At 46.5% G+C, this 123,808-nt stretch overlaps 7 protein-coding genes, 4 long non-coding RNA genes, 1 other non-coding gene and 1 pseudogene across 25 annotated transcripts; 9 read left to right on the plus strand and 4 right to left on the minus strand.

Moving 5' to 3' along the window:
* The first annotated feature begins 2,604 nt into the window (after positions 1–2,604).
* Positions 2,605–9,240, plus strand: LOC150011943 (uncharacterized). The gene is made up of 3 exons (XR_016510692.1): positions 2,605–2,759; positions 8,927–9,033; positions 9,116–9,240. It is a non-coding gene; the product is annotated as an uncharacterized LOC150011943 (long non-coding RNA).
* Positions 9,241–18,691: 9,451 nt separating this feature from the next.
* LOC150011944 (ATP synthase F(1) complex subunit alpha, mitochondrial pseudogene) lies at positions 18,692–29,001 on the minus strand (annotated as a pseudogene). The gene is made up of 2 exons (XR_016510479.1): positions 28,831–29,001; positions 18,692–20,466 (listed from the first exon to the last, which is right to left on the minus strand). The product of XR_016510479.1 is annotated as an ATP synthase F(1) complex subunit alpha, mitochondrial pseudogene (transcript).
* A 106-nt stretch (positions 29,002–29,107) lies between these two features.
* On the plus strand, positions 29,108–45,441 carry ERBB3 (erb-b2 receptor tyrosine kinase 3). The gene is made up of 28 exons (XM_090273363.1): positions 29,108–29,339; positions 32,794–32,945; positions 33,484–33,670; positions 34,421–34,546; positions 35,203–35,268; positions 35,441–35,559; positions 35,670–35,811; positions 36,188–36,301; positions 36,402–36,522; positions 37,685–37,758; positions 37,934–38,024; positions 38,289–38,494; positions 38,667–38,799; positions 39,007–39,097; positions 39,293–39,447; positions 39,843–39,896; positions 40,138–40,279; positions 40,887–41,006; positions 41,175–41,273; positions 41,450–41,635; positions 41,785–41,940; positions 42,186–42,261; positions 42,442–42,588; positions 42,680–42,777; positions 42,869–43,057; positions 43,210–43,281; positions 43,468–43,759; positions 43,838–45,441. The coding sequence occupies exons 1-28, from the start codon at positions 29,258–29,260 to the stop codon at positions 44,362–44,364; spliced, it is 4,017 nt and encodes a 1,338-aa protein (XP_090129489.1). The 5' UTR covers positions 29,108–29,257; the 3' UTR covers positions 44,365–45,441.
* Positions 45,442–46,434: 993 nt separating this feature from the next.
* PA2G4 (proliferation-associated 2G4) lies at positions 46,435–54,915 on the plus strand. The gene is made up of 13 exons (XM_090273364.1): positions 46,435–46,687; positions 48,569–48,697; positions 48,969–49,074; positions 49,168–49,237; positions 49,482–49,574; positions 51,905–51,968; positions 52,214–52,292; positions 52,446–52,524; positions 52,617–52,750; positions 53,044–53,138; positions 53,262–53,389; positions 53,542–53,595; positions 53,802–54,915. Exons 1-13 carry the CDS (start codon positions 46,600–46,602, stop codon positions 53,865–53,867), a joined length of 1,185 nt encoding a protein of 394 aa, XP_090129490.1. The 5' UTR covers positions 46,435–46,599; the 3' UTR covers positions 53,868–54,915.
* A 2,071-nt stretch (positions 54,916–56,986) lies between these two features.
* Positions 56,987–58,181, plus strand: LOC150011947 (uncharacterized). 3 transcript variants are annotated; one of them, XR_016510695.1, is made up of 4 exons: positions 56,987–57,001; positions 57,164–57,188; positions 57,569–57,591; positions 57,854–58,181. It is a non-coding gene; the product is annotated as an uncharacterized LOC150011947 (long non-coding RNA). The 3 variants fall into 3 exon arrangements; XR_016510694.1 differs by lacking the exon at positions 56,987–57,001 and adding an exon at positions 57,005–57,048; XR_016510693.1 differs by lacking the exon at positions 56,987–57,001 and having other exon boundaries at positions 57,070–57,188.
* A 1,263-nt stretch (positions 58,182–59,444) lies between these two features.
* Positions 59,445–81,904, plus strand: ESYT1 (extended synaptotagmin 1). 2 transcript variants are annotated; one of them, XM_090273366.1, is made up of 31 exons: positions 59,445–59,507; positions 70,242–70,283; positions 70,476–70,610; positions 70,734–70,807; positions 70,934–71,006; positions 71,167–71,256; positions 71,405–71,460; positions 71,883–72,006; positions 72,092–72,268; positions 72,394–72,476; positions 72,780–72,828; positions 72,958–73,044; positions 73,145–73,237; positions 73,464–73,535; positions 73,752–73,838; positions 74,759–74,908; positions 75,245–75,400; positions 75,533–75,709; positions 75,869–75,951; positions 76,033–76,081; positions 76,191–76,280; positions 76,571–76,666; positions 76,983–77,054; positions 77,149–77,235; positions 79,567–79,707; positions 79,820–79,974; positions 80,318–80,416; positions 80,497–80,628; positions 80,709–80,814; positions 81,027–81,076; positions 81,508–81,904. In XM_090273366.1, the coding sequence occupies exons 3-31, from the start codon at positions 70,512–70,514 to the stop codon at positions 81,545–81,547; spliced, it is 2,847 nt and encodes a 948-aa protein (XP_090129492.1). In that variant the 5' UTR covers positions 59,445–59,507; positions 70,242–70,283; positions 70,476–70,511; the 3' UTR covers positions 81,548–81,904. The 2 variants fall into 2 exon arrangements, with proteins under 2 accessions (XP_090129492.1, XP_090129491.1); XM_090273365.1 differs by lacking the exon at positions 59,445–59,507 and adding an exon at positions 68,284–68,679.
* On the plus strand, positions 59,450–62,848 carry ZC3H10 (zinc finger CCCH-type containing 10). Its single transcript, XM_090273367.1, has 2 exons — positions 59,450–59,507; positions 60,881–62,848. The coding sequence occupies exon 2, from the start codon at positions 60,936–60,938 to the stop codon at positions 62,232–62,234; it is 1,299 nt and encodes a 432-aa protein (XP_090129493.1). The 5' UTR covers positions 59,450–59,507; positions 60,881–60,935; the 3' UTR covers positions 62,235–62,848.
* On the minus strand, positions 67,106–68,916 carry LOC150011950 (uncharacterized). Its single transcript, XR_016510480.1, has 2 exons — positions 68,414–68,916; positions 67,106–68,079 (listed from the first exon to the last, which is right to left on the minus strand). It is a non-coding gene; the product is annotated as an uncharacterized LOC150011950 (long non-coding RNA).
* Positions 72,763–94,776, minus strand: LOC150011951 (uncharacterized). The gene is made up of 3 exons (XR_016510481.1): positions 94,326–94,776; positions 78,654–78,734; positions 72,763–73,068 (listed from the first exon to the last, which is right to left on the minus strand). It is a non-coding gene; the product is annotated as an uncharacterized LOC150011951 (long non-coding RNA).
* On the plus strand, positions 90,244–94,610 carry MYL6B (myosin light chain 6B). Of its 3 annotated transcripts, none has more exons than XM_090273369.1 (8): positions 90,244–90,600; positions 91,822–92,065; positions 92,783–92,810; positions 93,030–93,173; positions 93,404–93,577; positions 94,111–94,188; positions 94,341–94,378; positions 94,514–94,610. In XM_090273369.1, exons 2-7 carry the CDS (start codon positions 91,889–91,891, stop codon positions 94,367–94,369), a joined length of 630 nt encoding a protein of 209 aa, XP_090129495.1. In that variant the 5' UTR covers positions 90,244–90,600; positions 91,822–91,888; the 3' UTR covers positions 94,370–94,378; positions 94,514–94,610. The 3 variants fall into 3 exon arrangements, with proteins under 3 accessions (XP_090129495.1, XP_090129494.1, XP_090129496.1); XM_090273368.1 differs by having other exon boundaries at positions 91,843–92,065; XM_090273370.1 differs by having other exon boundaries at positions 91,862–92,065.
* Positions 94,777–94,924: 148 nt separating the features above from the next.
* On the plus strand, positions 94,925–98,053 carry MYL6 (myosin light chain 6). The gene is made up of 6 exons (XM_090273372.1): positions 94,925–94,982; positions 95,255–95,282; positions 96,122–96,265; positions 96,470–96,643; positions 96,734–96,811; positions 97,858–98,053. The coding sequence occupies exons 1-6, from the start codon at positions 94,980–94,982 to the stop codon at positions 97,884–97,886; spliced, it is 456 nt and encodes a 151-aa protein (XP_090129498.1). The 5' UTR covers positions 94,925–94,979; the 3' UTR covers positions 97,887–98,053.
* A 713-nt stretch (positions 98,054–98,766) lies between these two features.
* SMARCC2 (SWI/SNF related BAF chromatin remodeling complex subunit C2) lies at positions 98,767–119,641 on the minus strand. 8 transcript variants are annotated; one of them, XM_090273379.1, is made up of 29 exons: positions 119,493–119,641; positions 117,317–117,436; positions 116,597–116,682; positions 115,985–116,066; positions 115,796–115,888; positions 115,106–115,175; positions 114,810–114,879; positions 113,570–113,645; positions 113,274–113,405; positions 113,052–113,167; positions 112,580–112,704; positions 111,338–111,397; positions 111,139–111,176; positions 110,725–110,855; positions 110,380–110,451; positions 107,881–107,994; positions 107,319–107,472; positions 106,548–106,640; positions 106,164–106,280; positions 106,010–106,072; positions 105,430–105,688; positions 105,041–105,202; positions 104,475–104,539; positions 104,117–104,252; positions 103,871–104,037; positions 103,346–103,480; positions 101,995–102,376; positions 101,052–101,135; positions 98,767–100,174 (listed from the first exon to the last, which is right to left on the minus strand). In XM_090273379.1, the coding sequence occupies exons 1-29, from the start codon at positions 119,601–119,603 to the stop codon at positions 100,098–100,100; spliced, it is 3,390 nt and encodes a 1,129-aa protein (XP_090129505.1). In that variant the 5' UTR covers positions 119,604–119,641; the 3' UTR covers positions 98,767–100,097. The 8 variants fall into 8 exon arrangements, with proteins under 8 accessions (XP_090129505.1, XP_090129501.1, XP_090129504.1 ...); XM_090273375.1 differs by having other exon boundaries at positions 100,713–101,135; XM_090273378.1 differs by having other exon boundaries at positions 106,164–106,283.
* An 839-nt stretch (positions 119,642–120,480) lies between these two features.
* On the plus strand, positions 120,481–120,562 carry TRNAS-CGA (transfer RNA serine (anticodon CGA)). The gene has a single exon. It is a non-coding gene; the product is annotated as a tRNA-Ser (tRNA).
* Positions 120,563–123,808: the final 3,246 nt, after the last annotated feature.

A 123,808-nucleotide genomic window follows, 5' to 3' on the forward strand; every position in this document is an offset into this window, starting at 1 on the left:
AATTAAAAAGATAATGTCATGGGTAAGAAGTCAGGCCTCATCAATTGTATTACCTGTGAGTGATGATAGCGGGCAGTATAGTACAGCAATTACGAGCTCAGCTTTAGAGTTAAGCCTGAGTAGAATTCTAGTTTGTTTTTTTTTCTTTTCTTTTTTTCTGAATCAGTCTGCCATGCAGTAGACTTGTGACTTTGGACAAGTTACTTACTATCCCTGAAGCTCCATAATTTCATATACTTTGTTTTCTGTTTCTTTTTTTTTTAAGTCCTTCATAATTTTATTTAAAAATGGAAAAATAATTATACTTCAAAGAACTGTTCTTTTTTTACCTTTTTAATTAAAAATATTTTGATAACAGTTTACTTTCAGTACTATTTTGTATTGGTTTCAGGTACCATAGTGGTTAGACAATCATATACTTTACAAAGTGTTGCCCCTGATATTTCAAATACGCAGCTGGCACTGTACATAGTTATCACAATATTATTGACTGTATTCCCTATGCTTTACTTACGTCCCTGTGACTGTTTTTTAACTGCCAATTTGTTCTTCTTTATCCCATCACTTCTTCCACCCAGTGCTCCAACCCCACTCCCCTCTGGCAATCATCAGTCTGTTCTGTGTGTCTATGAGTCTGTTTCAATTTTGTCTGCTCGTTTATTTTGTTTATAAATTCCACATGTAAGTGAAATCATATGGTACTTGTCTTTCTCTGATTGACTTATTTCACTGAACACAGTACCCTCTAGGTCCATCCACATTGTTGCAAATGGTAAGATTTCATTCTTTTTTTGTGGCTGAGTAATATTTTATTGTATATACGTACCACCACTTTTTTATCCACTCATCTATTGATGGGCACTTTGGCTACTTCCATATCTTGGCTATTGTAAATAATGCTGCATTGAACATACGGGTGCATATATTGTTTGGAATTAGTGTTTTGGGTTTCTTTGGATAAATACCTAGAAGTGGAATCACTGGGTCAGATAGTAGTTACATTTTTAATTTTTTTAAAAACCTCCATACTGTTTTCCATAGTGGTTGTACCAGTCTGCATTCCCACCAAAAGTTCATGAAGGTTCTCTTTTTTTCCACATCCTAGCCAACACTTGCCAATTGTGGAAGTATTGATGGTAGCCATTCTGGTGTGAGGTGAACACAGAACTGTTTTGAGAATTAAATGAAATAATATATGTAAGAGACTTTGTATAGAATCTGTCAGGTAATGCAACATTACAAATAACAGCAGTTATTATTCCTGGCCCAGTCTTCAGCTTTGCATGTCTTAAAAATTCAATTTTTAAAAATAGATTTATTTAGGGTAATTGATATACAATAAATTGTAGATATTTAAAGTGTACAGTTTGAAAAGTTTTGACACATATGTATACCCATAAAACCATCACCATACTCAAGATAATTGTTCCTTTGTAATCTTACCTTCTTGTCACTCTGATCCCATTCCCCAGGCAACCCACTAATCTGCTTCTTTTTTTTTTTTTTTTAAGAGAGAGAGTGGAAGGGAGGGAGAAAGGGAGAGAAACATCGATGTACGACTTCGACCAGTTGCCTCTCGTACATGCCCTGACTGGGTACCAAACCCGCAACCTAGGCATATACCCTGATCCGGAATCAAACTGGGGACTTTTCCCTTTGTGGGACAATGTTCAGTCCACTGAGCCACACCAGCCAGGGCCTAACCAATTTTTAGAAGTTCCAGGGGGGAGACCTCCTGCCTCAATGGTGTTGAAGGATACGACTGCACACCCTGCCCTCCTAACTCCACTGGTTATATAGCTATTCCCATCAGTGAACCATATTTCTTCTTAGTTGGCTAACACCTCACTTTTAAGGTCATTCCTACTAGAATACACTTGTTCAATTATTTCAACACAGTTATGATCTGATACCCCAAAGAAGTCTGGCAATAAAGTAGCAGGTTTGAAAAAAAAATTCTTTTAAAATAAATATAGCAGGATTGATGCTAGAATTATCCAATAACATGGCCTGGCATTGAATCACTTAATCATTCTCCCTTCTGTTAACCAGTTGTTTCCCTGGGTTTCAAGTACTGTGACTACCTGGTATGAGGTCCCTATAGTTAGAGGCTGTCCCATTGTTAACTTCTCTGCTTCTAATGTTAACATGCGAGTTGCAGCCTCTGCCCTCCTTGTGCCAATATATGTCAGGCTCTTTAGAAAAATAGGCCATTACCCATCTTTGAGGCCCCAGCATTTGAATTAAAACCCCTAGGGTGTCCTGGACACTGGTGTTGCTCAGTTGGTTGGGCAAAAAGGTCTCAGATTTGATTCCCAGTCAGAGCACATGCCTGCGTTGTGGGTTCAGTCCCCATTCAGGGCACATGACAGAGGCAACTGATCAATGTTTCTCTCACATCGATGTTTCTCTCCCTCTCTTTCTCCCTTCCTATCTCTCTGGAATCAATAAAAGGAAAAAAACAAAACAAAACATAGTGCAGTTCCTTGAGGCTCCTGCACAGGCAATTCAAAAGGTAAGCCCAGGGCAAGAATTTTCTATAGTTTTATCCTTAGTTTTTAAAAAGGTGTTCTCTTCTTTCAGTGTATCACATAGGAGCTTGGCTATAAGACCAAAATTAAGGATCAAAATCATAGAGAATCCTGTCATTCCAAGAAAACCTCTCAATTGCCTCAGGTTCCATGGAGAAGCTAGACTGGTTATTACTGCCTTTTGATCTGTCTGTAGGATTCTCTGACCTTGGGAAATATGAAAACCAGGTACGTAACTTCTGGTTTGGATATCTGGGCTTTTTCTGGGATACTTTGTATTCCTTTTCTGCTAGATAGTTTAAGGACAGAATAGTATTTCTATCTGTAGTGTCTTTATCAGGGCTGGCAATTAGAATGTCATCTACATATTGTAGAACAGCACCATTCTCAAGCTGGAGGGCTTTTGCAAGGGCTCCCCCGAAAAGGGTTGGAGAATTTTTGAAACCTTGTGGTAGCAACACTGGAACTTCTAATGGGTGTCAGGATCTTCCTATTCAAAGGTAAGATTTTTCTGGGCATCATGGTCCAAGGGAATACAAAAGAAAACATCGTTTAAATCTAGAACTCTGTAGTATTTGCTACATCCTGGGAGATCGGCCAACATGTTGTAGAGGTTAGGAACGGTGGGATATCAATCCTATATTACTTCACGCACAGACCTTAGGTTTTGTGCAAATCTATTCTCCAGTCCAGGAGGATGGGAGAGTTACAGGGTGAACTGACAAGGCCGAATGAATCCCTATTCAAGAAGTGCTTCTAGGACGGGGCAATCCCCATTTCTGCCTCAGGTTTCAAGGAGTGTTGTTTAACCCTGGGCCAGTGGTCTGCTTGTTTGAGTCCTACTTTAACAGGTGGGACATATTTTGCCCTTGCAACTTTTTCTTGTGCCCAAACAGCTGTATTAACCTGGTCGAGAATCACTGGTCTTTTGGAACCTGATGGAGTAGGGCCATAAAATCTATTCCTTTATTTAAGGAGTGGCAGTACTGCATTACATGCTACACAGTTCAGGGTGAGAATTTTCTAATAAACCTTTCTGATAATAAAATTTTAAAAATCTATTCCTTTACGGTAGACCCCAATTTACTTATTAGGTCCCTTCCTAAGAGGGAACTGGACGCTTAGGTACATAGAAGAGTGTGACAGCTGCTTTGATCCTGTTACACATCAGAGGCTTGAAGAATTTCTTTGTGTCTGGCTTTCCTGTCACCCCTTTAATATTATACTCCCTCTTGGACAGGGGGTCCTTCCAGGTAGCAAGAACAAAGTAAGTGGCTGCAATATCTAATAAAAATTCAGTTTTCTCCCCTCCTATATTCAGAGTAACCTGGGGCTCTGCGTTGGAGGTCAAAAGATTACCTTTGGAGTCAGAAGTGGAGCCCCCTCTGGCCTCCATCGGTCCTCATTTTCTATTTGGAGTATGTAACTGCAAAAATGAGGAGCTTCCCTTTCTGAGGACAGCTGGGACACTCACTTCCAGTGTCCCTCTTGTTTGTGACATGCACATTGGTTAGGCCCTAGCTTTGCTGGATGCCTCTGGCTGATACCACAGTGGGAGCTGAGGTTACTCACCCAAGACAGTCTTCCTCCGCTCATCTCCAGATTACTTGAAGCCTGGGGGTGGGGTGGAGGGGCGACAGACAGAAAATGACTTGTTTTTCATCTTTCCCTCTTCTTCTTTTCTTCTGCCACATCCCTGTTGTTAAAGACCCTAAAGGCCACCAAATATGAAGTAGGTGTCATGATAGTTTCACGCTCTGGGTCCTCGGTGTCTACTCTGGTGTGTGGTCTTAAGCATTGTTTCAAGCTTTCTGAACATGTCAATGCTCCACGCAGCTTGGGAAACACCCTTGATCACCTGGGTTTGTCTTTTTTCTTAAAACGGGTTCTTCAACCTGTTGCCCATCAAAATTTTCTGGCTAGCATTGAAAAAAACACAGATTCCTAGCTGTCCTGGCATGGAGTCCAGGAATCTGTATTTCTAAAAAGCCCCAGTTATTCCGAAAGCAGTTAACCCACTGCTTTCAGCTTATCCATGCTTCTCTTGTACTTGTCTTGAATTTGAGGCAAAATTTCTCTCTGGAGTGTGTCGCCTCCTATCTTTGGATTGATTTTTGTCCATTTTTATTTGGCTCATTATCACACCTTTAGTAAAATTTCTGAAATCACACCTGCTAGAAATTCATAATTTTTCCCCCTTATCCTTCAGAGGAAGGGAAGCAGTGGCAGTCTTCTATATGAATACTATTTTTCTAAGAACTATGGGTGTTTTAGGAAGGTCATGTATTCAAATAGCCTTCAGAACGTGCTTCATTTTTGGCTCACAGATAGAACTGGTAATTCTTCCCATATATCTCCAGCATATATCCTTATATCATTAATTATAGACTGGCCCTTGAGTCCCACAGCCAAACTTTTGCTGCTCAGTCTTGCTTGTCTTCTAGGTTAGAGATCCTCTCCTATCCCAGATTGCCCACTTCCTTGCCCTTCTCAGTGACGATGGTTTGGGCTGCCTGATGGAAACCTCATGGTTGTTGTTTAGGGAACTGCAAGGCGTGGGTGCCTTTCCCAGGTCTCGTTGCATTCCACTCTGGCTGTGGGCCCTCCAGAAAGTGCCCTCCTTATATGGAAGTAGGGTGGGGGCTCAGGAGAGAAGCTTTTATATGTAAAGTAACAAGTGTGATTTTAAATGATCTTATGGGAAGGAAATGCTGAAACTTGAGGAAGCAAAGAAGCTGCACTTAGAAATGAGTGCCTCTCAAATCTACAATAGACTCCCGACCTGGAGCAAGGCTGCCTTGGGTAGAGCAGGCAGCTTCCTACCAGTGACCCATTTGTTCTATATCTTAATTTATAATTTCCTATAGCAGGTACATTTACATAGAAGGGTGGGCCAACGTAGGTATACAGTTGTGAGTACGCTAAACACAGCTTATGCTAGTAGTGTTATTTATTAATTATTGTATTATTTCTTTGTATTACAACTATAAACCTATGTTGGCCCACCCCTGTATAAGACAAACAAGGCAAATGTAAACACAAAGAACAAAACCCAGCTCCTGTCAGACAGAAACTAAAGGGTGGTAGATACTATGATTCCATACTAGCCCACTGAAAACACTATCGGTGACCCAGGGTTCCCTGACAACCAGATAACCAGACCAGAGATCATCACCAGAGGATGGCTTGGATTACCCCATGGGTGTTCCTCAACCTTCCAGAGTCAGGTCTAGGTCAGGCCCTGAATCCAGAGTCCCCGAACCCGTTCTTGCCCGACCAACCTGAAACCAAGCATGCACCAGAAATGAAACTGTCCTTCCAATAACCCTATACCCAAAATGAAAATAGAAACACTACTTAAAGCAACCACAGGGGCAAACATACCACCTCCCTTCTGAAGCACTGAATGAAACAGACTCAGGTGGCCAACCCATTGCATTGTTGAGGTAGGCCAGGCAGCTGTTCGGGTGGTCAGCACCAAGCAGGAATCTTCCATGGAAGAGATCCTCTGTCCAAAAAAACTCAGGATGAGCTGTGGCTGCCAACTGCTTCACCAATTGTCCACACCAGAATGAGAGGGAGTCATTTTTTATTGATTGATTGATTGATTGATTTTTAGATAGAAAGAGGAAGGGAGGGGGAGAGAGAAACACCAATTTGTTGTCCCACTTATTTATGCAGTCACTGGTTGATTCTTGTATGTGCCCTGACCAGGGATCAAATTCACAACCTTGGTGTATTGGGACGATTCTCTAAGCAACTGAGCTAGCACATCAGGGGAAGAGAGGGAGTCCTTGTAGAAAAGTCCCATCTGAGTTACCACATTTGTTACTGAACTCAAGGGGTTTGCCACTTTGGTATTCCATTAGACGTGCTTGTTGTTAGATAGTTTTATTTACTTACAACAAGTAAAAGAGCCTTGACTGGGTAGCTCAGTTGTTTAAAGCATCATCCCCATATGCCAAGGTTATAAGTTCAATCCCTGGTCAAGGCACATAGAGGAATCGACCAATGAATGCATAAATAAATGAAACAACAAATTGATCTCTCTCTCTCTCTCTCTCTCAAAAAGTAAAGGAGATGGAATTCCCATCCAAAGGGAGGCTTAGCCATTGTTTATATACACTATTTGATTTACTATTGGGTTGGCCAAAAAGCTCATTTAGTTTTTTTCCATATGATGGTTCTAGTAGTGCTTAGTTGTCTTTAGCTTCATTCGGAACAATTTTATTAAATTGTATTAAGACAGCTGTCATATCAGCGTGCATTAAAAAAAACTTATCAAAATTGGTGAAGTTTTGTGCAGCCATTTTAGTATTGAAGATGGAAGAACATATATAACATTTTCGGCATATTATGCTTTATTATTTCAAGAAAGGTAAAAATGCAACTGAAGCACAAAAATAAGGTTTGTGCATTGTATGGAGAAGGTACTGTGACTGATCAAACACATCAAAAGTGGTTTGTGAAGTTTCTTGGTACTATTGACATTTTGGCCAAATAATTCTTTGCTTTGGGGCTGTCTTATGCATTGGAAGATGTTTAGCAGCACCCCTGGCCCCTACCCACTAGAAGCCAATTGCAGGAGATAGCCGACATACTCAAAGTATCCAGATCAATCAAGTTACTGGTAAAAATGAAAAATGTGTCTTTTTTAATGGAAAAAACTAAACAGATTTTTTGGCCAACCCAATACATGTTGATTTCTTTGCAGTTGACTACACTTATCAGATTGGGTTCCTGCAAACTCATCCTGTTTACAGCTGCATACTATACTACATTTTAACATTTAGCCAGAATAGCATTTAGTGCTCTGGTCACTGTGGTTCAGCTGGTTGGGCATTGTCCACAAAATGTAAGTTCATCAGTTCAATCCTTGATTGGGGCACATGCCTGGGTTGTGGATTTGGTCACATATGAGACAACCGATTTATGTTTCTCTCTCACTTAGATGTTTCTATCCCTGTCTTTCTCCCTTCCTTCCCTCCTCTCTAAAAGTACATAAATAAAATCTTTAAAACATAAAAAGTAAATAAATTTATAAAAAGTGCATTTACTATGTTTGTACACGGAACATTTCTAGGAGGATCTCCAAGAAACTGGCAAAGTGGAGGACAGGTGTAAAGGACATTTATTTTTCAGTGCTGTGACACCAGTCCAAGCCACTATTGCCTCTCACCTAGATTACAGTAATGAGCTCATAGCTGGCCCTTTAGCCCTTCCTCTTACCCTCCCCTGCAACAGTTCATTCACCACATAGCAACAAAATTGATTATTTAAAAGTAAATAAATCCAATGCTGTTACTCCCCCACTGAAATCCTTCCAATGGCCTCCTTGTGCAATTGAAATAAAATCCAACTCCTTACTGTGGATACAACCTCTGAATTACCTGTCTTCTCCTTTTCCTTCTGACCTCCTACTCATTATTCTCTCTGCTCCAGCCACAGGGACCTTCCTTCTGTTCCTCAGACACTCCAAGCCCATTCTTTCCTCATGGCCTGGCCCTTACTGTTTGCTCTGCCATGAACGGTCTTCCCTCAGATCAACACATAATTGGCTTTTTGTTATCATTCAAGACTTTTGCAATGTCACCTCTGAGAACCACACCCCCACCAGTCTGTCTACAATAGCTCTCCCCACCAACACTAGCAGTCATTGCCCAGGTACCTTCCTTTTTAAAAACACTTTAAGTATATTTTGTTGATTATGCTATTACAGTTGTCCCATTTTTTCCCCTTTGCTCCCACCCCTGCCTGGTACCCCTCTTCCCTCCAGCAATACCCACTCCCTTAGTTCATGTCCATGGGTCATGCATATAAGTTCTTTGGCTTCTCCATTTATATTACTATTCTTTTTTTTTTAAAGATATCTATTTTTAAATTTTTTTAGATTTTATTTATTTTTAGAGAGAGGGGAAGGGAGGGAGAAAGAGAGGGAGAGAAACATCAATGTGTGGTTGCCTCTTGCACACCCCCAACTGGGGACCTGGCCTGCAACCAGGCATGTGCCCTGTGGGAATCAAACCATCAACATTTTGGTTCACAGGCTGGCACTCAATCCACTGAGCCACACCAGCCAGGGCTACTTTACTATTCTTAATGTCCCCCTGTCTATTTTGTACCTACCAGTTATGCTTCTTAATCCCTGCACCTTTTCCCCCATTCTCCACCTTCCCCCTCCCTAATGATAACCCTCCATATGATCTCCGTGTCTATGGTTCTGTTCCTGTTCTAATTGTTTGCTTAGCTTGTTTTTGTTTTTTTAGATTCACTTGTTGATAGTTATGAGTTTGTTGTCATTATACTGTTCATAGTTTTGATCTTCTTTTTCTTAAATATGTCCCTTTAACATTTCATATAATAATGACTTGGTGAGATGGTGTCATTCATACAAGGAGAAGAGACTCATGGATGTCAAACTAGGGGAGCTGCGAAGCTGGATACTGATGCGGGATTTCAACCCTAAAGGCATTACTGGAGCATTTCAAAGAGGTTACTACTGGTATGTGAAGAAAGGGGGTGTTGCTGGGATTTCTATGGTGCTAGCAGCTTATGTGCTTTTTAACTACTGCTGTTCTTATAAGGAACTCAAACATGAGCAGTGGCACAAGCACCACTGAAGAGGACCCAGTGTGGATTCCATATCCCTGACCATTATCTTTGCACAGTACCCCTGAATCCTTTCATATTGTAATTAACACCTAATAAAAGATGGTTGGTAAAATAATAATAATAATAATAATGACTTGGTGATGATGAACTCCTTTAGCTTTACCTTATCTGGGAAGCACTTTATCTGACCTTCCATTCTAAATGATAGCTTTGCTGGGTAGGGTAATCTAGGTTGTAGGTCCTTGCTTTTCATCACTTTGAATACTTCTTTCCAGTCCCTTCTTGCCTGCAAAGTTTCTTTTGAGAAATCAGCTGATAGTCTTATGCAGAACTCCTTTGTAGGTAACTCTCTGCTTTTCTCTTGCTGCTTTTAAGATTCTCTCTTTATCTTTAACCTTTGGCATTTTAGTTATGATGTCTCTTGGTGTGGTCCTCTTTGAGTCTAGTTTGTTTGGGACTCTCTGTGCTTCCTGGACTTGTATGTCACATTATTTTGCTGAATTTGGGAAGTTTTCTTTCATTATTTTTTTAAATAAGTTTTCAATTTTTTGCTCTTCCTCTTCTCCTTCTGGCACCACTATGATTCAGATGTTGGTACATTTAAAGTTTCCCAGAGGTTCCTAAGCCACTCCTCATATTTTCCATTCTTCTTTCTTCATTCTGTACTGGTTGACTATTTATTTCTTCCTTATGTTCCAAATCGTTGCTTTGAACCCTGGCCTCCTTCCCTTCACCATTGGTTTTGTGTAGATTTTTCTTCATGTTGCTTAGTACAGCCTTCCCTTCTCCTCTTATGCATTTGCTGTACTCAGTCATTTCTGTGAGCATCATTATCACCAGTGTTTTGAACTCTTCATCTGTTAGATTGGTTATCTCCTCCTCACTTAGTTCTCCCTCTGGAGCCTTGATCTGCTCCCTCTTTTGGGCCATACTTCTCAATCTCCTCAACTTGACAACCTCTTGTCCTTGCCTCTGTGTCTTAGGTAGAGCTGTTACACCTGTTGTAAGGGGCAGAGCCTTAGGTATTCGTCAGTGCTGGGTGACCGGTTTCATCACCTTGTGGTGCTGTGTGGGGAGGAGTGGTCAGAGAGGGAACAATGCTGGTTGCTTGGCACTCGCCCCTTCTCCAGTCACTTCACCCACTTCCTGTATGTGACTGGTGCCCCTCTAGTTGTCCCCGTGATGGTTCTCAAGAGTGGGTGGGTTTGCAAGCGTTCTAGGACTGTGGGAGCCCTCTAAATGGACCTGAGAGATAAGGCAGTTTCTTCTGATACCCCAACCCCCACTGTTTTTTTTTTTTTCTAATTTATTTATTTATTTATTTATTTATTTTTAGAGAGAGGGGAAGGGAGGGAGAAAGACATCAATGTGTGAAAGACATCAATGTGTGGTTGCCTCTCACATGCCTGCAACTGGGACTCGGTCAGCAACCCGGTCATATGCCCTGACTGGGAATCGAACTGGTGACCCTTTAGTTCACAGGCTGGCACTCAATCCACTGAGCCACACCAGCCAGGGCCCCCACTGGTTTTCACAGCAAGAAGCAATGAGACTTTATTTCCCTGGCACTGAAACTGTGACCTGTGCAGTGTGGCCTGGGATTAGGATTGCTTCCCAGGTCTCTCTCTTGGCTTTTTTAATGTGTGACTGCTTGTTCCACCAGCCTGCCACAGCCACTGCCTGGCAGCCACTGCTGCCACCACACTGTGTCCTCTTGGCTCCTCATCTCCACTCTTCCTACCTGTCTGGATGAGTATTTCTTCTTCATATCTTTGTTTGTTGGACTTCCATGCAGTTCAATTTTCTGGTAGTTCTGGTTGTTTTTGGTTTTGTGGTAAATGTAATCCTTCTTATGGTTGTGGAAGGAGGTGAAGTGTGTCTACCTACGCCTCGATCTTGGCCAGAAGTCTGTTTTCATCATGCCACTTACTATTGAAGTTATTTCTTGAGTTGTCTTTTGACTGTCTACCCTCCTTAGGATGTAAACTGCTTGCAGGTAGGGCTCTGTGTCTCATTTTATGGTTTTGTCCTCAGTGTTTAGAATAGTGCATGGCACTGAATGAATGCATGCATGAATGAGGGCCTGTAGGAAGGTCTCAAGTGGTGGGCTGCTGTATTAGTTTCCTATAGTTGCTGTAACGGTCACAAACTCAGTGGCTTAAAACACCACAAAGTTACTATCTTATAGTTCTAGAGGCCAGAAATCTGAAATGGATGTTAAAGGGCTAAAATCAAGGTGTTGGCAGAGCTGGGTTCCTTTTGGAGGCTCTGGGGGAGAATCTGTTTCCCTCCCTGTCTGCATTCCTGGGCACATGGCCTCTTCTTCCATCTTCAAAGGCAGCAGTGTAGCATCTTCACATTTCCCTGACAGTCATGTTTTCCTCTTATAAGGACTCTTGTGATTTCATTGGGCCAATCCATATAATGCAGGAAAATTCTCCCATCTCAATACTTAATTTAATCACATCTGCAAAGTCCCTTTTACCATGCAAAGTAACATATTCACAGGTTTCATGGGTTAGGATTTGGACATCTTCAGGGGCCATTAATCTCCCTATAATAACCATAAACCTCTGTCCTGCAGTCTGTCCTGGTGAGCCAAATTCAAGCACTATATCCGCCCTGAAACTTTCTCAGACCCTGTCTCCTGCAAAAATAGCCAGTTTTTCTTTTGGTCCCGTGTTTAGTACTGTAACAGCACTTACTGCACTTCAGAGAAATAAATGAATCTATTTATAAGCCTCCATTAGGCTGTGAGCCTTTTAGAGCAGGATCCAGTGTTTCTTTACCTTTGTATCTTCGACACTTAAAATGCTGATTGATTGAATCATTCATTCAAAAGTCTTTGTTAAAGGCCTATTATACTGGGTCATATAGTGCTAAGCAAACATAGATATGGTTTCCGCCCTCAAAAAGCTTACAATCTATCTGGAAAGGGAGACAATTAAACCATCAGTAACCATAAAAGGAGACCAATCATAGGGTAGGTGCAATGGGAGAGCAGAGTGGGAGCAGGTGCTCTTGTTTGGAGGCATCAGAGAGAACTGAGAGTAATGTTGTCTTGGCTGCTGCCCAGAGATGAAAACGAATCAGCCACAAGTGCAACCCGAGAGAACAGCCGGCAGTCCCACACCAGCAATCAAAATGCAGAGGGCCACCATCATCACTACTGTTTAATATATAGCTTCTTTTAACAAAGATTGTAAGTTCTTTGAGGTCAGAGCCCACAGAATGTTTGTTTAGCATGGTATCCCCGGTACCTTGAACATGTTGGCTGTCAATTATTTTTATTTTTTGTCAAATATTTTTAAATAAATTCCAAGTTCTTTTTTTTCTTTCTCTCTCTCTCTCTCTTTTTTTTTTTTCCAAATGCTACCCTCATTCTGATACAGAAAGATCTATCTGATCAGATCACTGGGGAGGAGTAGGGAGGGGCTGTGGGTGGAGGTTGCCCAAGGCAATGGTGAACAGTCTAAGACGGGATTGGCTGAGAAGCTGAATGTCTCCAGAACCCATGGAATTATGGGCTAGATGATTTGAAATAAAAGAGCTCTTGGGCTGTCCAACTGGCTTGCTGGCTTTCTCTTCTTCCTCAAGGATGTCTGGTTGATTGTGCTGCAGCCTGTGTTTCCCAATGGATGGAATTTTGGATGGGAAGGAACTCTGGGCGCAGCCTAGGATCAGGCTGGCCTGGCAGAGGGTGGCAGGGTTCTTCTTCTTCGGGTGTTCTAGAGGGGATGACCTCTGAGGCAGAAGCCTGCCATTCTCCCAAAATGGTGTTGCTTTTGTATCTTATGTTGTTTTAGTTTGTAAACTAACCCTATAGAAATAAGATAATTAAAGACTAACAGGGGGAAATGATAGGAGAACTCAAGTGTTAAAGAGTTTAGCCTTAATTGATAGGTTTGAGTGATTAAAGCTGAAACTAAAGAGTTGAAGAGTTTAGCCTTAATTGATAGGCTGGAGCTACTAATGCATGTGGAAAGCTGTTATTCCAAAATTGTGAAGCTTTTGATTAAAGACTCCTTTCCATTATCACTAAACTTTTGCCTCTGGAATTTTGCCTAGAGGGTGGCGGCAGGAAACAGGACCCCAATTGCTGTTCTGTAACAATTCCCCTCCCATTTTTATAACTATAATACCTACACTGTCAGATAATATGGCCATTATATAGTATACTCTCTTTTAACCTTCATTTAGTCTCAGTTCTACAAGTAAGTAATATATAGTACTCACCTGCAGCCACTATGTTGCTGTCTCTCTAAGCAGTTGGGTTGCATTTCTTAGGAAGGGCTCATGGCAACAATATTCCCTGAGTTCCTGCCTATTGATAACAATTTGTCTGTGTCCATTAGAGTTGAAGGTCAGTTTGCTTTGGCTCATGTGTTCTTTTCTTGATTACTTAAAATATGTCAGTTTCATTTTCTTCTTGCATAAAGCAATGGTGCCAAAAAGTTTGACAATTATCTAATTTGTCCTGAATGAATCACATATTTGTCTCAAAGGATTTTTTTTTCTGTAAAGTCTAATAATTTTATTAGAATATGCCATAGTGTTAACCATTATAGGTCAATATTTTTAAGTACCTCCTTTATCCTCCTAATATGTAGTTTGAATTATTTTTTATTTCAGAAACATTTTCATTTTCTTTCTTTCTTTTTCTGTTTTTAAATCCTCACCTGAGGATATATTTATTGATCCTAGAGAGGGAGGAAGGAGGGAAAAGAGAAGGGGAAGAAGGGAGGGGGGAGAGAGAGAGAGAGAGACATCGATCAGTTGCTTCCCACATGCAACCCCACCCTCTCAGACTGGGGATGGAACCTGCAACCTAGACATGTGCCCTGACTGGGAATGTAACCCACAACCTTTCAGTTTATGGGACCACACTCCAACCAACTGATTCATAACAGCCAGGGCATGAAGGTTTTCTTGAGTTGTTGTTGTGGGGTGGGGTGTGTATGTGTGTGTGTATGTGTTTTGTTTTTGTCTGTTTGTGTGTGTGTGTGTGTGTGTGTGTGTGTGTGTGTGTGTTTTGTTTTTGTTTTTTCCTGTTTCTTTGCTTTGGTTTTCTTTTTCAGAGATTTCTATTAAGCTATTACTGGAGTCCCTGAAGACACTCAAAAAGTTACGTAAGGAAAGAAAATGTGAGCCAAGGCTTTTATATCTTCCTTGTCTGTCTTTAATATTTGTCACTTTCCCTTGACTCCTCTTACTTTCTTTTTATTTTAAAAATGTTCCTTTTTCATCTTTAATTTTTTAAGGCATCATTTGTTGTATTTATCTGTTCTTGTGTTCCTTTCCTTGAGCTCAATCACTTCAAACATTTTGAGTTTTTGAAAATTCTGATTTGTGTTATTCTTTTATTTCTCAAATCACTTTCTTAATGCTTTTAACTAATTTCAAAATAATGTTATAATTTTCATGTTTTGTAACTATGTCTTCCTAGCATGCTTCGTCTGTAGACATTTTTTTTGTTTGTTTCTTATTCTTTTTTTCTTATAGTAACTTTGTATACAGTTTAACTTGATACTTTCTGTTGTTCATTTTTACCTTAATTTTTCTGAAGATTTTGTTCTGATAGCTTTCCCATTTTGACAGAGCTCCCTGTTCTGTTGCTTTTGGGCAGTGATAAAAAATATGGTAGCTAGCCCTGCTGGGTAGCTCAGTTGGTTAGAGCATTGTCCTGATATTCCCAAGATTGTGGGTTCAATCTCTGGTCAGGGCACATTCAGGAATCAACCAATGAATGCATAAATAAGTGGAACAACAAATCAGTGTTTCTCTCTCCCTCCCCCCCCCTCTCTGAGATTTCCTGGCTCTGTATCTGTACCCTATTTTTACCTAGACCCCCTCTTCTTTTGTCTCTGTTGTCCCTCTCCTGCTCATTTTGATTCCTCTCTTAGCAATTTTTCTTCGTATGGGGCCTGCCCTGAAAGGGAACCCTGCATAGTCTGTTTGGAGAGTTCAAAGGAGTGAGGTTGTTCCAACCTCTTTAGGCCTTGCTGGCATGTTTGGTTCCTTAATTTACTTGCTACTGAAGATGGCAAAACCTCTCTCAGTTTCAGCTACCATTGTCAGATTGGCCTGCCAGGCTGCCTCTTGATTATTTTAAGCTTCTCCTCTTGTTACTGAGAAGTAAATGAGGTTCTCCTGCCCACCACCACCCTCTAAGCAAAATTCTGGAGGCAGAGGTTTGGTGAAAAAGGAAGAGTTTTCATTCAAAAGTTACACAATTTTGGAATAACAGTTTTCCACATGCATTAGTCACTTAAGCCTATCACCTAAGGCTGAAATCTTTTTAACTCTTGAGTTCCAGCTTTAATGACTTAAGCCTATTGATCAAGGCTAAAATCTTTAACTCTTTGAGTTCCCCTATCATTTCCCCTGTTAGTTTTTCATTACCTTATTTCTATTAGGTTAGTTTACAAACTAAAACTACATAAGATACAAGAGCTACACAATTTAAGAATAGCAGGCTTACCCCTGCTGGTGTGGCTCAGTGGATTGAGTGCTGGCCTGTGAGCTGAAAGGTTGCTGGTTTGATTCCCAGTCAGGGCACATGTCTGGGTCTCGGCCAGGTCCCCAGTTTGGGGCTGGTGAGAGGCGACTGATTGTTTTTCTCGCACATGGATGTTTCTCTCCCTTTCTCCCTCCCTTCCCCTATTTCTAGGGGAAATAGGGGTTGTGTGTTTGATCCTCACTTACGGGAGGCAACCAATTGATGTTTCTCTCTCACATTGATGTTTCTCTTGCTCTCATTTTCTCCCTTCCTCTCTCTCTGAAATCAATAAACATATCGTCGTGTGAGGATTTTTTAAAAAAAGAAGAATAAATCCCATACCCATTAGCTATCACCCTTCTATACCCCACACCCCTTTCCCTGAGCTCTAAGCGATCGCTAATCTACTTTCTAGATCTATAGACTACCCTTTTCTGGACATTCATAATAATGGAATCACATAATACACAGGCTTTTCTATTTTCTTTCTTTTTTTTTTTTTCCAGGGCTTTATTTTATTTTAGAGAGAGGGGAAGGGAGGGCGAAAGACAGGGAGAGAAACATCAATGTGTGAGAGATACATTGATCGTTTGCCTCTCACACGCATCCAGTTGGGGAACCCAGCCTGCAATCCAGGCATGTGCCCTGACTGGGAATCAAACCAGTGACCTTTTGGTTTGCAATCTGATGCTCAATCCACTGAGCCACACCAGCCAGGGCTCTGTTTTCTTTTTTCTAATCCTCACCTGAGGACATGCTTATTGACTCTAGAGAGAGGGAAAAGGAGGGAGAGAAAGGAGAGAAATATCAATGTGAGAGAAACATCAGTCTGTTGCCTCTCTCATGCTCCTGGACTGGGGATCAAATCTGCAGCTCAGGCATGTGCCTGACCAGGAATCAAACCCACAAACTTCTGGTTTAACATTTCAACCAACTGAGCCACACCAGGCAGGGCACATACAGAGTTTTCTGACTGGCATTTAGCATGTTTTCAAGTTTCATCCAAATTGTAGCATTTATCAACACTCCATTTTTTATGGGTAAATAATATTAAATTGTATGAATATACCACATTTTGTTTATCTGTTTTCTGTTTATGGACATTTGGGTTGTTTCTATTGTAGAGGAAGCAAAACTTTACCTCTACCCATCCTAGGTTCTCAGGTGGGGCTCTTTAACGAAAACATAGATTTACAAGGAAAAAACAAATAAGTTTATTAACACATACAGCACGCATCACATGGGAAATCTTAAGTTACTCAACAAAGAATAACTCGAAATGGTTGCTTAGAACTCTGGCTAATAGAGCATCTTCAACAAAGAACAATAAAGACAGGACAAAGGAAAAGAGAAGGTAAATATACGGGATAAAATAAATGTAGTAAGTTTTGTTTGCAGGTTATTCTAGTGCTATATCCGAACTGATAAGAGTCCAGAGGGTCTCCAGTAAAGGAGAATTTATATCCGATCTTTAGGTGATAAATAAATAAATAAATAAATATATAATAGAAAAGAAGGGTAGAGAGTGCTTCCTTTCAGATAGAATCTCCATTTTCTAGTAATCTTCCAAATAACTAACATAAAGGGAAAGATGAGAGGCACCTGCCATCTTTCTCTAGGCCTTTTAGAAAACATGGAGTTATTCCTTTGGCCACAAACATGGGAATCTACAAGAAATATTATATTATAGACATCAAGGGCATGATCCCTATTCATAAAGAAAAGTTCCACAAATGCTACCATGGCAAAACTGAAAGATTCTACAGTATTACCCAGCATGCAGTTGGCATTGTAACAAACAAGGGCAAAATTCCTGCCAAGAGAATTAATGTAGGTACTAAGTATATTAAGCTCTCTAAGAGCTGAGTTAGCTTCCTGAAACATGTCAAGGAAAATGATCAGAGAAAAAAGGAATCCAAAGGGGAAGGTACTTGGGTTCAACTGAAGGGTCAGAGAAGCATATTTTGTGAGAACCAAGGGAAAGAAGCCTGAGCTCCTGGAACCCATTCCCTATAAATTAATAGCATGATAGGTATAAAAAATAACTAAAAGACCTCTGTACTGTAAAAAATAAAAATATAATAATTTAAAAAGAATGCAAAGGTAGTAGTCTCCTCATATCTTTATTTTATTCACCAATCTGCTTCCTGCAAAGACCTGACAGATCCCAGAGGATGATAGCAAACTATTTCAAAGCCAACCAAATATCCCTAATTGCAGCTGCTTTGCCATGTGTGATATATTAGCAGATCAGCAGATACACAGTATGCAAACTTTGATCTGGCAAATGCATTCTTTTCCATCCTTATCAGAAAGGAGAACAGAAATAATTCAAATTCACTTGGAAAAGACAACCATATACATGTACAGCCCTACACCAGGGCTGTGGTAACTCTCCTGACCTCAGTCATAAAATAATTTGGAGCCCTGGCTGGTGTAGCTCAGTGGATTGAGCATCAGCCTGTGAACCGAAAGTCTGCCAGTGTGGTTCCCAGTCAGGACACATTGCCTGGGTTGTGGGCCAGGTCCCCAGTTGGGAGTGTGTGAGAGACAACAGATCCATGTATCCTCATATATTGATGTTTCTCTCTCTCTCTTTCTCCACCCCTTCCCCTCTCTCTAAAAGTAAATAAATAAAATCTTCTAAAAAATAATTTGGAGATACCTGAGTAGCTGGACATCTCTCAAAACTCTATATTGACCTGATATATTGATAATATGAGAATTGTACTGGTTGAGCAGGAAGTGGCAAGTGTATCAGATACCTTGGTAAAACACTTGCTCTCTAGAGAGTGGGATATTAAAAAACTTTTTTTTAGAGTTCCCTTCAGAATTAGCTGAAGCATTGTGACTGCTCAGAAGTCCAACTTCTTCTTCTGTTCAATCCTGCTTCTTCCCTTTCCTTCAAATGTTGATCCCAAGAGCTCTCACTAATAAATTGCCTGCACTCTGATCTCTACTTTAGAAATGGCTTCCCTAGAAACCCAATCTATGGTTAGGGGAAAAGCTTTACCAGGCAAAAATAAACCAAAAGTAAATTGGGATTTTTTTTCCACCAAGCAATATGGAACCTTTATTTTTAATGTGATTTATGTACATCTGGAGTATGAGAGTAATCCTTTTACAAATGGAACCGATTACTAGAAGAAACAATGACAAAACCAAACTGGTATTTCATGTGAATCCAAAGGAGTTTAAGCTTCCAATCCAGCCAAGAAGTTTGTTAAAATCTCTTTTGGCTTTGCCTCTGACTGTTCTGAGATCTTTCCATCAGCTCTGTTAGTGCCCAGCAGGGCTTGGTGTTGGCTGACAACATAAGACAAGAAAGCATTCTTAAACGTTGTGATCTTACTGGGCTCCAGTTTATCAAGATAACCCTGTATACCCACATAAATAACAGCCACTTGTTCTTCAGTAGCCATGGGAGAATACTGTATTTGCTTTAGCAACTCAGTCAGATGTACACCACAACTCAAGAGTTGTTGAGTAGCAGCATTGAGATCAGAACCAAACTGAGCAAAAGCAGCAACCTCATGAGACAGCCAATTCCAGCTTCATAGTGCCTGCTGCCTGCTTCATGTCCCTGGTTTGGGCAGCAGATCCAACGTGGGACACAGACAAACCAATGTTAATGGCAGGGTGGATACCTGTGTAGAACAATTATGTTTCCAAGATCTGTTCATCAGTGATGGAAGTGACATTTGTTGGAATGTAAGCAGACACATCATCAGCTTGTGTTTCTATGCCCGGTACACCAGTCAAGGAGTCACCAACAAAAGCATCATTCATGTTGGCGGCTCTCTCTAGCAGACAGGAGTGTAGGTAGAACACATCACCAAGATAGGTCCCACGACCAGGGTCTTGGAGCAGCAGCAAAGACATCTGACAATAAGCAATAGCTTCTTTGGATGTCATCATAGATGATCAAAGCATGTTTGCCATTATCCCTAAAATGTTCTCCCATAGAACAGCCAGAATAAGGAGCCGGGTACTGAAGTGGGGCAGCATCAGAAGCAGTAGCTGAAACCACAATGGTGTTCTTCATGACATCTGCATCTGTAAGTCTCTTCACCAACTGGGCAACAGTGGCTCTCTTCTGACCAACAGCAACATAAGATACAGTATAGCTTCTTCTTTTCATCAGTGCCATCATTGAAACGTTTCTGGTTAATGATTGTGTCAACAGCAATGGATGTTTTGCCAGTCTGTTGGTCTGCACTGGTGCCTGCAAAGAGATTTGAGGAATGGTCCCAGGAGCTTTCAGGCCAATTTGCCTATGGGTCTTAGAACTAATTGGACCCTTTCCATCAATGGCATTACCAAGGTCATCTACTACATGATCCGACAGCTCCTCATCAATGGGAACATCTACAATGGCTCCTGTTCACTTTACAATATCTCCTTCTTTAATGAGTTTATCATTTCCAAACACGACAACACCAACATTGTCAGGTTCCGAGTTCAGAAACATACTCTTTAAGTCTGAAGAAAACTCTACCATTTCTTCTGCTTGAACATTCCTCAGCCCATGTACTCAGGCAATACCATCACCAATACAAAAACATGCCCAGTCTTTTCAAGGTCAAGAGAGGCATTGGCTCCAAGAATATGCTCTTCAAGAATAGAGGACATTTCAGCAGTACCAGTCTTCTGAAGACAAGTGGTAGGGGCATGGAGATTCCTTTCAGCAGTGAAGCATTTTTGGAGACCAGCCAGGCTTGCTGAGGGAGGGTGTGGGCCACAGCCATGGCAACGCACACAGGCAGCATTTTTGCAGCTTCTCAGTGATTCCTCTGCAGCTGCAGTCTCCAGACTGAGTGGAACCTGGGATTTTAATATGTGATAAAACTCAAGGCAAAAAAATTATGGGACAAAATAGAGTGTTACATAATAATAAAATAAGCAGGAGAGCAAGAAAACATAACCATCATAAACATGCTTGGCACTATAGGCAAAACATACATACATAATATATACATATACTCATATAGTAACATATAAATAATAATAGTTAACTTTATTGAGTACTTTATATGTGCCGGGCATGCTACATAGGTTTCACATGTATTAACTCACACTTTTCATTACAATCTGATGAGAAAGTACAATTATTCCCCCCATTTTGTGGTTATAAAAATCAATCAAATTTAGGAAAGAAAAAAAATCAACTTGGAACAAGAAATATTTACATACCTTTCTTAGAAACAAATGAATCAAGTATTCAAATAATAAGAGATCCAGAAGATCTGGAATAATATAATTAATAAGCCTGATATATTCTATATAGAGAATTCTCCATCTAACAGATAAGCTCTTCCTAGTACATGTGAAACATTTACAAAAAATGACTTTACTGAGTTACAAAGGAAGCCTTAATACTACATTTAAAGAATTAATATTGCAGCCTATGTTCTTTGTGCTGTGATAACATGAGAAGTTACCAATTAAAGATAGTCTCTCTCTCTCCCCACCTCTTTCCATGGGAAGAGATACATCTAAAAGCCAGGAAAAGAGCCTCACCAGAACCCAACCATGCCAGCACCCTGGTCTTGGATTTCCAGCCTTCAGAACTGAGAGAAATAAATGTTTGTTGTTGAAGTGCCCCCTAACCCCCCCCCAAAAGATAATTTCTTAAATCCCCAAATGTCAGAAAATTAAACTATTAGTAACATACTATTACTAAACCTTAAATTAAAAGACTAAATACAAATTTGTCAAATTTTCTACGGTATAACTGAAGCTTTAATTAGAGATGTAGAATATGAAAAACTTAGAGACAAACAAAAAAGAATGAATCAAAGATTAGAACTGGAGATTTTGACATACTCTCTCAGAAACTGACACGTCATGCAGACAAACACTAAACCCTTAGCAACAGAGAAGATCTTGAAAGATATAGTTAACAGGCCAAACCTATTAGAAGTGTGAAGAAGAAAGAAGAAAGAGAAAGAAAAAATAAAGAGAAGAAACAAAGAGAAGCCTAGCTAGAATGCTAAAGGCAAAAAACAAAACAAAAAACCCAACCCAAAACCACAACGTACAAATAGACAAAATACAGAATAAAAGTGGGACACAGACACAACACCAGGGACACAATAGATTCAAGAAAAATAACAGTATTGTCCTGGCTGGTGTGGCTCAGTGGATTGGGCACCAGCCTGCGAACCAAAAGGTCGCCGGTTTGATTCCCAGTCAGGGCAAAAGCCTGGGTTGCAGGTCAGGTCCCTAGTTGGGGACATGTGAAAGGTGACCAGTTGATGTTTCTCTCCTCTTTCTCCCCTTCTTTGCCTCTCTCTAAAATAAAATATTTTAAAAATAATTTTAAAATAACAGTATTATTAATAAACATATACTAATGAATTTCTAAACCTAGATTTCTGAGAAAATATAAACAACAAAATGGGTCAAAAAGAAATTCAAAACTTGAAAATGTTAACAGCATTAAAGAAATTAAAATGTTAATCAGACTTTCCTACTCAAAAGTCTCTACTCAGTTGATTTCACAGATATGTTCTACTGACGTTAGTCAAGTTTGAGAAATCAACATCTGTTCTAGAATGATTTCTTACTACTTCATGTTTTTTTTATTGATTGATTTTAGAGAGAGAGATAGAGACATCAATTTGTTGTTCCTCTTATTTATGCATTCCTTGATTGATTCTTATTTGCGCCCTGACTGAGGATTGAACCTGCAACCTTGGCATATCAGGATGATGCTCTAACCTATTGAGTTACCCAGACAGGGCTCATGCAAATTTTTCAGAAACTAGAAAAAAAGTGTGAAGATAATTATTTTTAATACACTGTTTGATTAACTTAACTAGTATTTTACTTAGGGTATTTGTATATACATCTATAAGTAAGATGAACCAATAACATTTATTTCATTATCTAGTTTTAGAATCATTATAACTATTATGGATTGGATAATATTGTTGCTATATGCAGAAATCTTTTTACCTTTGTCAAAACTCATCAAATTGTAGACTTTAAAGATGTACAAGCCCTGGCTGCTGTGGCTCAGTGGGTTGAGCGCTGGTCTGTGAACCAAAGGGTCACTGGTTCAATTCCCAGTCAGAGCACATGGCTGGGTTGCGGGCCAGGTCCACAGTTAGGGATATGTGAGAAGCAACCAATCACTGATGTTTCTCTTCCTCTCTTTCTTGCTCCCTTCCCCTCTCACCAAAAATAAATAAATAAAATCTTAAAAAAAAATAATCAAGATCAGCCCTGGCCAGTGTGGCTCAGTTGGTTGGATGTCATCTTGCAGACTGAAAGGTCATAGGTTTGATTCCTGGTCAGGGCACATGTCTGGGTTGTGGGTTTGGTCCCCAGTCAGGACACATGCAGGAGGCAATTGATCTATGTTTCTCACATCAATGTTTCTCTCCCTCTCTTTCTCCCTCCCTTCCCTTCTCTCTGGAATCAATAAAAGAAAAAAAAACAACAACAACAAAACCTCAGGGTTGGTGAACACTTGGACATTTGGGGGGAAGTGGTGCCCTCAGAGAGGACATGATAACTCTGTGCCCTTACTCCATATCTTTTCCTACATATCTCTTATATCTGGCTGTTCCTGAGTTATATTCTTTCATGCTTAACTGGCAATCTAGGTAAGTTAAATGTTTCGCTGTGTTCTGTGAGCTGCACTAGCAAACCAATTGAACCTGAAGAGGTCATTGGAAGCCAATCTCTAGCCTGTAAATCAGAAGCACAGGTGGTACCTGGATTGGCACATGCAGGAGGGTGCGGTATATGGGCAACCACTCCTCGTGGTTTAAGGAATTGTAGACCTGGCCTGAGCATGACGAGCCACCAGCATCCTGGCTGTACTTGTCTCTAAGTCTCAGTATAAGGCTGTGTGCGGAACATAACTGTCAACCACCAGAGGGTTGCCATGGGAATTAGATTGAAGAGCGCTTATTAAGCTCATTGTGCTTTAAAACTTACCCTGCTTTCCTTATCAGCAATGCAGTGTAAGCTATCTTTAGCAGGTAGTATATAGAACCCTGCACCTCGTCGAAATGTTTTATAGACCTTGACTCTAATCAGTCAGTGTGACTCCCAAATTAGTGTATGTTATCTGTTACTGTCAAATGTCTGAATACAATAGATGATTTATGAATTTTAACCTTGTATCTCTCGTATGTATCCTCCTCAATAAAAGACATGAGGGATGAAGGTTTGGCTGCTCGTCTCCACTAGAGAGGCAGTCACCTTCCTTCCCCCAGACATAACAAAGTGTCCTGGGTAAAAGTTTGTTCCGCCGTGGTCATGAAGCCTCTGCTGGACAGAGCAACTTCCAATCAAGCCTAGGGTGTGTGTGGCACCTCCACCATAGTGGTACATATTCCTGTAAGGATCTGACACTATCTTTGGCTAGATAATGTCAGAATTGAGTTGAATTTTAGGACCCTCAGCAGGTGTTGGAGAATGGTTTGCTATGGGGAAAACCCCACACATATAATTGGTTGTCAGGACCTTACTCCTGCATGAATTTTTAATGCCACAGATATAGTTTATTTACTGTATATCTCACATATGGTATATGTGTGTGTGTGTGTGTGTGTTTATACACTACAGGCACATTTTTTGTCCCCTCAGGATCACAGTCATTTCCATGGAGAATGCCTCATTCTTTCATGGTTTGTGGACACTTGCTATGTGAAGGCTGTTTCCATAGAGAGGAGCCTGGTGTGTGGGGCTCTAGGGAGCATCTTTTTGAGCAGAAAAGGATCAGGGGTCTTGGCCAGCTGTGGGAACATTTCCCATCTTGCAGGCAATGGTTAAGAACCAACCTGGGTTTACTCTAAGCAGAGTGGCCAGTGCAGGAAGAACCCACACTTCAAATCAGGAGACCAAGAAGCAGTCATGCCATCTCTCAGCCTTAAAGTAAATTGGCACTTTCAAAGAAAAAACATGCTGTGAGTTTAAGGTGTGGATGAAACAGGGGTTCTATGGAAAGTAACCTCATAGGGTGATCTGATCATAAATTCCCAATTGCGCAAGTCAAGGTGGGTAGTCACACCCCAGGCACAAAACTTTTTAGTAAAAGGCTTATCTTTGCCTTAAGCAAGCCCTGTGCATTGTTTCTAGCGTCCAGGTTACCTTTGAAATAAACTGTAACCAACCTCAAGAGAGCTCATGGTCTCATTAACTACCCTGCAATCCAGTCCCTGCCTTACTTTTTCCAACCTCCTGTAATTTTCCTAATTCCCTTCTTGTTTCAAATGTATAAAAGAAGCTGCAGAAGGCACTAGTATAAAGGCCCCGTGGACATGGACAACACAGTGGGGATTGACTGTGGGTGTGGGAAGGAGCAGTGGAGAACAATGGGGGGGGAAATTGGGACAACCGTAATAGAACAACAATAAAAGAGATTCTAAAAATAAATTTAAAGAAAAAGAAGCTGCAAAACTTTTTCTCTGGAGCATTTGAGACTTTACTGCCCTGCATATGTTGTCAGTTTGGTTCAAATAAACTCATAAAAATTCAAAAAAAGATTAACAAACCATAAGTAAAGTTGACTAATTAGATTATCCCAGAATTAAGGCTTTCTGTTCAATAAGATCATATTGACAAAGTTAATGATGAAAATTAGGAAGAGATATTTGCAATGCCTAAAACAAATAAAGAGGGGAGCATTTGAGATCTTGCTCCCCAGAATATGTTGTCAGTTTGGCTCAAACTCTTATAAAAATTCTAAAATATATCAAAAGAAAACCAACAAAGGGCTAATATCTGAAATAACAAACTGCTGCAAACTGATATAAAAATATGGGAATCCCTATAGGAAAATTGCAAAGGAAAATGAATAGGCACTGCATAAAAGAGACAAAAGTAAGAAAAGTTTGAGATGCTCAAACATACTACTAGCTAAAGAAATACATTGAATATGTTTTGAAATTGGGGTATGAGGTGGTTGTAAAGTTAAAAGGAACAGTTTTCTTTTAAACAAATGATAGTCTTCTGGCTGATATTCCTCAGTGGATTGAGCAACAGCCTACAAATCGAAAGTTTGTGGGTTTGACTCCCAGTCAGGGCATGTGCCTGGGATGCCTGGGTTTCGGGCCCGGTCCTGGCTGGGGGCCTGTGAGAGGCAACAGATCGATATGTTTCTCAATCGCATTGATGTTTTTCTCCTTCCCTTCCCCTCTCTCTAAAAATAAATAAATAAAATATTTTTAAAAGAAATAAAGTAATGATATAAGACTATCTTTGGAGTTGCTTTTCTAAAAATAAGATTGAGTGGCACACTAATAAATGAGTTTGAAATTAGACGTGTTTTATGGTTTATATACAGATGTCAAGACATTTGCTAATTTTGTAGTTTCATGTGATTAGTTTCCAAAGGTTACAGATAATAATTTTAAAAATCAGAAATGGAAAAAAATGTATTGAAATATTTTAAATTCATGGCAAATTGAAAAAAATGGAAACTTGAATAATGTCAAGAATTGGTGAGGAAGTTGGGATACAGAAATCCACCACTGATGTGGAGCTCAGCATGCACAAGGAATTACTGTAGAACCAAAGGAGATATATGTACAAAGTATTCATTGCTCTTGCAACATCCTGGTGGTAGCCAGAAGCTAGAGGCAATTGTCAGAGTAGGAATCCACATGATAGAATACCCTGCAGCAGTTAGGAGCAAAGGACTAGAAGGCCATGGGGTCAGAGAAAATTTACTTGTTTTGTTGTTGTTGCTTTTTTTAAATTTTATTTCAACATCAGTTCACCTTTATTAAGGGCTCACAAAGGTGCCCTGACCGGGAATCAAACCCCCAACCTTTTTGAAGTGTGGGAGAACAATTCAACCAACTAAACCACACCAGCCAAGGCTTGTATTTTTTTTAAAGAGTAGTTTTTATTTTACTATTTGATTTATTTTTAGAGAGAGGAGAAGGGAGGGAGAAAGAGGGATAGAAACATCAATGTGTGGTTGCCTCTTGTGTGCCCCCATCTGAGGACCTGGCCCACAACACAGGCATGTGCCCTGACTGGGAATCGAACCAGCGACCCTTGGTTCTCAGGCCAGTGCTCAGTCCACTGAGCCACATCAGCCAGGTCTTGTTTTTTTTTTTTTTTTAATGGCAGATACTACAGCACATTTGTATGTTAATGGAATGATCCAGTGCAGAGAAAATTTGATAATATAGGAAAGAGGGATAATACAGGAGAAAGGCAAGAAGGAATGGACTGTGGTGTAGAACTGAAGGGTGGAGTAGAGTGAGGGACAGAAATGAGGGAATGAGAGGAGATTTAAATAGCAGCAAGGACAATTCATTGTAGCAAGATGGAATTCAGAGTACATAGGTGAGGATAGAGGAAAACTGGCCAGATTAGTGGTAGAAAGATAGGATGCTTTCTTCTGGTTACTTTTATTTTCACAGTAAAATAAGAACCAAAGTCATCAGTTAAGAGTAAGAAAAGATAAAAGGATGTTGGATAGCTGCAGAAAGCTTTTGTAAATAAAGCCTCCCTTCCTTTATTTATTCAGTCAGGGTAGCACCAAACAGAGATGGCCGCTTGTCAGTTTTATCCAGTGTTTATATCCCTGATGCTCTTAACTTGATGTTTCTTTACACATTGAAGAATGAATACCAGCAAAAACACACCTTGGGATGTAGTTGGGGAGGGGAAAGGGACAGTTGTTGATAAGAGGAATACAGCTAGCTTTCATTGAATGCTTCTGAAGGTCCAGCACAACACATTAACAGCTCCACCTGCCTTTTCTCAATAAATTCAAACAACAGCCTTTACAGATGCAACTGTTTTATGAACAAAGAAACTAAGACAGGTTTCCTACATCAGAATCAGGGCCTTGAACACTAGGTTGAGGTGGGTGAATAATAGAATGAAAGGCTCCTTAACATGATATTGGTTCAGTTATCTGACAAGAGTTGGATTCTGAGCAGATGAAGCTACAGTTTCAATGTGACATACGAAATCCTAGGCAAAAACCTGAGCCCCTCTTCCTGATTCGCTGTCACCAAGTGAGTGGATGACCTTGGAAAAGACACACACTTTCAGTTCCATAAAATGTAGACTGACCTCGGCCTAGCATGCATCATTTTTATGTTAAGTGAAACATTCTCTAAATTGTAGGACACACTTGCAAATGAAGTGGTTAATGTATGTATATGTTAATGTTATTAGGATTGTTATGCAAGTAGTCAGGATAAGGCCAACTCCCTAGGGCAAAGGTAAGCCTCCAGCACAGAGTGGGTCCTCTAGGGTGTGTATCAATACAGAATAAGTTTTACAGAATTTTAGTCGATAGTGTTGGCTCAGAATGAAAGGCGAAATTTTCCTTCGTTAAGACTCAACTGTTCTTGAACGTCTTCAGGCTTGAAAACTGGAGAAAATAACTAGATTCTCTGGGAGAGATCCGGGATGCCAACTGTGGGTCCTCCCTGCCGCCGGTTGGGCACCAGGGGGCGCCAGGCGGACCCGTCCTGAGGTTGGCTGCGTTTCGGGCAGCCACACTTGGTGCACCAGACCGCCTCAGGCCAGGATGCGCCAGGGATCCCGGCCACCCGTGGACGCCGTGTCTAGTGCCCTCTCCATGTCCCCCTGCACCGCCCCCTACTCCTTTCCAGCGCCAGCCCGGGTTTGGAAGGCGCCTGGGAAACTGTGAGCGCCTGTGGTGGGGACTGTGTTCCCATCTAAGTCCAGCAGAACTGCAGCCGCCCCGACGGCGCGGTCAGGCTGGTGTGGAAGGGGAGGCAGCTGTTCTCCCAGGCGGCCGTGGGGGGCAGCAGAGGGGATGGCGACAGGTGCGGGAGCCCCTCCCGGGGTGGAAGTGGAAAGGCGGGCTTCGGGTCTGTTCCCAGGCTGGAAACCACCCCCGCCCCCCAACCAAATCCCCGGGAGAGTCCGGGCCGGCGCCGGGTCTGGAGGAGGAAGCGGCCGGAGACAGTGCAATTTCACGCGGCCTTGGGGCTCGGGTTCCTCGGCAGGGTAGATGAGTTATGGAGTTTCGAGGGGTTTCCGGGGAAACTGAGGTGACCTGAGCGGGAGGCTGCCGACCCCCGCCCCCCTCAAACACACACACACACACATTCAGAGAGAAAAATCCCCCAAGTGACCCAACCGGCTAGGGGAGTTGAGTGATTTGGTTAATGGGCGAGGCCAACTTTCAGGGGGCCGGGCTTTGGCTCGCTCTCCCCACCCCCATTACCTTACCTCTCCGCAGGCATTTCGGAGCGTTTGGAATCTTGACCTCCCCTAAGTCCCTGTCCCGAAGAAAAATTCGGGTGACTCTCCTTAACCCGCTTGGCCCAGCTGCGGGGCACTGTGCGTGGAGCGCGCTGGCGGCGGGCGTAGGCTCCCGCAGCCCTCACTCCAGCCTCTCGCCCGCGGGGGCGCGGCCGTGACTCACCCCCTCCCCTTGCGCTCCCTCTGCGCTCCCTCCTTCCCTCCCTCAGACACACACCCATCCCCTGCCATCCCGCCCCGGACTCTGGCTCCGGCTCCGGTTGCACTTTGCAACTACTCTGCCGCCGCTACCGGTTCTCCCGCAACCCAGGTGGCTCGGTTTCGATGTCTTAGTCGAGGGCCTGCCCCGCACTCCCGGGCGAATTCGTCTGGGCTCCGCTCACCGCTTGGAGTCATGAGGGCGAACGGGGCTCTGCAGGTGCTAGGTTTCCTTCTCAGCCTGGCCCGGGGCTCCGAGGTGGGCAACTCACAGTCAGGTAAGCGGCGTGGAAGCACCGGCAGGCTAGGCACCTGGGGCCCCGACCCGAGTGCGCGGAATCCTGGGGCAGCGACTGGGGATCGGGCAGCGCGAGGCTGGAGTGCTGACCCTGGGTCCGCAGGGACCACCTGGGTGAGGACCGTCAGGCTCGGGTTCTCCACGTGGTCCCCGAGGAGACGGCATTCCTGGACCACCCGCTCCACCACCTCTTCCCCAGTGCAGCGCCCTCCCGATAGGGCTGATGCCTAAACAGTTCACACTTCTTGGGGGTGGGGAGGAGAGGCCTGCAGGAAGAGGAGCTGGGACCTCCATTCTGTAAATGTGAGATGATTAGAAGTGGAGATCTTGGAGAAAAGTGGGGGTCTCATTTAGCCTCCCCCCCACCCCCCAGGGTTTCGTTAACCTCCAGTTTTGTTGTTTTGCCGATAGGGCGGAGCTATGGAAGGGTTGGAGAGGGTTGTTGTTCTCTTGTGTTGGGAAAACAAGTGCGGCACCTCCTCTTCCGTGAGTGAGCCTACCTTTGGTAGGATGAGATTGACGAGAGAGCGAAGTCCAGGTGACATCAGGGGAGAGGCTATGCAGAGGATGACGGATCTCTTTCTCTCAAAATTATAAAGCTGGCTGGTCCCCAACTTCACCAGCCTTCCTTTGTCAAGAGCCAGACAAATCAACTAAAATTTATTGAGCATCTACTATGTACAAGGCCCTGAGCCAGGAGCTGTAAGAGTCAAGGACTTTGGCCTGTATTTATCACTGTGTGTCTTTTTCTCTGCCCAGTTGAGGGCTTACAGGGCACCTCTCCCACCTTCTGAGCCCTGTGTGTGTGTGTGTGTGTGTGTGTGTGTGTGTGTGTGTGGTGGGGGGGAGTTCTTCCTAGACTCAGCTTGTCACCCCTATAGTGTTTATTGTCTGTCTCTAGGTCTCTAGAGGAGTCAGATTGCTCTTGTTCCTCCTCCCACTCCTGTGCCATCTGAGCTCACCCTTTTGGGGTATCCCTGGAACCATGGACACCTGAGGGGTGCTGTTGTTTCTGGCATTGGAGGAATCCTGTTGATCTCCCCTCCCCCGAGATCTCAGCTTGGGGTTTGGTACATCCAGGGCCCCTTCCCCAGAGTGGGAGTGGGAGAAACACCTGTGCTTCTCCCACAGTTGCTGGGCCTAAATTTAGACCCTGGGATCTTGAGATGTGAACACTCCCAGCTGGTGGAGGGCGGGGGCCTGGGGACTAGAGTAGGAGGGACAGAGTAGAGTGATTATCAATGAATGTCCCCTTCAGACCCTCAGAATCTTCAACCAGGAACCCAGGAGCCTCAGATCCTGGCCACCTTCCCTGAGGGAGCCAGGGGGCAGGCATGGTTGGGTCTTTTTTACCCTTTATCTGGATCCTGCAGCCTCTGGGCATCCGGCCCTGTCTCAGTCCTTCTATAGCCCCTTTGTCCTGGCTGTGATGGAGGGGGGGGCTGTTGGAGAGGAGGCCCTCTGACTGAGAAGGGACTGGAGATTCTTGCTAGGACCCACCCCAGGGCTCTCTACCAAAGGAGGGCCTATGACATTGCCCCTCCCTAGGCTCCTGGTCCCAGAGCACTGAAGGGATTTTTATAATTCCCCTCCCCTTGTCCCCTCCCCCAAGCTCCCTGGTTCCTTCTCAGAGAGGTGTTTATGCTCTCTTCCCGCCCAGGCCCTTTGCTCCCTGCTTATGTTGCGTGGACTTTATCCTCTGGATGGGAGAGAACTGGGACCTCTAACACTGTAGCCTTCCAAGCACAGGTTCAAAGCCTAGACAATGGGCAGGTGGGATGGACGGGGCCACCTGAAATGCTTCCTATAAAGAAACCCAAGGAAAGAACCAGTATATATTTCTGGGTCAGCAGGGGAGCTATGTACACATCCTCTATGTGTATGTCACACGAATGTGTACACACACACACACACGCACACACACCACTTCCCTGTGCAGAAATCTTAGCTCCTCCCTTATCTAGAGAGAAGGGTTGGGGCCATGACTTGGAAGAGGGGGTGTCCTGCCAGGAAGGGGGTTGGGGTGGGGCTGTTCCAGAAATGCCTAACCTTCCTAGTCTCTTTCTTTTCAGCACAAGGACCCTAGAGTTCCCAGGCTCCTCTGGGAGCTGCCAGTCTGTTTGTCCCTCTTTACCTACCCCCTTCCCTTTGTGGGGAGTGGTAGGGAATGGGTGCCCTCAGAGGTCAAGTGGTGAGAGTAAGGATGTCTTGAGGAGGAGGGGTTGGGGCCTCACCAGCCTCCCTCCCTCCCTCCATTCCTGCTGCCTCCCACTAAAGCTGCTACTGCCTCAGGGAAGGGTGGTTAGAACAGGTGGTATCTCCTCCCCCCCACCCTCCCCACGGTCTTTCACTGAGCCAGAGCAAAGACACAGTGACAGGCATCAGGGTCAAGATTTCCTATAGCTCCTGTGTCCTCCATACACAGAAAGTAAAGCGAAAGCGAACTCCCAAGACCAACAGGCCTCCTGGACCTCCAGTCTAGGCTCTACCTACTGTCAGTGAGGATTGCCATGTTAGAAGGCTTTTTAATGAGTCTTCTGACAATGAAACTGGATGGAAGGCTTAGAATGGCGGGAGTCTGCTGCTGCTTCCCTCTAGGCCTCTTGAGTTTGCTGAAAAATACTCTAGCCTGGAAATTGTGATGCTGAAGGGGTTGGAGTGTGTTGGGATAGGGGAAGGGAGTGAGAAGGGAAGCCAAAGTTTAAGAAGGGGGGTGTGGGGTAGGCAACCAGCTCCTTATCTTGCAGTTTTAAAGACAAAGCTCACATTGACCCCCCAATACCACCACCAGATCTCCCCCCTTTAGTGAGATCACTTGTCTGAGCCCAGGGCTTGAGGGTGGAGGGGCTGCTGCTGCTGAGGACAGGGTGTCTGGGGACTGGGTGGGGCAGCCCCCTCCTCCTATATAGAATTGCCTCATTGTGGGCCGGACTGTGGCCCCAGGCACTGCCCCCATCCCACCCTCAGTAGACACAATAGGGGCTGTGTGCTAGCCCCAAAGAGATATTTATTCCTGGACCTAGAGGGAGGCAGGCTGGCAGGCGGGCGGGGGTAGAGAAGTAAGTGCCCTGGTTGGAGGGGGAGGGGAACCAAGTTGTGTCCTTTTCTAACTTCTTTCCAGGGAGGCGGGGGAAATCGCTATATCCTCCTTGATTGGCCTCCAAGGATCCAACGAGGCACAGAGGTGGTCTGGTGGAAAAGGAAACCTTTTCACCTTCCTGTTCAGGGGGATGTTGAGGGGATTCTGAGGAAAGAAAGTTCAGGCTCTCAGATCAACGCAGGCCTTCTTGTCTATCTCTAGCGGTGAGGGCTGGAGGCTCCTGCTTCCTGACCATGTTGAATATGACTGGAAAAGGATAACCAGGGTGGTGGTCTTGGGACGGGGCTGAAAACTTGTGTCCAGCCCTCTGCCACGCTTACCTTCACTTTGATAGTGTGTCCTGGGACTCTGAATGGTCTGAGTGTGACCGGCGACGCTGAGAACCAATACCAGACCCTACACAAGCTCTATGAGAGGTGTGAGGTGGTGATGGGGAACCTCGAGATTGTGCTCACAGGACACAACGCTGACCTCTCCTTCCTGCAGGTTAGAGTGCCCGACCTCCTTCAACCTGCTCCCTCTTATCCTCCCCACAGACGCCTCCTTCTGCTCTTCCTCAGGTTTACCCTCTGCTGGAGTTCAGCCTTCCTAAGACTCAAAAGGTCCCATTTGTGTGTTTATGGGGATGGTTACTGGAATCGGGGACCTCTGGGATGATTTCTGTAACCCAGGATACACAGCGGGCAGCGGCAGGGGCAGGGTGTGTTCTGCACCTGGGACTGATGTAGAGAGGCGCATGAGGACCAAGAAGGGACCTGGGGAAATGGCTAAGGGACTAAGCAAGGACCTTCCTGGGAGGAGGAACTCCATGAAGGAAAGGGTAGGAGACTACATACAATTCCTCCATCACTTCTGCTGCCTGTTTTCACGGGCACAAAGGACACAGGAGTGTGATACGAGCTACTCCCTACTCCAGAACAGGAATTAGAGGAGTTAGGAATGCCTTAATGCCCTACGGAAGAGGAGGGGATCAAGACTTTTTGCCCTGTCTCATCTCTCCCTGACACCATCTGCTCCATCACAGTGGATTCGAGAAGTGACCGGCTATGTCCTCGTGGCTATGAATGAGTTCTCTACACTGCCACTGCCCAACCTCCGAGTTGTCCGGGGGACCCAGGTCTACGATGGGAAGTTTGCCATCTTCGTCATGCTGAACTATAACACCAACTCTAGCCACGCTCTGCGCCAGCTCCGCTTTACTCAGCTCACTGGTCAGTTCCAGATGGTTTCTTCTAGTCTTGCCCCTCAGCCAACCTGCTGGCAGGTGCCTCTTTGAAGATGAGCCAAGACTGCTCACTCTTAAGTGTCCCTTTCAAGGGGCGCACCACTTTGACCACTGATCTAAAGGTCCATTAGTCCTTAAACAATAGGGAGCCCCAGTACGTAGAAGGGGGCCTCTGCCCCATCGGGGGAGAGTCCTTATGTCCTGGTGGAATGGAGTTGGAGCTGGATATGTTAACCACATTCCTTTAACTTCAAAATACAGTGTACCTTGATATGCCTCCTTCCCCAGGGATTAGAATCGTACCTCCTCCCCCTCACCGTTTCCCATAAGCTGGAAGAATAGAGGGGTTAAATACCACCTGGCCACTTTCTATGTCTCCCTGGCCCAGTTAGTTGGAAAAAACATAGGTAGGGCAGGGGAAGGGGGGGTGTTGAGTCAGGAATCTTCTCTCCTTTTCCTTCCCCTCCCCCACTGGCTAAACCGGATCTAGACAGGTGTCTGAGGAGGCAGGCGTTTCTTTCTGCCTGGCTCCTCCTCTAACAAGGCGAGCCTTCTCTGCATTTGAATTTATTTATTCATTTATTACTTTGTATTTTGAATTTAATTGGATATATCCATCTGCCCCATTTCCCTTGCTTCTGAGTCCCATGTGGACAAGGGGGCTTTTGAACTGGTGGGGAGCTTAGGAGAAAGGAAGCCTCCTGTAGCCCTTAACTCTGTCACTTCTCTACTTCAGAAATTCTGTCAGGGGGCGTTTATATTGAGAAGAATGATAAGCTTTGCCACATGGACACCATTGACTGGCGGGACATCGTGAGGGACCCAGATGCCGAGATAGTGGTGAAGGACAATGGCAGGACCTGTGAGTGGCCATGACCAAGACTGCTCCCCTGCCCCCACTGAGCCAGAGTGATTCCTTTCCAGTCATCATTACCCCTATTCTGAACCCTCCCCTCCACTGAACAAACACCTCAGGCCCTAAACCCAAGGAGCCTACCAGGAGGGAGCAGGTCAGTCCCCTGGAATCCAAACCGCAGAAGCAGTATGTCAGGAAAAGGGGCCGATGGCTCTGCGTACTGAGTGGGGGACCCGGATATCCGGCCTCCACATCCATTTTGCTTCCCACTACAAGCAACCTCCCTTTTCCTTAGAATTTACCTACCCCTGACCACAATCTGCTGCTGCCTGTCCACTCACAGGCATATAATCCTACCAGGTTCAGCTTGCCAAGGAGGAACCAAGTGCCTGGGTTGGGTCTGGGGCTGAGCTAGGTGTTTCCTCCATACCCTCCCCTTTAGCTGCCCTGTGGGTGGTGTGGAGGCGAGGCTCCACCCCTTGTTGACAGGTTCACTTGAGCTCTGCCCTGCTCTGGGAAGGCAAGGAGGGGCCCAGCCTCGGCTCTTTGCTTCCTGGGACTCCTGGGACTCCTGTGCCTGTGTGCTGATGTCATGCCCTGTTGATTCAAGCAAGCCTTTCTTATTCTTGACGGCCTCTCATGTTGCTTTCCATCCCAACTAGGTTCCCCCTGTTATAAGAAGTGCCTCGGGGGATGCTGGGGTCCTGGACCAGGAGACTGCCAGATATGTGGGTTAACTTCCCTCTAAGTACTTCAAGTTCATACACGTTCCTATCTCTGCCCACCCCAGCCTGTGTCACCACTGGGGGTGGGGGTGAACCTGGAAAGCAAGAGAGTGAGCAGTGGCCTCAGAATGCAGTCCCAGGAACCCTGACAGCTGTGCTTTCTCTCCTTCCATAGTGACCAAGACCATCTGTGCCCCTCAGTGTAATGGTCACTGCTTTGGGCCCAATCCCAACCAGTGCTGCCATGATGAGTGTGCAGGGGGCTGTTCAGGCCCTCAGAACACCGACTGCTTTGTACGTAGTGAGAGCACCATTTGCTTGGGTTCTGAGGTGGGGGTGTGGACTTTGGGGAGAAATATGGGGAAAGAATGCAGCATGAGTCTGTGAGTCTCTTGTGTTCCTAGGCCTGCCGGCTCTTCAATGACAGTGGAGCCTGTGTGCGCCAGTGTCCACAGCCTCTTGTCTACAACAAGCTAACTTTCCAGCTGGAGCCCAATCCTTACACCAAGTATCAGTATGGAGGAGTTTGTGTAGCCAGCTGTCCCCGTAAGTATCTGAAAGGAAGAAACAATGATAATGGAACCAGGATTTTGACAAAATTTTAGAAGGTGAAAAGGACCAAGTTGGGTGGTAAGTAGTGGCCTTAGAGGGCAAATGGTTGTGATCATCAACCCCACCCCCACCCCCAGTGAATGACCCCTATGTCCTATCCCCTCATGTATTTCCCTATGACTTCCAGCAGTGGCTCCTAGGTCTGCTTCTTGGAACAGCAAAGAGCAAAGGGCCTTCTAATCCATAGAGCACTTACGGATCCTCGGGTGGTGGATTGGGCAAATCTAGTGCAGAGCAGGAGGGAGCAAGGTTCAGGTGGTAGCTGGCAGTGTTCCTTCCTCCCTTCTAAGGATATCCTCCTTTTTCCTAGATAACTTTGTGGTGGATCAAACGTCTTGTGTCAGGGCCTGTCCTCCTGACAAGATGGAAGTAGATAAAAATGGACTCAAGATATGTGAACCTTGTGGGGGGCTGTGTCCCAAAGGTAAGTAGGAGAGAGGAAGGAGTTGGTGAAGAGACGTCCTTTACTCTGAGACAACTCAACCCCCTGTCCCAACCCCAACAGAGCCTCTTTTTGTTTGCAGCCTGTGAGGGGACAGGCTCTGGGAGCCGTTTCCAGACTGTGGACTCGAGCAACATTGATGGATTTGTGAACTGCACCAAGATCCTGGGCAACCTGGACTTTCTCATCACTGGCCTCAATGGGTTAGAGATTCTGCTTTCCCTCCCTGGTCCCCCAGCCCACCGATCCCCTACAGTTCTTGGCATTGGCTCAACCCTTCATATGTGAAGCTGATTAGGAATCTAAATCATAAAACCTTAGAAATCCCAAAGGACCTGACAGGGTTTAACTCAACCTACCACCAAGGGCTTAAGTCCCCTCAGACATATCCCTGAGCAATCTGAAACCTAGCTGAGTGGCAAGGGACAGAAATATTGTGTCCTTTTTAAAAGTTGTCTAAAAGTTCTTCCTTAAATTTAGATAAAAATCTGCTATTTCCCCTAGTTCTGTTCCTTAGAACAGGGCCGCAGAGAGCAAAGGGACTTTCTAATCCATGTGTGTGTGACGTTAGAGCCACCTGTTTTCTTATTTATTTATTTGTATTGGTTTTAGAGAGAGAGGAAGGGGGAGAGAGAGAGAGAAACATTGATTTGTTGTTCTACTTATTTATGCATTCATTAGTTGATTCTTGTATGTGTCTAACTGGGGACCGAACCTACAACCTAGGCATATGCCCTGACCCAGAATAGAACTGGGAACCTCTCATTCCACATGACGATGCCCATCCCACTGAGACACACCAGTCAGGGCTCAAGTTATACTTTTTTTTTTTTTTTTTAACATTTTATTTATTAACTTTTAGAGAGGGAAAGGGAAGGAGAAAGAGAGGGAGAACAGCATCAATGTGCGAGAGATACATTGATCAGTTGCCTCCCTCACGCTCCCAACTGGAGACCTGGCTTGCAACCCAGGCGTGTGCCCTGACTGGGAATCAAACTGGTGACCTTTTAGTTCACAGGCTGACACTCAACCCATTGAGCCACACCAGCCAGGGCTATTCAATGGTTTTTAATATTTTATAACCATTATTTTGGTGTTCAATGTCCCTGATCTGGTCTAGGGGATTCCTCACGCTGGCTCCTCTGTTCTTTGGGCTTGGACCCTTCATTCTTTGAGTACTTGCTTGCTTTTTCCACAAGATGCTATAGGCCCATGTTGTATTTCTCTTGCCCCAGTCATTTCTCTAAGGAGCTCTGTTTCCTTTTAATGGTGAATGGTATTTAGAAACTAAGTTCTGAGGCCAGGCACTCATTGTTACGGGGTTATAACTCTACCTTGCTGACTGGTTTTTACCGTTCTCTTCAGAGACCCCTGGCACAAGATCCCTGCCCTGGATTCTGAGAAGCTCAATGTGTTTCGGACAGTACGGGAGATCACAGGTGAGTGGGAGGAGAAGCTGCCCTTTCTGAGAAGGATAGATCAACCACTGGCACAAACTGCAGGGTAACCACTTGAGAAAATCAAGTCTCAAGCAACAGGGAAGGAACAAGGAGAACCTGAGGAAGCGAAGGGGAAGAAGGCTCACGGTTCACATACCTCTCTCCAACCTCTCAGGTTACCTGAACATTCAGTCCTGGCCTCCCCACATGCACAACTTCAGTGTCTTTTCCAACCTGACAACTATCGGGGGCAGAAGCCTCTACAAGTAAGTAAGGGGTGTAGAGGTGCTGGCGTCTCCAGGTAATGAACCCTGTTTCTTAGGCATGCTTGAGTGAAATTAAAGGAAGACATTTTCTCACACAATAGACCCGAAGTGTCTGAGAGTTCAATGGGGGAAAAGCAAAGGAGGAGGAGTCCCTTTCAGTGTATCTGACTAGCCCAGAGCAAATTGCTGAATGAAAATGAATCTACTGCATGGTAAATTCTTCTCTTGTAGTTTCCCCCTCTCATCCTGTCTCCTTGTTCTCAGCCGGGGCTTCTCATTGCTGATCATGAAGAACTTGAATATAACATCTCTAGGCTTCCGGTCCTTGAAAGAAATTAGTGCTGGGCGCATCTACATAAGTGCCAATCGACAGCTGTGCTACCACCATTCTCTTAACTGGACCAGGCTGCTTCGAGGGCCTTCAGAAGAAAGACTGGACATCAAGCATAATCGGCCCCGCAAAGACTGCGGTGAGGGCAAGGGCCCACTGGGTGGTGGGAAGAACGAGTCAGGGAGAAGGGGGTGTGAGGATTGTTTTGCCCTGGAAGTGGGAGTAGGGATGGGAGAAGGTGTCAAGGAGAGAGGGATGTTAGGCTTGTCAGGAGACCTCAGACTCCTCCTGACCCACTTTTTCCTTTCTAGTGGCAGAGGGAAAAGTGTGTGACCCACTGTGCTCCTCTGGGGGATGCTGGGGCTCAGGCCCTGGTCAATGCCTATCCTGTCGAAACTACAGCCGAGGAGGTGTCTGTGTGACCCACTGCAACTTTTTGAACGGGTACAGTAAGGAGAGACAGAGGCAGGAAAGGGTGGAGGGATGGGGCCCTGGGGTGGTGCTGTTCAGTTGGCACCTGAAAGCCTTTAACAACTTTCTGCATATGCTTTGGTGGGAATGAGGGAGGAGACCTGTTGTTGGGATCAGGGCATAAAGGTCAGGACTTGGAAATGAGCACCGCCCATTTTTACCCCCCTTTACTTATTGCAGGGAGCCTCGTGAGTTTGCCCATGAAGCTGAATGCTTTTCCTGCCACCCGGAATGCCAGCCCATGGAGGGCACTGCCACATGCAATGGCTCGGTACAGTAGCAGCACCAGGATCTCTAAGGGATGAGGGTGGGTGGGGAAACACTGGAGGGTCTAGGAAACCGTATGGACAAACCACAGGAAGGCCAGATAATGCTAAAGTTCATGGATGGACAATCCTGAATGGCTGGGTTTGTCCTTGCTAGAGGCATGGGTCCCATTTTTCCTAACCTTTTCTCTTCCACCCAGGGCTCTGATGCTTGTGCCCAGTGTGCCCATTTTCGAGATGGGCCCCACTGTGTGAGCAGCTGCCCCTATGGCGTTCTGGGTGCCAAGGGCCCCATCTACAAGTTTGCAGATGCTCAGAATGAATGCCGGCCCTGCCATGAGAACTGCACCCAGGGGTCAGTGATGGGATGTTAAGAAGAGGGGGTCAAGGGGAGGGGGAGGAGCATAGAACTAGGAGGAGAGAAGGGGGTGAAGGGAGCAGGAAGGAAGGAACTGTGATTTAAGAATCACTCCCAGCTGCATACTGCAGGATTGGAGAAAGTGATACTCAATAACAGCACAAAATTACACCATAATTTTGGGAACGTGGAATAACCTCACCTCAGGCTTTTGTTCAATAGAGGGACTCAGAGAGGGTGGGCAAGCTAGAGAGGGAGTCCATATTTTGGAATCTCTGTGGGCTCCAGGATTGGACACTATGGTAGGGTCTGAACCAATGTTGTAGCTGTTGGAATTAAGCCTCCCCTGGGATTCTCCAGCTTCCACTTAAGGAGGTGACTTTCTTCTCTAGGTGTAAGGGACCAGACCTGCAAGACTGTTTAGGCCAAACACGGGCACTGATCAGGTATGATGGGCTTGGAGACTTAGGAAGCCGGACTCGGGTGCGCAAGAATCCAGACTTCCAGTCTTTCCTTTCTAAAATTAACTTGCAGTAGCTTCAGTAGGTCCAGATTTAGGTTAACCCATTTAATACTCAAGGATTATAGCATATATGAATAACTACTTGCCCCAGATCTGCACCATACCTTTTAGTACAGGTATAGATGACATTTGTAAGGGTAATGCCGGGTTTCTCTATTCCACAGCAAAACCCACCTGGCAATGGCCTCAGCAGTGGTAGTAGGATTGGTAGTGATTTTTGTGATCCTGGGCAGCACTATTCTCTATTGGCGTGGGCGTCGGATTCAGAATAAGAGGGCTATGAGGCGCTACTTGGAACGAGGTGAGGTGAGTGTCTAGCTTGCCCTAGAAAGGTACTCTATACCATCTCTCTTTAAGAACCTCCTCCTTCCCCCAGAAATTTGATCCATTTTTTCAAGAAGAGTTAGTATGGTCCACTAGAAAGAACTCTGGCCAGAGAAATGAGAGACGTACATTCTCCTCCTGATTTTGCCATTAATTTGCCACATGACTTTTCTTCTGTGCCTCGGTTTAAGAATGTGTGCAGAGGAAATAATAAAATACATCCTTATAGCATGGCTTTAAAGGTGAAAGGAGATGATATACGTATGTGAGAGTGTTTTGAAAAGCATAGAGAATTGTATAAAAGTATTCAAGGTGATAGATAGTATTACCAACTTTCTCTCCTTTCCCCCATCAAAGGGAAAACCCAACCCTCTTGATTCCTAATCTCATGATCACAAACAACTTCCTTGGTCCTTGGGGTCTATTATTCCCCAGTATGCCCACAATGCTTTCTAAGACTAAAGACAATTTCTATTCCTGTTTCCACCCCTTTGGGTTTTGCTGCTCTTGGCAACCCCATAGGAGGAAGGGGTTAGAGTGGGTCATGGGAATGAGCTTTCCTGAGTCCCTCCCTCCCATCTCTCCCCAGAGCATAGAGCCTCTGGATCCCAGTGAGAAAGCTAACAAAGTCTTAGCCAGAATCTTCAAGGAGACAGAGCTGAGGAAGCTTAAAGTACTCGGCTCAGGGGTCTTTGGAACTGTGCACAAGGTGAGTGACCCACAGAAAGTGAAAGTCTTAGGAGGTGGGGAAAGGACTAGCCTGGGGGAATGACTGGGAGGTGGGGAAAGGACTAGCCTGGGGGAATGACTGCAAGGTGGGGAAAGGACTAGCAGAGGGAGAATGACTTTAGGCTGACCCCTGCTTAAAACTTCCCAGGGAGTGTGGATTCCTGAGGGTGAATCAATAAAGATCCCAGTCTGCATTAAAGTCATTGAGGACAAGAGTGGACGGCAAAGTTTTCAAGCTGTGACAGATGTAAGTGAAGGAAGGGTTTTCTATATGCCATTAGGAAAGAGGTCAATGTCACCTACGATTGTGCAGAAGCATGGTCCTGTGTTAGTATACTGATATACTGGAATGTTGGGGGTGGGACTGGTCTGGGTGTATGTGAGCCTGTTTGTTCCTTGGATAACCCCTCTTGTATCTCTTAGCATATGCTGGCCATTGGCAGCCTGGACCATGCTCACATTGTACGGCTGCTGGGATTGTGCCCAGGGTCATCTCTGCAGCTTGTCACTCAATACTTGCCTCTGGGTTCCCTGCTGGATCATGTGAGACAACACCGGGGAGCACTGGGACCACAGCTGCTGCTCAATTGGGGAGTACAAATTGCCAAGGTGAGGGGAGCAGGAGTTCTATGATGGAACTGTCTGGCTGAGGCTGGCAGGGAGGTTCAAGTTTTAGGTGGTGCCTTTTAGGGTTTGGGGTGATTCTGGATCTTGAGGGTCAATTCCCCCAACCTTGAGAATACTGCTTTCTCATATAGGGTATGTACTACCTTGAGGAGCATGGTATGGTGCATAGGAACCTAGCTGCCCGAAATGTGCTACTCAAGTCACCCAGTCAGGTTCAGGTGGCAGATTTTGGAGTGGCTGACCTGCTGCCCCCGGATGATAAACAGCTACTACACAGTGAGGCCAAGGTAGGTGACACAAAGGGCTGGTAAGGAGGTGGGGCTGGAGTGAAGCATGGAGCTATGGAGTGGTCAGTGGTCTCTTTCAGAGGCAAGCGGATGCAGCATGATAAGGTCAAGGAGAGGAACCTGAAGGTGCCAGAAATAAAAGTTCAGACAGCAAAAAAAGAAAAGAATGTAGGGAACTTAGAGGTTAGAAGGGCTAAGAAATTTTGTGGAAATAACTGGTGACATCTTGGCCTTTCATCCCCCAGACTCCAATTAAGTGGATGGCCCTCGAGAGTATCCACTTTGGGAAATACACACACCAGAGTGACGTCTGGAGCTATGGTCAGTCCATGTGAATGCCCTCCATACCATTGCTGGCCCAAAGTCCTCAGATGCCTTTTGAGACCCTTTCTTAGAATCTTTAGGCCCTTCAAATCCTTGTGTCAGATTAAGCTCTGCTTTCCCTTCATTTTCACACCCATTTCTACTGTTTACCATCAACTGGTCGTCTTCCTATACCAGGTGTGACAGTTTGGGAGCTGATGACCTTTGGGGCAGAGCCCTACGCAGGGCTGCGATTGGCTGAAGTACCAGACCTGCTGGAGAAGGGGGAGCGGTTAGCACAGCCCCATATCTGTACCATTGATGTCTACATGGTCATGGTCAAGTGTGAGTTACCTGCGGATGCCAGCCACTTGCTAACTGATTTCCTTCCCCTTATGGCTCTCTAATGGCTCTACTTCCTACATCTTACCTCCAGGTTGGATGATTGATGAGAACATTCGCCCGACCTTTAAAGAACTAGCCAATGAGTTCACCAGGATGGCCCGAGACCCACCACGGTATCTGGTCATAAAGGTGAGCAGGGACTAGGAGGTGTCAAGGAGGTTAAAGCAAAGGAAACTTGACTGAAAGCAGGAATTACCTTAACCATCTCCTTCCCCTATAGAGAGAGAGTGGACCTGGAATTCCCCCTGGAGCAGATCCCCCTGCTCTGACAAACAAGGAACTGGAGGAAGTAGAGCTGGAGCCAGAACTAGACCTAGACCTGGACTTGGAGGCAGAGGAAGATAACCTGGAGACAGCACTAGATTCTGCCATCAGCCTGCCAGTTGGAACACTTAACCGGCCACGTGGGGTAAGGCATTTTCCAGTTCCCAAGACTTTCTGCACCCTCAGCCCTCTGCACACCTGTACCCTTATAAACCCCACAGATACCCAGATTAACTCCTCAAAGACCCATGATGAGATGTCTTCCTTTGTTTAAACCTCTTCCTTTTTTCATCGTAGAGCCAGAGCCTTATAAATCCATCATCTGGGTATATGCCTATGAACCAGAGTAATCTTGGTGAAGCTTGCCAGGTAAGGCCTGTCTCTTTAAGAGGCTGTCGAGACACTGGATAGCAGAATGTTTTAGGATAGGGGTAATGTGGGAGATTTTAGAAACCTTTGATGTTTAATTGGTGTCCTACGAAAAAGAAGGCATTGAACAACTCAGGCTCCTTTCTTCATCTCTATGTAAATCTCCATGTATTATTATTTTCTTAGGAGTCTGCAGCTTGTGGGAGTAGTGAACGTTGCCCCCGTCCAGCCTCTCTGCACCCAGTGCGACGGGGACGTCTAATATCAGAGTCATCAGAGGGCCATGTGACAGGCTCTGAGGCTGAGCTCCAGGAGGTGTCAATGTATAGAAGCCGGAGCAGGAGCCCACGACCACGTGGAGATAGTGCCTACCATTCCCAGCGCCACAGCCTGCTTACTCCTGTCACTCCACTCTCCTCACCAGGGTTAGAGGAAGAGGATGTTAATGGTTACGTCATGCCAGATGCACACCTCAAAGGTGCCTGACTCTTCCCACTCCCTACTGCCTATTACCACAAAGGTCTCCACATAGCTAGCCTCTCTTCTTGTCCCCCAGGTACTCCATCCTCGCGGGAAGGCACCCTTTCTTCCATGGGAGTCAATTCTGTCCTGGGTACCGAAGAAGAAGATGAAGATGAGGAGTATGAATACATGAACCGGAGAAGAAGGCATAGTCCATCTCATCCTCCTAGGCCAAGTTCACTAGAGGAGCTGGGTTATGAGTACATGGATGTGGGATCAGACCTCAGTGCTTCCCTGGGCAGCACACAGAGTTGCCCACTCCACCCTGTGCCCATCATGCCCTCTGCTGACACAACTCCAGACGAGGACTATGAATATATGAATAGACGACGTGGTGGAGGAGGCCCTGGGGGGGATTATGCAGCCATGGGGTCCTGCCCAGCAGCTGAGCAAGGTTATGAAGAAATGAAAGCTTTCCAGGGGCCTGGACACCATGCTCCCCATGTCCACTACGCCCGTCTCAAAACACTACGTAGTTTAGAGGCCACTGACTCTGCCTTCGATAATCCAGATTACTGGCACAGCAGGCTTTTCCCCAAGGCTAATGCCCAGAGAACATAACCCCTGCTCCCTGTGGTACTCAGGGAACATTTGATGGCAGCTAGTGCCTCTAGAGGGTACCCCTCTTCTCCCTAGTCCCTCCTCTCAGGTCTCAGTCCCATTTCCCCTCCCAGTCCTAGACAATTCCATTTGACCTTTGGGGGCTTTTAAACACAACACAAAGTTCTTGTGGTATGTAGCCAGCCATGCACTTTTTTCTCTTTCCCAATCCCTGGAAAGGTTTTCCCTGTTTTGTATGCTTTCCCAATCCCACTCCTCTGCTTTCTCAGGGGAACTCCCTGGAGATATGAAGGATTACTCCCGTATCATATCCCATACCGATTACTCCCCATATCATGTCCCTTTCTCTCAGGCTCTTAACTTGTTAAGTGCTTTCAAGTGTGCCCTTGTTTACTATCAAACTCCTAAAGCAGAGAAAAAGGGCATAACCTAGCAGGGAAAAGTAAAATTTTGGCTATCACTAACCCCCCGGAAAGAATGGGAAGCTTAAAATCATGCGGAATGAAGAGAGGTTAGGTGTAGATATTCACGATTACTATTAATTGAGCATTTACTTTTGTGCCGGGCATCGGGCTAAACTTTTTCTACATTATCTCACTTAATCCTTATGCCAATTCTGTGTGCTAGGTCCTAACCCATTTTACAAATAAGGAACTGATCCTTAAAGAGATTAAATAAAGTGTCAGGTCCAGAATTCATACAAGCCAGAACCCTTATAAGGGACACTTCTTGTTTTTGCACTGAAATTAACCCCAACAACCACAGCCTCCTACACCCAGACTTCTCATCTCAGGAAGGGGGTGGTCAGAAAGAAAAATAACTGGACATCTTTGTGTAAACCACAACCTGTATGTGCTGTAAATGATCTCCACTTATTACCCAAGGGACAGATTCACAAGGGTCCCAAGAGCCACTTTTAGGAGCTATTCTCACCCAATAATGGGAAGCTTCTGGTTGGAACAGAAAGAGGACCCTCTTCAGGCCTCTGTCCCATTGGATGAGGAACTGGGGGTATCGTCTCACTGAAGATTTTTGTTTTGTTTTTATACATGTCTAAATAAAAATGCCACTTTTTCAGCTTTCTGTCTGTCAAATGAAGAAAACCATTAAGGTATAGCGACCACTCCTTTACTCAGCGGAACATAGCTACCTTTTCCCCCTGCACCAGTCCTACTCTGTTCCCATGCAGCTTTCTCCAGTCCTACTTTTCTATGTAAGTGGAGATACATGCTGCATACCCTTAAGCGAAGCATTAGCGCACACTCCCTTTCATTTGAAGGTTTTATTAGAAATCTCCACAAGACAACCAACTGGGAATAAAAAGTTCGGGGAAGTTAGAAAAAGTCCTTTAGATGTGCTCCCTCAAGAGGTGGAATACTGAAACTCCCATGTTTCAGAACTTACTCTGAAGCTCCGTGAACACTTGGCTTGGGTGCCATCAAAGCCTATTGTTGGAACAATAGTGCCATCTTCAGTGGGAGTTCAGCCTCTAGACCGGGAAACTGTAAATGGATAATCGCAGTATGCCGGGCCCAGTTAATCCCTACTCCTTGGTCGTTTTACGCACCCGTTCTGCCCCTCCCGGTCCTTCCAGAACTGGAGGACGATTGTGCTGACAGGGCCGGTCCCGCCAGCCGCTCCAGGTATCCGGGGAAGGGCGCACCCAGCTTCCCCGCCTTTAGGGTAGTCACCCCCTCAACCGCCTCGGCTCCACCGTGCCCCTCCGCCTCCAAACCCATTTCCCCGCAGTAGCTCTGCCTCTTCTCTCTCAGCCCGCCCCTCTCCACTAAAGGTTCCTGCTCAAGGATCCTGGTAGACAGGGATTTTCCGGGAAAGATCACGCTTCTTAAACTCTATAACGACTCTGCCTTTCCACTGGAGCTTGACCCTTCCCAGCGTGCCCGGCGATTCCAGCGTGCGAGGCTCTTGGAGGGCAAGGCCCCAGGGCCTGGCTTAGGGGCGCGAAAGGCAGGCTGGGAATTATAGTCACGAGTGTCCGAGAGCTGCTAGAAGCTGGCCGTGGGAAGAACTCGTTGTCCCAGCGTGCCCTGCGCCTCAGCCCGCGCGCTCGCAGCTTCTCGCTCTCGCCCGCCCGCCCGCTCCCTCGCTTGCTCGCGCTCTTGCTCGCGCTCTCCTCGCAAATCGAAGGAGGTCTGGCCACAGGCTGTGGCTGGGAAGGGAGACCGAGGCGGCGGCTCAGGGGAACGAGGCTGCAGTGGTGGTGGCTGCGGGAAGATGTCGGGTGAGGACGAGCAGCAGGAGCAAACTATCGCCGAGGACCTGGTCGTGACCAAGTATAAGATGGGGGGCGACATCGCCAACCGTGAGTGCGGCCTCAGGGGTCCGGGGGTCTTGGCTGAGAGAGAGAGAGGCAAGGGGGGCGGCACTGGGCTGGCCCCGGAGGGGTTCAGCGGTGCGGTCTTGGGAAGTGAGCTACTGAGGGCCCCGGGCCGGTCCGCTGGGGGTGGCGTGTTGGGAAGACTTCGTGTCGCGCCTGGGACCTCAGCGTCCAGGCCTGGGTTGTTGTCTGGAGGTGCTGGCGGACGACGGGGAAGAGCTCAGAACAGGGTACCGGGCTGGCGCGGACCCTAGACTGTTGCTAAGGTGGCAAGGCGCATCTCCTGCTCACCCTTCCGTCCGGATCCCTGCCTCCTCTAATTTTGGCAATGGCAAGGCCACCTCGAAAAGGAAGCACCCAGCCCTTGGCAACGGAAGAACCCCTCTGTTTTGTCGCGGCTCCCCCGGCGTCAGGAGCCCAGGCGGCACATGTTGCCGGGTCCCTGTGCAGATCGCAAGCTGCCTTCCTCTTATACCTCCCTGACACCAGCTTCCCTACCACGTGCTTTGCTTAAGTCTTCCGTTCTTCAACTCTTTCCCTTGTGGGGGCTCCCTTCTACTCTTGGGCCAGCCCAGGGCCCGTTGGAGGACACTCCTGGAGCTCCTCACACCCTCTTGGCGATATATCTGGCTTTTCTTGAAGTTGTTCATTCCTATCTTCAATCTGTGCAGATAGACTTAGTTAGCCTTCAACTTTGATTGTTCTCAGGGGCTTGACAACTCTAGGAGTGTTTTTGAGGTCCTCACCTCAATTAGTCAAAACTTGTGAATAGTACTGGAAGGGGGGGCTGATTTTAGGATCTCAGAAGTCGTCCTTATTACGACTGCTCTGACTTTCTCAGCAGCTGCCTGCCACTGTAGGCAGATGTCTCACTTTCTATTTTCTCTAATTGCAATTCACCTTTCCAATTTCAGGCCCAGTTCAGGGGACAGAAAGAGCATGTCTTTGGGCTTTTAAATGGTTTTTACAGTAAAGATAGGTATTTAGGGTGTCTCTTGTTCTGCGTCTGGAAACCTGAATTTCAGGCTCCAAAGAATCACCAAAACTTAGGTTAAAAAAAATAAAATCAAGCCTGAAGTTCAGGATGGGTTATGGAAATGGAGATGCCTTATCATATAATGGACATTTAATATAGTACCCCTGTTTTTGGTATGTTTCTGTATATAATATTAGTTATTTGAACCAGAAAAAAACTTTTTTTCTTCTTGCAACTTAGAACTTCTGGAGCACTTGTGATCGCAGTTGCCAATTGTAAACTCTTTTGGGTCACATACCTCTTTGCAGTCTGCCAAAAACCATGAGCTTGCTGAAGCCCAGGGACCTTAGATTAAATCCCTTGGCTTATATACTTGTTTGTGGAAATAAGGCTATATAAATTGGATTACTAATACTTAATTGGGGAGTCTGAGAAGGAAGAAGGTAGCATTTCACAGTGCATCAGCTTTGAGTCAGCAATTCTGTGCCTACTTTCCTGTTATTCCTGACACCTATAAATTTCTTCTAGTCTGCTTTGCATGTATGTGGGCTACCTTGGTGAGTTATCCTTGAAGTTCATAATCCTGTCCTACCACCCTACAGGTATCATCTTTGGAAAGTCTTCCTTGCCTAGTGAGACAGATTATAAATACCCAGTTGTCACCTATAAGGAAGGGATAGGAATGCTGACTTCTTTATTTTAGGAGAGGAAGGTGGAAATTTAGAGGTTACACGCAGGTACATTCCAAAAGGTAAAATATGTTCCCTCTTTTAGCCTTCAGGTAATGTCACTAGGGAATATTAGGAACTCTGGATCCAATTTCTAGGTATTGCTTGGATTCCAATTTAGACAACACACATGGGACTGATATGGTGGGATTCTGTCCCCAGGGGTTCTTCGATCTTTGGTGGAGGCATCCTGCTCAGGTGTGTCGGTACTGAGCCTGTGTGAGAAAGGTGATGCCATGATTATGGAAGAGACAGGGAAGATTTTCAAGAAAGAAAAAGAAATGAAGAAAGGTAAAAAAAAAAAGAAAAAAAAAATTCTCCCATCTCCTACATTTGATACTTATTCAGTCCTGTTTTGTTTGTCATATGATGTAACTCTTACCCCACCTCTGGTTGAGATATTTGGAAATTTAGAATAGCAAGTGGGTTACAAGACAGTTTCCTACCCCATGCAAACTGATTAAACTTAGGCAAAACCCTAAAGACAATCCTCCCATTTTTCTGAGGGGCAGCAAGGGTCTAAGAGAGCAAGGCAGTAAGGCCAATGATTCTCTCTTTACAGGTATTGCCTTTCCCACCAGCATTTCAGTAAATAACTGTGTGTGTCACTTCTCCCCTTTGAAGAGCGACCAGGACTATATTCTTAAGGAAGGTGACTTGGTAAAAATGTAAGTTTAAATCATTTTTGAGCACTTGTCTTTTTCCTAAGCATTTATGTAGTCCCAGTTGTTAATGCTATATACTCTGCTCTTACTTTTCAGTGACCTTGGGGTCCATGTGGATGGTTTCATCGCTAATGTCGCTCACACTTTTGTGGTTGATGTAGCTCAGGTACATGGCCTGCTTTGAACCCTGTGCAGCCTGTGGGGAACAGGGAGGGTGTACTACTTCTTGTTTCTTATGCCCCCACCACCGCCACCATGCAAGTTTCAAGAGTCTTTAGAGAAATAAAAGCAAAAAGGGTGTTTTTTCTCCTGCTCATTGGCTGGCCCTGCATAATAGGCACACAGATATTAACTGAATAACCAGCTGAGAGCTTTCCAGGAAGAAACTGATTATATTTCCTTATTTACAGGGGACCCACGTAACAGGGAGGAAAGCAGATGTCATTAAGGCAGCTCACCTTTGTGCTGAAGCTGCCCTACGCCTGGTCAAACCTGGAAACCAGGTAAGCTGTTTAGTCCAACTCCAAATCTTGATAGAGCCAAAGGTGCACTAGGCATCTGAAACTATTCTATATTGAACATCCAGCTTTTCCCACAGCCTCTTATAAAACAAATAGCATTTTAAATATTTTATTTATGTACTTTTTTGAGAGAGAGGAAGGGAGGGAAAAAGGGAGAGAGACATCGATATGGGGATATGGGAGTCGTTTGCCTCTCACACGCCCCCAAGTGGGGACCTGGCCTGCAACCCAGGCATGTGTCCTGACTCAGAACCAAACCAGCGACAGCTTGGTTTGCAGGCTGGTGCTATCATTTTGAAATTAGCTACCTCACCCTGGCTGGTGTGGCTCAGTGGATTGAGTGCCGGCCTGCAAACTGAGCGGTCGCTGGTTCAGTTCCCGGTCAGGGCCGTGCCTGGCTTGTGGGCCAGGTCCCCAGCTGGGGCGTGTGAGAGGCATATTGATGATTCTCTCCCTCTCTTTCTCCCTCCCTTCCCCTCTCTCTAAAAATAAATAAATAAAATCTTTTTAAAAATTAGCTACCTTATAGAATGGGAATTCTGTAAGAGAAGACGCAGGAACTAAAGAGCTTAATAATAAACAAAAGCCCCTCAGTACCTACCATAGACAGTTCCATGCTAGCTATATGGGGATATATGGAGCCTACAGAGATCCTTCCTTTTTCTGCTTTTTGATATGTGTCTTTCCCTGAAAATAATTTGAAGTAGATAGCTTATAATTAAGTACAGGTATATTTTAAAAGGTTATAAAACAATAATAGTGCTGGTAAGCTAGTGACAAAAGGAGGCCAGAAGTTAGTTCTGTACCTTGCAAGACAATATTGGGAAGCCCAGGGATCATAAACTTTTCATGAATTAATATAATTTAGTGTGTTAGACTATGAGTAGAGATATTTTTCTTTTTTCTTTTGTATTTATCAATTTTAGAGAAAGAAACACCGATTTTTTTTTTTTTTTTTTGTTATTCCACTTATTTATGCATTCATCGGTTGATTCTTGTATGTGTCCTGACTGGGGATAGAACCCACAACCTTGGTGTGTCAGGACAATGCTCTAACCAACTGAGATACCTTGGCAGAGCAAGGCATTTTTCTAACATTTAAGTCTCCAGAGACCTGTTTGATTCTTAAAGTATTGTCTTTTGTCTTGCTCCTTGTCTGTGCCCTCTTATTCTTTGTGCTTTTAATCAATTTGTACTTTATCCCGGGACATTGTTACTTAATTGCATAATTTTCACTTAAACTTCTTAGTTTTCTTATAATTATACCTACTTCATAGAGCTGTTAAAGAGCACTTTGAACAGTGCCCAGCACATAGTAAACACTTGTGTTAACTATTATTATTTTTGACATTTATTATTTATATATTTAAATATTGTGTATCTTCACTGAAAGGTAGTGTTATCTAGCTATGATATCAGACTTTCTGGGTTCTTGCCCTGTTGCCACCTCTTACTATAATTAAAAATCAGTTCCAGTTCAAATTTCCTCATCTGTACAGTATGAAAAGTAAAATTGTGCCTATTTTTTTCCAAGGTTGTTAAGGATGATTAAGATGATTCATTTAAAGTGATTATCACAGTACCTAGTGCATAGTTTAATAATATTAGCTGGGATTGGTTATTTTGCCTAAGAACTATAGCTTAGGTGAGGATCAGATCATGTTTGAAAGAGATAAGAGGAAAATAAAAGTTTGCTGTACCTTCTCAACAGGTTAGAATGCCATGTATAATGAAATAAACACAGAACTTCTCATCATAAAACCTGGGTTTATACCAGGTTTGTTGATGTTGTTTTGTTTTTATTTTTTTATTTATTGATTGATCTGAGAGAGAGAGAAACATTGATTTGTTCCACTTACTTATGCATTCATTGGTTTTTTTCTGTGTGACTTGACTGGGGATTGAACCTGCCACCTGGATATATCAGGATGACGCTCTAACCAAATGAGCTACCGGACCAGGACTGTACCAGGTTCTTTCTGTTAACTGATTTAATCGTGGACAAACCATTTAACCTTTCTGAGCCTCAGTTTCCTCATCTTCTAGATTAGGATATAGATCTGCCCTGTTCACCTTCCAGAATTGTTGTCTAATTAGACCATCTTTGTAAAAAGCTCTTTGTAAGAGGATATGCAAGTGTAAGGTATGTTTAGGTTGTAAGGATTGATAGGGCTGTGACATGAAAAACAATGAGAGTCCTTGTACTTGATGGAGGATATTAGAATTCTCAGTTCTTTTATGCTTCTTATCCACCTTGTAGAGAATTTATTAGCCCCTGATATCTCACATTTTATTTGATCTTGTACTTCTAGAACACACAAGTGACAGAAGCCTGGAACAAAGTTGCCCACTCATTTAATTGTACGCCAATCGAAGGTGAGATCTAAGATAACAGGGTTGAGGGCCTAAGTACCCAGTGACGTAGCAGAATGAAGGCTTTTTCCTCCCTTGAAGATCCATCCTGGCTCTAGCACAGTCTAAGTCAAAAACCTCGGAGCCCTTGGTTTCCATAGCCAGGCACCTTCCTCTTACTGCCTACCCCATCAAACTACGTAGGTGGGTGGATTTGGAAACCTTTTGGGATTCTAGATGGCTGGTACCATAGGCTTTGTCCTCTACAGGTATGCTGTCACACCAGTTGAAGCAGCATGTCATTGATGGAGAGAAAACCATTATCCAGAATCCTACAGACCAGCAGAAGTAGGTGCCAATCCTGCTCTTCACCTTCCACCATACCATACCAGACCAGTGATGGATTTTTTTCTTCCATACTTGCAGCCTAATTTTGTCCACCTACTCCAAATTTCAGAAACTACTTACTGCTTTTTATGGTTCCCTTTTTATTCCTTTTAGGAAGGACCATGAAAAAGCTGAATTTGAGGTCCACGAAGTATATGCTGTGGATGTTCTCGTCAGCTCAGGAGAGGGCAAGGTGAGGAGTGTTTACCAGAGCTAGCAAAGAGGGATGACTGAGGGTGTGTTCTAAGAGCACCAGAACGAATGTGATGTAACTTACTCTTTTAGGCCAAGGATGCAGGACAGAGAACCACCATTTACAAACGAGATCCTTCTAAACAATATGGCCTAAAAATGAAAACTTCACGTGCCTTCTTCAGTGAGGTTGAAAGGCGTTTTGATGCCATGCCGTTTACTTTAAGGTATACTGCACTTAACGAGGACAGGACTTGGAACTGGTGTGACTCATAGACCACACACCCAGGAACACTATTCTTCTCTCCACCCCTTCATCCCTCTCCCCTCCTGCCTAGACTTGTAGTTCCCGCCTGCACGCAAGGGTTCTCTTATTCTCCCCATCTCCCTCACTGAAGGGAATGTAAATGGGCAGTCCTAACTATGATTTCTGCCTGAGGGTAGGAGCTATTTAAAAACATGAGCAAAATGGTAAGAATTGATAATAGAGTTGATACCTGAATTTGTCTTTCCCTACCAGAGCATTTGAGGATGAGAAGAAGGCCCGGATGGGTGTGGTGGAGTGCGCCAAACATGAACTGCTGCAGCCATTTAATGTTCTCTATGAGAAGGAGGGTAAGTTCTGAAAAGAGAGTTTCACTTTGGAATTGGTTATATGGTTCCTTCCTTATTATCTGTAGCTTATAGAAAAAAGTATAACAAGGGAACATTTTATCAAAAAACTCTTCTCTTCCATAGGTGAATTTGTTGCCCAGTTTAAATTTACAGTTCTGCTCATGCCCAATGGCCCCATGAGGATAACCAGTGGCCCCTTTGATCCTGACCTTTACAAGTCTGAGATGGAGGTCCAGGATGCAGAACTAAAGGTTAGTGTGGGCTGGAAAGTGGTGAACACGTTGAACCTGTCCTGGAAGTGAAAGTTAAATGTCAGCAAAGTCCTGAAAAAGAGCCACAATATTGAAGTCAGACTGTATTTCCTCCAAATTCCTCAAAATTTGTTTTCCTTCCTATTTTTCAGGCACTCCTCCAGAGTTCTGCAAGTCGGAAAACCCAGAAAAAGAAAAAAAAGAAGGTGTGTTTTTATCCCTCTTTGGCAGGTTGCGCCTGATCCCTCTTCCACTTTCCTGGGGTGTGGTGTGGTATAAAGTTTTGTATAGCTTTATTTCCCTCCCTTATCAGCCCTGACCTAGAGAATTAGGGTATTTCTGTCCTTGGTCCCCCAAACACTACCCCAAGGAAACTTGACAAGTCTTCTCCCTCTTCTCTCCATGAATATAGGCCTCCAAGACCGCAGAGAATGCCACCAGTGGGGAAACATTAGAAGAGAATGAGGCTGGGGACTGAGATGGGTCCCACCTCCCCAGCTTGCTGCTCCTGCCTCATCCCCTTTCCACCACACCCCAGGCTCTTTGAAGTGCAGTTCATCTTCACCCAGGACCGCCAGCAGAGCGGGGTGTCTCCCTGCCCCCATCCCAGTCCCCCAACCCCAACCCCTTACCAACAAAACCAGTTCCAACTGACTCTGGTCTTGGGAGGCCAGGCTTCCCAGCCACTGAAGACTACTTTAACTAGAAAAGAGAAATTGAATAATAAAATCAGGAGTCAAAATTCATCGTCTTCAAGCCCCTCTTTCTAGCTTTTTTCTACCACTCTCTGCTTGGCCCTACAACAGAACAAGGGAGGAGGCTAAAGGAGCCACCACTGCTAAAAATTCAGCTGAAATTTTTTTATACACTCTAATATCAGCATTTTCCCATCTGTTGGGGCTTTTTCCTCTCTTCCCACTCTTCCCAGGTATTTTATCTGGCCTCAAAGTAGAGAGGAACTGTTCTTCATATTGTTTTTATTCACATGTGGTAGATTCCTTTTCTGATCCAGGCTGTCTGGCCAGGCCCCTCCCTTTTTTAGGAGCTGGAGCCTGCACTTAACAAGGGATTCTCATCTACAAAACAATCTTCATTTGTAAATCTTTTTAGTCATTTTTGTTCTGCAGGACTCTTTTTACAGCTCCCCCTAACCTCCAAAGCTGTAAAGGAGGAACTCATTTCAACCAGTCCATTTCTTTGGAGTCAATGGGGTCTTCCCTTGCTCCATCTTACAAACCTGAGCTGGAGCTCAACTGTGGTTTTGTTCCCATTTGAAATATTTTGAACTCCCTCCCTTGAAAGAAAGACCAGGATCCAGAGGAGCAGACTGACTGAAGAGAACTCCTGGCTTTCTAAAGCTGTGGACTTGAATTGGATGAATTGCTAGGGGTTTGGAGAGAAAGGTGACGAATTTCATTCAGTACCTCTGGCATGCTGTTCCAGGGAACTAGGGCTCCCACTAATTTATGAGGTTTTTAAACATTGAAAATGACATGGTGTTAAAATAAATTTGGATTTGCTCATAATCATGTACCTTTGCTGTTCTTACTTGATGGAGATGGGTGTTAGTTGAAATGATCATTTGGAGCTGTTTTTCCGTATTGCCATATTCTACGTTTTAAAACAAGGAATACTTCCCCAACCCAAAGAGAAATCCTGGATTCTCTAAATTAAGATAGTAAATTTTCTATGGGGGCTTTACTTAATTTTTTAAAGTAAAAACCTTGCTGCTGACATTTTGTTCAGGACTAACACATTTAATGTGTGCTGCAAAATATACAAGGTCTGTCCAGAAGGTATCCAGCCATGTAATATGAAAAATAGAGACATTGATTGAAGAAGATAAACGTACATAGAACAATTGGCACCTCAGTCCCCTTCAAAGTAGGCACGTTGGGACCTCACAAAGTTATCCCAATCACCATGTGCTGCCCTGTCATATTTTCCTGAATCTCATTGACAGTCTGAAATCTCTTCCCTTTCAATGGCGATTTTAGTTTTGGGAAAAGCCAGAAGCCACAAGATGCCAAATCTGGGCTGTGTGTAGAGGAGCTGAGCCGCCTGGGTGATTTGATGTTTCACAAAAATGCACAAGACATGATGCATGAGTAGGTGTGTTGTGATGAAGCTGCCAATCACCAGTTGCCCATAGCTGTGGCCTTCTGAGTCACCCAAATACTTTCTGCAGAGGAATATTCAAGCTTTACAAAATTTGATGCAGATTCGTTGCTCTACTTGCTCAGTCATTTTGAATGTGATAGCCACACAGTACACATGCTCACTCAACAGCATCTATTGCCCAGTCAAGTCATTGTTCACGCACGTGCGTTCCAGTCCACTTTCCTTGGCTGCCAGGTTACATCAATATCTCACAAACCATTCTTGTTATATTAACAATGGCTGGACTTTTTCTGGACAGACCTCGTGAAACACTTCGAATGCTTACCTTGATTTAGGAAGCCAGGAAGGATGCTTTAATGTTACTAAATTTTTCTGGGCCAGCCTAAGATAAATAACTTATTAGATTTGAGTATCTTACATGTGAGGCATGCTACCTGGAGGTACAAAACGGAGCTCTTCGTAAGAGCTTATAGACTGGGCAATCAACAGGTAAAATCCTGGTGGACTTGATAATGAAATAATTGTTATGGCTTTTATTTTTGTTTTAAAAAACTATATTATGATGAAAATACTAGAACTAGTTAAGCACTTAGAACAAGGGTCCCAAGTTTTAAAAACCTTGTTTTAATAAAGTAAGAAAAGGATAGTTTTATTGTATGTTATAAAGGGAAACCACCAAAAAAGGAGGGATTAAAATTAAAGAACCCTGCAGTATTAAAGTGAATAAGGTGAAGTCTGGTTAAGGATTCTTTTCCATTCTTTATAACTAACTAGCAAATCTTTAACTGTATGTTTAGCAGGTGCTTCTGACCTGTCTATACTCTGAGACTGGGAAGTTCTTTATTTTCATGCCAAAATACCCTTCTTGTTCTATATGACAGCTATCTTCCCCTCTCCATTGGAAGGGAGAATCACTGAAATATTTTCTGACAAAAAATGCATTGTGGAAAGGAATCATTATATGACATTCTGCCTGAGGCATTGTGGGGGAAGACTCCAGTTGGCTAGGAAAGTTTATCTAGAATACTGACAACTCAACTTTATATCTTCCCATGTCCTGGAACCTTAGGAGGTTCGAAGATTCTGAGATAGAATCTCCCTGCAGCAATTTAGTCTAAAAAATAAACCAGTAAACAAATTAGGAATTTTTGTACAGTACGCATCTATTCATAATAAAATGGAAGTGTAGCCAGAAAACTGCAATTCCCATGAAGCAATGAGAGGGAAGGCGGAAGTGGCTAGCCTTTGCTCGCCTATTCCTCCAGGTCTCATATTGAAAATAGGTGCTCATGTTTAAATAACACAGTGTACTCATAAGAAAACTGGGGATGGGAAATTTTTCAACTCATCTTAAAAATATTGTTTTCAAAGAGAAGTAAATCACTTACTATGTATCTAAGAGGGACCGGAACCATTGGTATTCCCCTGGGGGAGGGGGCGGGTAGGGCCAAGCGGCGGAAGTGACGACAATGAGCGCTCTCTTAAATACCGGTAGGCGGGCAATTAGCGCTCTCTCGGCCTTAGCGCCATCTTCTTAGGTTGGTGTACTGTGTTCCCTGTGTGTGGATTCCGCGTACAATCCATTAACATCTAGTGTTTGCACTTACCATCATCACAGCAAACTAACTGTAGTCTTTTTCTCTTTATCCGTAGAAACCTCCGCGCCATGAGAGCCAAGGTAAGCAGTCTCTGAAAGTAAGATGAGGTAGGAGTTGACGATTGGGGGTGGAGACGTAGGCAAAGGGAGTCCGCCATGGTTTCCGAACCGCTGGGTTCTCGGGTGTCCAGAAGCTCGTAGGAGAGGAAGGATAGGGGGGGAGAAGTAGAAAAGGTGGTTGGATAAATGCTGTGCGGAGAGAAGAGCGCACGCGGAATTCGGGGGTTACTTCAGGTGTAGAGGTTAGAAGGCCTAATTTATTTTGTTAAAACTGCTACTAAGCCTTTATATTTGGTCAAGAACCTGCCTGGTTCTAAATGCTGTTCTCCACATCCCTATCTAAACCTGTCACTGAAACTAATGACCTTTTTTATTCCTTGCCTCTGGTTATCGGTTGCCAGTGGAGGAAGAAGCGAATGCGCAGGTATGTTAAGACTTGCCCGGCAGCAGGGGAGGGAAGTGGAGTATGCCTTAGACAAAACTTGGGAGGAACATTTGGTTTAGAAATATTTGGTTTAGAAATATAGAAGAACTTCAGGTTTAAAAACGCTTTGAGCATTGACGTGTCAGAGCCATAATGTGCTAGATCATTTCACCACTTCTGTATTTTGTGGATATTAACACGTGGGAAAAAAAGGCAACGTGGGCTTGAGGCAGAGGGTGTATCCCCTGTGTCTGCTTTTCAGGCTGAAGCGCAAAAGAAGAAAGATGAGGCAGAGGTCCAAGTAAACCGCTAGCCTACGCACCTATGGAAGCCACAGGAGCAGAAATAAAGAAAGCCAGAGGCCAGGGACTGATACGAATAGTTGGACTGCATGCCTGCTGTCTAGAAACTTCTCGATGGATCTAGAACGTACGTTGCCATTTGATCGCCACGACCACCTTTTGAGAGACCCATCTTGCTCTTAACAAATCCCTTTTGGTCCTTTGCCCTTGACCTGTGACATTCTGGACTGGTTCTGTTTTCATTTGTGGCTAAAGGTGTGCAATAAATCATCTCTTAGCTGAAGGAAACGATGTCTTTTGTGGTTTTTACGGTTTCGTTGGCTGGGGGTTCTGTCAGTACAGTGGGACCTGTTACTACCCAATTATGTAGAGATTGGCGAGCTACAAACACTACAGGGGTGTGAACCCTTTCCCTACCCAACATCTGGTTCCTGGCCCTCAGAGTAGGGGAATCTTGGGGACAGGTATCCAGGTGGTTCGCCGGCAAGTAGGGCAAACGGTTCCGCTACTCCTTTTGTCTACCAGGCTACATTAGGAAGCTGTTAGGGTCTTTTACTGTGTTGTATCTGGTTGCCATAGTGACACGCAAAGCTTGCTGGGAACTTCCTGTGTCTAGTCACGCAAGTACTTACCATAGAGTATAGTTCCGGGTCTAGTGGCTAGAACGTCATTTCTTCCGCAGGAAGCGGAAGGGCCATAGGGTGGGCGGCTCTTTGTCGAAGCTAGAGGACCGGCAGGCGGCAGCAGCAGCAACTACGGCGGCGGCGGCAGGTGAGGGAGGCGGGAGACTTAGGTGGAGGCCGCGCCCGGAGGGGAGGAGTCGGGCCGGCCCAGCGGCTGAGCTCGGCTGGGCTACACGAGGCCCCCCAGGACTGAGCTGGCTCCTCTTCATGTCCCACGGCCAGCCGATCCCCATTTCTAACTGACCTCGCTTCGCGAGAAAACGCCTGCTCCGTGACGTCACAGCCCTGCCCATCCCCTGAGCTTGATGTCACCTGGAGTCCCTCTCTCCGCTTCACTTCGTGCTCCCTTAGTGTCTTGTTCCCCTGGTCCACGGCTGAGCTCTGGTAGCACTACACAGAACCTGTCAAGCTAGAAGATTTGCTGCGGGAAACTCCTAGGACTTTCTTCGCAAACTCTGGGGTGTTGCGAAGCGTCACAATCACCGCCCCCAAGTCTAGTCTACCATTCCACTGCACTGTCAGTCGCTGCCTTTGCAGGGCTCCCCATTTGGAGTTCCTAACCCCTACCCGAGGCCGGTCTGTGATCCCTACATCCTCCTTCATCTTGAGGCAGGGCTCCCCTCACCTGTTCAGTGGGCTGGTTATCCAGCTCATCCAAATTAATACACTCTCCAAATTAGTTCTGTTTTTACTTTTCTTACTTGCAGCTTGTCCCTTTGACAGGTGAAGTTTAGTTGAAATCCTGAGGAAATCTTGATGTGCCCAGAGCTCTTGCCGTTTTGTCATATTCTTCCGTATAACAGTCACCCCATAGTCCTCCATTCTTAGCCTTTCTCCCACCCAAGTATCTGTTTTTTTCCTGTTCAGAACCAGGCAGTGATGTGGAGGTGGAGACCCACAGGAGCCCCGGACTTCACCTGAGCTACCTCAGGTATCGAACACTCCTGGGAGAGTTGGTTGGGGAGGAATACCATATGAGATTATCTGCATCTGGTGGGACTTGCAACATTGGTCAGGCTTGGATAGATGTCATTTCTTTTTCACCAGGTCACTTCCTTTTTAGTAAAAGTTTGTGCCTTCTCTTTTATCACTCTTTCTTGATTGTCTATTATTCTTGGACTACCTCCCTTTGGAAGAAGCGAACTCTTCTTTTTTAAAGATTCTCTTGTAACTCTGGCCTCTGGCCAGTTCATTTGCCTTCAGATCTGAAGGCAAAGTCAAGGCAATGGGGTGGGTGTTTGGAGGAGACCAAGGCTAAAGAAATTGGAAAGTTTCTCTTACACTCAAGGTGGAAACAATATAAAGTTTTCCTATTTGAACAGCAGGGGGAGCCTGAACACTGCCTAGGAAAGGTTTACCAGGTCAGACACGTGGTAGCTGGGAGTCCAGTCTTGGGGGTGGGGTGAGGGCAGGCTAGAACCAGGGCAGTTGACTGACATTCCAGAGCTCTCTTGGGAAAGATGAGACTTGAAAAGCTTTTATAGAGTCTATAAATAAAGAGGATCTTTATGGGTGAGGAATGGTGTGGTTTGATGTCAGTGGTATCTTTTCATGGAGGGTTAGGAGGGGATAGAATAGGCAAAGTAAGGTCATTTGTTCCTGTAAAATTAACTCCTTCCTCCCACCTTGACCATGGAACACATGGATTTGTCCTTTGGGAGTCAGTAAGTTGAGATTCCAGATGTAGAACGTTTACCCTGAAATGGAGGGGGAGGGGCTGACCACACTGGGGTTGATAGTGGTATTGAGCTGGGAGGATATACTAAAAATGACAGGTTTAGGGACTGCCCTAAAGCTGGTGACACAAGTTTCTTCACTGAGAGTTTCCAAGGGTCTAGGGATATGATACTTTACAGTGTCCCATTACCTACAGCCCTAGTAGTTAACCAGCCCATCTTGGTTAAGATTCCCAGTCTCTTCCTAGCCTATTCAGGCATTGCCAGTTTTAATTTTACTTCTACAACTTCAATAAGGTCAGTTCAGAAAGGAAAATAAAATCCAGTACTATTGTATCCCTGCCCCCTCCTTGGCCTGCATTCATTAGAGACGAGATGGCTTCACCCAGCTCCCTCCCTTCTCCATTAGCCTGGCAAGTGTGAATCCTGACCCAGACCAGGTGCACAAGGGCCTGGGCGGGACTTCTGACAAGCCAGCCAGTCTGGGCAGAATTCTCATCCCTTAAGTTCTCCCATCTCCAAAGCCATTACCCCACCAGCCTGCCTCTTGCTGGTCTGCCTATCATAAAGTCGGCAAGAGTGTGGCCTCTGGAGGACTCTTGTTTGACACAGTTCTCCTCTTTCCTAGTGGTCACCAAGGGTGGCAAGAAAAGGAAGAAAGCCCTGAGTTGGGGGGGACCAGGATGCCTGACCGGGACAACTATGCCAACGGCACTGGGAGCAGCGGTGGAGGCCCTGGAAGCGGTGGCAGCGAGGAGGCCAGTGGGACAGGGGCAGGCAGTGGCGGGGCCAGCTCAGATGCCATCTGTAGAGACTTCCTGAGGAATGTGTGCAAGCGAGGCAAGCGTTGCCGATATCGTCATCCAGACATGAGTGAGGTGTCCAACTTGGGGGTGAGCAAAAATGAGTTCATCTTCTGCCATGACTTCCAGAACAAGGAGTGTAGTCGCCCAAACTGCCGATTCATCCATGGTTCCAAGGAGGATGAGGATGGTTATAAGAAGACAGGAGAGCTTCCCCCTAGGCTGAGGCAGAAAGTTGCAGCAGGCCTGGGCCTTTCTCCGGCTGACCTACCAAATGGCAAGGAGGAGGTCCCTATCTGCCGGGACTTTCTCAAAGGTGACTGCCAGAGAGGAGCCAAGTGCAAGTTCCGTCATCTACAACGGGATTTTGAATTTGATACTCGGGGTGGAGGAGGCACTGGTGGTGGGGGCTCAACAGGCCCAGTCCCCCCAGGACGACGACATGATCTCTATGATATCTATGACCTCCCTGACAGGGGCTTTGAGGACCATGAGCCAGGCCCCAAGCGCCGGCGAGGTGGATGCTGCCCCCCAGATGGCCCACATTTTGAATCGTATGACTATAGCCTGGCTCCACCCCGAGGGGTGGAGTGCAGACTGCTAGAGGAGGAGAATGCCATGCTCAGGAAGCGGGTAGAGGAGCTAAAGAAGCAGGTCAGCAATCTTCTGGCTACTAATGAGGTACTCCTGGAACAAAATGCCCAGTTCCGCAATCAGGCCAAGGTCATGACCCTGAGCTCCACTGCACCGGCAACTGAGCAGACTCTGGCCCCCACTGTGGGTACTGTTGCCACTTTTAACCATGGCATTGCCCAGACTCATACTACTCTCAGCAGCCAGGCTCTACAGCCTCGGCCTGTGTCTCAGCAAGAACTGGTGGCCCCCGCTGGAGCTCCAGCTGCTCCCCCAACTAATGCTGCACCTCCTGCTGCTCCACCACCCCCACCCCCACACTTGAACCCAGAGATCACGCCACTATCAGCTGCTCTGGCTCAAACAATTGCCCAGGGAATGGCACCCCCACCTGTCTCCATGGCTCCTGTGGCTGTATCTGTGGCTCCTGTGGCTGTATCGATGGCCCAGCCCTTGGCAGGAATCACAATGAGCCACACCACCACTCCCATGGTGACTTATCCCATTGCTTCCCAGAGCATGCGTATCACAGCCATGCCACACTGATGGGGCTAATGGACACTCCCCTGGCATAGCCTCCCAGGGCTGGGATCCAGGGGCCCTTACCCACCCACTCGCCTAGCCCTCGCAGGCCCTGTCTCAGGGGCTCATTCAAGAACTAGGACAAGAGTCTACAAGGGGTTTACTTCTGAGAAGGGGTTGGGTTGGTGGGTTTTTCTCTCACCCCCCTTTATGAGGGTTCTCTTGTCCATCTTCGTCTTACAGAGGGGGGCTTGCATAGGAATGCAGACTGAAGCCAGCAGAGAGGAAGGACTGACTGAGGGGCTGTATGTCCTCTAATGGGAAGATGGTGACATGCCCGGTCTTGTCCTCTCTTCTGGACAGCACAGGTTCCAGCACTGGCTTTGGAGGAAAAAAGTGCCCTGCCCAGAGGGAAAGCCAGGAAAGGTTGGGAAGAGGGTGGCCAGGTGAGAAGGCCTGATAGGAGCCTTGGGATGTAGTTGAGCTGGACAATAACTGCTCGTGGGCCTGTGGGAAGACAGGGACCATAGTACTCCAGCCCAAAGACTAGGGGAGCATTCATTACCTTGGCTTGGCCTGGGAATTCATAGGGCAGGGCCCACCACTTTCCAAAGAAATAAACAATTATTTTTAACAAATGGAGGCAGTGAAAACTTGCTTAGATATCCTGTGTGGAAGTTGGAAGTAGTAAATAGATGTCATGCCAAAATGGGGTAAAGACCTCACCCTCACAGAACTGGGATAAAGTTGGATGGAGACCAGTGAAGAAGGGTAGGGACCCAGAGCAAAATCAAATGAAACTTTGGGGAAGGCACTTTGTGGGGTAAAAGCATTGGAGCCACCTAGTCCAGTTTAAAAATAGTCCCATCTGTTCTGGTTTCTATCTGCATATACTATTCCCAGGTTGCTTTAGTAACCAGGGCTCCTAGGGTCATTTAGGGGGGCAGGTACTAAGGAGGGTGGATATGCTGGGAAATGGGAATGGAATATGTATTGGCTGATCCTTCCCTTATTCAAACATAGGGTGGTTGGTAGTTGCTCTCTTGAGTTACTGGTGGTAGTTAATGTCCCTCCTACCCCAACTCCTCCTCAGTTGCCAATGCCTAAAACTTTCAAGGCTTGGGAGGTGCTGGGAAAAAGAGAGTTCTGGGGATATCAGTATCAGGGTTTGTCCCTTTCTTCCCTCTGCTTCCACATAGGACCACAGAGGTTTTAAATGTGATTAAGAGTGCACCCTGACCGAGGAGCTCAGTTGGTAGAGCACTGTCCTCATATGCCAAGGTTGCAGGTTCAATCCCTGGCTAGAGCACATACAAGAATCAACCAATGAATGCATAAATAAGTGGAACAACAAATGGATTTTTCTCTAAAAATCAATAAACTTAAGAAAAAACATTAAAAAAAAAAAAAAAAAAAGTCAAGGCTGAGGGCCCCAAAAGTCAAACCTCAGTTCCTCTTCAGCTCATAGCTGATATATAGGAAACAACTCAGGTGTCGTGTCTAATGGGATAGTGGATTTGGAGGTAGAGACTGTGATCCTGTGTTATTCTCCCCGTCATACTTTCTGCTACCTCTTGTTCTCTTGTCTGGTTATACCTGGGGTTGGAGTTGGTGGGCTAGGTCAAGACCAGGCCAGTCAAAAAAAAAGTCAAGACTAAAAGTCGGCAAATACGGAAATATTGTTTGTGGGTTTTGGAGACCACACATTGATAAGGTAAATGTTGATTTCCTAGCACAATTTTGGATTATTAAAAGAGATGGTTTATGAGCATTTAGAGACAAGCGTGATCATAGATGAATCTGCCCCAGCCAAATGCTGACACATTATTTTCTTTTTGCAAAGTATCTCTAAAGAGGTAGATTTGGGAAACTGACACATTGTGTAATGTACTCCAGCTGAAGACCACCAGAAATACACCTGTAGTTGAACAAATTGGGTTTAATGCTCATTGTGATGAAGGAGAGAGCGTTGCCATGGGAAACTGAGGTGTCTCAGTGAAAGGGTGTTAGAAAAGAATTACAGAACTTGTACTTAAGTGATTTGAGAAAAGGTTTAAGGAAGTGGGGCTTCATTCTGGATTGGAGCTGGGATAGATAATTCTATGATTGGGTATCTTATCTAGAAAAAGGACAGACTAGAATGAAGTGAAATTCTAATTGGTAGTGAAACAGCAGCCACTATTTGTTGGGAAAGGGGGATGTTTGCTATTTTGTGGTTTGCACACTGAGCTTGTTTTATGCTTAAACAAAATTGTCATCATTTTTGGCTTACTTCATCAGTCACTGAGTGCCCTTGACCAATGTTGGTATTTTGCGAGATTGATTGTGTCCAGCAGGAGAGCACCATTTCCTACCTGTGAGCCCAATTCAGCACCTAACAACTCCAAAGCCTAGATGTGTCAGGAGCTGCTTACCTCTTTCTCACTTCCTAAGTCATTTCAAATAAAAGAATAATTATGGATTACTTAATAGTTGAGTTTGGTGGAATCCAAACTGAACATTTGTACGTAGTAAATACTGATTAGTGCATTTAGTGCATTCATGTTGGAGAAAATCTGTAGTCTCTAGTGATATACCCAAAGGGTATATTAAAAAAAAAAAAAAACGTATAAAAATATAGAAGTCTGTTATCAACAATAACTCAAGGACATACTAAGTAATATTGGAAGTGTAACTTGGATTGACTAAATCCAAGGGGTCAAATTGCTTGAGCCTGCTTGAAGAATAAATGCAGAGATATACATGAGCAATAATGAGAACACAGGACTTCCAACTGGCTACAAAAAGTCTTAGTCCTTATGTCAGTTCATAAATAGTGAAAGCCTGATTTGTTTTAGAAACCTTTCTAGGAGCTCCATAAGGGTAACAGACCCATAGTCATGCATAGTCAGCAGTTCTGTGTCTGTCTGAAAGGAGCCACTCCGAAAGTATTGTGTGTTCTCCTAAATGTAATTTTTAAAGAGGGCCACTGACAAACCATTGGAGTAGCTGAATAGATATTTTTGGGGACACACAACAGATATCTTTGAATATCTGAAGGGCTGCACAATGGAGAAAGGGTCCTGTCTTGCTGCATAGGAAATAGGGAGTTCTAGAATAAAAGCTAACATTGAGTAAATATTTAAATCAAGGCACTTTACATGCAATATCTAATTGACAACACGATGGGCATTATTTTCATATCCATTTGGCAGAGGAGAAAGCAGTCTTAAAGAGGATTAATCAGCCCTGAATGGTGTGCTCAGTGGGTTGGGCATAGTCCTGCAAACTGAAAGACTGCGAGTTCAATTCCTGGTGGGGGTGGGGCCTATGCGTTGGTTGCAGGCCAGGTTTCTCTCCCTCCCTCCCTTCTCTCTAAAAGTAAATAAGATCTTAAAAAAAAAAAAATAATAATAAGGATTAATCAGCTCAGGGTTCCCCAACTAGTAAGGAATAGAGCTATTCAGACAGTCTGACTCCCGACTTGGCATAACAAAGTTGTAATGTAGAGCCATCCAACAAAGGGACTACTGTTTTGCTGTGATTTGCTAGGAATAATACAGAGGAAATTTCCTCCAATCCTGTTGCCCCTTCCATCTTGGAGAGTGGGTTAAAACCAGATTACTATATTCAATCCTCTGCCTCTCCTAGGAGACAACTGTAGTGTACATATAAATGGAGATTGCAAATCCAGGAAGTCTCTCCATACTCTGGCTCAGACACTTCCTCTAACAAATGGCCATTTTTTTCCTGTTACCATTTACTGCTTAATACCACCAGGTGGCACCTGGGCAGCAAAATTGTCAATGGGTCGGGATCCACCCTGTTTACTAGTTCTGGTGCCTGCATTGCAGCTGCTGATTGTGCGGTTCCTGGGCTCCAGGTGGAAAGAGATCTTCCTGAGGATGAGTTTTTTTGTGCTCCATATGCTGCCTTCAGTAGGAGGGTCTGACAATCTAGATGGGTTGAGAAAGGGGAGAAGTTTGGAAAGAAACCTCCATAGGTTACCCTGTCTCCCAGCCTAAGGAACCCCCTTCTCCCTACTCCAGTGCTTGGCAAATTTCAGTCTGTAGGGGGGTTTCCCTATAAGGAGCTTCATCCATTTTTTTCTCCTATAGTTCTGCTGCATCAGTTGGGGAGCAGATCATTCTTACCTCCTTCAAACTCCTTGAGCTCCTTTAACCCTTTGAGTGCCATGCGTAATTCGAAATTTGGATCAACATGAGAAAAAGTTATATCAATATATAACCTGAGGTACAAAAAAGAACAAAACATAAAATATGAATTATTCCATTGTTATTTACATTTATAGCCATCAAAAAAAGTCACTGGGGGCGACGCTGGCATTTATGGGAAAATTCGTCAGCATTGCTCACAGCGACGTTGGCATTCAAAGGCTTAAAAAATTTATTTTTATTTTTAGAGAGGGGTAAGGGGAGGGAGAAAGAGGTCGTTGTACAAGAGATAAGTCGATCAGTGTTCTCCCACATGCCCCCAAGTGGGGACCTGACCTGCAAACCCAGGCATGTGTCCTGACCAGTAATTAAACTGGTGACCCTTCAGTTCACAGGCTGGCACCCAATCCACTGAACCACACCAGCCAGGGCTGAGCTCCTTTTCTACCTGCTTACCCCTGAGAATATGGAGGACCTAGGAGGCAGGTAGAAAAGTGTTCCTTACACAGTTCTGCAAACTGAATTAAGCAGTCTAGATAATGTAAGCCTCGGAGAAGTAGAGAAAAGGAAGTGAAGTTTTAAGATTGGGCAGTAATAGGTTTTAAGCAGCTTTGATGAAACACAGCCTGATGAAATTTATGCCCTGCAGAGCCAGATAAAATGTATCAGCTGCAGATCTAGTCTCTCCTGCAACCCTAGTTCCTGCTGCATTAAACAGAATAATACAACAAGCCCCACAAATCCTGCATTGAACAGTAATCATTTTATTACCAATCCTTCCCTCCAGGGTTTCCAGTTAGTTTCTAAGTCTCTGGACAACATTCCACCTCTAAGTCCAATTAACTAGAAACAGTGGTCATCATCAATGTGTCCTGCATTTTTCCCTTCCTAAGCCTACCTATACAGTGCAGTGTAGAACTGCATTAGGTCTATATGTGACTGTAGCCCAGATCTTCCTTCTAACTCCAGCAAATAAGAAACGGAATCTTCTCATTATTCTTGGTTTCTTATTTTTGTGTCCTAGCAGTTTCAGTATCAGGAAATGCTTAGAGAATTTAATCATTTCTGCTGTAGCTGAGCCCCCTCTCCCTTTTGGGAGTTGATTTAGTTTGAATCTGCCGTCTGTGATAGAATGGGCTAACTCTTGGAGATTTCTATAAAGAAGTAAAGCCTCACTTCCTATTCACTCCAACTCCCCCCCCCTTGCCTGAAGGCTAGATGATCTCATTTCTGTTAATTCTCCAGTTTTCTCAAGCGTCTGTCGTTACACTGCATAGAAAAGGACTAGGAACAGGATAGGTAGGGTGGGTAGGTCATGGAACACTTTAATTCCAAATAGGTAATTTCCTTTCCTTTTTAAGAACAGCCAGGAACATATCGAAGGAATGTGCTTAGGATATGAAAACTATCTCTAGCTGCCTTGAACATGTAGGAATCCCAGACCAAATCCTGCCCTTCCACAGCCCCTCAACTTCGCAACTTCAGCTCTGAAAACCGAGTAATTGGCGTTGCGGCTCTGCGTGATGTCAAAGCACAAGCAGTCCAATCCCTCGTCGGGGGGCTCCTGGTCCCGCCTCTTCCCTTTAAATGGTTCACCACACCGCCTTCTCTTTCTAGCCAATCCAATGCTGCTCTCTAGCCTCTTTCTTCCTTTTCCCGCCTTTGGCACTCTGGTCCAATCACAGAGGTCCTGCCTTCCCGGACCCTCTCCCTTCCTGGCGGAAGAAGGGCGGGGATTCAATCTTTTGACTCCACCTTGGTCCCTGTGGCGCGGACCAACCCGAAGCATCAGAAAGAAAGGGTGTGGCTTGATGTCCCCCCCCCCGCCCATTTTAGGATTTACGGTTTGCTGTAGGGGTCGGGTGGGGAGCTGGTCTTAATACTAGGCAAACCTCCAGCGGGTCTCTGGGTCTAGAGGTGGTACCATGGAGCGCTCTGCTGGAGATGGCTCCAGCCCCAGCCCCGCGGACCAGCCCTCTGCTCCGTCCGACCCCCCTGACCAGCCCCCCACTGCGCACTCACAGCCAGACCAGAGTTCTGGGAACCAACCTGCCCGCCCAGGCGCGGCGGGTGAGGCTCTGGCGATGCTGACTTCGTTCGGGCGGCGGTTGCTGGTGCTGGTGCCGGTGTACATGGCTGGGGCAATGGGACTCAGCGTGGGTTTCGTGCTTTTCGGCCTCGCCCTCTACTTGGGCTGGCGCCGGGTCCGCGACGAGAAAGAACGGAGCCTTCGAGTAGCTCGGCAGCTGCTGGACGACGAGGAGCAGCTCACGGCGAAAACACTTTACATGAGCCACCGGGAGCTACCTGCCTGGGTGAGCGACCACCCTCAGTCCTCGGTGCATCACAGCTCCCTTCTAGCCCCTCAGTTATAGGGCTTTCCATTCCTCTCTAAAGTCAGGTCCCATCTTGGGACAATGGGCCCCACCCAGACTTTCCCCTCCCGCTCCGCTAGCCGCCTGAACCGACTGCCCACCATCCCCCGCCTTTCTGAACGCCCTGATCCCGATCCGTCCACAGAATCAGGACTTCTTCCTCTACGCTTGGGCAAGAGCAGTCAGTACTTGGCCGTGGCTCCCCTAGCCAAGCTTCTACTCGCTTCGGGTGCCCTTCACGCCTTTGCTGCTCCTGGGCATCCCCGTTCCCGCAGCCGCTCAGAGTGTTCCCTCCTCTCTCCTGTCCTCAAGACTCCCTCCACCCCAATTCAAGGATGTAAGGGGCTTCTCTCTTTTCCCGCTCTTATTCCTGGGGACCCACTGGAATATAGTTCTGGGAACACTGCTTAGCTTAGGTTCGTGCACCTGGCCGAATCCTCCGGCAGTCGGGCCTCAGCGCGGCGCTGGTGGCTGAGGGCGGGGGTGCCGGGCGGGGTGGGGGGGTAGTGCGACTACTGCAGTGCCCGCAGCCCACACTCCACCGCCCCGGCCGGCCCCACCCTTTTCCGGACTGTAGGCTGCGCTTGGTTGGTGCCCTGATCCTTATCTCTGTGCCCCTTCTCCTTTGGGGGTGAGCCCAGTTCTTTTCTCAAGCCTTGCAGAGACAGAACCCGTTACCCAGTCCCTCCCTGCTCCTCCCTCCTTGCTCCTCCCAGCAGAGGTGCCAGTCTAGAGGGACAATGGCAGGAGAGACGAACCAAAGTTGACACTAGACAGACACAGCCATGTTTCTCCATGCTGGAGAAGGGGGGGTGGGGGGTGGAAAGTGGTCCCAGGGGACTTGTAGCCCAGGCAGCAACTGTCTTTTTTCCCTACTTTTCAACATGGACACTAATCCTCCAGAAGCAACTACCTCATCTCCTCCCCCAATGCAAAGCACAGGTGTCCTTCATTCCCTTAAAAGGAGCCACATCTGATAAAAACAAAGAAAGGGGGAGAAAAAAAAAAAAAAGACCAGGGCCTAAATAGCTCTTTTGATCCCTCCTTGATTCAAGGAGCTGCTTCTCTTTTCATCTTCCTGGTGTAGAAGCCCAGTCAGAGAAGACGGAAGGCTGCACAAAGGAACCAGGCCTTTTCCAACCCCAGAATTTCCTCTTCAGACTGTTTTGGCAGGACCTCTCCCTCCAGAGAGAATGTGCCCATCTCACTCCTCTCTGCCCCAGTAGCTGCCACTTCACATCCCAGAGCTATCCACAAAGCAACTTTGTGTGGCCTGCCTCCCTTAGCTCCTCTTGTCAAAGAGACCTCATTGCCCCTAAACCCTATGGAGGAATGATGCCTCGGACAGCCCACCCCTCCCCCAACCCCTGATTGTGAGGAGGCTCTGGCACACTTAGGTTTCCTTTCCTCTGTGGGCAGCCTAATTCTCCACCCCAGCATCTTCGTAGAAAACCACAGGTGGAGGGTGTGCTCATCACTATGTCTGCCTTCCTCACCTGCAGGTCAGCTTCCCAGATGTGGAAAAGGCTGAGTGGCTAAATAAGGTGAGGGCTGATTGTCTTGATTTTTAATTTTCATGAGTGGGTGATGGGATTCCTTTCTCTTACCAGACCCTGCCACACTTCAGTTCTAGCCCCAGCCTAGTTCCCAGTGCTCTCTGTGGGGAGGATTCTGAAGGACCTTGACTTTAGAGGAAGGACTGGGTTTTTCTATGACTGGCCCCCCTTTCCTCCCAGATTCTGGCCCAGATTTGGCCCTTTCTGGGCCAGTATATGGAGAAGCTTTTGGCTGAAACTGTGGCTCCAGCTGTTCGAGGATCTAACCCCCATTTGCAAACATTTACATTTACACGAGTGGAACTGGGTGAAAAGGTATGTGTGTAAGAGGGAAAGTAATGAAGGAAGGAGATGGAAGAGGGAAGATGGGTGGCCCAGGAGTCTTGAGATACTCCTCCCTTCCCCTTCCCTCTCCCTCAAGAGTTCATCTCTCTCTAGCCATTGCGCATCCTAGGAGTCAAGGTTCATCCTGGTCAGAACAAAGAACAGATCCTGCTGGACTTGAACATCAGGTAACACCACTCACAACTCTTTCCATTTTCCCTTCAACAGGATCCTGGTCACTGACACTTGACTCCCCCTTCCCCCACTTCTGCCTAGTACCAACCTTTTTTGTTCTCTTCCTCACCAATCCCCAGCTATGTAGGTGACATACAGATTGATGTGGAAGTGAAGAAATATTTCTGCAAAGCAGGAGTCAAGGGCATGCAGGTGGGGCAGATATCTGGGGGTCCCCATAGTCAGGAATGTTTGCCCTAAGTTTCCTTTGCTATGGGGAAATGGGAGGTTGGAAAAACCAAGGCTGGGGAAATCTGGGGCGGGAATAAAGGCCTTTTCTGAGGGAAGGCTTGATCTTCTTTTCTTGTTCCAGCTTCATGGTGTCTTGCGGGTGATTCTTGAACCACTCATTGGAGACCTTCCTATCGTGGGAGCTGTGTCGATGTTCTTTATTCGACGCCCAGTAAGAAGGGAAGGGGAAGCAGGGGAAACAGGATTGGGAAGGTGAGGGTGGCCAACTATGGGGAATGGAGGGGGAAATTGACAGGAAGGCTGAGTTCTGGCAACTGTTTGGTGGCTAGGAGCATACCACCTATGCTCTTTCTTTCCAGACCCTAGATATCAATTGGACAGGGATGACCAACCTGCTGGACATCCCAGGACTCAGGTATCAAGGACTTATTGACCACCTACTAAGTGTTCCAGCCTGGCTTGGGGGTTCAGGGGTTTCAGAGCGGTAAAAGATGCAATGGTGCCTTCCAGGAGCTTTGGGCCCTGCTGGAGAAATAAGATAAATCCCCCCGAAAAGTACCATGCTGTGATTTTTCTTTCGTGGAGGAACAGGCGTTTTGGTGGAGAATGAAGAGGACTGCAGACTGCTCACAAGGGCCAAAAGAGAAAAAAGAGCTGGGGTGGCCGTGAAGAAGGGACAGCAGTAGGTGGGAAATTAGGGTAGAAGAGTAACAAAGAAGGAGTATCAAGAAAGGACTTACTTCTAGCTTTAGGCCTCTTGGTTGTGGGAAACATAGTTGGGGTTGGGGATATTGTAAGTTGGGGTACCCTCACCTCCTTTTCTACTCCCCCATTCAGCTCACTCTCTGACACCATGATCATGGACTCCATCGCTGCCTTCCTCGTATTGCCCAACCGATTACTGGTGCCCCTTGTGCCTGACCTTCATGATGTGGCCCAGCTGCGTTCCCCTCTTCCCAGGGTATGGCCTCTCCCTCATTAAGTAGATCCTTCTCTGATACCTGTGCTAGACCCTTAGTTTCTCACTATCTGATCCCCGCCCTCAGGGCATTATTCGGATTCACCTGGTCGCTGCTCGAGGGCTAAGCTCCAAGGACAAATATGTGAAGGGCCTGATTGAGGGCAAGTCAGACCCCTATGCACTTGTGCGAGTGGGTACCCAGACGTTCTGTAGTCGTGTCATCGATGAGGAACTCAACCCCCAGTGGGGGGAGACTTACGAGGTAGGAGAGCTGAAGAGTGGGGCTGTGTGAAATGGGGAGGCCTCAGAAGGTTGTGAGGGGAAATGCTGATCAGATGATCCTCAGAGTCTCAGCCCTTGAGACCCTTATCCCTCTATGCTCTTCAGGTGATAGTACATGAGGTCCCAGGTCAGGAGATTGAGGTGGAAGTGTTTGACAAGGATCCAGACAAAGATGACTTTCTGGGCAGGTGAGAGACTCTGCCAATGTTAGGATTCTAAAGCCCCAGTGCTAGCAAGGTCCCAAAGGTAATTATAATCCTTGTGCAGGGAATTGTGTCATTTTCCTTCCCAACCTCCCTTTCCCTCGCCCCCACCCCATACACAGGCGTGTGCATGGGTTCGCGCGCACGCACACAATCCTCTCCTGAGTGTAAGGAGAAGGGAGTCTTCAGATCGTCCAGTTATTCCTGGGTGGGTGAGTAGATAGCCAATGACATGCTACTAATTACAACATTCACTTTTTTCCCCCTCTCTTTGCTCTCCCCGCGCAGAATGAAGCTGGATGTAGGGAAAGTATTACAGGCTGGAGTACTGGAAGATGTAAGTTAAGAGGAAGGTGGGGGGTGGGCTCACCCATTCAGCAGACGATGGTTGCTGCATTGGTGGGGAACAGACTGGGTGGCTGTCTGATCTCTACTACACCTCACTTTCTTCTACTTCTTCCTTCAGTGGTTCCCTCTACAAGGCGGGCAAGGCCAAGTTCACTTACGGCTAGAATGGCTATCGCTTCTGCCAGATGCAGGAAAACTGGAGCAGGTAATCAATGTCGGAAGCAGGAAGCTGGCAGGAGAGAAATAGGTATCTGGAAGTATAGGGGACTGTGAGAACTAAGATCTGACTACTGCCACCCCTGCAGGTTCTACAGTGGAATCGAGGAGTCTCCTCCCGACCAGAGCCCCCATCAGCTGCCATCTTAGTTATCTATCTGGATCGGGCCCAAGATCTTCCTGTGAGTGTGGCTTCTGAGGGCAGGTGAACAGGGAGCCTCGGGTGTAGCATTCCCACACCCTCTCTTGCCCCTGCCTACTTTGCTCCAGAAGCAGCAACATGTAACACAAGGGTTCCAAGGAGGCGATCAGAGCCACTTCAGGGAAAAGATTCTGAGGAGAGCCCACCATCCTTCACTGAAACAAGAACAACTGTGATACTGACTTCTGAATTCTTCCCCCCCACAGCTGAAGAAGGGGAACAAGGAACCCAACCCCATGGTACAGCTGTCAATTCAGGATGTGACCCAGGAGAGCAAGGTGAGAGCCAGGATATCATTGTGGGAGGTGTGATTTGTGTGTGGGACTGACAGTAGGGAGGACTGTTTTGGTGAAGTTTCCTCTTTGAAAAGCCTCTAATGGCAAGGGCTTTCTGGAATGGTACTGCAATATATACCTCTTTAAAAAACAATTTATTGGGGTTGACATTAGTTAACAAAGTTTGTGGCATGTACCCTGAATCCTGCACATCTTCAGGCTGTCTACAGCAACAACTGCCCAGTGTGGGAAGAGGCCTTCCGGTTCTTCCTGCAAGACCCTCAAAACCAGGAGCTTGATGTACAGGTGAGATAATCATCTAAGCCCCTCCTCAATACCCTGTTCTGCCTTCTCAGATCTGTACCATTTCTTCTCTCCCATGTTCTCCTTTGATTTCTATTTTTAGTCCATCTACCTAGATTCTATCTCCTATACTCTCTGCTATTCCCCACATATCTAGAACCATTTTTTATAATTGAGAATTGTACACTTAAAATGAGTGATTTTGTGGTATGTAAGTTATGCCTCAATAAAATTATTATTTTTATAAAGAGAGACGGGAAGAGAGGTAGAGAAACATCAATATGTGAGAGAAACATCAATCGGTTGCCTCTATCACGCCCCCAACTGGCGACCTGGCCCAAAACCAGGAATTGAACTAACAACCTTTAGGTTTGTGGGACAAAGCCCAACCCGCTGAGCCACACTATCGGGGCTCAGTAAAAGTATTACTTTTTCAAAAGAGAAAAGAACATATTGAGTACTTATTAGGCACCTAGTATTTTAAAGATCATAGACAAAGCTTGAAACAGTTCCTGCCTTCATAAAGCTTACTAGCTAGTTTTATAGATGACACACATGAAACCATCCAAGAAGGATTAAATATTAACTAGTGGGAGTAAAATACATGTAGTATAGTGCTAAGGAAGGCCAGAGAAAGGTACAGAGGCTGGAGTAACTAAAGATTTTGTGAAGGAAGTAGGATTTTACATGGACCTTAAAGGGATAAGTAAGATTTAAACAGGCAGAGAGGAGAATGGGAACAGAATGAGCACCGTGGAAGGGACCATGGAGTGGGCAAAAGGACTGTAAAAGGATGGCTCAGAATAGAGAAAAAGGTCTTTGATTGGCACAGAGAAAATGAATCTGGAGCCATGTTATAATTTCCCCAGGATGCCTCCTTTTCCCGAATCTCTTCACTGCATCTCCTCCCCCTCTGCCTGTAGGTGAAGGATGACTCCAGGGCGCTGACTTTAGGGGCACTGGCCCTGCCCCTGGCGCGCCTGCTGACTGCCTCTGACCTCACCCTGGACCAGTGGTTCCAACTCAGCAGCTCTGGCCCCAACTCCAGGCTCTACATGAAACTGGTCATGAGGGTATGGAGGTGGAGGAGGTGCTGAGGGTGGGGAGGGGCCTTGTACATTTCTTAGTATTAAGAGCAAGGAGGGAGGAATCCTCTAAGATTAATGAACTAGTATTGTATCTGGAAGCACCTAGCAGGCACACAAAAAGTGTGTGTAGCTCTAACTGGGGGAAGGCATGGTGTATAAAGTGGATGAATGGGGTAGGAGGGACCCCATGGAGATGAACCCAGATAAGACAGGTGCCTGGTTTCCTCATCAGAGCCCCTGCTCTGCCCCCAGATCCTCACATACTTGCCAGCTGGTGGCTAGCTGCACTTCTTCCATTTGACAATCCCACTATTCCCCCAGATCTTGTACTTGGATTCATCACAAGTGCACTTCCCTGCTGTGCCTGGTACTGCTGGTGCTTGGGACCCAGACAGTGAGAGTCCCCAAATAGGCAGCAGTGTGGATGCCCCACCTCGACCCTGTCACACTACTCCTGACAGTCACTTTGGGACTGAGGTGAGTCTATATCTGGAAAGCACTAGGATCTGTTTGCCCACCCTAAGTATGTAAAGCCTGTTTCAGGGTTGGTTCTGACAGGTTTCTCTCTCTTTGACTGTCATCTGGTGCCCCTGTCTGTCCTTTTTGCAGAATGTTCTTCGGATCCATGTATTAGAAGCCCAGGACCTGATTGCCAAAGACCGTTTCTTGGGGGGATTGGTGAAGGGCAAGTCAGACCCCTATGTCAAACTAAAGCTGGCAGGACGGAGTTTCCGGAGCCGTGTTGTTCGGGAAGATCTCAATCCCCGCTGGAATGAGGTTTTTGAGGTCAGAATTGAGTGGCTAGGACTCCTCCCAGTCCTGCCACTTTCTTCCCCCTATCGCTGAGAGTGGTGCAGAAAAGCTCTGGTGGAGGGGGTGGGTTCCAGTCATTTGGAGAATAAAAGGAGAGAATATCCTTTTGTCTGCATTATTTTCTCCCTCTAGGTGATTGTCACATCAATTCCAGGCCAAGAGCTAGAGGTTGAGGTTTTTGACAAGGACCTGGACAAGGATGACTTTCTGGGCAGGTAAGAGGGTGAGAGTCCAGCAGGGAGACAGAGACTCAGCTCTGACCACTGACCTCTTGTCTTAATCCTTCTCCTCTTCAGGTGTAAAGTGAGTCTCACCGCAGTCCTTAACAGCGGCTTTCTTGATGAGGTGAGCATGGAATTAGAATCAACAATCCCTCCTGATCTTGACTCAAGTCTTGTTCTCATAGGCCCTCTGTCCCCACACCCCCAAACCTTAACCCTGCTTACTACCACAGTGGCTGACCCTGGAGGACGTCCCATCTGGCCGTCTGCACTTGCGTCTGGAGCGTCTGACCCCCCGTCCCACTGCTGCTGAATTAGAGGAGGTAGGGAAGGCTATAGGAGGAAAGAAGGGACCTTAGACAGGTCAAGATGAATACTTCTATCTGGTTTCATTTTATTTTATTTTTTTATTGATTGATTTTAGAGAGGAGGGGAGAAATAGAACAAAACATTTGTTGTTTTTCCACTTAATTTATACATTCATCAGTTGCTTCTTGCAACCTTGGCTTATCAGGTTGACACTAACCAACTGAGCTTTCTGTCTGATTTTAAGGCATACGTCAGGTCCCAGGGTGTTAGTCACCGCTCTCCAGCCCTGTGTGTCTTCCCCCAGGTGCTGCAGGTAAACAGTTTGATCCAGACACAGAAGAGTGCAGAACTGGCAGCAGCCCTGCTATCCGTCTACGTGGAGCGGGCTGAGGACCTGCCGGTGAGATCTGCTCCCCACGCCCCATAATTCCCTGACCCTCCTTCCACCTCCCTCAGGTGTGGACGCTCCTGGTATATTTGGAATAACAGTAAATTCCAAGTCCCTCTGTTCCTGGGGTGGTTCTGGGGTGGGAAGAATTGTCTGACCAAGGAGGGTGGTGGCTATTAAGTCATAATGGGAACATGACTGCTGCCTATGGATGTAATTTGTGAGAGGAGGGGGGAAATCTGTCTAACTTGGTCCCAATTTAAGAAAATTTTTATTATTTGTATAAATACTAAGCATTTAATATTTTAACACAATATTCTTTTTCTAGCTTCGAAAAGGTAGCAAGCCTCCCAGCCCTTATGCTACTATCACTGTGGGAGATACTTCTCATAAAACTAAGGTATTAGGAAATGCTGCAGGGATAAGAAATGGGGGGATAAGAGGTATAGAGGAGAGACTATCAACCACTGCTCATCACCCCTTATCTCCATCAGACTGTTTCCCAAACTTCAGCCCCTGTCTGGGACGAGAGTGCCTCCTTTCTCATCAGGAAACCAAACTCTGAGAGCTTGGAATTGCAGGTACTATTAAGTTCATTCTACAGACATTAAACCAGACACAGGGCATTTAGAGATAAAAGATCTAGTTTTCATCTTTATGGAGCTCACACTATCTTTTGAAAGAAAAATAACCAGAGAATACTTTCAGACATAACTGGTGAGGTAAAAGGCACTGTGGAGGAAAAAAGGTGGGTTCTAACTCAGACTAGGGGAAAGGGTACAAAGAGTAAGAAAGCCATCTTTAGATTACTCCTGAGTTTAAGGGTAAATAGGCTCTGACCGGGAAAAGACAGGCAGGAAACTCTTCAGGCTGAGATAAGAATGGAGGAGAAAGAAGGCAAATTATAGATTAGAGAGGCAGTCAGGAGCAAGATTGCAGGGGCTGTTGAACATTATGCTAAGAACTTGAATTTTATCCTAAAGGCACAGGGAAACATTTGAAGGAATGAAAGGTGACATACCCAGATTAGTACCTTAGGAAGATCATGCTGAGAGCAGGATAAAGAATGGACAACACTGGAGACAAATGGATGAGTTAAGAGATTATTAGAGTAACTGAAGCAAGAAACAACAAAGGCCAGATGGTATTTGGTGGTTATTGTGACATGGAGGGGAAGAGGAACAAGAAACAGCCTTGATGCTAACTCCTGAATTTTTGGCATGGGTGGCAGGACAGATCAAGGTGCCACCGACAACATAGGAATGCACAAAGTAGGAGTTTGTGAACTTGAGTTCTCTGAGGGACGTGCAAGGGGACAGCCTTTCAGAAGGCAGACCTATGGCCTATTATGGTGTTCTCTCTCCCTCTTTGAACATCATGAGCAAGCAACAGATAGCAACTCATGAGTGTGAATGAGATATCTTAGGGCGTGTATAGAGTGAAAAAGCAACAAAGGGTGGACCTGCTGGGCACGGTAACAACAAAAGGGCAGATGGAGGGATAAGAGTCCTTCAAAGGGTCTGAAGTATAGTCAGGGCAGTGGGACACTCACCTGGAGAGAGTGGGGTTATAGATACAAAAAGAAGAGTGTTTCAGAAGACAGGAAGTAGCCAGATGTTGCAGAGAGGTAAAACTGAATGACTGAAAATTATTCATTGACTTTGAAAACTAGGAGGTCACTGATTATTGCAGCAACTTCAGTGGCATAAATGGAGTAGAAACTAGATATCGGTGAATTGAAGGGTGAACAAAAAGTGAAGAGGAATGGGAGGTAGGGACAGGAGAGTGGAAGGTAATATAGGGGTGTTGACTTCCTCTTAGGGGGGACATTAAGAAATACCTTCTAAAGTTGATAGAAAAGTAAGTAGAAAATTTTATGCATAGAAACCAATAGAATTTAAAGTAATGTAACTATTGCCTGGCCAGGTGGCTCAGCTGGTTGGAATGTCATCCCTTACACCAAAAGGTTGTGGGTTCAATTTCCGGTCAGGGCACATACCTAGGTTGTAGGTTCCAACCCTGGTTGGGGCACATACAGAAGGCAACCGATTGATGTTTCTCTCTCTCTCCATTCCTCTCTCTAAAATCAAGAAAACATTCTTGGGTGAGGATTAAAAAAATAAAATAATGACACTATTAACAACACTAGCAGAGGTAGAAATTGAATGAGCTCAGTTCCTCATCTTGCATAGCAGCAAATCAGTGGATACCAAAGTTGGCAAATCATGAAATAGAGATATAGGCATATTAATTAGAATTATGTTAGAACAAAGGAAACAGAAAAGGTTTTATAGGTTGTTAACATTTAGAGTATGGAAATGGGGGTAGGATGAGCAGAAAACATTTACTTTAATTCCTTTTTTTAAAAAGACTTTATTTATTTATTTTTAGAGAAAGGAGAAGAAAGGGAGCAAGAGAGGGAGGGAAATGTAGGTGTACTAGAGATACTTGGATAAGTTGCCTCTCACATGCTCCCAACTGGGAACCTGGCCAGCAACCCAGGCATGTGTCCTGACTGGGACTCAAACCAGAGAGAAACATCAATTTATGCACTCGTTGGTTGATTCTTGTATGTGCCCTCGCCAAGGATCTAACCCTCAACCTTGGCATATTGGGACAATGCTCTAACCAACTGAGCCACCTAGCCAGGGCCTAATTCCATTTTTACTGTTCTTTTCTCCCCCTTGTGCAAGTATTACTGGTATAATTTGTGAAAACTTAAGAAGTAAAGAAAGTATAATTATTCTGGCTAAGAAAGGGAAAGAAGTGGTGGGACCTACAACTGTTACCAGGGCTTCCCTGCCCTTCACAAGGGGGAGTCTCTTACCAAAACTACCCAGGAGTTCAAGTGTTTGAACCAGGAATACTAGGATTAAATCTTATCTTTTGATCACAGTGCTGTTGCTCCACAGGTTCGGGGTGAGGGGACTGGTGCCTTGGGCTCAGTGTCCCTGCCCCTCTCGGAGCTCCTTGGGGCTGACCGTCTCTGTGTGGACCGCTGGTTTACGCTCAACAATGGTCAAGGGCAGGTGCTACTGAGAGCCCAGCTGGGGGTGAGTGCCAGGAGATGGGGGTGGGTGGGAGGGGGCAGGAACAGGGCTGCATCCTCATAGCAAGGTAGTGGAGCAGAACTCTGGCCAGCTCACAGCTTTCTTGCCCTCCTAGATCCTGGTGTCCCAGCATTCAGGAGTGGAAGCTCATAGCCACAGCCATAGCTACAGCTCCTCGTCTCTGAGTGAAGTACCAGAGCTCTGGGGGGAACTATCTCACATCACCTCCTCAGCCCCAGAGCTCCGGCAGCGCCTAACACATGGTGACAGGTAAAGGACTGGAATGGAAAGATGGGATGCAGTCATGAATATAAAGGATGGACTACAGCCCTGACTTGTGTGGCTCAGTGGGTTTGGTGTCATCCTACAAACCAAAAGGCCACTGGTTCAATTCCTGGTCAGGGCACATGCTTGAGTTGAGGGCCAGGTCCCTGGTTGGGGGTGGGTGCAAGAGGCAACTAATCAATATTTATCTCACACATTGATATTTCTCCCTCTCCCTCCCTCCCTTCCCCTCTCTAAAAATAAAATGTTAAAAAAAAAAAAAAAAGGATGAGCTAGCTATAGGTTTCCTAGGCACTGCCTTCTCCCAGACATGTCTGTCTCTCCACAGTCCTGTTGAGGCTCCAGCCGGGCCTCTGGGCCAGGTGAAACTGACTGTTTGGTACTACAGTGAAGAACGAAAGCTGGTCAGCATTGTTCACAGTTGCCGGTGAGACTCCATCTGTTCGATTCTCCAAGTTCTCTCCATGCCTCCTGTGTTGCCTTATTACCTTCATCCTCCTGTTGCAGTGCCCTTCGACAGAGTGGACGGGATCCCCCAGACCCCTATGTATCAGTGTTGCTACTGCCAGACAAGAACCGGGGCACCAAGAGGAAGACTTCACAGAAGAAGAGGACCCTAAATCCTGAATTCAATGAACGGTCAGTCGGTGGGCATTCAGATGGAGAGATGGCAGGCTTGAGGAGGACACCTGCCTCTATAATACCCAGTCTCTCCCCAGGTTTGAGTGGGAACTGTCCCTGGACGAGACCCTCCGGCGGAAGCTAGATGTCTCTGTAAAGTCCAATTCCTCCTTCATGTCAAGAGAGCGTGAGCTGCTGGGGAAGGTAAGAGGGTAGCATTGGCGGGGCAAAGGGGAGAGTTAGAAGCTGCTGCTGTCAAGGTGATAGTCCCTGTTGGGGAGGAAGCACCCCAGGTGACATTATTTTATAGGTGACCCTGTCACCTCTGCACTGGTTTGAGACCAGGAAGTGTGATGATGGGACATGGTCTGTGAGATATCAAAATAACATCTTGTCTTTACCATCTTCCAACACAGGTGCAGTTGGATCTCGCTGAGATAGACCTTTCCCAGGGCGCAGCCCAGTGGTGAGTCTCTTGATGGGCTGGGGATGGGCCTAGATATTAAGTAGGAGAAATCCCAGTCATAGGGAAAAAAGGATGCAAACTGGGGTAAGAACCATTGATTCTCTGAAGTATAAAAGCCTTTTTCTTTTTAAAATTTTATTTATTATTTTTAGAGAGAGGGGAAGGGAAGGAGAAAGAGAGGGAGAGAAACACCAGTGTATGGTTGCATCTTGTGCGCCCCCAGCTGGGGACTTGGTTTGGAGACCTGGCCTGCAACCCAGGCAGGTGCCCTGACTGGGACTCAAACTGGCGACCCTTTGGTTCACAGGCTGGTGCTCATCCACTGAGCCACACCAGCCAGGGTTGAAGTATAAAAGTCCTTAGATTCTGTCTCATTTTAAGAAGGCACAAAATCAACTTTATACCTGAATATGCTCTGCTTGTTCCCACAGGTATGACCTCATGGATGACAAGGACAAAGGCAGCTCCTAGGAGGAGGGGATTAACAACCTGCTGTCTCTTTGCCTTGCCTCTTGCTGCATCACCACCTCAATGCAATGAGCCAAAAGCTAGGGCTTGTGGGCCGAGCCTGCATCCCTCAGCCCTCTCACCTCCCAGGCCCACACGAGGGCCTTTGCCTAACCAAAGAGGAGAACCATAAGTTACCCTGTCTTTACTGCACGGCCTTTATCCTGGGGCTCCTGGGCAGGGACCTGAGCTGGCTATTTCCTGCTCTGCCTGCAAAGTCTCCTTTCCTCCCAACTCCTCAGGGCCTTCTGTACCTGTGCCTGGCCACTGGCAGCACTAACAGTGGCATTAGCTTATGCCAAATACACTTTTGGAAAGATCTTTTTTCTTTAATCACCTTCTTCCCTACTGTAAATAGCCATGGAGGGAAAGCACATGGGTGCGAAGGTGGATAGGTTCACCGCTCGCGCTCTGACCCTCTTGGACCACTGCATGTAGCGAATATATAGCAACCCAGGCCCTGTGTCCAGTTCTGTCCCCACTTTCCTCAAGTCTGACCTGAAAATCATACCTGCTATGATAACTGGAGCCAGCCAGTTTCCTGATTCACTAGGTTTTGGGAACACTTGGATTCTAACCAAGTCTTCAGGTAGCAGGTAACACCCTTGGAGCCTCTAGCTGGTGCTGTGCAGAGGGCCTTGGAGTACTCAGGACATCAGGGCCAATTTTTTGTCTAAATGCCTAGGCTGTTAACTCACTGACTAGAACTGAATCTCATTTGCACCATCTCTGCCCGTTCACTGTATCTTACGTTAAATATTATAATCAAACCAGCTGTGGTTCTTTTCCTTAAGGACAGGCAATCTAGCCTACCCATCAGATGCTTATACCAAGTGTCACAAGCTTTTGTTCAGTTCTCAAATGATGTCAGTTTATTTAGTAGTGAGAACCTACTGTGGCTTAAGAAAAAGATCAAAACTATGAACATTAAAATGACAACTAACACACCTATCAACAACTGAATCTAAAAAATAAAAACAAAATCCAACTAAGCAAACCAGAATAGGAACAGAATCATAGGTATGGGGATCATTTGGAGGGTTACCAGCTGGGAGAGGGAAGGGGGAGAAATGAGGAAATGGTGCAGGGATTAAGAAGCATAATTGGTTAGTACAAAATAGACCGGGGGAAATTAAGAATAATATAGGAAAGGGTGAAGCCAAAGAACATATATGCACGACCCATGGACATGAACTAGGGGGGTGGGATTGCTGGAGGGAAGGGGGGGTACTGGGCAGAGGGGAGCAAAGGGAAAAAAATCTGGACAACTGTAACAGCATGATCAATAAAATATACTTAAAAAATAATATTGTATTGCACCCTTGCTGGGTAGTTCAGTTGGTTGGAGCATCATCTCATACATCAAAAGGTTGTGGGTTTCATTCCTGGTCAAGAAAAAATATTTTGTAACTACATATAGCGATGGACGTTAACTAGACTTACTGTGATGATTTGTTTACAATGTGGCGATCACTTTGCAACAAATATCAAATTGTCATATTGTACACCTAAAACTAATACGTCAATTATATCTCAATTGGGAAAAAATAAGAACTAGGAAGGGAATAGAGAAAAATGTGGGCATATATGTGTGTGCGTATATCTGTATGAACACAAGTATTGATTATCATTTTTAAGATATTTTTAAAATAGAAATATTGATTTGTTGTTTCACTTCTTATTTATGCATTCATTAATTGCTACTTGTACAGGCCCTGACCGTAAACTGAACCCGCAACCTTGGCGTATGGGGACAATGTTCTAACCGAGGGAAAATTTGTTTGGAGACTCAAAAGAATAGCTATTAACATATTCATTCTCTAAATTCTCTTAGTCTTTGTAATTACAAATACAAAATGTCAGCAGACAATGGTGCAGATATGAATGTCCTCAGGAAAAATAGTACCTAGTTCAAATAAAAGTCATTTAAATTTGTTTTAAAATGAACAGAACTTCCTGTCAGCAAGCAGCAAACTTTAAGAAAGAATGAGCTATTCCCATTCCACAGGGCTTTCTGTAGACAGCAACTCCAATGGAAGCAGCATCAGTTGCTTCTGGGGAGAAGATGGTCATAGTATAATATACTTAAAATGCGAATGAAAATTAAAATGAGAAAGTAAAAGTTTCAGAAATTAAGGAATATACAAATGCAAGTCTCTTTAAAACACTTAAGGAATTATTAAATACTACTGTAATTACAACTTTCAGTTTGGCTCAAAGGACTTGTGTTACAAATTTTAATCAACTTTTATAAAACAGGTATGTTCTCAATAACTATGGGTTTTACTCGTTAATATTTTCCCTAGTCCCTGGCTGGTTTGGCTCAGTGGATTGAGCGTCGGCCTGCGAGCTAAGTGTCGCTGGTTCGATCTTCCAGTCAGGGCACATCAGAGAAGGAAAACTCTGACTCCAAAAAACCTCCGCTGCCTTGCGGCATACCTCTTCAGGGGAAAGGCTAAGGGAGTAAACCCCGACAGAAAATCCGAGCCGGAGTCCCTAAGGCGGTTTGACGTTGTAGTCAACACCGGCAACTCCTGCGGCGCACCTGAAGCCAAGCTGTATTGACTCCGTCTTTCCCTTGGACCCTTCAGCTGCGAAGAGAGGGGGGATCTGCTGCATGGGCAACAGCAGACCCTCCATATCACCCTGCCCAGGCTTTGTAGCTTCAGCTTCACTGGAGAGGACACTCCAGCGTCATCGTAAGATGTCGATTCAACACGGGAGGAGACAGATACCGTGTCACTCCGGAGTCGAACTGCACAGCCATTCTCGGCGGTGCAGATAGACTCTTAAGAAGCTACATCATCGTCTCTCGAGACAGACGGCTGCCGACGAACCTGGCCCAGGCGAACACTCCCGTTTACATCAGGCACTTCTGCGCTCATATGCTCAGGATGTCGGAAAGGGTACACAAAAGCTTGGCAGCTTTGTCTGTCTTTGAGAAGAGGGGTAGGAATTACTTTTCATTTTCACTCTCTTTTTAAAAATTTTTTATTTCCTTTTAGAGAGAGGGGAAGCGGGGGAGAGAAACAGATCAGTTGGCTCTCACAGGCTTCCAACTGGTGGCCCCGCCCACAACACGGGCACATGCCCTGACTGGGAATCAAACTGGAGACCTTTCAGTTCACAGGCTGGTGCTCAATTCACTGAGCCACACCAGCCAGGGCTCATAATTCTTTTTTTAAAAACATTATTTACAATGTACATTTATATTATTTCCATAGCCAAGTTTGGGGTGATCCTATCTTTAAAATTTGAATTAAACATCTTTTTAGTAATTTGGTACAAAGGAATAAGAACAATAATTACGCCTTATCAGAATTTATAAAGGTGTCCAAGAGTGATTTGCCCTGGTGCCTAGAAAAGAGCCAAGAGGCAAATGCTGATTTCTTAGCCGCTACTAAATAAAAAATCTGCGGGTTCTCCTAGAAGGCAAATTAAGTTCTGACTAGGAATACCCATTATACAAATACCTACTAGGAAAACATACTTCAGATAATTGCGTTTACGTAACACTTGAAGAAGTTCAAAGCACTTAATTGTAGAATTGTTCGAAAGAAATCCCTCATTTTAAGAAAGCAACTGTGAGACCTTAAATCCTTTGCCTAATCAGACACTAAATGAGTAGGAAACCCCAGACTACATTTTCTCTGACAGCAGGGATAAACTCGAGATGGGGGATGGGGGTGGGGGACTCCAAGACATGCAGAAGTAACAATGAAGGGAGGGAAGAGATTAGGGTGGAAAGCTGCATGAATTAAGCAATGAGGCTAGTTCTAGGGATGGCAGGTGCATGAAGAGCTGAGCTCCTCCCAGGAGACTGGTGATGGGAGACAGCGGGGAGCGATGGGGAGCAAGGGCTCATAAAGTTGGTGGGAGCTGTGTGGATAGTCAGGATCGAGGGTCACTCCGGGCCGGCCTCCAGTGTGTCTGCTCAGCAGTTGCTCGCTCAGGTCTTGTTCTCTCTCTCCCATTATTACTACCATGAGGGTAGAATTCCAAGTACCAGAGGGGAATGCGGGAGGCACCAAGCCACTACCAGGCCTGGGGAAGTTTCAGGATTCCTCCAAACCCAGTGTCCAAGGTGGATACCCGCCGTCCCTCAGTCAGTACCGCGTCTCACCCACCGCCAGGCGCAGGCCGCAGAGACTCCCATGGCCGCCTACTCCGCGAACCAGCACAGCAAGCACCTCGGGGGAGGCGGTGGCGCAGCAGCATTCAATCTCATTATAATTCTTTATCTTTGTTTACACAAAGCTCACTCTGGCCTCCCCTAAAATCTTGCTCACCTCTCAAGAGAACTAATTCACCGGGAACACCCTCCGGGGGAGATTGCTCCTTCTCCTGAACCCCATATACTTAAACCAGGAGGTAGGGTTCGCATTCTCCTTGCAGCTCAATGCTACTTCGCCTTTGTTATTCTCAGAGCAGTAAAAAAATTCAGCTCCTTTAGAAATAATGCCATTCTGATAAACTGCCTTTACTTTCCTTCAACTCTGTTATCCACTAAATATATGGATACTCAGTATTACTGAAGGGTAGTCCTGGCTGGGTAGCTCAGTTGGTTGGAGGATTGTCCTGATGTGCTGAGGTTTCAGATTTGATCCCTGCCAGGGCACATACAAGAATCAACCAATGAATAAATCAGTGCAATGGCAAATTGATGTTCCTCTTTCTCTCTCCCTCTCTCTTCCTAAAATCAATAAATAAAATAAAATTAAAAAATTACCTAACAGTGTGGTATCCTAAATACTGCTATCATGCTGACATCTTCAATGTATGTTGTAAATCACTCCGTAACGAGCATCATAGTTCCTCATTGTGGTAAATGTTGGTTTCCTTCCCATTTGGATGGACTTCAATCCACCTCCAGGGGCACAGACATACTCTGAGTGGCCACAAGGGTGGATAATAACCCATGTCTAAGCCAATCAGGACATGATATATCCCTGGCCATAGTGATTATAATGTTCAAGGGTGGATGGGCATTCTTCTAAGTTGGTCTAGTCAAAGTGAAGTCTAGGGATTGATTCCAGTGGTCAAGGGAAGCTCGCTCACTTCCTCTTATAGTATAAGGACGTCAGAGCTGTGCAGCAAAGCCATATCTGGCTCCAGGAAGGGACCCAAGGAAGAAGCTAACACATGGAACAATGGCAAGAGAATTAGAGAACAGATCCCTTTTGTTATTTCTGGATCAAAATGAATCTAAAACCCACACAATCTCTTGAACTTTCAGTTACATAAGCCAATAAATCTTTACTGTTTAGCCAGTTTTAGTGAGTTTTGCTCTTTGCAATTTAAAGAACCCTAAGAGGCATTCTCCTCAAATTCAATGACCTTTGCCTCACTACCCTTTCAACCATTCACTCCCATAACCACTCATCCTAGTTCCTGTCTTTTATAACCTTTGAAATATTAATCTCAAATGCACTATTTCCTCCAACTACAACTCATGTCTCCAGCCATCTCATTTCTTCAACCTCACTGAAATTCCAGCTTTTAGTGATTTTCCATATTCTCTCAATTTAATAGGCCACTGCTATACTTACTCCTGCTCCATTTGTTGTGGACCACAAACACTCTTTTACTCAGACTCTCAATTCCCTGACTCCCATGTTCATCCATCATCTCTATTCCACAAAACTCCAACCCATTACCATTCCAGTTGCTTTTTTTCTCTACGTAATCATCCGAGCAGCTGAGTACTGCTGGAGGAAGGAAATCACTGCCTTGTAGATTGGTACCATTACAAATTCATGATCTCCCATTGCAACCATCCTCCACACTGCTCAGCTAGTTCATGTGTTAAGAAAGTAGACACTTTGTAAATATTAAATGAGTATTTGTGAATGGGTCCCCAGTAAGCTGTCTCCTATCTTTCACAGAACCTACCTCAAACCCTTACTACACTTTCAAGTCACCACCTCCTACTTCCTCTCTTAGCAAATCAATCACCTCATCTTCTACTCCAGGGTAAAAGAGTTCAAGACATGGGAACCCTTTCAATCTCTTAAATCCCCAACCTACCTCCCTATCAACTTAGTATCAGTGTTCATTCTTGACTCTCCCCTTTAACTCAAATAGCTGCTCATTCTAGATATTTGAGCGCCCAGCACATGCCAAGCACTGGGCATAGAAATAGGGTGTGTTGGAGAGGGAGCAGAAACATAAAAGGCAGAGGCAACAACATGAGTGAAGAGGACATAGGACACCTCTGAAGATCTGAAAGCTAGTAGCTGTGGTTGGTACAGATCAGAGTGTTTGAGACTGTGCTGGCTTTTGTGGACCAATGTAAGGATTTAGTCTTTTATCAAAAAACATGGAAGGATCAAATGCACATTTTGAAAATATCACTCCTTTTATGAAAGCTGTAGTTACCTATGTTTGTCAGTTTATTCTGCGTGCTCTCCATTGGGCTAAAAATATTTCAAGTAGATTTCCAGACCCTAATACAGAATCTTTGGGGGCAGAATCTGGAAGTTTGTCTATTACAAAGCTCCCAGGAAAGTCTGAAAAACAACTAAGTCTGAGAACCCCTGGTTTAGAACATTACAAAGTGAAACTAGTGTTACGTATCATAACATTTATTTTCTAGTTAATGCATCTAGTATGGACCTATAGAAACAGGACTTCAAAAGGACTTTATAAATTACCAGTGTATCATAAAATATCCTCATTATCCTCCCTCTTCTTTCTTTTATGTGTTATTATCAGCACCACTTTTGGTCAAAATGCCAGAGGAATGTAGATATCTTCCCTAATAAACTCTTATTAACTTAGGAAATAATATTCTCTCTTTCTAAACTATTATCCATATTAACACATAGCTAGTGTTTAAAGGACTAGTGAAGCTGTGTAAAGTGAATCCACACTTATTCAAGCTATTGAAGATCTATAGTGATATGTAACTCAAAAAATTGTTCTGTTGGGTTTTTAATATGTTTCTTTTTTCTTTTGGATATATGCCCTTCCTAATTATTTTATGTTGAGACTCATAGTAGAATAAATATCCAATCCCTAAGAACATACAAGTCATGTGCTAGGTAGGGAAGAAGGAGAAGATAGGCATTTGCTACAGAAAACCCCACATACAAGATGTACAAATTACCTATGCCCGTTAGGACCACATTCAGTTCAGTTTGCATTATTCATGATTAACATAAGACAGGGATAGTACAGAAAATGAAGGTTATTCCTCCAACTTGTATTTGCCAAGGGTCTTCATGTCTTCTTGCACTATTTCTCTAGAAAAAAGACAACAATGCTAGAAAGTCAGATGATGCCATAACTGCTTCTCCTTGGCAAAGTACCAAAAGAGGGCTGTAGATTGAGGAAAGGAAGAGAAAGGGAAATCAGATAAACCACATCTTCCAAATCAACTTCTGAGGAAGTGATGAAAGACACAAAAAGGCATCTGTGACATGGACCTACCTTCCCCAAACAGTCTTATGGCCAAACACTTATGGGACATGTATTTCTTCTTGCTCTCCATCTCTTCATGACTAGTGATTCTTTATGGATGTTAAATGGAGAAAATACCAGCTACCTTGTATGTTGGGAAGATTAAAGGAAATCTATTTAACAAACATTTATATACCGCTTACTCTGCACCAGGCCCGTTCTGTTTTACAAATATATCTAATCCTCCCCACAGCCCTGTGAGGTAGGTACTAGTATCCTGATTTTCAGGTGGGGTACTGAGGCACAGAGAGATAAAAAAAAGTTGCTAGACCTTGCCAGCAAATACCTGACAGAACCGGGATTCATATGTAAGCAGGCTGATCTGAGCCCACACTCAAGCACGCCCCATGCTGCCTCTCTGAGATAATTTAGCCCTTCATGCAGTTACAACCCATTACTAGTCTTCCGAGAAGCATTCTCCAACTAACAAACGTCACTTGCCGCTCATAAAGTTAATTTATGCCTCTCCTTCCTGACCGTGAACCACTGACTGTATGACCAGGTAGCCCCAGCCTCCAGCAGATGTTTGCCAGGAAACCGATTGATCCAGAGAGTGGAGGTGGGCGGATCGCGGCCGGCTCCTTTCCAGCTCAGAGAAGACCTTTGGTAAAGGTCTAGGGGAGTGAGCTAAGGCTAGGGCAGAGGTGTCACAGAGCAAGGGCTGGAGAGGCTAGGCCTCAGTTCCAAGGAGACCTGTGAGGTCTGGGCAAGGGGGCTAGCGCATACGTGGTGGCAGTATGGAGAAACTTCAACTGGGTGAGGCTGGGTCAGGTACCAGGCTTAATTCCAAATCTTAACATTTACTGCAAATATCACCTCATTTCAAAAAATAAATTTTGGGGTGGCCCCGGGAGGGTGGCTCAGCTGCTTGGAGCATCGTCAGGTACACAAAAAGGTTGCGGGTTCATCCCCGGTCCGGGCGCAAGCGGGAGAACAGTCCATGTTTCTGTCTCTCTCCCTTCCTGTCTGTCTCTAAAACCAATGAAGGCATATCCTCGGGTGGGGGGGGAAAAACAAACAAAAACACGTTGGGGTTACTGTTAGTCACAAAGCAACTCAATTGCCTTTGTTCTGTCTCTACCAAACTGTAAGCGGAAGTTAAACAGACCGCGCCACTCTCCCCTGGACAGTAAGTGCTTCCTACCAGCTGACCTCCAATTGGCCTGCTGCTGCTGCTGCTGCTGCGGCAGCTTCAATCTTTCCCTTGATTCTGAGTTCCATCACTAGGAAAGTATCCCCGCGCACACTATCCAGAGAACTCAGGACAAGCAAGGGAGATATCCTGAGGGGCCCCGCAAGGTTTTAGGGTCAGAGGTGGGGACTTGCAAAGTGGTCATCGCCTTTCGGTTCCGGGACAAGAATCGCACAGGAGACCTGGAGTCACCAACCGCAGGTTTTGGCCGGAAGTCGCCGCCCCAGCGTCCTCTTCCAGCTAGAGTATTTCCCGCGAGCCGGAACTACGACTCCCGGCATGCTCCGAGGCTGCCGAAATTAACCCTTTAGGGCTCAGCAGCCGCCCTGCGCCCCGCCTCCGTCCCTTACCTGGATCCTGCAGGGTGAGTTTCGTGGACCTGGGAAGGGACTATCCTCTTTATTTAAGTCGTGTGTGTGCGTGTGTGCGTGTGTGATGTACTCCTGAGGAATTATTCTGATTTTCCTAAAAATGGGACAATTTGCAGTGATAAGATTCAGACGCTTTTTTTGTTTGTTTTTCGAGTGGGAGATTGAGCATCTACTCTCTGAACCGCAGGGCCTAAATGAAATCACTGCTGTCTTCCTCAGAATGCTACTAAATCCTCACCTTTTTCCCCAGAACAAAGGCAGCCAGCAACCCCTCCCCTCTCCTTTACACTTCCTTCTTCCGATCTTTCCCAGGTGCCCCCAGCAAGGTTTGTAACCTGGCGCCTGAGTCAAGATTTTTAACATCCCTCTAGGTTAGGGGAGTGCTCGTGGAGACTATAGGACCTCCCACATCCTTTTGGATTAGAGATATTAGAATTTAGGCCCTTTGTCTCAGAACCTGCCCTTTCCCTCAGGTGCCACCACGGAGTCCCTGCAGATTCAGCAGGCACCCTACATTTGTCTGTCTTGAGTGACCAAGGGCTCGTGGGAAGAGGTTTCTTCCTTGGGAGTGTGGGTGGTGGGTGTTAAACTGGTCATTGCCCCGCCCTGCCCCCCCAAAGTACGGGGCACAGGAGACAATTCTTGGTGGAGGTAGGGGGGTATCACACTCCTTCTATTACTATCAGTTTCTGTATATTGCGCACAGTTCCTCCAGTTTTGGGCTGAGAAGGAGGACACTGACTACAAGTATTGGTGATTTTTAGGCTGCAGGGTCCAGTACCCCGGCTCCTCATCATGGTCAGAGGGAGTGGAGAGGATGCTTGATATTTTCACTTTTCACTGCTCTTAGACCCTACTTTAACTATTCCAGTTCACAAGGACCCCCTCCCCGCCTCAGCCTTCAAGAGTCTAAAGCTGCTAGAAAAAGGGGCTACTCTGAGTCAGGCGTCTGAGGGCCTGGAATGCCTGGATCCCCTTCTTTGTCTCACCCCTATCTCAGCGTCACTAGCAATTATCCTGTCCTCACGCCCAAAGGCAACATTGTTTTGGCCAACCTTTGGGGTGGAGTAGACAGAAGGGAGAAGATCTTGGGGCAAGAGTTCTGAACCATAGGAGGCCAGGGGAGAGAGAGCAGGCCACATATTCCTCCTCTATCTCACCCTCCCCACTGCCAACTGGCTCCCTGCCTCTGCCCCCGCCCCTTGACATCCCAGACTCCCTGGCTATTTAAACAGAGATGGGTGCCCCCATCAGCACACTGTCCTTTGGCCACCGGACATCATGCCTCCCAAGAAGGATGTTCCTGTGAAGAAACCAGCAGGAGCCTCTATCCCCAAGCCTGCTACCAAGCCAGCAGTGGGGGCTCCTCCAGCTAAGACCAAGGCTGAGCCAGCAGCAGCTATCTCTGCAGCCCCTGAGAAAACTCAGGAGCCCCCCATTGATCTCTCCAAAGTGGTGGTGAGTTCTCAGAAAGTAAAGAGAGAATTTGGAGGGGGTGGTAGAGGGTGGGATACAGTGTAGGGAATTAGGAGGTATCTAGAAGCCAGGAATCAGTGAGCACTGGAATGATATTTGGGGATTCCTCTTGGTCCCTCATTTGGAAGCATCCAGGCTGATGACTGCTAGTATCGTTGTTGTTCTCTCCTCTAACTTGTGACACGGGTGTATATGTGTACACACACACTCAGTGACCCTCCTGCTGCAGGCAGGGACTGTGAAATGGGGAACATCTGGGTTCCCAGGACAGTTTCAAGGTGAAGGGAGGGAGTTGCTGCCTGTGTCTGGCTGACTTTTCAGCTCTAAAGGCCACATCTCTGAACCCAGGAGGGACGGCTGAAGAGGACAGACTTGTTAGACAATCACAGCTGGGGTCCAGGGGTAAATTTAGCCTTTGTTCAGCCCCCAGTTATGTGAGGGATGCAGGGCTCAGGGCAGTGGAGGGAGGGGAACAGGTGGCATGGGATTAACCCAGTTCCCAGAAAACCCTCCCCCCTGATAATTCCTCTTCTTGGGATTCTCCCAAGGTCCAGATCTGGGAATGGGACTGAGGTGGCTGGGCTCCCAGCCTGGTCCCATTGGGCCCCTCCTCAGAAGTGGCTGTCAGTTGGGAGGAGTGCTACACAGGGATTGAATGAGTCCAGTCATCACTCCTCACCTGCTCTTTTTCCCCCACAGATCGAGTTTAACAAGGACCAGCTGGAGGGTGAGGAGAAGTTGGTCCCCCTGAGCCCACTGTCCAGAACCAAGTCCCTGGTCAGATTCTCTTTCTATTCCCCCAACTCCAGTACCGACCTTGAAACCTCCCACACTAGTTCTCCATGTCTCTTGTTCTGCTCAGCTCTAGCACATAGTTTCTGAACTTCTTTTCTGTCTGGGGGTGATGGGAAACCCTGGTCAATACCGACACCTCTTTATACTTCAGAGTTCAAGGAGGCCTTTGAGCTGTTTGACCGAGTAGGGGATGGCAAGATCCAGTACAGCCAGTGTGGGGACCTGATGAGGGCCCTGGGCCAGAACCCCACCAACGCCGAGGTGCTCAAGGTTCTGGGGAACCCCAAGAGTGATGGTGAGGAGACCCCTGGAACAATGTGGGTTTTCAGTTCAGTGGTGGAACTGAGGAATATTGGTAAGGTGACAAAGGATGCTAAGGTGGGTGTTCGGACTTCAAAAACTGTCAAACCCAGGGGCAGAAAAACATACTGAATGTTGAACAAGATAAAAGCCTTCATGATTGGGATGGGAGCTGGGTCCTAGGTGACACCACAGTGACCTCTCCCACACCTCTCCTATCTTCAGAGCTGAAGTCCCGGCGTGTGGACTTCGAGACTTTCCTGCCCATGCTCCAGGCAGTGTCCAAGAACCGGGAACAAGGCACATATGAGGACTACCTGGAGGGGCTTCGGGTGTTTGACAAAGAAGGGAATGGCAAAGTCATGGGAGCAGAGCTGAGACATGTCCTCACCACCCTGGGTGAGGCACAGACCAGAACTCCTGTGGGGTGGAGAGAAGAGGGTGGACCAAAAAGAAGGCTGCCAAGTAGGAAGAGCCAGGGAGGGATTAGTGTCCTGTAGGTCGTGGGCAGAAGACTGAGAAGGTCAGAGCCCTGGGAGCAGAACTGGAAGGGCTTCCTCCTGCAGAGGCTAAAGTGAGGGGGAGGGGGCACTGTTCCTTACCAAAGGGCAGAGGAAAAGGGGATGAAGTGCTCCCTGAGTTTCTGTTTTGGAAGAGATGCTGGTGCTCTGTGATCGGATACTTTCTCTTAAATCCTTGGAACTTAGTTTCATTGTGAAAGCTTTCACCTGGTGCTAATGCAGGCGAAATGGAAAGCAAGATGCAGAAACACATTCAAGGCAATTACCATTACAAGGAGAGGGTTCCTTTGGGGTTCTGTTGCTATGGGCAAATCTCCAGGGTGGGAGAAGAGGTGCCTTTCAGAATAGTGTGGGCTGACTGGTGAGTGAGGGAGGGAAGGCAGGGGCTAAAACGTTGTGTCTGGGGCTCAGGAGAGAAAATGACTGAAGAGGAGGTGGAGACGGTTCTGGCAGGACATGAGGACAGCAATGGCTGCATCAACTATGAAGGTAAGGGGACGCAGGAGCAGAAGGGACCAGGGAGGAGGGTGGCAGAAGGATCTCGGTGTGCAGGTGTGGGCACCGTGCGGCCCGGATTATCTAGCCAGATGCGTTATCCAAGGCCCTGCTTCTGAAGCCCGTCTTACCTCCTCTCTCCGCAGCCTTTCTGAAGCACATCCTAAGCGTCTGAGCTCTACAGGTATGGCCCTCCCACTCCGCCTTGAAAGACAGGTCTTCCGGCCCTTCTGCCAGGGTAGAAAGGCAGAGAAGAGTGTTTTCATGTTCTGCTGCGTGTGAGCTCCGGGGTTTGGCAACTTTTCATCTTTTTCCACAGATGCCGTGGGGTCGGGCACTAGGCCCCGTGCAGGCGGAAGCACGTTCCTGCCACTAGGAGGCCACCTATTGTTTCAAAATAAAGAGATGGTTCCTCCCTTGGCTTCCGACTGTTACTTTCTTCATAGGTGGGGGTGGGAGGGAGGGAAGAGAGGGCTCGCCTATCCCCAATCCGTTTTCCTCTGATCTTCTCGCTGCTTCGTGGAGCAAATTCCTTGCGCCCCTCCCTATTCCACCCCCTTTGAGGGGTTTCTGTGCCCCAGGTAAGGCTATTCAGGAGAAACGAGTAGCAGTGGGCCCCGCCCATTCATTACTAATGTAGCAAGTTATTTGCATAAGCCCAAGCCAGGAACCCTATTGGCTGGATCAGCCGAGGGTGACGTCATCGGGGCGTACTAAGACTAGGGTTGGGCAGGGAGCCGGAGCCATTACTGCAGGAAAAGGTCCCGCAGAGCTCGGCAGTCAAGATGGTGGGGCCCGGGGCCTGGGGCGGGGGTGAGCGGGATTTGGGGCGAGAGACGGGAAGTCGCGGGTAGGGGACGAGGAGAAAGCAGAGGAAAGGGGCAAAGGGAACCCGAGGGCCTGGAAGATTGATGGTGAGGTTGGAGAATCTGGGGTTCTGTGCTGCTGGGAAGCGAGTTCCCTGCATGGAACAGGAGTTTGTGGTTCAGTTTGTGGGACTGGGATAGAAGCTTGGGGGACTGGAGTTCAGATGTTGACCGCTCCCCTCTTCTCTGAGCAGTGTGACTTCACCGAGGACCAGACTGCAGGTAGGTTTCTGCCCCTACTTAGGTCACGCTTAGGGAGGGGAGTCACCCCCTTTAGCACCTACCCCCTAACCCCAACCTGTCATCTCTTCAGCACCCCCAGAGCAGTACCTCCTGGATTCCCTCCCTCCTTCTGGGGCCTCCATTTTCTTTCCTCATTCTTTCTTCCTCCCTCCTCTTCCACTCTAGATCTGAGCCCCAAGCACTGGGTGAGTTTTAGGTGGCGTGGGTATGTGAAACAGCTTGGTCACCTAATGCCTGCCGTGTGTGGGGTTTGGGGAGAGTGTCTGAAGCTGCCTGTACGTCTCTGTCCCTTAATGAGCTTCTTTTGCCTCTTCTCTCCTCCTTGACAATTCCCCTCCCTCCCCCAGCTTGGAATTGTGAAGACTGTAAAAAGCAGTAACCTCCTGTTTTGTTAAAATGGGGGCAGAGGAGTTTGCTGAGGATACTTGTTCTGAACGGGAGAGGTGGGAAGTGGCCGGCTGGGATGACCCTGGTCCCAGGCTGCTGCTCGCGCTTCCTTATAAGGCCAGGACCCAGGCAGGGCGGTGGCAGATTCCTGCCCTGAGTAGTGTAGTGAGGAGGCTGGGCAGGCGTGTGCAGGCGGAGGGGTTGTGTAAATGGATGTTACTACTCTGCCTAGAGGGGAGGAAGGCTGTGTCTTTTTGTGGGACACCTGAGGTGGGAGGGACTGACACTGGGTTCCTCTTAGTGGACTTGGGTGTACAGTGGACTAAGTATCTGGTTTCCTCGGCATGATTAAAGTTGAATGGGCAATGGACACCATGAGGGTTTGGGTTAACCCCCAAGTGCCCAGTGTTGAAGTTTATCTCAATCCTCAGAGTTCAAGGAGGCCTTCCAGCTGTTTGACCGAACAGGGGATGGCAAGATCCTGTACAGCCAGTGTGGGGATGTGATGAGGGCCCTGGGCCAGAACCCCACCAACGCCGAGGTGCTCAAGGTTCTGGGGAACCCCAAGAGTGATGGTGAGAGTCCTCAGGAACAACTCCTCAGTGTGGTAGTGGGCCCACAGATCTTCAGAGGCCCCAAACTCAGCAGGTCTTACCTCAGCTAGCAAATCCCATGAATTTCTTCTGCTTTGAGTGAGAGCGGTCTGTTTGGTTGTGATCCCTGTAATCCCCTCCGTTCTGAGGACTTGTGTGACTTTCCTTCTGCCTCCTTTATGGCAGAGATGAATGTGAAGGTGCTGGACTTTGAGCACTTCCTGCCCATGCTGCAGACTGTAGCCAAGAACAAGGACCAGGGCACCTATGAGGACTATGTTGAAGGCCTTAGGGTGTTTGACAAGGAAGGAAACGGCACTGTCATGGGTGCTGAGATTCGGCATGTTCTCGTCACACTGGGTAAGGCTCTATACCCTGGCTCCTTGAGCTGAAGTTACAGCTGGTATTTCACCTGTCACGTAGTTCCCAAAATACACTTTCCCTTTGCAGGTGAGAAGATGACAGAGGAAGAAGTAGAGATGCTGGTGGCAGGGCACGAGGATAGCAATGGTTGTATCAACTATGAAGGTGAGGGACGAATTGGGGCTCTTGTTGAAGCAGGCATGTAAGGCAGGTCAAGTACAGTCTGGGGCTTCCCGTCATGGGACTTGGGCTCCAAAAGGTGCCAGGAGGCAAGGGGTAGGGCCCTGCCTAGCCCAGGAGTGGGAGGCTAGGGCTGTAGAACAGAAAGGAAGGGGCAGTGTGGTGTGAAGGGTGGGTAAGGAATGGGAAGTGAAATATAAATGGTATGTCTATGCCCCCACCACCCAACCCCTTCACCCCATGTGTGTGTCTCGTCTTCACCATTAATGTCTCTTCCTTCCCGCAGCGTTTGTGAGGCATATCCTGTCGGGGTGACGGGCCCATGGGGCGGGTACGGCTCATCCCAGCCTCTCCTTTTCTAGTTGACCTCCCCAGTGTTTTTCTTCCCAAACTTTGCTCTGGTCCCTGCCCTACCCACCCTACTACCATCTGACTTCCTGGCATGTTTCTGCATGGAGCTGACTGGGGAAGGGAGGGGTTCCTCAAAAGGGGAGACAACCTGGGGGTGTGGTACCTCCTCCTCTCCTAGAATGGGCTCTGAAGTTTTACTTACAGGGCCCTGGGTGCTGGTGTCTGGGATTTCTCACCAGCCTGTCCCCATCTTGCTTTAGGGCAACCCTTTGGCCCTGGAGCACTGGTGATTGGCATAGGGGGGTGGGTTGCCTGCCCCATTGTGCTGCTGTAGCTGAACAGTCTCTTCTTCCTTCTGGGCAGCTTGGAGGTACCCTAACCCATAACTCTGTCTTCCCCTGCCAATGGCTGACAGTAGCTGTAGGTGTAGTTAAGAACTTCTGCCTCTGCTGTGTTCTTGCTGCTCAGGGTGGGGTGGGAACTAACAGCTGGTGGGAGGGGAGCCGGGGGCCGACAGGACTGGTCAGATTCAAGGTGACTCCTCTGTAAACTGACCCTAAGGTTGGTTGCTGCAGGCATGTCCTTCTTAGGCCACCTTTGTGGTCTTATGGTCTCCTGGCCCCTGGTGGACCCCTCCCCTTGGCCCTGGTCCCTGGTTCACACCTTTCTCTGTTCCACAGAGCTCGTCCGCATGGTGCTGAATGGCTGAAGACATTCCCAGTGTGCCCAGAGCCCTGTGCCTTCCCCTGTGTGAGACAGTGTACGTAGCCCCGAAGGCTTCCTAAGTTCTCTTGTCACAGCACTTTCCCCAGCTTGTATCTTGGATGATGTTTGCCATCAGCACTCACCAAATAAACTTGCTCTCTGTGCCCTAAATGCGGTTCTGCGTTCCTTCCTGAGCAGTGCGAAGGGGACTTTGTTTGGGGTAAATGGACCAGGGCTTGTGGAAAGCTGGGGAAGGGCCATGTAGGAGCCACCTTTGCCTCACTGGAAATGCCGACCCCATTAGTGATGCTACAAAGGCCACCCCTTGCAGGATGGGGAAGTCATAAATCTCTGCAGGACCAAGGCTGCCCATCCTTACTCCAGCACACATCAGGTTGAGTCCTCGTCCAGCCCTCCAGCTTCCTAACCCAGCCCTCGCCCTCCCAAGTACTGCAGGCCTTTCACGGGGGAGGCCTAGAGACTGTTTCTTGGAGCTAAAGCCGGGCCATATTAGTGCTGCCTGAGCCTGTTACCCTAGTGGGGCTAGGGGCCAATAAAAACAAGTAGGTGAGGCACTTGCCTTCTCCCCACCTAATAAGGGAAGAAATGAAGCCACTACTTCTGAAAGGATAAATATATAAAATCTCCAGGTTGTGAGGATGTCCTTTCAAGCCTTCAACAGCTGCTTTAAGGGCGGGTGAGAGCCTCTGCCCAGTTCTCGTACCAGCTGTGCTGCCTTTAGCCTTTGGACAGAGGCCCAGTGTTCGGGTGAGTGCCCTCCAGCCTAAGTGAGCGCCCCGGGGAGGAACTCCAGGAAGGATGCCCCCCAGCCCAACCCCACCACCTGACAGCCATAGATCAGAGAACACAAGGCATCCACAAGATAAAACTGAAAGCAAATTAATTTATAAAAAAGAAAAAGAAAGAAAAAAAGAGAAAATTTACAGAAAACTTTTGACCAGAAGGAAGGTGCTAAGACGCAGAGGAAAAGAAACACGGGAACATGAGGAACAAAGGACCTGGTGGGAGGGACTGGGAACTGATGAAGAGCCTGGAATCACATCTGCCTTCACATCAAGGATGAAGTGGGGAGAGCTGGTGTGTGAGGCACTGGAATCTGGGGAGCTCAGCTACAAGCAGGGGGTGGTCAGTGCTACCCTAGCTTGGGCACCCCCACCCCACTCTCCAAATCCCAGGGAACCCCTAACTACCAGTCAACGTTCTGATGGTCTTGGTGGAGAAGGGAAGAGGTTATGGGGATGACCACTGAGTCATAAGAAGGAGGTGCTTAAGTGCTTTTAAAAAATTTCAGGTTTTTAAAACTTTCCACCCTCTTCTAGATGCCCTCGCTATGTCTCCTAGGAGCTGCTGATAAGAGGCCAGGGAGGACGAGGAGCCCCAGGGCCCTGTCGTCCTCCATTACCTACCAAAGGAATCCCCCAAAACACATTTCCCCACCAAATACACGCTGACATCAACTACGTTGGTGACTCAGAAACACAGACCTGACATCGGGAGGGAAAGGGGTCACTGGCTGAGCTGGGGTGGTCTAAAAACACCCACACTGAGGAAGCAGCAGATCAGCAGGAATAAATGGCGTGGGGTGACTGAGGTGGGTTCTGACTTGACTTAGTCACTAACGAGCGGCTGAAGGGGACAGGCTCTGCAACCTGTTCTAGCCCCAGAGCTCTCTCTGGAACGTTCATTCCCTTTTCCTAAAATTGTCACCTCCCTCCTCCAAAAAAATGTAAAAACTGCATTTTTCTTTTTTAGTTGGTGGAGGGAGTTCCAATGTACTTAAAAAAAAAAAAGATGTATCTCCTTTAAAAGAGCTTAATTTTTTTTTTTTTTTTTTTTTTTTTATCCATTAAAAAAATGCAGTAGTTCTGAGGGGGTATACCTTGAGAAGCAGTTAATTAGAACCTTGTATAATAAACACCTTGCCCCAGCCCTTCCTTTGAGGGCAGCATCCTCAATCCTATCCTCTCTCCCAGACATCAGAAAGATCTCTTAAACAGAAGTCCTTGAATAATCCGATATAAAACTGCATGCCCCTGACAGGCATGGTGGGGGCTTTGGAGGGGGCAGGAAGAGCTTTCCTTACGTAGTGATGAACTCTCCAGGCGGGGGAAGGGTCCCAGTGGTTGGGGGAGGGCTGTTCCTGGAACCTTGATCTCCATGGGGGGGTGAGGGAGAAAGATGTCTGGCTGGCTCCTCACTGTGGAGGTGGCACAGGGGTGACCGTGCCTGGGCTCGGGGCTGTGGGGTCTGGAGGCAGGGGGGTGCCTGGGTCTGTGGAGAAAGGGAAGATGAATCAGCCAGAGTGAGGAGACAGGGCTCCAGAGCCAGGCCACCACGGACAAACAGAACCGGACTGGCATGCAATGGGTGGGTACATGAATGAGGTGCCCTCAATGTACACCTTCCTTTTCCCAACACCCTCTCCCACCTCACACTGGGAAACTGAAAGACCCCAAATCATCCTCCTGCCCCCAAGGAAACTCTGAATGGGGCACTGGAGTGTGATGGGGACAAGCAAAGGGGATGCCAATCATCATGCAACCAGGTAGCTGTTTTTCAAGTTTACAACTGAGATGCTCTGTGCCATAGGACTCCTCCGTGACCCACCAGTGAAAGGCCCCAACGTCATCCCAGATGTGGCAGCTGCCAGGCTGGGGAATGGTGGAGGACAGCCAGACAGGCCCTTCCTTCTGTATTCTCTTTTTATCAGAGCGCTCAAAAGGTACCTGAGCCCTTGCCCACCTGCCCTCCATCCCTCCATGTGGACACCCCCCCCCCCCCCGCTTCTCCCCTCCAGGACCCTTCTCACCTGGCAGTGGGCTGGCACTGGGCAGGAGGTTGCCCTGAACAGCTGCCACAATGGCAGGGCTCTGGGCTGCGGCGGATCCGAGCCCCGGCCCGAGAGGCAAGGAAGATGGCATGGTGGTGGCCGCCGGCAGGTTAGGATGTAGAGGGTTCGCCATGGACACAGGCAAGTTAGGTGTGGGGAGAGTGCCCGGGGCGAACGGGAGTTGGTGGTGATGCCCATGCAGGTTAGGAGGAGGGGGAAGGTTAATACTGATGGAGTCGGCTAGGCTACCAAATGGGATGATGGATGGAGCAGGAGGAGGAGGCGGCATGCCAAAAGGCAAACCCAAAGGAGCATTACCCGCCACGCCTGGGTGCCCGCTGCCTGGCACTGCCCCTGGCATCATTGAGGGAGGAGTTTGTTGGTTGGGGAACGGTGAGGGGCCTGGAAATAAAGATGGGAAATCAATTAGAAAATCTCATTTATCAACTCACTTTATTTAAATAATTTTGTATTTTTCTGTGCAAATTCTTTGGTATTTATCCCCTACCTATACCCAAAGCAGACTTCTCTGCACCCTGAATCTCAGTAAATGACTCAAAGGCTACTTCCTTTCACTGATTCTCTCAGAAGTTAATGATGCTACTGCTGCTTTATATTTAATGGGAACACTCCTCCAACCTCACACTAAAATTGTCACCTAAATTACATTATTCACTCATGCTTCTGAGGAATCAGTCAATTCTGATATTTAAAATAAAGTTATAAAGCTATTAAGCCCCTAGATCTCAAAACTACTTCATAGGAAACACTGGTGAAGAGGAATTCTGATAGGGAACTATATATAGAACTATCTGGTTTCTTCAACATCGTTGCAAGAGCTGAGGGAGAACCTGTGGTTTACAAAATTTAAGAAGCATTCACCAACATGGACTTTGTTTGGCTCTGGATGCAAGCTGTAAAACATTTCATAGGACACTTGGATCGTGTGAACACAGATTGGATGTGACGTTAAGGAACTGGCCATGTCAGCTCACTTTTACAGGGAGGACAATCTAGCCACTCCTAGGCAGCACCTTCCCTTCTCCTGACACTGGAATTAGTGGTAAATTCTTGGAGCAAAATTCCAGAGATCTGGGTTTGGGGAGAGATCCCTGCTGGCTTAGGGATGTAACAGAGGTGGGTCCATCAGTAGAAATGAGGCCAATTCTACCCCCAATACTATCATGTATCCCCTTGAGGGGACCTGAAACGCTCACCTGGATCCCTCTAGTTAGCAAGAGTTCAAGAACCCATCACTTACCATGGGGTCCAGGGGGTGGTACCCCTGGTGGGACTGCCCCAGGCTGGGGGGCTCCAGCTGGTTGCTGCTGCTGTGGCCCTGCAGTTGACCCTGCCTGCCCAATCTGTTCAGAGGGGCCCAAGCTTCCAGGAGGGGCCCCGCTGCCAGGAGGGGCAGGGGCCACAGAGGCCGGAGCCATAGCCAAGCCATGGACCGTGGGGGGCCCAGCAGCGCCTGAAGGTGGGATAGGCTGGGAGCCTGGGGGCAGGGCTGGAGGTGGCTGCTGCTGCTGTTGGTGCATTTGTTGGAAGTGCTGCTGCCGAGCCCTCATCTCCGCGTACTTCAGTTGCTCCATGTGAAATGCCTGCCTGTCGGCCAGGAGCTGCTGCCTCTGATACTCCAGCTGCCAGTGCCAAGTTAGTTAGTACTGTTATTGGCATTCAGAAGATCCGAAGGCGAACACCTTGCCCCCTGCTTTGTCTTCAGAAAAACCCAGCCTCTCGTTCTGATGGTTCCCCACATCAAATCTGAACTATGTGCTTGGACGTCCTCGTCTCCGCCCCCGCTTCCCAACTTCTGGCTGCCCACACGGTCTCTCATTGCAATGGAGTTAATCTGGGGGTAGCTCTCTTGCTCGTTTCCGCTCCAAAGCTTTGTAGTTTAATTGGAAAACCCTTATCAATCCTCTTATCAGCTCATGTTCTTTTCTTCCGTAAAACACTGGCTAAAAACTCATCACCATTCTTAAGGAATTATCCCAGAACAACTCACTAGCCTCTGAGCTTTTGGCCTTTATTCTATTATCTCGTCAGGATTTATATACTTGGTTTGAAATCTCTTAATTTCAATTTGTCAGATAGTTTAAGCATTAACTGTTTTTGGAGTCTCCATAATCTAATTAAATTGTAAGTTCTCGGAGGGTAGAGGCCCTGCCTTCTATTTCTTTTTACAACTTTTCAAAGACAAAGTAGTCCATACCTTGTCCAACCCATCTCCTTTCCAGTTTATCTCCTGGATCTGAAGCCTCTACCCTCTCAACATGCCTCAGATCCATTCAATCACTCAACAAATACTTATTGAGTCTACTATGGGCCAAGCACTGTCCAAGGCCTGGAGATGCACCAATCAAAAAAGAACTAGAATCTCTGCTCCATGGAGGAACTGACATTCTGTGGACCACCTATCCTTAACTGCCTGGGGCTGGTGCCTCCGGCTCTGGCTTAGGCTGCTCCCTTCTGCTTTGGGAACCCGCCCGTCTCAGGCTCTCTGCCCTGCTGCTCCCCCTCCTGCTGCCCCAACCTCAATAAAGGCACAGCTCAGCATCAAGTGGGGTCCCTGGGCTCTGCTGACCCCCCCAGGGGACATGACTCACTGCTTCTCGCTCACGGTCCATGATCGTCTCCAGCTCCTCAAAATGCCGAAGTTTGATCTCCAGCTTTTTCATCTGAGTCTCCACCAGCAGAGCCACCAGAGACTTGATCTTCCTCTCCTCAACGGCAGCCAAGTGCTAGGGAAGGGGGGGTGGGGGGTGGCGGTCACGTCAGCGGGATGGCCCAGTGGAAGACACTCCAGGGCAGAGAAAAGCAGGGCAGACTCCAGCACGTTTTAAGAACTTGCTGTGGTCACAACCCAGAGAGTGACATAGGCTTGATATTTTTAAAAGAACATAAAGAAAAATAAAGTGTGCCAACGAATTGGAGAAGGTCAAATAATCAGAGTGGTAAAAGTTTAAGAAAGCCTACAGCAGCGATGGCCAACTCTCCCTCTCAGAATCAAAAGGAAAAAGAAATGGGCAGCATTATTTAAGGGATGAGCAAGGAAGGATTTCCTCCAGGTAAAGTGAGATCCGAGAAGGGGGCATCTCCTTCCTGAGGTCTCCTGGGTCGCCGGCCCTCACCTTGGCCTTCACGGCGGCAGCAGCCAGGGCAGCGGCAGCAGCGGTAGAGAGATTGCCCTCACCGATGTCCCTCTCCACCTTGGTCTTCCTTTCTCCCTCTGACTCCACCACTTCCTTCAGCACTTCCTCCTGCCCCTCCTTTGGTTCCTTCTCTTTCTCAGGGTCAACTGGGCCAGGAATAGGGTTGTTAGTCCCACAGCCTCCCTTCTTGCCCCTGGATTTCAGCCACCATGCTGGGAGGCTCACCTATGGGGTCCCCATCACTCTTCTCTGACTCCTTCTCACTGTCACCTTCTTTCCCTTTCTCTTCATCCTTCTTGGGAGCCTCACTGGTCTTCTCCTTTGCTTCTTCCTCTACAGCCCCAACTCCTTCTCGGGGTTCCTGGAATCCCAGCGAAAGAAGAGTAGAGGATATGAGGGTGACTGGTTCTCACACAAAGGGTACAGACTGGATAATGAATTTACACCTCTTACTTTGGAGGTAGTCTGGCTCCAGGAGAAGCCCAGCCCTCGCCTGCCTGAGCTGGACTAAGCCAGCTCCCCATCACCATGGTGCCACGCCTGGCCCTCCACCCTCCTGGCCCAGGTCAATCCCACACTGTACCTTGGGCTCCTTCTTCTCCTCAGCAGCCTGGCCCTCCACCCGTGCCTCGTCAGTCCCGCTCTCCTCTGGGCCATCAGAAGAAGAAATGGGAAATGGCTGACACAGAGTCTGTCTCTACAATACTTTTCCCATAGCCCCTTTTCCTAGCCAAAATCTTAGTGAGAGGACCAATAGGGAACCACAGTACCTAAGGTAAAGTCCTGGGAAAAATAAAAACCCCACCAAGCTCCCATTCATTTTTTTTTTTTTAAGATTTCATTTATTTATTTATTTATTTTAGAGAGAGAAAGGGAGGGAGAGAGGGAGAGAAACATCAATGTGTGGTTGCCTCTTGCACGCCCCGAACTGGTGACCTGGCCTGCAACCCAGGCACGTGCCCTGACTGGGAATCGAACCAGTGACCTTCTGGTTCACAGGCTGGCACTCGATCCACTAAGCCACACCAGCCAGGGCCAATCTTCCATTCACCTTATGCTTTGAGGCCAACCGAGGCAGGGATGGCAGAGGGAGACCACGTGGCTCAGACTGGGTGGAAGGGGATGAATCTGGGAACTTGCCAGACTTACCAATCCTTTCAGGCTCATCAGAGGTGGTTCCGGCAATACCACTACTTTCCAGACCAAAGGCTGGGTCTGCCTTGCCTGTCACTTTGGCTGCTTCTTCCACTTTCCGAACATGGGCTTCTACCAAGGCTGTGGGTACCTCTTCCTTCATTTTGGAGAACTCCTCTGCAAGATCCAGAGAGAGTGAGACTGGAGTGGGGGAAAGTAGGCAGTTCTGGCCACCCCAGTGAAAGCCCATCTCTTCACCCACAATAGCATGGAGCTAAACAGGTGCCTGAGCTGATGCCAGCAGAAGAGAAGGCCAGCAGGGCAGCCAAACTTGAGGGGGTCTCACGTCTGAGTAACCAGTCCTTCAAATGCAAACCAAGAAGGCCAGGACCCCTCCACATTACCGAGAGCCGACTTCGCAGCAGCAGAGGCGACTCGAGGATCCACGACAGAGGCCAGGAAGGCAACAGTGCTCATAACGGGGTTGCCTGACTGACTGAAGGGGATGGGCTGGTAGGCCAGGGGTCCCAGAGAAGCCTCCGAGTCTTCCAGGTATGGGTCTTCAATGGGAAGACGAAGAAAATGCAAGATGCACTCGTCCTGTGTGCGGCTCCCCACATGCTCTGATACTTTGTTCCAGTCGTCTTTGTACATTTCCAGTGCCTGGTAGTGGTGGTGGAGACACAACTTGACTCACTTGGCCACTTTCCTTGAAGGTCTACTCCCCCCATCTTAACCAAGGGGAGCTGGCTTCAAAGCTCTGTTTGTGGTATCCAAGGGGAACTTCAAATAGCGCTAAGAAAGGATATGGAGTTAAGGAAATGGCCCAGCTCTCTGGCCTGGAGTTGTTCCCTGGGGCAAGTGCAACAGGCATTGGGAAGGAGAGGGTCTGAGGGCAAGATCACGCTGGCCCCACTCATGAGTGCGCCTGGCACCCTGGCCACTCCTGTTTTTGTAGACGTCTGTTTTCTCTGCCCCAATTACCTCCAGAAGGAGCAGGGTCTCCTGTTCTGTCCACTCTCGTGTGGCACTGGCCGCAGCTTTGCTCTGCACGGGAAACACAGGTGAGTCAGAGGGGCCTGTAACCTCTGAGCAGTGGAGGAGGCACTCTGGCGCGAGTCACCCCACACCTCTGTACCTTGGAGGGAACGTTCTTCTTTGTATACATGTCTGTGCGTAGCCCAAAGTTCTGCATGTCTGTCGGTTTCTCTTTGCCTTTGTCAGGGAAGTTGAGCATTTGTTGGGATGCAGAGGTCTGCTATTTGTTGAGGGATAGAAAGAGGTGAGTAAAAATGACCACCAGGAGCTGGGGCAGAGACAGAGAGAGAGAGAGAGAGAGAGGCAGAGACAGAGACAGAGAGAGAGAGACAGAAGGAGCTTCCTTCCCAAAGCCTTGGTACCCCTGGGCGGGGCTTCCTCCCTCACTGCTGTAGCTCCTCTGCTCTCACGCCTCTTCTTCCCCGGCAGGGGTCCCCCAGTAAAGGGGCAGATAAGAACCCAGCAGGGTCTACACCCCACCTACCAGCTCTGGCTTGCCCTTAGCGGTCTCTGGCACCAGGTCATCCAGCTCTTTGCCCTTGCGCCCAGCCTTGGTATCAGCATCAACCTGGCGGCCCTGGGGGACAGAGCTTGACGTCATGGAGGCTGGGCAGGGAACACCAGGCCAAGGCCCTAGAGGCCTCAAGACCAAATGCTGGGTGGCCCACAAGCTCTAGGGGCACTCACACCACTGTTCCGTGTTCCCTTAATGATTAATTAGGACTGTAATCGGCATGATAGCCATTTGTATTCACATATATCTTTACAGATTCTCTTAGGAGCTGGGAAATTAGGTTCTAATCCTAGATTTAGTACTCAGTGACCTTGGGCAAGCCACATAAACTTTCTCCTCTTAATTTTTATAATTTATGAAATGGAAGTGGAAAAATGAAGTGATAATAATTATGAGAATAAAATGAAAAAATGTTGGAAGCATGACAAAGTTAAAAAGATCCACGCAACTGAATTTTAAGCCATTTTTCTCTGTCTGTTCCATCCCCTATATTAGTCTGTCTGCTCCTTGAGGACAAGGAGCATCTCTTCTGCCTTAGTAGGTCCTCGCAGTCTGAGGTACAGAGACTGAGAGAGGTTGCTAAACACCCAGGGCTGATTCCTGTCACCCTTTGCATCCTATGGAAAAGGAAGAAGCCTCAAAACACTTCTGAACCATACCCTAAAAAAACAGAAAAAGAAAAGCCCAAAGAAGCCCAATTTTACTTACCCCCCACCCTGTCCCCACAGCCCCTCACCCTACCTGTGGGGTCTTGGGCTGCAGAGGCACTAGCCCTGAGGGCGTGTCTGCCAAGACATGGAAGTGAGAAGTGGGTGGAGGCCCCATCGGTGTTGGTCGACTCTCAGCATCCACCTGGTAGTTTATAAGACCCCACTGTTCCAGGAAGGCATGGACCCTGTGAGGAGAGAGGGGCAGGGTCACCGGACAGCCAGAAGGGTGCATGAGGAGGAGAGCCGGGGGCTCTCCTCCCTAGCCCTAGAGCTCCCTCTCCCTAGCCCTCTTCTCTCTGCTCAGTCTGCTCCCTGGGAAACCTCTCCTCCTAACACATCTCTTTCTGGACAGCTAGTAAAATCGAACCTGAATCCTTCAACCACAGCCATGCTTTCTCCTCTCCTCCCCACAACAAAGAGTGCCACTGCCATCCCCTCAAGTCCCACATACCCCGAACTGAACTTCACTTTTCTCTACAGCTTTTTTTTCTGCCCGTTCCCCCATGTTCCTTGCTGGCATCTCTAGTTCTGCCAAGAGATAGCTGTGCGAAGACACCCTGACATATCCCTCTCCTCTCAGAGGCAAAACCCACCTCATGATGGCACAGACATCACCCGCCAGGTTCCTGCGGCAGGCGGTGGAGGTGAGATACTCTTGGGGGTTCAGTCGGTAAGTGTCGATCATGAAGTTTCGATAGGCCAGGTAGCTTAGAAGAAGGAGAGATGAACAATGGAGGAAGAAAAATAAATGTCTATTGAGGGCTGAAGGGTAGAAAAAATAATAAGGGAGATAATGGCTCCTTCTGGGCAACAAAGAAAAGTGGACCATTTGACTCTAAATAATGTGAGTTTACTATGTGCTAGACACCAGGGGTTCAAACATTGTTGACTTTCTCCTCGATGGGGATTTTAGTTAAGTGAATTATATCCTTGGCTGCATCTGGGGATGATTCCTCCAACTTTTAAGTAAGGAATCAAAAGGTAAAAACAGGAGCTCTTATTTCCAAATGCAGATATTAAAGGGATGTCTATATCCATGTATCCAACTAGTCAGCATGAGATAGCACAAAGAATACATTTGGTTTTTATCCTCACCTGAGGACATTTTTTCATTGCTTTTAGAAAGAGAGGAAGGAAGTGAGGAAGGGAGAGAAACATCGACAGCTCTTGATGCACCTAGACTGGGCATGGCACACACTTGGACGAGGACTGAACCTGCAACCTAGGTATGTGCCCTGATGAGGCACCACAATCCTTTGGTCACAGAATAATGCTCTGAGCCACACCGACCAGGGCAAAGAATATGTTTTAAACATGGAAAGATCTAAGTTCAAATCCCAGTTCTACCAGCATAGCCTCAGGCAAGTTACTTAAATTTTTGCCTCTCAGGTTCCTCATATATAAAATGGAGTGTCTGTGAGGATTAGAAAGGTCTGTGAAGATCTTCACAGTGCCAGGCACGTTGTAGGAGCTCAAAAAATGGTAGGTGTTGTGTGGTATAGTATAAAATTTGAGACCATGACCCAGACTAAAGGATTCAGATCTTGGTTTTACTACTTACTACCTATGTGACCTTAAGCAAGTAAATAACTACTCTATACCTCAGTTTCCTAATCAGTAAACTGGAGATAATAATAGAACTTTCCCGTGAAGATGATGCGGAAAATTGTCAATGTATGTAGGGCGCTTAGGATACTGCCTGGGAGACAATAAGCTCTCAATAAATAAATGTAGGTAATTATCATCATTTACTATTTTATACCAAGAGTGCAAAGGGTAGGTTAGGAAACATGATTTCAAATCCACCAAATGCCACCAGCAAATAGATTTGTGCCACTTCTTTGCCAGTCACGTCATCTTGACAGGCTTCAAGTTTTTTAGTTTTTAATGTCATTAGTACTATACAACTTATAAGCATCTTCCAGATCTAAAATATATAAGATTCTGCCCTGGCCAGTGTGGCTATGTGGTTGGGGTATCATTCTACAAACCGAAAGGTCATGGGTTCGGTCCCCGGTTGGGGCATGTGAGAGGAACTGATCAATTTTTCTCTCTCATATCAATGTTCTCTCTCTCTCAAATCAATATACATGTCCTCAGGTGAGGTTTTCTTTTTTTAAAAAATCTGTAATTCTCTCTTCCCAGTGAATCTGGTTTATCTCCAGATCAAAAAATAAAACATATAACTATTTTTTTTAAAAAGAGTGCAAAGTGTATAATAGTTCTAGTCCCAACCCTGCCTGCAAATCATGCTAAACTCATGTCACCTGTCACTACTTCCTTTTCCCCCGGCAAGAGCAAGGCTCCCTCACACACATGGCCTTCCCCAGGAAGAGGAGGAGAGAAGCATACCAAACTACAGGAGAAGAAATTCCCTAGGACGGGAAGAGGGCCCCAGAGAAAGGAAGCCACGGAACAGCTGGGAAGCAAGCTCATTGGGTTCTCAGGGAACCTTGGCTCAGCCCTGTCTCAATATCTCATCATGATATTGATCCTAGAGCATCCCTAACTAGAAAAGTTTGCCAAGTCTCATCCAAAGCCAAGCTGGTTTGGCCTGAGGCAATACCCAGAAGGAGATGAAGACTTCTGAGCCCCAAGCCCTCACTTTACCTAACACCTCTCTCCGGAGAGCCCTCTCCATCCCTTAATTCACAGACTTGGGTCTTAATACATTTTCCTCATTTTTTCTATTAAAACCTACTCTCAGTGACCAGCCTGATATTAATCACTTACATTTTAGTCAAAGCTATTACTTTTGCTAGGGATATTTGCATTTTGGATAACATCACTAATTATGGATTGAAAGGCTCTATACCCTGTTAGAAGAAATGGAGGAGCTGGAGCAGGTACTTGTTTTACACAGAGGAGCATATAAGTACGGCCACTGGGCAAATTCTAGAGAGCAAACTACCACAGCCACAGCTGGGCGGGGGGCTGCCTGGGGGGCAAAGATCACATCTTGGTAAGCCTTGCACAAGTGCCTGGCTCATGCAAGGAGCTCAAGAAATGTTTTCTAGACTGGATGTTGCTGGATCAGGAAGACTGAACGGGGACAGGGGGAGAAAGAGACTCATGAGCTGAGATTTCCTTACATTTCTGGAGTCTTGGACTTGTTCTTGCCGTTGAAGAACTCGGGGAGAGCCCTCCGCTCAATGGCATGAACGCTGTAACAGAAGCCAGAGTGAATTCAGAAGGCATTGTGGAGAGATGGGAGCCCCTGAGAGAGGAAAAGCCTAGAAGGTGGGGTGGGCAAACATTTGGAGATAGCAGGAATTAGATACTTGGGGAGATAGACCAGGGCTCCACTAAAACTGATGTGTACCCTGGTCTATCTGGCAGAGGAAGAAAAAACTTATTCAAAGGCAGGAAGAGGAAAAACACGTTGACCCCAGAAGGCTCGGAGATAAGAACTTCGTGAGAAGGTGGAGCAACAATACCTATTATAATCAAACCAGGCTGCATAGCTCGGAATGATGATGTGGTGGGTCTGCTCAGTCACATTGTCCTCATGCAGGTCCGGGTTCTTGGTCTGCTCCCCCTTGTTCCCCGTACTGTTCTCATCCTCATCCTACAAGTATGGAGGCTGCTGCACACTCAGCATTCTCATTTTGCCCCCCTTGCTTCTCCTACGCCCTAGGAATGTGGGCACTAAAGATGGGTGTGGGAACAAACAGTGATGGGCCTCAGGTCTTGAAAAGGATCAGTTTTGATCAATCGGTAGAATTAGGTTAGCGTGGGAAAAATCTGGGCAGGGCAAGTTCTGGGCAGAGGGAGCTTTATAATCAGAGGGAGCTTTATAATCACAAATCAGAATCACATAGAGAGGTAGGGCCTCTCTAAACTGGCTCCACCTTGCCCGTGGTCTCCATGCTTTCATCTTCCTGTTCATCTGAAAGAGAGACACCAAGATAGAAGGCTGAAGCCTCCTGAGCAGCCAAGGAGAAGGAGTTCTACTTTCTGAGAGGCCCCAGCAAGCTGGGGGAAGGTGGAGGCCGACCCTCCCGCCCCCGGTCGGGTTTGGACGGCTGTGCCCCGAGGTTCCCGCCTTACCCAAGTCGGTCATGGTGCCTCCTTTAACTGGGGCCGACTCTGAGTCCTTCTTAGTGTTGACTGCCGAGAGAGAGTCATTTCATCAGACAGGTTCTGCTTACATCAGGCCCTTTCCTCTCTGCTCTTAAGTTCTAGAGAGCTTTCTCCAAAAACTTTCTCCACTTGGTCACAAAATGTAGTCACTTCCTCCAGTCACAATCATTCTAGGGTTTGAAATTCACTTGGCACTTTTCCACCTTCTCCAACCAAAAATTCATTTAACGTTTTTCCTACAGAGAAGCATCTTCTATTCTATGGAATTTATAAGTCATTCTTGTCTTTCATAGGCCCTTACGTTCATCTGTGTGTAAGTTCTTAATGAACTGAGACAGAGTCTGACCAAATCACTCTGTAGAGCAGTGGTTGGATCTCAAATCTTTTTGAAAGCAAAGGACACTTTCCTCAATGGAATTCATACATGAAAACTCAGGAGAAAACACAGATAAAAGAGAGTTGCTCTGATTGATTAGGGGATGGGAGCCAGAACTTCTCTCTCTCAGTGGCTCTCTTTCCCCCACTCCTGAAATATATTTGGGGCTAGTCTGTAGAACACAGATTGTAACCAGTACTGAATAGTGGTCTCTAGTCCTGGCTGGTGTGGCTCAGTGGATTGAGTGCTGGCCTATGAACTAAAAGGTTGCCGGTTCGATTTTCAGTCAGGGCTGTGGGCCAGGTCCCTGGTTGGGGGCATGTGAGAGGGAACTGATGGCTGTTTCTCTCTCTCTCTTCCCTTCTAAAAATAAATAAATAAAATATAAAAAAATTATTTAAAAAAGAGAGTAGCAGTCTCCACAGTGGAGTCCTCACATAGGACACACAAGATGGTCCGCTAGAGTATAGGCAGAGAATTATCTGAACTTCTCTTTACATTTGTTTTTCAATCGTATCCTTTACATTTTCCCATTTTTAGATGTTAGATGTGTTTTATAATGTTCCTAAAATAGTGGTATAACAGTTCAGGTGTGTAATTTCTTAGATATATTTTACTACTGGGGATGCAAAATCAAAAAGAGCACAGAGACAACTACTGTTAGGCACAAAGCACAGTGCAGAGCTCAGTAAGAGGTGTGAAGTTAGAGGACTGTCCACAGGGATGGAAAGATCATCCAGACCTGGAGCTGGGCCTAGGAAATCAGCCCATTCAGGGGGTTTGACGGAGCAGGGGCAGGTCAGGCAGGCCCAGGAGCTAGGCCTGGCCCATACCTGTTTTGGGCAATGTCACTTCTTCTACATTGGGGACCGGTGAGGGCTCATCCATGTCTTTTGTTAGGTCTTCTTGCTCCTCTTCTCTGTGGCCACGCTTGGACTTGGTGTAAGGTGTTGAGGGACTAGGAAGGAAGGAAAGTAAAAGGGAATCCAGTCATCCTTAGACAAAGAGTTCCTGGAAGCTGAAGTTCAAGGGAAGGGAAGCAAGAGAGAATCCCAAGGGCAGAACTGAGCAAAAACATTAACCAATCACCTCCGAGTAATGGGAAGTGGCCAAGGATTTAATTTGGGGATAAAGCTCTCTTTGAGTTTACTAGCGGCTGGGACTAGAACTGGGCAGCTAAAGAAGACCTCATCTTCCCTCCTTCAGTAGGACAGGGTCAGAGGGTTATAGGAAGGGATTTGTCCTTTGCTTCAACATAGTGTGGAGAGAACAGGGAAGCTGGGGGCAGATTAGGGGCTGGTATACCCTTTCTTAGCATTTTTCTTCTTAGCTTCTGGGGTTGGTGAAGGAGAGGGGGAGCGCTTCCTCTTCTTATAGTTGCCCCCCTTCTTGTCCCGTCGATCTGAATCTGGGCTGTTCACCTGCAGGTTGGAGAATTGGAAGAAATATCAGCCAAAAAATCTCCAGTGAAGACTTGTTCCAAAACTTATGCTAAGGGCTCAAGAAAGAAAGAAGAGGAATTTTCACCTCATCTGTCAATGTCTTGGCTGAAATCTTCTTTCGACGAGAGACAGGGGTTTTATCATCATTTACTTCATAGTCTTCCTCATTCATCCATTCATTGAAGGTGTCTGTGTCCAAGATCCACTTTGCATGAACCTAAAGCACAAAGGCAGATGGTGCTGCAAAGAGGCCTAGGAGCCACAGCTCTGTCTGGGGGTTCTTAACAGAAAAGCCCAGGGCATTGAAGCTGCTGCTTCACTTCCAAAGAGTGGTCTGATCCTGGCAGTCTTCTTGGGGCAGCGGGGACAAGAAAAGCTCACCTTCCTAGGTTTCTCAGGAGTTGGAGCATCTTCCACTGAAGCTTCAATTTCACTGGCTGGGATCCATGTGTCGTAACTGCCATGGGAAATTCAGCATGAAGCAGAATCAATGAGTTAGAGTTGCAGGATTTTACCTTTTCCACATACAAAAAATATTGGGTTATTGGGTTATTTTCTTGGTATAACTATTTTTCTAGTTACCACTGAGATTCTTTTCAGTACAATGTAATAAAAACAATTACAAAATATTTCAAAAATAAAAAAGAATCATGCTAACACAACTACTTGTGACATTCAGTATATGTTTTTTTCCAGTTACTCTTTTCTGTATGATTTTTTAAAAAATATTTTATTTATTTTTAGAAAGAGGGGGAAGGAGGGAGAAAGAGAGGGAGAGAAACAATGTGTGAAACATCTATAAGTTGCCTCTCACACGCCCCAAACTGGGGAACTGACCAGCAACCCAGGCATGTGCCCTGACTGGGAATTGAACTAGAGACCCTTTGGTTCGCAGGCTGGAGCTCAATCCACTGAGCCACACCAGCCAAGGCTGATTTTGTTTTTAAATAATTGAAATGACACTTGAGTTACTTCATATCCTACTTTGTGCAGTTAATATTCATCTATCAATTATGCATGTCACTTCTATAAGTTGCAAGACTGATAACAGCCCCCTGAGTAGACATACAAATTGGCTAAAACATTTTCCCACCATTAGACATTGTTTCTAATAGTTATTAATCAAAAATTATACTGGGGTCCTGGCTGGTGTGGCTCAGTGGCTTGAGTGCTGGCCTGCAAACCAAAGGGCTGTCAGTTCGATTCCTAGTCAGGGCACATGCCTGGGTTGTGGGCCAGGTCCCCAGTAGGGGGTGTGCGAGAGGTAACCACACATTGATGTTTCTCTCTCTCTTTCTCCCTGTCTTCTCCTCTCCTTAAAAATAAATAAGTCTTCTTAAAAAAAAATTATACTGGGATAACCATTTCACACATGAAGCCTCAATCCTTTTAGCCTAAGCCTTGTTCAATAAGTACAAATCTCCCCCAAGACAGAGGATTCACACAACAGGAGGGAAGAGAACAAATTAACAAACTTAAAAATAACCCCAAAAGATAATAAAGTAAAAAATAAAACCCCCCAAAGAGCTCCCCCATATCACTCCTTGCTGCTTTGCCAGATGGTCTAGCACTTTTCAGTCTGGCTCTTGTATGTACACCTGCCTCAGGAACCCATCCTCACCTGTCAGGATAATAGCCCCAGTGCAGAAGAACCTGCTTATCCCTCTTCATGACGGGTCGTACCCATTCCTCTGGGGATAGAGACAGAGCAGGGAGAGGTATAAGCTAATGGGGTACAAAAAAGTAACTCTGTATACAACTCCTGTTGCGGCAGAGGACCTGGAAATAGGAATGTAAGATGATAGGAGGATTTAGGGTTGAGAGGAGAGAAGCCCAGGCACCACATGGGATCTCAACAGTCCTCCACCTCCTAGTCCAAGCCATTCACTGCAGTGGCCAGGAAAAGCCAGGTCTCACCTTCTTCCAGGTTCCCTGGGACAGGATACACAACGTGGGAAGCATTGTTCTTATCCTCAGTGACCGTTCCCTGGATAGCACAAAAACAGCAAGAAAATATGGTCCCCTTTAAATTATTCATGGGCATAAATAAACCAAAGTAAGACTTAACCACAAATCTGCCTTCCTAATCATATTTCACTCAAAATAGTATTAAAGTTAGTTTGTACTCTCTACTAGGCACATACAAGCTGAGTGACAGAGGGAAATAGCTGGGACTATGCTAACAATGGAGAAAAGTCAAAGAATTAAAAATTGCTACAGATGATCCCTCTGAATAAATAATCTACACATGGGAAATGTAAAGTTGACTGTGTATCTCTTGCAATGACATCTGCTTGTTATTCTAGAGTTCCAAAGAGCTAAGACTTCATTTCCCTGAAATCTGGTAATTTCTAGCTCAGTGGAAATAGATGTTACTCCCTGCAGACCAAGATAGTCTCTAGGAACAGTGATCTGAACCTGCCAAGACTGGGAAATGGGAGGAGGAGACAAAAAGAGTGGCTCAAGGCTTCAAGTCTAGTCATTTTATGAGTAGGTAGAGGCACCTCTGCAGTAGAAAACTTGGCCCCTCGGGGCTATTTGTTGAACAGAAAACATCAGGAAAAGAGTCATGGAGTTTCCAAAACTTCTCCTGACCCATCCACTCACCTGGTGTCTCTTGATAATGTCCTTTAGTTTTCCTAGCAGTTTGGGTTCAATTTCTGGGCACAGAAAAATGTTTGGTCGAGACAAGCAATTATTCTGTGGGGATAAGAAATGGAATGAGATTATGGGGGAGGGGTGTTTTGGATTCCTACTGAGGGAAGGAAGATGGATGGGGAGGTTCTTGGCTAGTACCTGAACCAAGGACTTCTCAATGGTCATGAACATTTCCACGTTGCGGTCCATACGTGATGGATTCTGGAAGTCGTAACGCCGCCTTGTGAAGAGGCAATAATCTAGTGAGTGGTATAGTTCAAGTCTGGTTATGAGGTTAGGGTATGTGAGTTTTCAACATGGGAAACCAGGAGGCAATCCTGCTCAGAGCTGTTGCCAAAATCACCTAGGATCTGGGGTTCACTGATCTCAACTCACTTTGTATTTAGCCCAAAGAATAAAGCAAAGCTTGAAATGCCAACCTAAGAATCCCTTTTCCTTTACAATACACACACTGATGCACACACACATACTCATTCACTCTTTCTTTTTTTAAAATTAATTAATTTTTTCTATTACAGTTGTCCCACTTTTCCCCCCATTGCTCACCCCCACCCCTCACTCATTCTTGAAGACTATTTTGGCTCTGACTCTCAGCCATTCTTCTGACCGAGCAAGTCAGGCCCACTGACCTAGCAAAGTCAGAGACTCATAAGAATGTCTACCTAAGCTCTGCTACCCCAGAAAAACCCCAAGGAATCAGAGGGGGGGAAGTTCCCTCTAAAGGTAAGAAGCATAGAGAAGTTATCTCACCATCCCTGGTCACTCTTGAATTTATAGGCAGCTGCAAGTATGTGGCAGAGGGAGCCTCCTGCTTTGAAATCTAGGAAACATTTGATCTATAAAATTGAGACAGGGAAGACGTATGTAAGAGTTACATCCTAAATTCTCTTGTTACTCAGTCCTTTAACAAAAGCCCATGCTGAAGTGATCTCCCTCTCAAAGCCGTAATTCTTTAACCCCTGTGCCATTGTATCACGTGGCCCAGAAGAGGGGAGAAAAAGAAACCAACATTCACAAAGCCCTACTTTGTGCCAAGCACTTACTAAGGTTACCTCACTGACCATTACAGAAACCCTACAATGTAGGTATATTAATCCCATTTAGAGGTGAAGGAACCAAGATGTAAAACGTTTAAATTGCTTGTCAAAGTCACAGAGACACCAAGTGGCAGAGCCAGGATTTGAACACAAGGATGTGCAAATCCAAATCTCATATCTTTTTAACTAAGGCATGAGAGCTTCATGCACCAAGCTCACACACTCTGAAATAACCTGTTGCACAAAGTATTACTAAGACAAAGGGAATGGTAAATTGGGGACTAGGTCAAGGCAGCAATGCCCCGACCAGAGATAGGGATAGTAAAAAATTACTCCAAATTTCAAAAATTACGAAGTTTATAAAAAAAACAAAACAAAACAAAAAACAGCTTCCTCTCCAGTTTCGAGGATTCCTCCTTGCTTTTGCACTCACCGGCAGTTTAGTGAGCGGTGCATTGCTGACATGTTTGCCAAAAACTTCTTCCTGAAATTGTAGCAACTGTACAACCAGGCTAGACAGGGACTTGTTGGTGGGTGGTTCAGCTTGTATATACTGGGGAAATAGAGAGAAAGAAAGAAAAAAAAAGACCCCAGATAAATTGTCCACCACTTCCCTATTTCCTCCCCAGGAGCTCTGGAAACATCTGAGGCAGAGAAAATTGTGTCTTCTTCCCCGATATACCTAGTTTCTATAAAGAAAATGGCAGAAGGGAGGCCCTCTCCACCTCTCACCTGAAAGTTGCAATTCTGCTGCCCTCAGCCCAGGCTGTCAGTGGTGGGTGCTGGGGACAAGAAGGATTCCTATTCTTCCTCAGCTACACCCTGATAGTGGAGTTACAGGACCTAGCCTGAGGGTAGGATCTACCCTGAGGGTTGTAAAATTCTGAAGGTTCATTGAGTTCAGGCCGTGGAAGCAATACCTTTAAGGCTCTAAGTGAGACAGCACTGAATTCCTTGAGGTAACTCGGTGGAAGGCCAAGATTCCCCCTAAAAAGTGGCTTAATAAGAAAGGTGCAAGGAAGTGAGGTAGGGCAAGCAGACAGAGAGAGTAAGCTTGGGCAGAGTGCGCTTGTGTGTTCTGCTTCTGCGAGGACAGGGCACAAATATCTTCGCAGGCCCTCCTAGATGGCAAGGACCAGCTACTACCCAGCCTGGTGGAAAGAGCAAGACGTCTGTCTTTTCTGAGGAAACCTTAGCTGAGACAAGTATAACTTGGGGCATTCTTAAACATTTCCTAGCATTGCTACCTAGCATCCTTGCTTTCTGTTCTAATTTTAAATTGGTCCAGGAGGCTAACTTTCTCTTTACCTTTTGACCCCTGTTTCCTCAACCCTAATCACAGAGAAAAGCCCCTCCTCTCAGTGGGAGGTGTAAAGAGATCCTTGAAGGAAAAGGTAAATGACAAAGAGCTAAGAGCTTGAAAGTTGAACCAGGTCACAGGCTGTCAATCACCCAAGAGCCAGACTAAACTCCTAGATTAATCTCCCTTCCACAAGGTCAAAGGTAGAAGCCTGGGAACCAGAACCTCACACTGGGGTACAGACAGGCCACAGACCCAGCAGCAGTTTGTCAGGATCCTGACCCAGAGACCAGAGCAGGAACAGGCTTATAACCAGAATCTGAGGGGCGTTCTCCTAAACCACTCGTTACACTTCTGACTGGCTGCAAAGCTGAGCAGGAAGAACAGGAGAGGTGAGGGAAAGTCAGAAAGAGAACCCCTCTCTGGGGGGAGTGAGTAGAGGCTGACTCTCTCCGGAGAAAAACCATAGTTAAGATGTTCCTTTCAACAAGGCCTAGAAACAAAGACAACACCAGGAAGAGGTTCGATAGGAAAGACAGGTAAAGCTTCTTAAACCCTTTGTTCACTACCTTACTATCAACAGTTATGGGGTTGGGGGATAGAGGTATAGAGTGGCGCAGACTCTGAACCCAAACCCAGGGCAATTCCAGGCCAGGTGGTGGTGTAACTACATTGTAAAGCTGAGGAATGGTTTGAGAAGAGGTCGCTACCAACAACTCCTAGATCCTGGCTACCAAAGAGGTTTCGCTGCCCCTAGGCCGGCGGTGGGGGACGAGCGGTAGAGACAGGTGATCTCGGGGTTGGGGCCTTTATCAGGCTGATGGAGCAGCCAAAAGCCTGCTCGGTGGCTGTTTACCCTCCTGCCTTCATCATCTCTCTCTGAATGTACACAAAGCACTAGGGAGGCCTCAGCCCTGCTGGTACCTGGCTCCGGGAGAAGCTCTGGCGGGCACTGTGTCGGCCACGCTGGGGGGTGGGGGCAGTCGACACCCGGTCCAACCCCGGCAGCTTCTCCCGGAAAAGCCCGGAAGGCGACGGCTTAGAGGAGGGTGGGCTGCTGGCACCGGGACCCGCAAGGGGAATAGAAAAAAACACCGGGCAGAGGGCGCAGCAGTGGGGGCGGGGGCTGGAATCCGAGGCCGGAGGTGGGGGTGCGGTAAGAGGCTGGGGGAGGGGCGCGGGCCGGAGGGCGCGCTGGGGGCTGCACCAGGGGCCGCGGGCCGCCGGAGGGCGGGCAGGTTCCCGAAGCGCTACAGGGCCCCGGTCCCTTTGTCCCGCCCCCGGTCCCCGCGCGGCCCTGCCCGCGTACCTTCTTGTAGTTCTTGCCGAGCCACAGCCGCACGTTGTCGAACTGGGTCACTGTGTCCGCGGCCTCGTAGTACTTCACGTTGGGGCCGCCGTCCTTCTTCCGCACCGCCATCTTCTCGGGCTCGGGCCCGCCGCCGCCGCCGCCGCCGCCGCCGCCCGCCCCGCTCCGCTCAGCTCCCGCCTCCTCCACCTCCTCCGCCCGCCTCCCGCCGCCGCGGCCGCCGCCTGAGCCGGCCCCGGCCCATGTAGCGCCCCCTGCCGGTAAGCCGACCGGGCGCGGAGGCGGCGGAGCGCCGGGTGCGGGACCGACCCTGGCGGCCTCCTCGGAGGCGGCAGCGGGAGCCTTGGAGAAGTGGCCGCTTCCTGGCGGGGCACGCACTCTCCTGAGATCTCTCTGGACCTGACGCGAAGCTGCTTCTTTTTTTTTTCTGCCTCTCAGCCCGGGAAGTGGCATCTCCCTATCCTACGCCAAGGGGACGCCCGTCGCTCGAGGCGCCCCCAGCTCCCAGTGGCCATCACTTTGCCCATTCCTAACACCTGGAGCCCTTAATCCCAGGGAGCCCCAGACCCCTTTCCCCAAGATGTTCCTTTCTTTCATCTGTCTCCAGGAGTTCCCCGTTTAAACTCTTCCTGAGTCTCCCTCACCCCTAACGCCTTGTCCCAGCACCCCTTCTCACTCTTTAATCCGAGGAGTCCTCTAGCCGCCACCCTCCGGGCCCAGCCCCTTCCCTCCAATTGTTTCCTTTGCAGGCCCCGCCATCGCTTCCTAAATAGCTTTGCGCTCATTGAGATCCTGAATCTTCGCTGAGCGGGTGAGTGACCCTCCCTTTCTGGGTCACCCGGTCCACCCGACTTTTTTCCTTTGAGTGGCAATGAAAAGAGGTAAGGAATCCGGGGGGTGGGTATCAGGGTCCGTATAGGGGTTGGGGCCCGGCTTCCCCCAAACGCGGACCCCTTCTGTAAGCGGAAAGTGAAACGTACTTTTGGAAGTCACGGTGGCCGAGTGGTTAAGGCGTTGGACTCGAAATCCAATGGGGTTTCCCCGCACAGGTTCGAATCCTGTTCGTGACGGCTGTCTTTTTTTTTTTTTTTTTTTTACTCCTCCTTTAGGACGTGTAAAGGGAGCCCCTTGTTTTCTCACGTGTTTTTCGTGTACTTACTTTTCTGTCTCGGAAATAGAAGCAGGAAATTCTCACCCCTGGATTGGGGGGGGGGGAGGTGATCACGGGAGCTTAATTATGAACAACCGTATCGGCTGCAAGGATACAAGGAAGGCACTTTCAGAATTCTGTAACTTTAAGTTTGCTAGCAGAGCTTTGACATTGTTTCTTGCTTTTACGAGGGAATAACAGGATTTGAAGAAGGGTTAAGTTTTGTTTGGGAATATGGGTGCCTGTTGTGCTATAAGAATCAAAACTGGAATTTTCCACGAAAAGAGTGTACCTCTGGATTTCATGACCAGAGAAGTCATGTCTTGTGGGTCGGATTACAAAGGAAGATCCAGGAAACGGCATTCTCTCATTTGGATTTCCTTGAGGAGCTGCACCTCAAGTACCACAGAGCTAGAGGGAGTAAACAAACCCTGCAGATCTAGCTGAAGCTAGTGTGGGGAGATGACTATCACTTTTTATTGAATGCTCATTATGTTTCAGGTACTGTCTAAATTCTCCATGTATTAACCAAGCTAGGGAATTAATCCCATCACTAACCTGTACTCACCTCACCCAGTTCTTCCTATCTCCCAGTTTCTGATTGTGTGGGGAATATCTAGGATACTTGTAGAGGACGTTCTTTTTGCATTTCATTTCTTGCACAACACCATCTTCTTCAAGAAGGATCCCCAGAAGACAGGGGATTCGAAAGCAATTTATAGAGCTTCCTACACACATTTATATTTTGGAGTTTCCCACATTCATACCATTGCTTAGGCTGTTCTTTCCAAAGTCACCCTCACCAGTGCCTCCTTCCCACCCCCACTGTGATCACTTTCCATCCTGCACATCTTTTTACTCTTACTCTTACTGCTCCTCTTTGAGGTTCTTGATTACTCCAGCTGGAACCTATTAGTCTACCACCACCATTCACTAGATTGCATGCAATGAGTCTCCTTTGATACACATCTGCAAAAGTTAATTTTTTTAAAAAATTATATTTATCCTACCTCCCAACTGTGTCTCAAATCTGTCCACTTTTCTCATGATTGAGTGCTGGACCCACCACTTGCTGGAGCTTTCATTTGGAAAATAGGGGTAATTGTGAGGACTACATGAGTTACTATATGTGAAACTGCACTAAAGCACGCATATGTAGCCAGAGATCTTAAACGTTTCCATAGCTGCTTTTGGTCTCTTTTCTCTCTCCACTCTTCCATAGTCCCTACCTCCATTCACTGGCATTCTTTTAGTTCCTGGTATAGTATTTGTCCATGTCCATGCCGTTCTCTGCCTGAAATAATCTTTCTTATCCTCTTTATATTCAGTCTTCACTTAAATGTTGGTTCTCCTGGAAAGTCTTCTCAACTGTCACCCACTATGTCCTACACCCTAATTTTATTATGTGAAGTCTTTCTCTGTAAAATATAAACTCTTGACACATATAAGATGCTCAATTTAAAAAAGAAAATCTGGTTGAGTCCTCACTGGTGTGGCTCAAAGGGTTGAGTGCTGGCCTATGAATCAAATGGTCACCAGTTTGGTTCCCAGTCGGGACAAATGCATGGGTTGCAGGCCAGGTCCCCAGTTGGGGGTGCACCAGGGGCAACCACACATTGATATTTCTCTCCTTTCTCCCTCCCTAACCCTCCCTCTATCCCTTTAGAAATAAATAAATAAAATATTTTTTAAAAATAATTTTATTGAATAAATGGATGCTTTTTATAGTAATGTGTACATGTTTTAATCTTCACTCAGACTGTACTATAAGCTTATTGGGAGTTACGGCTGTGTATTTTATTTGTATCTCCTCTACTAGGTCTTACACATAGATGTGATCAAATATACTGTAATGGAACCTAATTGGCTCAGTACTTGGCTTCCTACTGAACCCCATTTTGCACATGCTCTCAGATTTAAACATCTGGAGAGCCAAGACCAAAATTGACCAGCAGAGGGCAACCAACAACTTTGTTGTGAAAAGAAGAAGGCTCCATGGTTTATAAAATGGAGGATCTGTACTGTGGAGAAACTGACAGGTGGTTTGGTACTTAGGACATCCTCCTTTTTATTCTCAAATGCTTCTCATGTAACGCTTGGGGGTGAGAGGCCAAGGCTTTGAACTCTCATGAACAGTAGATAATTTCTTTTTTTTTTTCTGTATTCACAGCCCATACTAATACCCCAATTCCTTTATCCTCCTTCCATCCCAACAAATCGTGTCTTTCTTTGCATTGCATGATCAGAAACCCTTCACTATTCTCCATTATTATATTCTACCCACTGGCATTCTTTAGTTTCTTCTGGTTCAGTATTTAGCCTTGCTTATCTGCCCTTAAGTTAACCTTTCCACCTAGGCTTCCAATTCCCACTCATTTCAATCTACTAAGGAACATTTCATAAATATCCTTCCATAACATGTTCAAATCCTCCTACTCCAATGGATCAATCCTGCATTAATTCAGAACCAACAAAACTACACCTGACACAAACTACCAGGATGTTTTCTACTTCCTCTTACTTTTTGAATAAAATGTATACCCTTTGCCTCCAATTCCCTACTATCTTAATACCCTGGGGTAGACATGTTTGCTGTGTTTGAAACCATTGATTCCTTATTGGGCTTCAGAGACCCTACACTCTTTTCTCTTACAACAGCGATTTTCAACCCTTTTCATCTCATGGCACACATAAACTAATTACTAAAATTCTGTGGCACACCAAAAAAATCATTGTTTGCTGAACTGACAAAAAAATAGGTATCATTTTGATTCATTCACACTGGATGGCTATTGTTGTGTTAGCTGTTGTCATTTTTTCATTTGGCAATCTAAGGAAAAAGAGGACAGTGTCTCTGACTAAATACTCAGGTATTGCATGTTTTTAGAAATTCTTGTGGCACACAAATTAAAAATCACTGTCTTACTTTAGGACATCTGTAAGCAGGCCAACAACCGAATCATAAGGATACTAGAAGGAGGAGATTTTATTTATTTTTAGAGAAAGGGGAAGGGAGGGAGAAAGAAAGGAGAGAAACATTGATGTGTGAGAGATACATCAATTGGTTGCCTCTCGCATGCCCCTAATTGGGGAACTGGCCCACAACCCAGGCATGTGCCCTGACTGGGAATGGAACCAGCAACCTTTTAGTTCGCAGGTCGGCGCT

This window comes from Furipterus horrens, unplaced genomic scaffold (genome assembly GCF_987537825.1).
Source record: "Furipterus horrens unplaced genomic scaffold, mFurHor1.1.pri manual_scaffold_4, whole genome shotgun sequence".
NCBI lineage: Eukaryota > Metazoa > Chordata > Mammalia > Chiroptera > Furipteridae > Furipterus > Furipterus horrens.

Coding starts and splice junctions, on each gene's coding strand:
- ZC3H10 (XM_090273367.1), top strand. CDS start 60,936: ATGCCTGACCGGGACAACTATGCCAACGGCACTGGGAGCAGCGGTGGA.
- MYL6 (XM_090273372.1), top strand. Junction 96,266..96,469: donor GGGGAACCCCAAGAGTGATG/GTGAGAGTCCTC, acceptor CCTTTATGGCAG/AGATGAATGTGAAGGTGCTG. Junction 96,644..96,733: donor GCATGTTCTCGTCACACTGG/GTAAGGCTCTAT, acceptor TTCCCTTTGCAG/GTGAGAAGATGACAGAGGAA.
- SMARCC2 (XM_090273373.1), bottom strand. CDS start 119,603: ATGGCGGTGCGGAAGAAGGACGGCGGCCCCAACGTGAAGTACTACGAG. Junction 107,473..107,880: donor GATGTCTGTGCCATCATGAG/GTGGGTTTTGCC, acceptor CTCTCCTCACAG/GGTCCATGCCTTCCTGGAAC. Junction 106,284..106,547: donor CTAAGGGCAAGCCAGAGCTG/GTAGGTGGGGTG, acceptor CTCAACAAATAG/CAGACCTCTGCATCCCAACA.
- ERBB3 (XM_090273363.1), top strand. CDS start 29,258: ATGAGGGCGAACGGGGCTCTGCAGGTGCTAGGTTTCCTTCTCAGCCTG. Junction 32,946..33,483: donor CTGACCTCTCCTTCCTGCAG/GTTAGAGTGCCC, acceptor GCTCCATCACAG/TGGATTCGAGAAGTGACCGG. Junction 34,547..35,202: donor GAAGGACAATGGCAGGACCT/GTGAGTGGCCAT, acceptor CATCCCAACTAG/GTTCCCCCTGTTATAAGAAG.
- PA2G4 (XM_090273364.1), top strand. CDS start 46,600: ATGTCGGGTGAGGACGAGCAGCAGGAGCAAACTATCGCCGAGGACCTG. Junction 49,575..51,904: donor TGGTCAAACCTGGAAACCAG/GTAAGCTGTTTA, acceptor TTGTACTTCTAG/AACACACAAGTGACAGAAGC. Junction 52,751..53,043: donor GCCATGCCGTTTACTTTAAG/GTATACTGCACT, acceptor TTTCCCTACCAG/AGCATTTGAGGATGAGAAGA.
- ESYT1 (XM_090273365.1), top strand. CDS start 68,290: ATGGAGCGCTCTGCTGGAGATGGCTCCAGCCCCAGCCCCGCGGACCAG. Junction 76,281..76,570: donor CTGCTGCTGAATTAGAGGAG/GTAGGGAAGGCT, acceptor GTCTTCCCCCAG/GTGCTGCAGGTAAACAGTTT. Junction 80,629..80,708: donor AATCCTGAATTCAATGAACG/GTCAGTCGGTGG, acceptor GTCTCTCCCCAG/GTTTGAGTGGGAACTGTCCC.
- MYL6B (XM_090273369.1), top strand. CDS start 91,889: ATGCCTCCCAAGAAGGATGTTCCTGTGAAGAAACCAGCAGGAGCCTCT. Junction 92,066..92,782: donor TTGATCTCTCCAAAGTGGTG/GTGAGTTCTCAG, acceptor TTTCCCCCACAG/ATCGAGTTTAACAAGGACCA. Junction 93,578..94,110: donor ACATGTCCTCACCACCCTGG/GTGAGGCACAGA, acceptor TCTGGGGCTCAG/GAGAGAAAATGACTGAAGAG.